The 143375-nt window shown below is 42.6% G+C and overlaps 4 protein-coding genes and 1 long non-coding RNA gene across 12 annotated transcripts; all 5 read right to left on the bottom strand.

The window, feature by feature from the left end:
- Nucleotides 1-16011: 16011 nt before the first annotated feature.
- Nucleotides 16012-39741, bottom strand: PDLIM7 (PDZ and LIM domain 7). 3 transcript variants are annotated; one of them, XM_031953761.1, is made up of 13 exons: nt 39612-39741; nt 37531-37645; nt 29675-29826; nt 28839-28869; nt 27604-27767; nt 26463-26596; nt 24734-24770; nt 22868-22926; nt 22288-22516; nt 19382-19562; nt 19148-19268; nt 18672-18787; nt 16012-18034 (listed from the first exon to the last, which is right to left on the bottom strand). In XM_031953761.1, the coding sequence occupies exons 2-13, from the start codon at nt 37624-37626 to the stop codon at nt 17948-17950; spliced, it is 1407 nt and encodes a 468-aa protein (XP_031809621.1). In that variant the 5' UTR covers nt 37627-37645; nt 39612-39741; the 3' UTR covers nt 16012-17947. The 3 variants fall into 3 exon arrangements, with proteins under 3 accessions (XP_031809621.1, XP_031809620.1, XP_031809622.1); XM_031953760.1 differs by lacking the exon at nt 27604-27767 and adding an exon at nt 26918-26934 and having other exon boundaries at nt 39612-39673; XM_031953762.1 differs by lacking the exons at nt 16012-18034; nt 18672-18787; nt 19148-19268; ... (1 more) ...; nt 22288-22516; nt 22868-22926 and adding an exon at nt 23843-24476 and having other exon boundaries at nt 39612-39673.
- A 7833-nt stretch (nt 39742-47574) lies between these two features.
- DOK3 (docking protein 3) lies at nt 47575-52898 on the bottom strand. Its single transcript, XM_003756899.4, has 5 exons — nt 52516-52898; nt 50736-51035; nt 50215-50314; nt 49930-50102; nt 47575-49152 (listed from the first exon to the last, which is right to left on the bottom strand). The coding sequence occupies exons 1-5, from the start codon at nt 52579-52581 to the stop codon at nt 48328-48330; spliced, it is 1464 nt and encodes a 487-aa protein (XP_003756947.2). The 5' UTR covers nt 52582-52898; the 3' UTR covers nt 47575-48327.
- Nucleotides 52899-59341: 6443 nt separating this feature from the next.
- On the bottom strand, nt 59342-71850 carry DDX41 (DEAD-box helicase 41). 3 transcript variants are annotated; one of them, XM_031953758.1, is made up of 17 exons: nt 71620-71850; nt 68221-68316; nt 67902-68061; nt 67500-67574; nt 67244-67304; nt 65784-65920; nt 65474-65546; nt 64461-64614; nt 64175-64311; nt 63435-63597; nt 63168-63299; nt 62506-62577; nt 62184-62280; nt 61453-61602; nt 61292-61363; nt 60657-60767; nt 59342-60520 (listed from the first exon to the last, which is right to left on the bottom strand). In XM_031953758.1, the coding sequence occupies exons 1-17, from the start codon at nt 71686-71688 to the stop codon at nt 60384-60386; spliced, it is 1896 nt and encodes a 631-aa protein (XP_031809618.1). In that variant the 5' UTR covers nt 71689-71850; the 3' UTR covers nt 59342-60383. The 3 variants fall into 3 exon arrangements, with proteins under 3 accessions (XP_031809618.1, XP_031809619.1, XP_023362413.1); XM_031953759.1 differs by lacking the exon at nt 71620-71850 and adding an exon at nt 71530-71590; XM_023506645.2 differs by lacking the exon at nt 71620-71850 and adding an exon at nt 69209-69499.
- Nucleotides 71851-91309: 19459 nt separating this feature from the next.
- On the bottom strand, nt 91310-131675 carry FAM193B (family with sequence similarity 193 member B). 4 transcript variants are annotated; one of them, XM_031953755.1, is made up of 10 exons: nt 131430-131675; nt 114831-115070; nt 113379-113613; nt 110683-111100; nt 109724-109919; nt 109148-109387; nt 97329-98316; nt 96853-96928; nt 95469-95566; nt 91310-94740 (listed from the first exon to the last, which is right to left on the bottom strand). In XM_031953755.1, exons 1-9 carry the CDS (start codon nt 131673-131675, stop codon nt 95470-95472), a joined length of 2736 nt encoding a protein of 911 aa, XP_031809615.1. In that variant the 3' UTR covers nt 91310-94740; nt 95469. The 4 variants fall into 4 exon arrangements, with proteins under 4 accessions (XP_031809615.1, XP_031809617.1, XP_031809614.1 ...); XM_031953757.1 differs by lacking the exons at nt 95469-95566; nt 131430-131675 and adding exons at nt 117357-117413; nt 117674-118096 and having other exon boundaries at nt 91310-91738; XM_031953756.1 differs by having other exon boundaries at nt 91651-91738.
- On the bottom strand, nt 121728-130576 carry LOC116421687. The gene is made up of 2 exons (XR_004232180.1): nt 130320-130576; nt 121728-122646 (listed from the first exon to the last, which is right to left on the bottom strand). It is a non-coding gene; the product is annotated as an uncharacterized LOC116421687 (long non-coding RNA).
- Nucleotides 131676-143375: the final 11700 nt, after the last annotated feature.

The following is a 143375-nucleotide window of genomic DNA, read 5'->3' as shown; positions in this document are numbered from 1 at the left end:
AGAGGACAGCAGTTAGATTCATGTCATCTCTTTGCTACTAATTCTCTGTGTGACTTTGGGCAAGTCACTTTAACTGTCTCAAATTCAGTTCCCCCCCATAATATGAAGGTGTTAGAGTAAATAACCCCTAAGGTAATTTCTAGGTCTAAATCATTTTTGATGTTTCATTCCCGTGGAATGATGGAAAGAACATTGGATTTAGGGTTAGAGATCTTGAGTCTGAGTCTCGGCTTTTGCTATATGATCCTGGGTAGCCATTCAGAAGTTCAGTTTTCTCATCTGTAAGATGGGGATAATGACCTTTGTATAATGTGCCCTACAGAGATGTTGTGAGGAAAGAACTGAGCCACATTAATGTGAGTCATTTTTATGATTTGATCAATTCACTCAACAGGCATCTAGCCAAGTTTGTGTAGGACCCTGAACTAAATGTTGCAGGAAAACAGATGAACAAGAAAATGTCGTCACCCTTAGGGAATCTAATAGGGAGGAGTAAGGCAAGTGGATAAATAATTGTAATCTGAGCTGTAACTAGTGTGAGACCACTGGGACGCTGACCCAGAGTGCCAAAATTTAGAGGCTGCTAACCACCCATACTCTTTCAACAGCTAGAAGTAAAAAGGCACAGCACTGAGATAGGAAGAATAACCAGTTAAAATAAGTTCTCCGAAGGTAGCTTAGGAGACTATGGGTGTAGAATATTGCATACATTCCAGACTCAGTTGTACACTCCGATTTTGCTGAACTGCTTTTTTTCCCTCTTTCTTAAAAAAAAAAAATCTTTGTTTTAAGGGGAGGGGAAGGATAAATTTGAAAATGAAGGTGATATAAATACAAAGTGAAAAAGTAGACATATGGTACAGGAATTATTGATGAGTTTTTGATTATCTTTTAGGGAATATTTATATTGTCCCTGATGTTTTTCTTTTCTTCTAATCATTTCCCCTGAGTCATATGTTGTAAAGTGATCCCTTTGTGCTGTCAAGATTGTAGATTTTCTCAGTATATACTTGATCTGCTCCAAAAGCTCTCCCAACTTCATCTTTCTATTGTTGTTATTCAATTATTTCAGTCATGTGCATCTTTTTTTGAGTTGTTCGGTTTGGTTTTGGTTTTTTGTTTTGTTTTGTTTTGTTTTGACAAAGATACTGCATTGGTTTGCCATTTCCTTCTCCAGCTCATTTTACAGAAGAGGAAATTGAGGCAAACAGATTAAGTAGACTTGTCCACAGTCACACTAGCAAGTGTCTGAGACCAGGTTTAAACTCAGGAGTCTTCCTAAGTAGATAGAATCCAATACCCTATTCACTGTGCCAGCTAGGTTTCCCTCATCTTCCTAATGTAGCATAAAACAGGGAAATATATACCTGACAAAGGTCAAGCCACTATCAGGGACGATGTCTTACACAGGGTATAAATGGAATTACTTCAAGCCCTAGAAGATTACAAGTCCTTCTTAACAAGATCTATAATTATTCACAAGAGACTGGACTAATAATGCATACAGGAGAAATCAAGTGGATGAAAAATACTGTTCTTCACACTCTGACCTGCAGCTGAGTGGCCATTCTACCAAACCTGTTTGTCAGTACATATATCCGATACAGGGCAAAGCAGATGAACAATAAATTGGGGCAGAATAGAATAGGGAAAGGAAAGAAAGCTGGATTTCCTTTGGAAAATTGTACAGTGTTCTATATGCAGTTCTCCCCACCAAAGGCAAAAATTAAACTTTTCAGCACAAATGTTTTCCTTGTGTTTCCATCTGGTTTCAAATATTGGAATACCACAATTGCTGGAGAATACTAGTTGCGAGTGACCCAAAATGCAATGGAGAGAGAAATGGTAAGCACAAGTAGGCTTGGCATAGTCCCAATGATGTCTGATGCAAAAGAAGTGGTGAAAGCAAGAATATTATTTGAAAAGGAACTGGGCCCAGTCACGATGTAATAATAATAAAACACAACTAGCATTTCTAGCATATTTTAAGGCTTGCAAAAGCCTTTATATATATCTCATTTGGTTCTCAACTCTGTTTAATATTATTAATATATATTATATTTTTGTTATATTATATATAATATATATTATATATTTATATTATTATATTATTAATTTTAATAATATAATAATTATTAACATTTATAAAGCACCTACTACCTGAAGTAGAGTCCTTTACAATTATCTCATTTGATCCTTACACCCAGGTAAGTTAAATACTATTATTATCTCCATTCCCATTTGGGGGATGTTAGATGGCTCATGGATAGAGGACTGGACCTAGCAGCAGGAAGATTTGTCTTCCTGAGTTCTAATCTGACCTCAGATGTTTACGACTATTTCACTGTGGGCAAGTTACTTCCTCCTCTTTGCCTCATTTTCCTCATTTGTAAAATGAGCTGAGGAAAGAAATAGAAAACTACTTCAGTGTCTTTGTCAAGAAATCTCCATGGATAGAATGGTCTGCGGGGTTATGAAGAGTCAGACATGACCGAACAACAAAACTTATTATGAGTCAATGGTATATTTTTTTTAATTTTTTAATTTTTATTTTTAGTTCTAAATTCCTTCACTCCCTCCACCCCCTTCCCCACCCATTGAGAAGGCAAAAAAAGATGATACCTATTATACAAATGAAGTTATGCAAAACATGTTTCCATAATGAGTCAACAGTATAACATAGTTTCCCCCAAAGCTTAGGATGCATTGTTAATAGAGGCCTAGTGTCCAGATTGATAGATGATACAGACCTACTGTTCTCTGTCTTCATTAGACTACACCTGGAATATTATGTTCAGTTCAGAGCTCTGCATTTTTAAAAGGACATTGATAAACTGGATTTATGTCCAAAGGAAGGAAAAAAGGAGGACAAAGAGACTGCAGATCCGACCATATCCATGTAGCCTGAGCTACAGCTAATTCTGGTTCTTGACATAGGGTTCAAATCAAAACATTTGAAGTTTTTAATAGTAATTTATCCATCTGACTCACTTTGCCCCTTGTTCACTTGTTTTTACAGTCATGCCTGACTCTTTGTGATCCCACTTGGAGTTTTCTTAGCAAAGACACTGGAGTGGTTTGCCATTCCCTTATTCTCCAGCTCATTTTGCAGATGAGGAAAGTGAGGCAAACAAGATTAAGTGATTTACTGGTCACACAGCTAATGATTCCAGGCCTATCACTCTATCTACTGCACTATCTACCCAGCTGCCTTACTCAGTTAAAAACTTAGACCTTTGGAAATTAACTCAGACCTATACAAATATTAGTTGGCTTCCCACTCAATCAAGGAACAGCAAAACAGTTAATCAGTGTAGAAATGCAACAAAGAGAAATGTCCTTTGGGGCTGGACATCTAGGACAAATGTAGGTAAAAGAGAGTTGATCCTTAAGATCAGTCAGGACTGATAATAAAAGGACAGGCCAGTCCACCTAGAGCTGAGGGTACCAGAGAAAATTGATTAAATTCTCAGAACGAGCATTTATCTCTCGGAAATGAGCAGATATTCCATATTAGAGATTGGGCTATCATTTTATGGAGTATCTACATTTAAGAAAAGGATGGAGAAAATGTTAATAATTTAGATTCAATTTAAAAGCATATCATGCGTACAATTTTCCCAGAGTCAGTTGTTAAACATTTACCAGCATGTTCCTGATTACTTCTCCGGTACTAAAAGTGATGTAATTACTGAACCACTTCCAGTGCTCTCTGAGTGACTGGGGAGGAGAGGAAAAGGAGCAGAGGGTTTTTAGACAAAGGCAGAGCCACAACCAGGTCTAGTCACCTGGGCTTTGTGCCAAGGTGGGGGTTTTGTCCAAGGGCTGGAAATGTATTCAAACCTGGGAAATGTGAAGCTCCATCATTCAGTACTTATCCTTCTCTAAAGAAGGTGGGAATGAAAGAATTTGTAAGAAAGAAGAACTATTGATGAGGTTAGGAGCAGGTTCTGTGGAATGAAGAAGGGGAGAAAGGCTGTAAAACTGGCAGGAGGGAGTTCTGGCAGAGGAGGGGAGAGGGGCCCAGCTAACTGACTGAGCAAGCTCAGCCCCTCAGGACCTCCTGGAAGCATATTTTCCAGGGGACTGAGAAGGTGCTTAAGCATTAGGCTGGGAAGGGGCCTCCCCATGGAGAACCATGCCCTCCTGGAGGCATTCCCTGCCATCTTTCACTCAGAGTTTATCTATCTTTTTACTTTTTAAAAATGTCATCCTTTACAAAAAAATTCCTGCAAAGAGAAGGGAGGGTCAGCTTCAAATTATAATGCACCCAGAGAGACTGGGGAACTCCACATCTTGTTCAGACACTTCTCCCAAATCATTAGAGCAGTGGCTGTTGTTCTGGAGGGGTTAACACCGGATCTCAGCAGCTGATAAAACAGTACCAGCCTGGAAGATGGTAGGCCCAGAGGTCCCCTCCTTTTTCTTCTATAAAATAAGAATTCTATAATATTAAACATGGACCACAGACAGGTCTAATGATAATAATAGCAGCCAGCATTCACAAAGTATTTTTAAGTTATTCTTTACCTCATTCAATCCACACAAATCAGGGAGACAAGTGCTGTTGTTATCCCCAAACTGAGATTGAGAGAGAAAAACTGACTTGCTTGAACTAGTAAGTATTTAGGGCAGCTAGAAGATGTCACTAGGACTGACGTCAGGAAATCTTGAATTCAAATGTGGGTATAAATATTTATTAGTTGTGTGAACATTGACAAGTCATTATCTTCTCACTCAGCCTCAGTTTCCTCATCTGTAAAATGAGGATAACAATAGCACCTGCCTCCCTGAGCTACTATGAGGTTAAAATGAGATAACCATTGTAAAGCACAGTACGTGACATATAGTAGGTGCTATATAAATATTAGGTACAATTATGATCGCTATTATTAAGGTTACATTGTTATTATTGCTAATATTACTATTTATGATCGCTATTATTAAGGTTACATTGTTATTATTGTTAATATTATTATTTATGATCGCTATTATTAAGGTTACATTGTTATTATTGTTAATATTATTATTTATGATCCTATTATTAAGGTTACATTGTTATTATTGTTAATATTATTATTTATGATCGCTATTATTAAGGTTACATTGTTATTATTGTTAATATTATTATTTATGATCGCTATTATTAAGGTTACATTGTTATTATTGTTAATATTATTATTTATGATTGCTATTATTAAGGTTACATTGTTATTATTGTTAATATTATTATTTATAATTGTTATTATTAAGGGATTTAAATTAAATTTATCTATTTTGTCCCCATACAGAAAAGTTAATTCACATCTATACATATTGGAACAGTTTAGTCTCAGATGCTTACAGAGTAAGTGACCCTGAGCAGGTCACTAACCCCTGTTTGCCTCAGTTTCCTCATCTGTAAAGTGAGCTGGAGAAGGAAATGGCAAACCACTCCAGTACCTTTGCCAAGAAAACTTAAATGGAGTCATGAAGAGTAAGGACAACAGAAATGACTGAACAACAACGCACTTATCATTCGGTGTGCCATGCAAATATCCCCAGTCAAGGAATAGCAAAACATTTAATCAGGGCAGAAATGCAACGGATTCTATTTTTTCCACCAAAGGGAATGACCTTTGGCCTGGAGAGATAATACGAATATAAATATAGCCAGTAAACATAAATACTTAGTTCCTATTATTATTATTATTATTATCCATATTAAAGTTAAGATTTAAATTCCAAGTATCAGCAATCCTGCCATGTCACGCGTTGTGCCACCTAGTGGCCTGTGAGCCTGATATTTGGGCTCCTTTTGATCAGATCCTCCTCGGTGTCAGGGAATGAACTGTGGTTCTCAGTCTGTGGAAGTCTGGCGTACCAGTGAAACAGAGACCTCTTTGCCTCCTGGAGCCTCGGCCAACGTCCTGGGGTCTTTACCCCTGAGGGATGATATTTGCCATCTCCCCCCACAATGAGGGGTGCTTTAAGAGCTGCCCACCCCAAACTTCCCATTTGTAAGTCTGAGGAGGGACAAAGGATATCCTGAATAAAGGCAGCTAGGTGGCACGGTGCACAGAGCAGCACCAGAAGTAAGAAGGATCTGAGTTCAGATCAAATGCTCAATGTATGATTCTTAATAACTTAATCTTGATTACCTCACCAAAAAAAAATTTTTTTTAAATGGAAGAGATTGAAACTGGCAAACTAGAAAATTGATTTTGACTGACTTCTGGCAAACTTATAAAACTTATCAACTTATAATTTGTTCACTGGTTTATTTTATTTTTCTAAATTTTGGACTTTGGGGTATTTTTTGGTATGTTTTGGAGCAGACCTTTAAATTTCTCTGAACCAGAAAATTCTTGGGGAATTCTCTCTTTATCCATGTAAGTTTGTTCTGTGACTTACAGTTTGAGAGAGTTAGTTGCCTGTGGCCTTCATGAGATAAATGACAGTGTATAGATAGTATTTTATTTTTTCCAATTACATGTAAAGACAATTTTTTTTTGGCGAGGCAACTGGAGTTAAGTGATCACACAAACAGGAAGTTAAATGTCTGAGGCCAGATTTAAATTTAGGTCTCCTTGATTTCAAGGCTTTATGCACTAGATAGATATCCACTATCTAGCTACAGACAATTTTTAACACTAATTTTAAATAAAATTTTCAGTTCCAAATTTTCTCCCTCCCTACCTCTTCTAAGATGATAAGCAATTTGACATGTTATTTGTGTGAAATAACATAAAACATATTGACATATTAGTCATGTTGAAAGAAGAAATGAATCAAAAGAAAAAAAAATACAAAAAAAAAAGTAAAAATAGTATATTTTGATCTGCATCCAGACTTTCTTTCTTGGATGTAGATATTATTTTCTATTATGATTATTTTGGGGGGAAGGGGGATAAATGAGTGTCTTCCTGGAATCAGGAAGATCTGACTTCCAATTCTACCTCAGATACTTATTAGCTGTGGGATCCTGAGCAAGCATTTAGCCTTAGTTTCTTCCTCTATAAAATGGGATAATAACAGCATCTATGTCTGGGTTGTTAGGAGGATGAAATGAGACATTTTGAAGCCTCTTCCTTTTTTTCAAGGCCCAAATCAGGCACTTTTTACTCCAGGAACACTTCAGAAAACTTCTAAGATTTTTCTCCTTCTCCTAAGGGATCAAAATAATTTATCCTCCTCACCTTTCACCCAGGTCTGGACCTCTTTAAACTTTGATTCAGTCTCTCTTGGATTGAAAGACCCACCATAAGGAAGAGGGATTCAATTTGGTCTGCTTGGCCTAGATCTGAGCAGAAGGTGTATGTGTGTACGTACATATATATAATATATACGAGAGAGTGAGAGTTATTTGTTTGGTTACATATAACTTATTTATAGTATATTATACATTTTACATAAATGAGAGAAAGAATAGTTTGTTGAACCAAATAACTCCCATTTTCATGTTATATATAACTTATCTATATATTATATATTTTATATAAATATGAGAGAAAGCTATTTGTTCAATCACAATGACTCCCATTTCAAGCTATCTATAGCTTATTTATATATTATACATTATATATTATATAATTATTATATACTATTTTAAATAGTTATATAATTGTTTAATATATTATGCATTTATATATAATTATATATTGTTAGAACTCATATGTAATCTGGATGGTTGTCAAGCTCTCAGCACAGCCCTGTGAGGTGGTCAGCGTCTCTTCCTCTTGCACGAGATTCGATAACTTGCCCAGGACCGTACAGCTAGTGTCAGGGTCCCAAAGCAGGTGTTGTCTCCCGTAGCCAGGGCCTCTCCCTTGCACCTGTGCCGCCGGTGGAGCACGCATGTCTGGGACAGACCACAGGAACCGTTAGCATCTTCATCCCTTGCTCCAGCCACCACTGCTCAAGGGACGTCAGATGTCTGTTCTGGTCGGGGACATTGTGGCCCTGAGTACCCTTCCCATCCCTCCCTCCTGGGGTCTCCCCATTCTCTACTGCCTCCCCCTTCCAGCTTGCCTTCTCCAAGGGGTCTTTCCTCTCTGATCTTCAGGCAGGCAGAATTCTCCCAATCTAAAGCTTGCAGTCACCCCCAGCCTGCTCTTCCTCACCACCCACTCCCTCCTGAGGCCCACAATCTGGTTCCCGCCCCCAGCATGCCACAGAAGCTGCTCCCCGTGGGAATCCAAAGCTGGTCCGGAGGCAGGCTGCTCCCAGAGCTTTTCCTCTTGGCAGGGCCCGAGGCATCCTAAGGGGGGGAGGCTGGAGGTGGGGTTGAGAGGGTTGGGTCAGTGGCCAAAGTCTCTGTCTTCTATGGGTCCCCATGAGGATCAGACAGTCAATCCAAGACTATCCGTTCTTTCAGTGCAAAGAGGCCTTGAGACAATAAGAGTTTGGGTCAGATCTTGGCTATACCCCTCACTATTAGAGCCTCAGTTTCCTCCCCTGCAAACAGGGACTAAGTTTGTTCTACCAATTTGGCAGGGTTTAGCCAATCAAGCTGTTTGTTAGCCAGAGGAGAACTTACAGGTCACCATTCCAATTTGTTACAGAATCAGGAGCAGGAAAAATATAGTGGGAGAGGCTAGCAATGCGAGGTCCTCTGCAATGGCTTTTTAAATTGTTGTACTCCCCTGAGTGCCCTCTCCCACCCCACCCCCAAGTTGGGTTCCCAGGGGGTGACTACTCCCCTCCTCCAAATTCTGAGGTGGAACTTCTCAGACTACTGCTAACAAGCCCATCCCCCCAATATCAGTTAATCTGTTGGAATCAATTAGCATTTACAAAGGAATATCTATAAAGAATTCATTAAGGGCAAAAGTTACAAAAATACCTTTCAATATGGGGGAATCTTTTTCTTCCTTAAAGGAGCCCCCACATTGCCTAGGATAAGTTGTTCCCTTGCCATCTGGATCAGCTCCTTGTAGGATGAAGCGTCTTAGCTGACAGGTTCATTCTCTGTCAGACTGGGCCAAGCTGGCTGACATGGCCTATGGTGACCAGCTCCTGGGAACTCTGCTACAGATGCCAACTGCTGCGGGGACTTGTGATAGATTTGATTTTTCTTTTTCTTTTTTTTTCTTTTCTTTCTTCTTTTTCATTCTTTCCTTTTTACTTCCTTCCTTTCTTTTTCTTTCTTCCTTCCTGTCTTTTCCTTCTTTCTTTCTTCCTTCCTTCCTTCCATCCTTCCTTTCTTTTCTTTCTTTTTCTTCCTTCCTTTTTTTTCCCTCCTTCCTCCCTTCCTCTCTCTCTTTTTTCTTCCGTCCTTCCTTTCTTCCTCTCTTTCTGACATTCCCAGCTCCTCAGTCATTTTAGAAGATATTTCATCACCACAGACTTGGCCAGGCCTCCAGTCCTCCTGGCCAGAGGCAGGCTCACCAAGCCCCCACAGAACTAGACTGAAATCATGCAGTTTTGCTACATGGCCACTTCACCTTTTTTCCTCCTTTTACCAAAAATAAAGTTTTGATAACTTTATTTCCTTCACTTCTATATAATGAGTCATCACCTGCCATGACCTCATTGCCCGATAAATGATTCTCAACTTCTTAATTCACTACAATACATGAGACTAAAGGGCAGCTAGATGGCACCATAGTGCCAGGCCTGGAGTCAAGAAAACTCGCCTTCTGAGTTCAAATCCAACATTGGACACTTAGTAGCTCTGTGACCCTGAGAAAGTCACCTGTTTGCCTTAGTTTCCTCATCTGTAAAATGAGCTGGACAACGGAATGGCAAATCAGGCCAGTATATTTGCTAAGAAAATCCTAGATGGAGTCATGAAGTTGGACACTATTAAATTACATTATCTCACAAATGGGTAGAGACAAGCAGACTTTCCTGGCTGCAAAAGTAAATGAACCACAGCAACAACAAAAATTATGTGATAACCAACTGTGATGGATGTGGCTCTTTTAAAAAATGAAATGATTCAAAGGAATTGCAATAGATTTGTGATGGAGAGAACTATCTGTATCCAGGAATAGGAGGTATATGTGTGGACCAAGAGATCAAGGGAATTGAATGTGTATTTTCACCTTTTTAAATATTGTTTGTTTGCTTGTTTTTTTCCTTTCTTATGGTTTTTTTTTTCTCTTTTGATCTGATATTTTTACACAGTACGACAAATATAGAAATGTTTAGAAGAATTGCACCTGTTTAACCTATATTGGATTACTTCTTGTTTTGGGAAGGCAAAATGGGGGGAGGGAGAAAAATTTGGAACACAAGGTTTTGCAAGGGTGAATGTTGAAAACTATCTTTCCATGTATTTGAAAATAAAAAACCTATTAAAATGTTGCCATTATTAATAAAATGACTATGTAGGGAGAAAAAAAAGAGCAAATGTGCATGGGGAACTAGATGGTGCAGTAGATAAAACACTAGCACTGGAGATAGGACGACATGAGTTCAATTCTGACATCAGACACTTCATTTGTTCTAGCCCTGTGACCCTGGGCATTTTAAAAAATTTTATAGTCATTAAAAAGACAAATCACAATGTTTAAATAAATGTATTTGCTTTTACAGACTCCACCCTTCAGTGAGATAATTCCAAAAGTTCCTGATATTGAGATGAATTAAGATCCCAAGATAATAGAATGTCAAAGCTAGGAAGTTCCTTTCTCATTTTACATATGAAGAAAGAGACCCAGAGAAAGTAAATGATTCAGTTAGTTAAGGTCACATGAGTCTCAACTTGCAGAATCAGCATTTGAACTCAGTTCCTCTGACTCTATAGCCTTTGCCCTTGCTCTTCTATTAGACTGCCTTTCAAAGCTCAAGTCCACTTCTTTCATCAGGGGATTCTGCCTTGGAAACAGTAAAGGCATCCAGATAATTCCAGATAATATACAAGGGAGGGCTGCAGTTTTCAAAATTTGCCCACAGGGCATATGCTTCCTTATTGCAGCAGCCTTTGTTCTGGAGGATACTGGGTCTATGTTGACCCATACTTATTCTTTAGTCCCCATTTCTCTCTCTGTCTGTCTCTCATACACCCACATATACACACATTCATATACATATACATATAACAGAAAGGCACATCTACACAAATATATACACAGTAACAGACAACCAGACCCATATACAAATACATATATACAATCCATATATACTTACACACACTTTTACAAATATATGCAAATAACTATATATACACATAAAACATAAATATAGACACACAGGGACACCTACATACAGTGACAAACAAATATAGACATACAGAGACATCCATAATCAAGACATATAAACACATGCAAATATATATTCATGCACATATATATGCATGTATACAGACATACACAATTATATATACACATACCTTCTATGCTGGGATTTTATCTTAGACTCAGTTGAATCAAGCTGCATAGATCATAACTTTCTCTACCTTCAGTCACCCCATGAGGAGACTTTACCAAAACACCCTGTATCTGTATCCCTAAACTGAATCTCCAAGATACTAATAAAAAAAAAATATATATCCCTTCAATACCTCATTCCCAGGACATCCTTCTGGGGACCATTTCTCCACACAATCAGTTTCATTTCTCCTACAGTGATACTGTAGTGATACTCAAAATTGGAAGGAACCTCAGAGCGCAACAACTCTCATCCCTATTTGAGCAGGAAAGGCATGAGGTCTCTAAAAGGTGGCCATCCATTACTGGGTCTGTATCCCAAAGAGATCATAAAGGAGGGAAAAAGACCCACATGTGCAAAAATGCTTGTAGTAGCTCTTTTTGTGGTAGCAAAGAATTGGAAAAGGAGTGAATGCCCATCAATTGGGGAAAGGCTGAACAAATGTGAAGGTAATGAATACTATTGTTCTATAAAAAGTCTTGAACAAGCTACTTATAGAAAGATTGGAAAGAGTTATACTAACTGATGCTGAGCAAAACAAGCAGAACCAGAAATACGTTGTACACAATTACAGAAAGTGCAATGATCAACTATGAAAGGCTTGGTTCTTCTCAGCATTTCAGTGATCTAAAACAATCCCAACAGACTTTAGACAAAAAAATTCCATCTGCATCCAGAAAAAGATCTGAAGATACTAAATGTAAATCAGCACATGCTATGTTCACTTCTTCTTCTTCTTCTTTTTTTTTTTTTAATTTCTCCCATGGTTTTTCTCTTTTGCTCTCATTTTTCTCTTCCAAGATGATTCATAAAGCAATGTGTATTAAAAATAAATAAACTTACTACAATAAAGAAAATTCTGAAAATACCAAAGTATTACCACAATTAACTCTTGAAAATTAAAACATAAAACTGAAATAAAGCCAAAGTGCTAATAGTAAAAATCAATAAAAATAAAAGGTAGCCACTTAGCCTCACTTGAAAAGGCTTCCATGATGAGGAATCCTCTTGAGTCAGTCCACTGTTAGTAGTCTACAGCTTTTCACACTGTTGACCTCCATCTTCTCCTGGACACTCTGTCCTCCTGGATTTCTTCTGCTTGTCTGACTGTTCCTTTTCAATCTCTTTTGCTGGTTCTTTCTCCAACTCATGCCCATTAAATGTGGATGGTCCCCCAAAAATGTATCCTGGGCAGTCTTCTCCTCACCTTCTATAACATCTCATCCCTCCTCATTTCTACCCTCTGAAATCCTCCACGATTCAGTTCCATTTCTACCCCGTACAAGAGATGCTTCCTGGTGCCATATCACCTTGTTCCCTACTTTATACACACTTTTTATGTACTAGCTGTCTGTTCTCCATTAGTTTGAGCTCCTTGAGGACAGTCATCATGTTTTTACCTTTCTTGGATCCTCAGCACTTAGCATTGTGCCTAATAAATTGAAATCAACTTTTTAATAACCATTGTCCCCAGTTCTATACTGAAACCAAGCAGAAAGAGTCTAAGCCTTCTCCCATAGAACATTCTTTTAAACACTTGAATGCCAGTTCTACTGCCCAATCCCACCCTATATTCCAAGTCTTTTCCCACCTTTTTCCTTTTTCCAGACTCCTCAGCTAATTTTTTCTGTGTCCTCAAATAGTATTCTCCTATGCCTTCAATATTCACTTTCTCTTCTTGTGACATGTTCTAGCCTATCAGTGTTCTTCCACAAATGTAGTACCCTGAAAGAAACACAATATTCTACATATGGTTTGAACAGGGGAAAGGACAGCATGTGTCCATCACATCTCTTATTCTAGACACTCTACTTCTCTTAATATAGCTAAAGATTGAATTGGCTGGTCAAAGTCAGTATGGCAAGGTTGAGGGAGAGGATTTCCTCTTCTTATCCCCAAATTATGCCAGTGACCTAATTACAAAACTCAATACTTTTGCCCAGATATCTTCCTTGACCTCTGGATGATGTGATTCCACAAATTACCCCCTTTCTTTATCCTTCCTTGGATGTCCATACCATTACTTTTCTGGGTTCTCCCCTTACCTCTAGTCACTGGTATTACAGTTAAGAACAATCATTCTTCTAGCAACCCTTTTCACTCTCAGTCATTCCATATAGCTCACCAGGTGCCAATCCTTGGTACTCTGTTTTTTACACTTGACCCCTTCTCTCCACAAAGCCTTCTTTCTTAATTCAGGCCTCAACACCTGTTGCCTGGGCAACTGCACAGGTGAAGATTTAGAGATTGGAATATAGAGGAAGCAGAATATGATGAGGCTGAGGTTTGGAGGAACAATCCCATTTGGGGGATTTCACTATTACCTTCATATAGATGACTTCTGCTTTCCATCTGCCTCCTGACAATCCTGACAGGGGAAAGCAATAAGTGAGAGGAAGTGAGTGTTTCATTTGGAGGCCAAAGATCCGGGAACAAATCATAACTGACCCCTTCTTGTGAACTTAGTTTCCTCATTAACCTCTCTGAATCTCAGTTTCCCCTTTAAAATGAGGAGGTTGGACTCAGGATCTGTCCAGCTCTAAATCCATCATCCTATGACTTGAAAAATGAAGACACTAAAGAAGAAAGATTTCTGAAATCTTCCATTGTTTCTATTCCTAATACTTGGCACATAATAGCCATTTAATAAAATAAATGTTGTAAAATATGTCTTAAACTCTGATGTTCTTTATTTGTAATATAGCTCATGTATTTTTTTCCTTTTCTCTTTCTCTATCTCCCCCTCTCCCCTTCAGCCATTTAGGCAGATTCCAAGTTGTGAGGCAACAGGCCTCCCCTTCCCCTTGGAGGGAACAGAAACAAAGAATTCCTGAATTGGTAGAAGCCTAGGACTATAGTTGGTCTCCTTAGGAGAGGGAATCTTAATAAAGCATTTGGCCAAGTGGGTGGAGCCAGGAGGTTGAGTCATTAAAAACCTTGGTCAGCCACTGGCTGGGAATATTAGTCAGCTCTGCTATACAAATAGTCTTCATCCTATTCTTTATTCCAGGGGCAAGTGGTGGAAGGAACACAAGTCAGGAAGTCCACAGAAAAATCAGATTCAAATCCTGACTCCAACACTGACTAGCAACATAACTCAAGCTTCTAACTAAGCCTGAAGCATTTTGCAGAGGACTCCAAATGGGTGGAATGCTGATTCAACACTCTTCATGCAGTCTTTCAATAGAGAAATGAATCCACAGAGAAAAGGTCTGTCCTCCCCCAGATTCTCAAGCAAGCTCTACCTGAGCAGGTATGCAGCATTCTCTCCATCAAGTAAGAATCTCATGCAAATGATCATGGACAAATAATTTAACTTCTCCAAGCTGGTTTCCCCATTTTAGAAATGGGGATAAATAAAACATGCATTACCTGTCTTACAAGGATAACCTGAATCAAGTGCTCTGCAAACTTTATAAAAGCTATAGAAATACTGTTACTGAGCATGCAGCACATAAATGAGATTGGTGAACACATTCTAGAAGGTAAAGCTCCTATTTAGCTGGTGCTGGTCCAAGGCTTTCCCAGGACAGAAGCTAGAAGTTGGTTTTTTTTTTCCTTTTTTTTTTTTTTTAACATAGAGTTTAAAATAGGCCTCAAGCCCTAGCTATATCAGATCTAAAACTCTATTATAAAGCAACAATCATCAAAATTGTTGATACCAGCTAAAAAGCAGTGGTAGATCATCAGTGGAAGAGGTTAGGTACACAACACACAATAATCAATAACTATAGTCATCTACTGTTTGATAAACCCAAAGACTCCAGCTTCTAGAATAAGAACTCACTATCTAACAAAAACTGTTGGAAAACTGGAAAATATTATGGTAGAAACTAGGGATAGACCAATATCTCACAGTGTATACCAAGATAAGGTCAAAATGATGAGTACATGGTTTAGACATAAATGGCAAGAGAGCAAAGAATAGTTTACCTCTCAGATCTATGGAAAAGGAAAGGATTTATGAACAAATAAGAGATAATATTATGAAATGTTAAATACTTTTGATTATGTTAAATAAGTTTTTGCACAAGGCCAATGCAGCCAAAATTAAAGGGAAACAGAAAGCTAGGAAACAATTTTTACAGTCAGTGTTCTGATTGATAAAGGTCTCATTTCTAAAATATATAGAAAACTGAGTCAAATTTATAAGACTTCAAGTCATTCTTCAATTGATAAATGGTTCAATAATATGAACAGGAGGTTTTCAGATGAGGAAATTAAAGCCATCTATAGTCATGTGAAAAAATGTTTGAAATCACTATTGATTAGAGAAATGCATATTAAAGCAACTCACCACCTCCCACTTATTAGACAAGCTAATATGACAGAAAAGTAAAATGATAAATGTTTATAGCAGCTCTTTGTGGTGGCAAAGAATTGGATCCACTTGATCCCCATGAATTGGGGAATGGTTGTACAAGCTGTCGTAGATGAATGTAATACTATCATTCTATAAGAAATGATGAGCAGGCAGATTACAGAAAATCCAGGAGAGACTTACATGAACTGATACTGAGTGAAATGATCAGAACCAGATCATATACAGCAACATTATACCGATGATAAACTTGGATAGTATTGTTCTTCTCAGATATACAATGATCTAAGACAGTTCCAAGACTCAAGATGGAAAATGCTATCCACATCCAGGACTATGGAGAACTATCTATTTTTTTTTTTTAATGAATCACATTTATTAGAAATTACTCTAAATAATTTAGAAATCCCAAAGAATAGGGGAGAAGCAAAAAACAGAGAACAGAAACAGACTAGAATAGCAATTGTTACTCTCACAACCATAGGTCAGTAACATATAGGATTTTCTTGATATCAGAAGAAGAAAATAAAATTACCTTTAACTTTTCAGTGGTTAAAGGCATACTTTATTTGGTTTCTTTCACCCCTTAGCTATGTGATCTTGGGTTAATCATAGCTTCTCTGAGTTTGATTCCTCATTATAGAATAAGGCAGATGAAGTTGATGATTTCTAAGGTTCCTTCCAGTTCTGAAATTGTATAGCAATGTAAAAGGTTAGACATTTCCTTGCTCTTTCTGATGGTCTGTATCTCCCAGAAAGACTGAATGATATCTAGTACATAAGTCTTAGGTGTTTGGGCAATTCATGGACTTCTCTGGGTACACGACATTTTCAAGTGAAGGTCATAGTTAGAAATATAGGAATATTCTATCACCATTTATGGAGAACTATCTAATCAAAATGCAGACTGAAAGCTTACTATTTTCACTTTTTTTTTCCCCTTTGGTTCTGATTCTTCTTTTACTACATGACTAATGTAGAAATTTGTTTATGATTGTACATGTATAACCTATATCAGATTGCCATCTTGGGGAGGAAGAAGAAAAAAAATGAAAATCAAAATCTTATAGAAGTAAATGCTGAGAATAAATTATGCAAAGGATGGGGAGAGGGCAACCTGGGGCCAGGTGAAGGATTCCTGTAGCTTCCTCAATATATGCAATGTTCTTCCCAAAGCCAAGTAGAGGAGGTACTCTCATCCCCATTTTACTAAAGCTAAGATTAAATAATTTGCCTAATATCAGAGTAAGCATTGTTCAATGTATAGAATTATCAGTCCTGACAGATGGACAATGGAAGCATTATCATCTTGATTATGTAAAGAATAGGAAGAAACTAAGGTTCAGAAGGGGGAAGGAATCAATCCCTTCCAACAAAGCTTATGTTAGCAGCAGGATTCAAACGCGTGTTTCCTTAAGCCTAGGAAAATATGCAAAACTTCTCTGAGGCCCCAGACCCTCTTAGTGTCTCTTTCACCCAAAGCTGCTTATTTGGGACCCGATTCATTGAAGATGCACTCCTGCTTAGACACCGTCATCAGGGCTTTCTTAATGGCAGGATTTCAAGTAGTTGGGAAACCAGGTAGTTCTCACATAAACAGCAGAGGTCCTTGTTCAGTCTGACCCCTCCTTTGAAAATACTAACCAAGCATGTATTCCCTGGCAGGTGCTGGGGCCCTACAATAGGAGCTATGGGGGGGACAGGGGAAGGAGAGAGAGGGGAGAACACTGAAGGTCAGGGTAGGATACAGACAGATTTATTAAGGCACTAAAAGCAGATGGAGGCTCTGCGTCCAAGGCTGGGGTTCAGTGTGGGAGAAGCTGCTGCTACTTTGGTGGGACCTGGATCTCAGAGGCTGAGAAGATGGGCAAGGTTGGTGGGGAAGGGAGAGTTTGGTCTGCTTCTGCTCCAAGAATCTCTAATTCTCCCCAGTGTGACAGGGCTGGGGCTCAGTGGACAAACTTTGGAACAAGTGTGTCTTTGTTCTCTGTACCACCCCAGTGTGTCTCAGGCTCCTCCCTACCCCCCAAATCAACCAGGCTACTAGCTGTTACCCCAGCTGCCTGAGAGGGCCTATGTGCATCTTCCCACCCTCAGCCTCAAAGTGCTAGGGCCGCGTACAGAGAGGTAGCCCAAGGAAAGGAAAGCAAGGGGACTGCACAGGCTCTGGGGTCACCCCAACGGGGAGGAGTGGAAGGTACGGGATGGGGGGCTGGCATGGTCAGGGCCACAAGCTGTGTCCAGGCAGGGCAGGACTCAGAAGACAGAGGCTCAGACATGAGAGAAAGCGTGGCTCTTGCACAAAGGCTTGTCTTTCTTGGAGTAAAAGGTCTTTCCTTCCAAGTTGATCTGGCAGATCTAGGAAAAAAAAGAAGCCCAGTCAAAGAGTATCTAAAAAAGAAGAGAGGGTCCAAGAGGGAGCAGCCCTTCCCTGCAAGAGGGAGGAGAGCCCTGGGGCTGCCTACTAGAGACAACCCCAACTGGGGAGTGAGTTGATAGGGGCTCAGAGACATGGATGGGATGCTGCCATGGATCAAAACTAGGCACGCCTCAGAGCTGGGTTTGATCCAGGTGGACTGGCCCAGACTAGAACTGGGATGGGACAGGGTCAGAGGAGACTGGAGTAGTGTGGATTGGGAAGGAAGGTGAGGGTGGAGGGGATCCAGCATTAAGGGAGGAGACTCCATGTGGAACAGGGCAGCGCTGGGATGGGATGGAACCAGGACCACGGAGCTGGAAGAGCCTCTGGAGGTCTAGCCCTCTCATTTTACAGATAAGGAAACTGAGGCCGGAGAGGTGAGAAAGCTTGCCCAACATCTCACACACACAGTAAATGACAGCTGCCATCGCAAGGAGATGCCCTGGGGCTGTGACCAGGGGGACTGGGCCCCTGGGGGACGGGCCCAGGGTTGGGACTGGAATAGAGCTGGGTTGGGGAGCTAGATGGGAAGATGGCTAAGGCAGCTGCAGGAGGAGGAGGGAAAGGGGCCCTCACAGCACAGACGAAGCAGGTATCATGCCAGCTGAAGCCCAGAGCCTCCAAGAAACGGTCCCCGGCATCAATCTTGAAGTCACAGCCCCGACATTTGGTGCCGAACATCTTCTCATAGTCTGGTGGGCAGGGAAGAGATGGAGATCCGAGTCTGAGGTCCCTCTACTAGCCCCCAGCCAGAGAAGATGCCCTCTGGCCTCTGCCTGCCCCAGACACACACCTCCCACAGGACATCTTAACCCCTCCATGCATGCCTGTCCCTGTAATAGGGAGGAGGACAGGGGACGCTGCCATGTCAGGACACTTCTGGGAATCAGCGGAGATCAGATGGGGTGGGGCCAGCCCACATGCTCCCCAAAGTCCTGTTATTGCTGTCATAGCAACTAGGCCCAAGGAGAATAGGGAAGGAGGGGCGGGGCCCACGGCCTTTCCACGCTCTGGATTCAGACCCTGCCTGCCCCCATCAGCCCCACCTTTACCTCGCTCACAGTAGGGCGCTCCCTCCTCCATGTAAAAGGCCCGGTTGCGAATAGGTGTCTTGCAAGCAGCACAAGTGAAACACTGCACGTGCCAGGTCATCTTGAGGGCATGCATGATCTCCTGGAGGTGGGCAGGAAGGGGCACGGGCCTCCTGACTCTGCCCCTCCCTGGCCCTGCCTCCCAACTTCCCCGGCCCCCTTCCCTGGAGGCCCCCGGCCCATCCCCACGCTCACTCCGGCAATCTTCTTCTTGCACTTGGCACAGCTGGGTGCATAGCGCATGTCATAGCACCGGGGGCAGAAGATGGAGCCCTTCTCCTCAAAGAAGCCGCCCTCCTCCAGCACCTTGCCACACTGGCCACACACAAACTCCTCGGGGTGGTAGGAGTGGCCCAGCGCCACCAGGTAGCGGCCCCTGCAAGGACGGGAGAAGAAGAGGGTGGCAGGGACGGCGGGAGCTCCCTGAGGGCAGGGGTGTGCCCCATGGTGTGCCCTCCCACCCGGTGCAGGCTGGCTGAAGGTATGGCTCAGAAGCCCCGCACTGGGAAGTCTGAGAACTCCCTCCACGGCCTGTCCATGGGGTGAGCCCCTCCCTTCTCCGAGCTTCTGCTCTCCCTTTGTACACTGAGGGGCAGCTGGACCAGGCGATGCCCAACATCCCATTCACCTTGAATTTATGAACCGAGCTACTCTGAGTCAGCAGGGGCTGTCTCCTCACCACCTTCTTACACCGGTAGCACAGGTACAGAGAAGACAGAGAGACAGCCGAGCCTGCCGGGGAGTCAGCTGTTCCTCCAGCCTCTGTCCCCCCACCAAAATCCTTATCCCTCTTCCTCTGGGAGCAGAGAAGTCCTAAGCGCCCTTTGAAGCTACACTTGGGTCTTGAGTAAAGAAGGGGAACTGGTCCTTGAGGATGCGGGAGAGGTTGGACAACCCTGATGAAAATTTGGGAGGCTGCAATGGAAAGCAGGGAAGGAGGATAAATGTTCTCTCATGACTAAAAGACCTTAGACAATGGGTCTCAGTTTCCTCCTCACTAGCTATACTTTTTTTTTTCCTTTTGGCAAGATAATAGGGGTTAGATGGCTTGGCCAGGGTCAGTTAATAAATATTAAGTATCTGAAACTTTATTTGAACCAAGGTCTTCCTGACTCCAGGGCCAGCCAGCGCTCTGTCCGCTGCATACCTACTGGCCATGAGTTAATGAATGTCAGCAGATATTTATGATCCCTTCTGTCCTTCTGATGTCCCAATCAAAGCAGTCCTGCCATAGTCCTCCATTTGCATCCTTCCCCCTCTTACATCAGGGCCAACCCCTCAAGGCTATCATTTCTGTCCTTTTTATTTTTTTTCCCCTTCAAGACCTCTCTTAGGTGCAAACTCCTCCAGAAGTCCATCCTCCCACTCAGCTACTCCCACTCCCACATTTTCCTAGAGCACTTTCCTGGATCTCTTTGACCCCATTACGTTCTATTTTGCACTGCATTCAATTTGAGTACCTGCTACAGCCCCCTAACAAGAGGATAAGCTCCTTGAGGTGAGAGACCACCATCTATTTCTGTGTTGGGTACCTTCATTCCCTTTTGCCGTACCCTTTACCTTTACAGTCTGATTCCTAACTTCATCATTCAACTGAAACTCTGTCTGAAATGACCCACGACCTTTTAATTTCCAAACCCATTGGCCTATTCTGTTCTCCTTCTCTGTGACTCTCTGCAGCCTCTGACACTGCTCATCACCTTCTTTCTCCCCCTACCTTCTGACAGCTCCTTCTTAGTCTACTTTGCACCATCTGCATCTAGGTCACCACCACTACTACCCTGGTATGGATGTTCCCCAGACTTGGTGCTGGGCTTTCTCTCTAAATACTGTTTTTCTTGGTGATCTCGTTAACTCTGATGGATTCAATTATTATCTGGAAGCCTTCTTCTTAAAATGTCAGTGTAGTGTGCACAGAACTGGACGTGGGAGTCAGACACCTAAGCCTGAACTTCACCCCAGAGGCTTGGTGCGATTCTGGGCAAAGCACTTAACCTCTCAACCTCAGTTCCCTCATCTGCAAAATGAGGATAGTAAGAGCACCTCCGGGGCTTACCCCCTCCTCACAGCCAGTGGTTACCAGGTCCTGTAGGCCTGCTCTGTCCTCTCCCTGACACTGACAGTCACCACCTCCACACCTCTCCCCGCCACGTCTGCCTTCCCCCCTCTTCTCCCCCCCACCCCTGCTGCCACTCTTGGCCCAAAGAGATCTTCCTAAAGTGCCAGTCTGACCATGTCGCCCCCTATGCAAAACCTCAGGTGTCTCATTCCTAATCCCAGGGTCGAATGTGCCGTCCTTTGTGGGACTTCAAAGCCCCTTACACCCTGGGCCCTCTCCCCTCGCAGCCTCCTCATACCCACCCGCTGCCCATGCCCTAGGACCACCCCGGCAGCGGCTGGCACACGGCACACCAGCTCCGGATTCCGGGCGTCTTCTCTGCTGCCCTCCGCGTCCGGTGCTCCCTCTCTCCTCACCCACACAGCAGGGCTTCCCTCCACCTCAGCCTCCTTCCGCAAGAAGCCCTTCCTAATTCTCCCTAATTTCAGGGCCTTCCCTCTGAGATTCTCCTCCACTTATCCTGAGCAGACTGTGCATAATTATACGTTGTCTCCCCTATCAGACTGTGAAAGAGCCGGGGCTGATTTCTGCCTTTTTTCTGTGGTTCCAGGACTTACTCAGCACGGTACTGGGCACACAGCAGGCACACAATAAGTTTCTGCTGAACTGACTTGTTCAATTGAACTAACTAGTGGAAAAGTGCTACAGAGAGCCGGCAGGAGATGGCTTGGGAGTCAGGAGGGCCGGGTTCAAATCTCCAACACAGCCCGGCTCTTGCACTCCTGGGCCCCCCCCGGCCTCCGGGGGCTTAAGCCTGTGAGGTGCCCAGGAGGAGCCCATCTGCACTGAGAAAAGGCCTTCCTTGCTGGGAGCTCTCTACCCCACTGGGATCCCAGCTCCCCGCACACAAACAGGGGATTCGGGCCACCACCAAAGCCAGAGAGGGAAGGAGAGGGACAGGCGCTCGCCTGCGAGCATGTGGCAGTCACCCACTCCTTATCCAGAGTTTTCCATCACGGCGTTGTTCGGGAGGGCCACCTACCGGATGACCTTGTGGCACTGGTGGCACACGGGAGTCTTGCTGCTGTCGGGGCCCAGCTGGGCGGCCTGCACGATGGAGTTCCGGTTCTGCACAGGGGTGGGGGTGGCCGGCTGGCTGTGCCGCGTCAGAACGGTGCTAGTCTTGTCTGGGGCGTAGCGCTCTGCGAACGCCGGGTCCACTGCCCAGGGGGGGCGACTGGCGGGGCCCGAGCTCCAGGGGCTGGTAGGGCCTGTGAGGGCCGAGAGCCAGTTCTCAAGGCAGCCTGGAGCCTCACCCCTGCTTCCCCCCCAGCCTGGCCCTCCCCAAATCCTGGTGGTCAGAGGGACAGACACAAGACTCCCCTCCCCCAACTGCCCAGGCTAATGTCCAGAAGGCTGGAAACCTCAGGGGTTACGTCTAAGTGTCCTCTTCCCCCTGCTCATCTTGCCACCCCTTGAGCCCCAGCATCCAGAAGAAAAGACTTCTGCATAAACCCCAACCCTGCCCTGGCATACCAAGCCACGCCCTAGCAGATAAATGGTACTCTCTGGGTGAGAGACTGGCTCTGGTTTATGCCCCCCACTTCCGCTCTCCTGCTCACCAGATCTGGGCTCTGGGGTCAGCGCAGTGGAGGCCGAGGAATCTGTCCTTGGTACCTGGCTACAAAAATCCCCATTTGATCTCCATGGGACTCCGGACCAGTGACCATCCCCCTCCCTATAACCATGGGTCTCCTCCAACCCCGGCTGGGGAGTGCAGTGACCCGAGGGCCTCCCCGGGCCCCAGCCAGGCCTGACCCCTGTTAATGGAATCTGAGTTCCCCTGGCTGGGCAACGAATGAGCTGAGGCCCTCTCAGGTGGCCCCAGCCTGCATCCAGGCCCCAAACCCAAACCCACAGCCCCCTGGGAGAAAAAGCTCAAACCAGGCCCTGGGTAGAGAGGCATCAAGCATTACGTTCCCCGTTCCTGCTGAAGCAGGAGCTCCTACCTTGCCTACACCAGAGGGCCTCGAGGGCCTCCCACCACTTCCCAGGACAGAAGCACAGGTAGATGTTCCTCCAACCCATGAGCAAAGTTAGGGGGCCTACACATGCTTGCGAGGGCACTAACTCCCTTGGCCCCAGGACTCAAGAGCACTTTAGGCCCCTAGTCAGGGCAGCTCGGACTGAGGATGGATTGGCTAGTGGTCTTCTCCCAAGATCCCTTTGCCAGAAAGGCCCCCTCCCCATTACTTGCAGAAAGTTTCCTGAAGGCATGCAGTGGTATGAAAAAAGCACTGGGCTATGAATCAAGGAACCTAGGTTCTAGCCCCTGCTATGTCCTTGAGTCAGTCGTTTAATATCTAGGGGCCTCAGGCTCCCTATCTGTAAAATGGGGGATTCTGAATGTCCCTTCCCAGGTCTGACAGCAAGAGCTTCAGGGATTTCCCTCCCCAACAGGGAAGGTGGCTAAACTTTAAAGACTGCTATCTTTCTGCATCCATAAATACGGTAGCCCAGCCCCCACCCTTCCCTGGACACCCATGCCCCAAGAGAGGTGTTAGATAACCAGGGAGGTAGAGAAAGAGAAGCAGAGACAGAGAGAAAGAAGAACATTTATTTCCACAGCTCAGTCCAAAATGTCCCTTTCGTTGCTCCCAGCTATGACCATCACATCTGGCCCCTGCCAAGGAATGACCCTACAAGGGCATTTAGAAGTGGGAGAATGTGTGAGGGATCACCGAGTTCAAAACCTCGCATCAAACAAGGACTCTTGAGCATGGCCCTCCAGAAAGGAAGGCTCAGCCCGGGCCCAGGATCAGGGAGATATGGACATTCTCAAAGACTGCCTTAGATCACCTCCTTAAGGGGGCCAGTCAAGGGAGAAGAAGGAAAGGGATTGCCATATATCTCTGTGGTCTAAGGCTGGGGAAGGGAAGCAGGCCTAGGGGGGAGATGGCAGAATGGGGAAGTAAGTACAGATGCACTTGCACAGAGCAAATGAATGAGAAGCGTTATCTCATGGGATGACAAAGGGAGCAGCAAAGGTTAGCAGGAGAGCTGGGAGACAGGAAAACAGGAAGGCAGATTGGTGGCCAGCCAAGGCCTGTACTAGGGAACTGGGAGGAGGGTCTGGTCTAGAACACGTTGAGCATGTGGGCAGATCGATGATGGTGCCAGTCCCGTAGGCGAGTGTAACGGGGGCTCTGCAGCTCCAGGACATACTTTTCCCTGAGGGACAGAGAAGAAGAGGAAAAAGGAAGGAGGAAGAGGAGAAAGGAGGAAGAGGAAGGCCTTGGAAACTCCAAGGCAAGGAAGCCCACCTTAGGGCTAAACACCTACTGCTCTGGGAGTCACCTATGATTCTAAAGCTTCTTGCAAAAAGCTCCCATTGGCGGGGCTCTCTAGAATTTATCATGGAGTAGCAGGGCTGGACATGGCAATGCCAGGGGAGCACGGGGGCCTGGCCAACTGCAACCCTGTCTTACCTGGATTTCTTCAACTGCTCTTCATCAGGGTCTTGCACTGAAAAAACAAAAAAGGGAAGATCAGAGAGCAGGAAGGTCCCCTAAACCCTCCCACTCTCACCTACAAGCTTTCCCACAAGTTCTATACAGAAGAACAGAGGGAGCCTGGGCCCCCCCAAAGGGAGGCAAGCAGGCAAGAAAGCTGCTGTCTAGCAGGAAAACTAAAGCTGGATGTGGTGAGTGTCTTCTGGGAAAAGCCCTGAACAGTCTGCTCCTTGGAAGAGGACCTCAGGAAGGAGCTGAAATACCACCTGGGAGGGGAGGGACAGCAAAAGGTCCACAATTTCAAAGCTGGAAGGATGGAACATGGGAGGACATCTGGTCCAGACCCTACCAAAGCAGGAAACCATCCTCTATAGCATCCTCCAGTGACAGGGAGCTACACAAGAAAACCCTCAGAGTTTCTGGAGAACTCTGAAAGTGTTTCTTTATACAAGAAACAAAAATCTGCCTTCTCTGCAGTTTCTACCTACTATTGCTAGTTCTGCCCTCTGGGGTCAATCAGAAAAACTGTGACCTTTCTTCCATATGAAAACTCTTTAAGTAACTGAATCTGGGAAGAGGGGTGGAGCAATCTACTGGAGCCAAAAACATTCCATTAGACTCACAGTCATTTGAGTCCAATGCTAAGTGACCAGGGACAGAAAGTACTTAACAAATCCTTGTTGATCCACCAATTTAAGTTAAACTCCCTGTCCTTGTTTTACTAATCTCTAAAATGGGAATAAGGCATATAATTCATATTGAGATGATGGATCAAATGAGATGTCTTCATAAAGTACTTTGCAAACCTCTGCTGCTGTTCAGTCATTTTTCAGTCATTCCTGACTCCTCACAACCCCACATTTGGGGTTTTCCTGGCACAGACACTAGAGTGATTTGCCATTTCCTTCTCCAGCTCATTTCAAAAATGAAGAAACTGGGGCAGACAGGGATAAATGACTTGGCCAGCTAGGAAGTATCTGAGGCTGGATCTGAACTTAAGAAAATGGGTCTTCTCAACTCCAGGCTGGATCCTCTACCCACTGTACCACCCAGCTGCCCTATTTGCAAACTTTTAGGTGCTAGATGAAGTTCAGCCAACAATATTGTGTTTCTCTCCTCCCCCTTTCCACTCCCCACCCCCCAGCACCTAACTTTTCTAGAAGTCACAGAAATAGCCTAGTAGAATACAGAAATAGTTCCTTCGATTGCCCTCTCCTATGACACCATCTCCAGTTTCCTCTTAATCCTGGTCACTCTCTTCTGGACATATTTCAGCTTGTCACAGCCCAAGACTGGATACCAATATTGCATATGGCCAAAGCAGAGGACAGCAAAACCTTGAGCTTTCTTGCTCCGGAAAGTCTGAGTTTTCATCTCTGCAAAGGGAGGGGGCTTGCCTAGATGACCCAGGGGCTTCCTTTTGACTTTAAAATTCAACACCCCTTTGAACACAGCATGGTCCTTTCCCACCTGTTTTCTGGCTGACGCATCACACAGAGCTGATTGCTCTGAAGCTTGCATCACTAAGATTCCCAGGTGTTTTCCCCATGGGCCTCTGTCCCATACTTCCATAACTGATACACTCTGTCCCTCCTGAGTTGTTCTCTCCCAGACAGAAAAGTTCAGGGGTCCGTTCCCATCCAGAGCTGGAGACAGTAACATGCATCGGTTCCTACATATGGCTGTCCCTTGCCAGGGTACTTACTGAACTCTGTACCCGTGAGGTGGGCCAGGATCCGGAAGGACCGGGACTGCCCAGTGCCAGGGCGTGGCTGCCAATCCTCCGTGTTTTCCATCAGACGCTTTTTGCTGGCATCAGGCAGTGACCGAAGGGGCTGTCTGTGGGGAGGGTGGGGTCTGGCTCAGGCCCCCAGGTTGCAGGAAGCCTCATCCCACCCTGGCTGTGGTCCCACTAATTTCCCTCCACATCCCTGCCCAGAGACAATGGAAGTTGGCCTGAAGGTGGGGCTGGACAACCCCAGGGGCTGGGAACAGTGTGGAGAGGAGGCCCCCAAACAGTGAAGAAGGTAAGAATTGCCTCCAAGGGCTTAAGTGAAAGGGTGTATGTAAGGGGAAGGTGAGCAGGGGGAGAGGGGAAGGTTATACATCCCCCATCGGACCCGGGAAGAAGAGAGGGACAGGCAGAGGGAGCTCACTGACTTGTTAGGGGTCTCCACCTGCAAAGAAGACAGACAGACAAGGAAAGGATGGAGGAAAGAGGGACACATACAGAGGGAAATGGGGGAAGAGACACAGAGGAAAGAGGTCAGATTAGCCACAAGAAACAGGTCGAGTCCACCGAGGGAGCGGGGGTGTGTCTGTGACAGGCTGTCTGAGGTGTAGGGGTCACATGGCTGGGGGTGAATGCACTGGGGGTGCAGGTCTGTAACTGCTGGGGGGGAGGGTGAGTGTGTGGGTAGCGTGGCTGATGTCTGGAAAGGAAGTGTGAGTGCCTGGGGGGCTGTGTGTGATGGCTGAGGTCCACCCCTGTGTTACAGAGGGACCTGTGTGTGACAGCTTGGTCCTTGGGCCCTGTCCTCTGAACCCCGGCTGGGCTCCCCCAGCCAAGGACCAGGCCTAGGGAGAAACCTCCACCACCCCCGGGGGCTCTGACAGAACTCTTCCTGAACTGGGACTCAGGTTAAGGGCTCAGTCAAGCCCAAAGAGCCTCGACTCCTCCAAAAGGAGGGAAAGGAGAAGCCCTGGGGCTTGCCACTGCCACACTGAGCCAGGCTAGAGGACTCTAGGAACAGTTTGGTAAAGAAGGGTGGAGAGGTACGGCACAGACACCAGAGAGAGCGGAGAGCACCAGCGTCACTGGGCCCATCCAAGCCCTGGCCACGTACCCATTCTGCTGGGGGGTGAAGGGGGGTGGGGGGACCGGGCAGGTCCCTGGCTTCACCCCTGTGCTCTCAGCTGGCGAGGCAGCCCCAAACGGGCGGGCAGTCTTGTTGAGGGCAGCACTGGGTGTGAAAGTATAGCGTGGGGGCTCAGCGGAGGGGGGTGGGTCCTGGGCAGAGACAAAGCAGAGCACAGCATGAGCAGGTGGGCTGGAGGGCTAGGGCATGCAGGGGGCAGGCAGTGCTCCAGGCACACACCAGGCAGAGGCCCTGCCCAACCCAACCCCAGCATACCCACCTTCCCAGCAAGATTTGAGATCTGAAGGCCCACAAAATTCATCTTTTCCCTCCTCCCTTCCCTGGAAAATCAGAGCTTCCTTTCCAGTCTAGGGACCAGTCCTAGCTTATGGGGTCCTTATCTCTCTGCTTTTCCCCCCACAAGGCCAATGGGCAGGATGCCCAGAATGTGGGATCCACCCCCCCTCCCCACAATAAATCAGCCTCCACAGACAAGGGCCCCAGGAGGAGAGGAGCTGAGCTGGTCACGTGTCCCACTCCCCCACATCTGGCCAGAGGCAGGGGGCAGGCCAGAAGCTCAAGTTTCAAGCTGTAGCTAATGAGGGGCTCACTGCACCAAGGGATGAGCTCATCCCCTCCACCCCACACACAGGCGGGGCCAGGAAGTGGTGGGAGCCGCCCCCTGGGGCACCAAGGCTTGGCCTTCCGGGGAAGGGGTCCAGCTCCTCCTCCCAACATTCCCACGCAAGCAGAGAAGGCAGGCACCCTTGGTACCCCTGAAGGACCATCTCATCTTGCCCAGGCCCTTTCAAGCCCGTTTCCCTAGGCAATCAGAACCCCACGTGACCCTGACACACCCCTCTGCCGCTACTCCCAGCCTCCACACCCCAAATCCAAGGCAGAGCCCTAACCCCGGTGCAGAGACAGGCACAGGTACAGAGGCAAATTCTGACACTCAGCCCCAGCCCAGCTGCACAACAACTACAGAGCGGGCCCGGATTATGGCCCAGGAAGGAAATGTGGAGCAGTGCTGAGGCCCAGTGGGAACCCAGGTTCCTCTCCCAACACTGCTCTTCTGGGCCAGCCCTGGGGAAGGCAGGGGCCCCTTCAGAGTCTATCGGTGACAATGGACTCCCTCCATTCTCCCTCTCTACCTAGAGCCCTGTTTCCCTCATAAGAGACTGAGCCCTAGTCAGCCTCCTACCAACAAAAGCCATTCTTACCTTCTGGGGTTTGCTCACAAGGGGCTGGGCTCTAAAAGACAAACAGAGTTCAGAGTCAGGATAGAATATATAGTTTCCCCTCACTCTCAAATCAGCCCGCACCCCCACCCTGGCCTCTTCCAAATATCCTGCCAAGTGTTGCAGCCATCCTCTCCCCACAGTGAACCATCCGGGGCCCTTCATCCAGAGAGCAGACACCCTAAGAGCAGGTGACATTTCAATATTCATTATTTCCCCCATGAGGTAGGCAATATAGGTATTGTCTTCAATTTACAGAAAAGGAAACTGAGGCAAAGAAAGATTACAGGGATTGCCAAAAAAGATTTATCACACAGCTGGGAGACAACAGTCAGGAAGAGAAGGCAGATCTGCTGACTCCAAGTCTGGTGCTCTTTCTGGTTAGCTATTTCCTTCCTTCATCCATCAAACCTGTGAATCTGGTTCCACACATCAGGCTGGGAACCTTCTGGCTTGAATGTGGTGAAGAATGGATTTGTGCACAGTGACTATATATACAGAGATACTCCTAGATGTGGGGGCCCACAGCTTGAGGGGGAGGTGTTCTGGAGGTCTTGGACACAGAGCTCCTCAGGAAATCAACTCATCCCACTCTTGGACCACTTACTGCCCTAGGTCTGAAATGGGGGCCCTGAGATCAGGCAGAAAATAAGACAGAGGGAACAGGAAATGTCTTAGGATCTACGAGTAAAATGTGGTTCCTGGGATCAATACCAAGGCCTGGCAGAGGCATCCCAAGGTGAAAAGGAACACCCCATCCTGGTCAGATGCAGAAAGGAACCCAGGAGTCCACGCTCAGGTCACTGTTTGCCACACACCTGCTGAGGCTGAGGCTGAGCTGTTCCCCACAGGCCCGGATTTTGTTCTGAGCTTCAATGTGGGTCAGGTTGCTGGTGTTCTCCCCATCGATGCTCAGGACCCAGTCTCCCACACCCACTCCAGCCTGAGCTGCCTTGCCCCCTGGAGTCAGCTGCAGAAACAAAAGCCACAGAAAAAATTTCAGACATAACACAGCACAGTAGATAATGTGCTGGAAGACCTGGATTCAAATCCTATCTAACATTTAGTTGCTATGTGATCTTGGGCAAATCACTTAAACTCCACCTGCCTCAATTTGTTTATCTATAAACTAGGGGTTAATAATAGCATCTGCTTTAGAGGGGTCTTTGTGAGGATCAAGAGATAATATATGTAAACTACTCTGCAAGTTTGAAAGCACTATATAAATGCTGGCTACTATTAATATCAGAACAGGAAGGGGCCTCAGAGATACAGTCCAACCCTTTTGCTTTATTTATAATAGTGGGAAATGAGGCCCAGAGAAGAAAAAAAATTTGCTCAAGTTCACACTGATAGAAAGTAGTACAGGAGAGATGATAATCAAAATCCTCTTGACTCTACATTTAGGATTCTCTCCAAAATACCAAGGCCCCCCAGAATCCCACTGTCCCATTCACTGTCTGATTACTGGAGTCCACTGCCAGGGGGTGGTGAGCCCAGGCCTTCTCCCACTCCCACCGCCAACTGGGGCCAGCTGCCATGGAGGAGACAAATACTCACAGCCCGGCTTGGGCCACAAACCACACAGAATTCCAAACCCTGTTTCCTCATTACAGGAGCTTCAAGGGAAAAGAAATAATGTCAACAAAAATGTTTGGGAGATGGAAGCTTCCTAGAGAAATGAGGCCTGGGACAATCTTGAAGTAGGTGGGATTTTGAAAGAAAATTTGAAGAATGGGCATTCCAGGCCCAGGGACAGCTTGGGAAAGGGTGCAAAACACCAAAGTTGGGCCACAAGAGATGAGGCCGCCTGGGCAATTCTCCCACCAGGTTGTGGAACTCCTCAGAATCCAGGAAGGAATTTGGATTTTATCTCACAGGCAAAGAAAAGCCATGGAAGGTACCAAGAAAGACTTATGTCTGAGTCAGAGCTGGCAATGTGGTCATGTGAAGAGATGGAGGTGAGTTAGGATACATCAAAAAAGGGGAGGAAGGATGAGATCTTGAGCAGGCACTTAAGAAAGCGGGATAGTCAAGAACCAATTATATCAGGGAAATCAAGGAAAGACAATGTTTCGTTTTGTTTTTGACAATGTTTCAAGGCTTTAGTTGATGAATAAAAATCAAAGACCTCAAAGAGACCACTGTCATAGAAGCCTCCTGGGTTTAGAATTAAAAGATCTCCATTTGAATCTCTGCTCTCCTCCTTGCTACCTACAGGACATCCATACAAGGAGGTTCAATGCTGAATTAAATGGGTTCTAAGGATCCTGTGAGCTCTGGTGTTCTGTGCTTTCAGTGGGGGTGAAAGTCAGATTATAGGAGGGTAAGGAGAGGGCAGCAGGAACAAGCAGAGGTATGAAATGGAAGTCTGCCATGGCCCTAAGCCAGCAACAAGGTCTGGCTCCCTGCGGGGAGTCCTTCAAGGTACTCAGGTCCCCCTCAAGTCTCGCTTTCCTCTCTGTTGGAGGTGTGTCTAGACAAGAGTAGTTAGGTAGATTCACAACTAGTGGAATGGCTGAGCAAAAAGAGTTATTAATAGTTCAATGTTAGCTTAGAAAGTCTTCAATGGAGTGCCCCAGGGAGCCTATTTAACAAGAGATCACAGTTGATAAAAAGGCAGTTACCTAACATGCTGGATCCAGAGTGAGAGAAGGCTCAAGCCCATCCAATCATTTAAAAAATATATACCTGTGATTTCATCTGTGCGTGGAGCTACCAGTATGGAAACCCACTCCCTTTCCACCAAAGCAATAAATCAGTAACTTGTTGCCTAGAATACCGAGAGATTAAACAGTTGCTCTGAAGTCACACAGCTAGTATCCATTGTACCACATTGTCACATAAGGATAAATGTAACAGCTTATACTTGGATTCAAAAACATCAATAAGTTCAAAATAGGGAGGGAGGATAATAAGGAGCAGTTCACTGAATAAGATCTAGGGGTTTTAGTGGACTGCAAGATCAAGTTCAATGAGTCAAAAGGCAACAGGACACCCAAAGAAGTAGTTTACTTCCAAGGATAGTCCTGCTACAGCCTGCCCTGCCAGATGGCATTTGGAAAGGTGCATTCAGCTCTAGGTGACCTCATATTAGGACTAGGGAGAAATGGCATATGTTTCACTTAGAGAAAGCTCATACTAGTTACTTTTGACAAAAACTTTTGGTGGTAGTGGATAGCTCTAGATGAAATCCGGGCTCAGCCACCTTTGGCCACCCTGAGCAATGTCCCTTGGCTATATGTCTCGTGGCCTCAGTTCCCTCATCTGTAAAAAACACACTAACAGCACACACTTTGATCGGTTACTGTGAGGACCAAATAAATATGTTGGAGCTTGGAGAGCTTTAAAGCCTCGTACAGACATAGCTACTGTTATTGTGGATCGGGAAGCTGAGTCTGTGACTCCATTTCTATCGGGGACTCCCAGATAAGGAAACTCTCTGCCAAGGGAGGCTGTCGCCTTTCTGGCAGCGTAAGTCTTAGAGATTTACCTAGATCTGAGAGGCTGGATCCTTGCCTACTGTCACACAGAAAACCTGTGTCAGAACTGGAGCGTGTCCTGGAATAATTATTTTAATTATTATTTGAAGGGCAGTATATTTGGAAGAAGGGATGATAGTTGTTCCGCTGGACTTTAGAGATTGAGAATGTTCAGGAAAAATGGGTGGAAGGGAAAGAGAGGCATGTTGAGGCTTGACATAAGGAAAACCTTCCCAGGACTTAACACTAGCTCAAGGGGGCCTGGGCTGATGCAGGGGGCAATGGGTTTTGGGCTTTCCTCCAGGTCTTTGGCAAAGGCTGGAGGACTGTTCCTCAATGATGTTCTCGAGGACAGTCTTGTTCTGATACAGAATGGAAGCCCCTTCCAGCTCCATGACTCTGCTCCCCAGGCAGCCACAATCTCCCTCCAGATATATTCAAATTAGGGGCTTGGGCATTCTCCCAATGCCTCCGTCCCCAGCAGCTCAAGGCCACGGACAACTTCAACCACTGCCTGCCTCTCCGGCCTGAGATCTAAGGGTGAGGCAGTGATTTCAGTGGGTGGGAGGCACTGAGAGGCCTGTCAGGCCCAGCAGCCTCCGGCCCCCAACCACAGGCATCTCCCAGCCCAGTGCATCTTACCCCCTCCCCCCACCACCCCAGACATTACCTCATCAGCCAGGCCAGAGCCCAAAAGGAGCTCCGCCTCAATCCTAGGGTCAGGGAAGGGAGGAGAGGGGGAGGGTCACAGCTAGCAGAGCTCAGGGAGGGGACCACCCACACCCTAGCTCCTCCCCCAGATGCTAGGGCTTGGGCCAAGGGCCCCACTGGTGGCCAGCACACCCTCAGGTTACAAGGGCAGGAGGCCACAATGGGGTCCTCCCCCTGTTCTCCAGAGCCTAATACTTTCTCTAAACCTGGAGAATACCTCAAGTTTCTCTCTAGAGAAGTTCTGCTTCAAGGAATGGCTGCCTCCTGGTTTCCCAAACTCTGTTCTAACGGGCAGGATCTGCCTAGGTCTGTGCTCACAGGACAATGGCTGGCTGGAGCTCAAGACAGGAAAGTGTGGGGCCTGCAGCAGTTTCATTCCCAGGCAAAGCACGGTCATTCTGGGGCCCCTGACCTCAAGTATCCTCTGCACAGAGAAAACTTATCCTGCAGTAATCACCGAGTCATAGCCATTAAGTCTAAACCCCTCATTTCTCAGAGGAAAAAAATTGAAGGAATTTGCTCAGAATCATAAAGGCAATAAATATCTGAGGTGAGATTGGAACCCAGAACTTCCTTATTGCAATTCAAGTGTATGGGGAAAAGGGGAGATACTGCCTGCCTACATTAGAATACATAACCCTCCACAGGAAAATCAAGTGCTAGACTCTGAAAATCAAGGGGAAGGGGAGAATGATTCTTAATATCTTAATAGGGTTTTGGGGAATAAATAAAAAATTGGGCATGGGGTCCTGATATCCCCCCAACCTCTTACAAAAACCTTCTTTGTGACCACTACAATCTCTGACCACTCCAAGTCCTGGCCAAAGTCATCAGAAAGGACTTCTAGAGCCAAGCTTGCAGAAAGGGGACAAGCAGACAGCAGAGAAGGTAGAAATGGGGGAAGAAAGGGAGAGGCCACTTCCCACTCCAGAGGTGGAGGACTGTAGGGAAGCAGAGTCCAGATTAAAGAGATGTTCACCCCACCAAATTGTGCATTGATCAAAGCATACCCAGAATGCTGCATTCAATTTTGGGCACTATGTTTTAGAAGACATTAATAATCCCCCAAAAGCCTGCTTCATGGAAGATCAAACAACCTAGGGATGGTTAGCCTGGAGAAGCAACAAGAAAGCTATTCTTAAGTATGTGAAGAGCTGTTGGAGGGAAGAAGGAATAATCAGACATTCTACCTGGCCCTAGAACCAAGAGCAACAGGGAGAGCTGTAAAGGGGGCAATTTAGACTTGATGTTGGGAAAAACTTCCTAACAATTAAGGTTGTCTAAAACATGGAATGAGAAGGTTCACGCGTTTCCCCTTCTTCAAACAAAGACCAGATGGTCATCTGCCAATTATGTCTACAGAGTAGTCTCGTGCTGGTGTAGGCTAGACAGAGTAGCCCTGAGAATCCCTCTGGCTCCAAGATGTTGTGATTGGTAGTTGGGGGCAGGAGGCAGCTGATGGCAAGGCAGGCAGCCCCTCAGGAACCAAGGCCTCAGAACTTCATCCTCAACCCTGAGCCAGTGAAGGTGTGGTGCCTGCCCCAAACTGAAGTTCAGATACCTCCATCTTCTCAGATCCCTCTTTGTCCCTAATCTGCCATCTTTCTCCCTTCCCTCCGTTACTTCCTCTATCCTTTCTAAAGCCAATTGCCACACATTCACCTGTGGATTTCTAACTTGAGTATATGGACCTTTAGAATCTCAACTTACCACAAAGAGAAAAGAACTACATGTTCTTTACCAGCCCCTCTCAAGAGACAGAGGAGCTCCAAGCCCTGGGCAAAGCACAGCTGTTCTTAGCCTTCCAAAAAGGAGCAAATTGGACCGTTTTCTCCCAAATCCAGGGTAAGAAAAAGAGCACTCTGGACAAATCCCTTTTTCTTTGGGACTCAGTTCCTCAACTAAAAAGTGAGGAGGTTAGACTAAATGATCTAAGGAATCTTCCAGTTATGATATATTCTCCATTCAAAATTCTAAAGGCATCTTCTGGCCGAGACATTCAATGTTCCATGTCCTAAAAGCCCTTCTCGGCTGGGATAGTCTTGGTTCCATGTCCTAAAGCCCCTTTCCAGAATGACATTCTCAACTCCATGTTCTAAAGGCCCCTCCCTGAATGACATTCTTGGTTCTGTGTTCTAAGCTCTCTTCCAGTTCTAAATCTGATAGGTTTAAAGGGCAAGGACAGGATGCAGTAGAGGCTGTCCCCTTTCCCAACCACTACACCTCTCGGTATCCGTAAACAGATACCATCTGGGCACCAGGAGGGTGTGGTGGGTGGGGGCTTAATCCACAGGCTCACAGGTTCCCAGGGAATAACTTGTACTCTGTTAACACAGTGAGCTTCCCTCTTCTATCCATCAGAAGATGGAGACACAAAGAGACTGCCGGCCTTCCAGTGCTCAGGTTCTTCCCGTGTAGTTTCCCCGCTGCCCCTCATGCTGGCCTTGGCCAGCCAGATCCTCATTCTCCAGATTGTCAATTAACCTTGGGAGCTGCTCTGGCTCCATCTACCTCCTCCTCTGGGCGCCGAGCTCTGCTTGGCTCTGCAGCATTCCAAGGCTTATAAGGCAATGAATGCCCAGCACCCGCAGTAAGCATGGAGAAGGGACAGGGAAGGAAAGGCCGGGACAGTCAGGCATCTGAGAAGGCTGGCGGCCAAGTCCTGACACTGGCCACTATCCCTGAAATCCACTGAGCCAAGAGACTAAGAAAGAAGGGGTTCCCAGAAAGCCACTAGGCAGTCATAGGAGGCCTAGCTCAAACGAGACCCTGAGCAGCTACGAGTAAGTACTTAGAAGGAATCTGTGTGGGGAGGGAAGTTATACCCTAAGATAGGGTAAGAAGCCTATGTCATAAGAAGCCAAAGAATGTCAGAGCTGGAGGGGGCCTCTGAAGTCATCCAGTTTCTTTTCTTACACTTGGAAGAACCAAAGCCTAGAGAGTGACTCTCCAAAATCATACAAGAAACTAGTAGAAGAATGGAGACAGAAAGACACAAGTTTGCACTTTCTAGGGAAGAATTCTCTTACAACTTAGAGGCAGGCCATCCATCTCTGCTAGCTCAATATCCATTTGCCAAGGGTATTTCTGAATGCTTTTCCCTTCTCCTCACCTAGTCCACTCCTTCAATTTGTGAGTCCCTTCTTCTCCATGAAGGAATCCCTGTTTGCCTTCAAAAGATAGGATACTAGCTCAAGAGCTAAAAGGGATCTTTGAAACGCACTGGTACGATGTTGCCCATTTTAGAAATGAGGAAATGGAAGCCCAGGGAAGTTATGGATTTGTCCATTGTCACACAGGTAAGAAGTACCAGAAGAGGGATTTGACTCCAGATCCACTGTCTCCAGTCAATAATTCTTTTTTCCAATGTGGCATGATGTCTTAGGCCACACTGATCTCCCCCAGTTTCATTTGCCCAAGACCCTGGAGAATATTGCATGGAAGGAAAGAGTATAATAGAAAGAATTCTATTTCTTTCTATTATATATAAGGCAGGGAATCAGACAACCTGAAATAGAGGCCCAGTGTTGCCAATGACAAATGTGTGATTCTGGCTGAGTCACTTCCCTTTCCTCATGGATAATGTGAATGTGTTACATTCGTTAGAAGGTCCCATTTTAGTTTTAATAAACTAGGGATCTACAGATATTCCCAGCATTCTCTCTATACTAGAATCCAAGATCTTGAGGGGCAGAAAGAAAGAGGAAGAAAAGAATAATAAGCATTTATATAGGACCTACTATGTGCCAGACACTATAAGGGCTTTACAAATATCTCAATTGATCCTCACAGCCCTACATGATAGGTGCTGTTATTATCTCCATTTTACAGTTGGAAAAACTGTGGCAAATAGAGGTTAAGTGTCTCACACATCTTAAGGGTCACACATCTACTATGTGTCTGAGAGCAGATTTGAATCCTTCCTGACTGCAGGCCCAGAGCTCTATCCACTATGTTAGCTAACAAGTTTTATCCATTTCTGTCTCACCCTTAGTATTCCCTTTTGTTCAAATAAAAGTCAATTTCTAAAGCATCATAAGATTTAGAAAAAAATATTACAAGCCTAGAATTACAAGCCTTGATATTCCCTAAGTCACACACAGAATGAGTGGCAGAAACTCCAAAAGTCCTCAAGTATGCTGAGAAAACTATCTCCTCACAATACTCAGTAAAAATGCTAAGATTTTTAAGATAGGTGTGTGTGAACATTATTATTCTCCATTTTATAGAAGAAATTGAGGTTAAATGACTGGCCTAAGATCACTTATGTAGACAGTAGTAGAGGCAACATTCAAAAGCTGGTCCTGAATGCAAAGCCCCAAACATTGTCAACATTCTTACATGACTTGGAACCATTGCTCTCCTGCCCACCAGAACAATGGCCCCATTCCCTGGGCTTGCCACAGCCAGCTCTGGAAAGGAACACATTAGCACCTATTGCCCCACCCTCATTGAATGAGGAGAGTAAGTTCTTATCTCACCCGAGAGATGGAGAGGGGGACATTGAAATCTTTGCCCCCTTGTAACCGGAAGCCCCAAGGAGCTGGCCCATCCAATGTCACTTTGTATGGATTCATGGTGCCGGCTGATTTGTTCCTGGAGGAAAAACATAAAGGGTTCAGCTGAGGCAGGCAGGCCAACTGGTTCCCAAATCTGGACTACAGACATCGCCCAGATGCCAGATGGACAATGAGCTGAGAACTTTGGTCTGCCCAGGGGATAGGGAGGGAATTGCTCAGGCCCTTCTAACTTGGACTAGTCCTCCCCTGACAGCATCCCCCACCAAGGTAAGGGGTTCTGCTCCAGGTCCCCTGAGAGCCCAGTGGGGAGCCAGGGGTGGGGAAGATCCAAAAGAACTCTCTTCTGCCCCCCCCCAACCCCACCCCCTAAGCCTCTGAGTGAGAGCAGGGTCAGACTGTGGGCAGGCCAGAGTGAAACATGGAGGCCTCACTCAGGCTATATAAGGCATGAAAGCCGACACTGCAAGTTGGGGGCTCAGGGTGGGGGGGGGGGGAGGGAAAGGGAGATTGTGGGGGAGGGAAGGGGAGGGGACTGGAGCCCATCCCAGCCTTGGCTGTTCCCCAGCCAAGACAGGAAGAGAAGCAGAGAACCTTTTGAGCTGACAGCTGATCTCAGAGAAAAGGAGACCAGACCCAGGAGATGTACTGCTGGCTCTAGGAAGAGGGAAAGGACCTGCTCCTTTTTCTGAAAAGCCCCTAGGGAACATGGGAAAAGGTGGCCTGGAACAAACAAGCTAAGGCAAATAAGCCTTCTGCTGTCACTACTTACTATTCAATACCCTTTCAGGCAACAGCTAAGGCCAATCAAGAGTTCGGGGAAGTGGGGGGGTCCTCTGAGGTCCTGCTTCTTAGAGTAGGAAAGGATTAGCACTTTTGGGGAGGGGGTCCTTTGAAAGTCTGCTTCTCAGGATAAGCCAGGAGACTGTCAATTAAGGTGGGAGGCCAGGTGTATATGATACACCCAGAAATTCCCTTAACCCTCCTTCCTGCCTCAGTTTTCCCAGAAGCCTGCTAAAAAGTCCTGTCCAACCCTCCACTGGAGGAGAAGGATAACAGGTTTGGCAAGAGAAATTTCTCTCCCTAAGAAAACATGGGACCCAGAGCCTGTGTTATCCTAGGCCAGTCATTTAACTGCCCCGGGGCAGTTTCCTCATCTGTAAAATGAGGGAGGAGGGGACCGGATGCCTTCGGCGGTCTCTCCCAAAGGCAGACCTACAATTCCTTTGAAGAAAAACGGCAGAAACTCATGTCCAGCGGTCAGCATCCTTAACAAACGGAGACTTCCTGGGATAGCGCAGGCAAAGAAGGATGGTCGGTAGTGGAGGGGAAAAGAACTGATAAAGGCATCCTCAGCTTCCCCTCCCCCATCCAGGGGGATTAGAGAACGCGGCAGTCTCCCAAGGAAGTAAAAGGCAGGGTTCAAGTTAGTGCCTCTGACCTCCCCAGAGGGGCAAGGAGGGGTGCCAGCCCCCTGCTGGGGGGCGAAGGGAAGGAGGGGAGGGTGTCTGCCGGGGAAGGACCGGCCGCCCATCCCCCCCGCCGAGGGAAGGGAGAGAGGAGCTGTCAATCAGACCCGACAGAGGAAGGAAAAGAGCAGGGGTCCGCTCGGTCCGCATCTCCTGCTGGGGAAGGAGACACCGTTCCGGTCCCCCGGAGAGGTGACCCAATCGCTGCCCCATCACCCCCGAGGCGGGGGCCCCGCGGGGGAAGGGGCTCTCAAAGCGGGGGGGGCGGCCCAGACCCACCGACAGACGCTGAGTGACTGGGGGGTGGCCCCCTCCCTGCCTCCCTCCCCGCTCCCCGGGCGGGGCCGCCGGCCGGGCCCTGACACGGAGCGCTCCCGCCCGGCCACAGCCCGAAGCCCCGCGCCGGACAGGGCGGGGCGCTCGGAGCGGGAGCAGGAGGGGGCCCCGACCCCGCCGAGCCTCGCGGGAGCCCGGGGCAGAGGCGGCGGCGGCGGCGCTCGGGGCGCGGCGGCCGCGTGGCTCGGCGCTCGGGGCGCGGCGCCCGGGAAGCCCGCGCTCGCTCCCACCTCCGGTTACCTGGCCGCGCTCGGGGCGCCGGGGGCGCTGCGGGGACCGCGGGCTGCGCGCACTCGGGCCGCTTCGGGCCGGCCCCTGCGCGCTCTGGTTCCGCCCGCAGCCGCCGCCGCCGCCTTTGAGCTCTGGGGGCGGGCCTTAGGGAGGCCCTGCCGCGAGGCCCGCCCCGACGCCCCGCCCCTCTCCGGGCCCCGCCCCCTCGTGGCCCCGCCCTCCCTCCCGCTTTGTCTCGGGCTGCCGGGGCACTCCGGGAGTCCGGGAGCGACCGCGCCCTTCCCACCTTCCCTTCCCATGCGGGCGGAGCTCTGGGGCGTGAGGTGCTCGCTTCCTCCGAGAGTCCCCGTCCAGGCTCCTGCCCGGAGAGGTGGAAGGAAGCGCAGAGCTCCTCTCTTGTAGCCGTCTGGTTTTGTACGGGGGGAAACTGAGGCTCAGAGAGAAGGGGCTTGCCCGAGATCCCGCAGGACGTTCCTAGGCTCGTAGATTAAAGCTACAAGATTATAAAGCCTCGGAACCCTCCTCCCTAACTCACACCACGGACCCAGAGGTTGGGTGACTTGTCCAGCTAGTAAGGATGGGAGGCAGAGTTCAAACCCAGACCTCTCTCCTTCAGATTCCGCTGCTTTATCCGGAACGCCCAAACGGAGTGGGATCCAGCTCTCCTGTTTCCTGTGTGAAGCTTTCTTTTAAAAAGGGGGAACCGGGTAAAGGCTTCAAGACTCGAAGTACAGATTGAGGCTTTTTTTGGACACAGCTATGAGGGAATTTGTTTTTCTTGATAATACATGTTTGTTAAATGTTTTTCTTTCGTTCCCAAGGGGGAAAGAGAAGGCAGAGCTGAAAAAATACAATTTATTTTTTAAAAAGCTTAACGTCCAATCTCGAGATAACCACAGAAACTTGCTTAGTAGTTATTTACATTTAAATCGATTCATTGGGGTAGAGACTATAACATACACTGTTAGGTTTGATTGATGTGCTGGTTAGTTTTACCAGCTTTTCTTTTTTTTCTTTTTTTGTTTTGTTTTGTTTTTTAATAAATCCTTTGTTACAAGGGATGGTTCTCCGAGCACAAGGAGGAAGGAATATGTCTGGAAAGGAATATAAATAAAATATTTTAATCAATTTCAAAATGAAGAATTACAAGAATTTTTCGGTCACTCCCTCTCAGTTCACCTCAGGATTCCTTCTTTGTCTATTCATTCTCATTCACTTTTTGTCTTATATGGTCATGGTAGTAAGTATTCCATTCTTCTGCTTTTTCTACTTTGCATTTTTTTCTTAAAGGCCTGTCCAAAGATTTCTTTGTATTCTTCCAACTTGTTATTCTTACAATACTATATTATTCCATTCCAAATGCACCATGATTTATTGAACTATTCTGTTGTTGGACATTTAGGTTGTTTCCAGGTTTTTGTAATTACATAACATTTAGAAGCCCTTTCACTGCATTGTACTGTTCCCTGGTACCAATCTCTAAGCACCCACCAAAGCCTGGGCCACAACAAACCATTCCAGAGTGACCACACACACACACACACACACACACACACACACACACACAATCCTTCTTCTTTTCTACCAAACACTATATATCTTGTCCAGGAAACTACCCTTTATCCTTCACTCTATCTCAGGGAACTAACCTGCCTCTCCTTCCTCCCCCCTTCCCCCCAAATTATAGCTCACTTCTGTGTAAATGCTACACAAAGCTGACTCAGATCTGTGTCTTAGCGGACTGCATCCCTGTATCCAGCTCAGTTTGATTCAACCAACTTTATTACCCATGGAAAATAGCCAGGACAGTCACCTTCAAAGTGATTACAATGAAATGAAGAGATTAGAACTACCACTAGCCACGGAAGCCTCTACCAGAACACCTTCACCCAGTGTTCCACCAACTAATATCCAAGGCAGATGGAGATGAGTTCTAAGGAGAGATCCAGGTGAATCGCTAGTAGAAAAGGGAAAAGGGAAAGAGAGGTCGGTTTCACCTTATATGTCAGGGAGGGAAATTTTCTTGGAAGAAGTTAGACTTGAAAGAAGTGAAGTATTTCAACAGTTATGTGGGGTGGGAGTATGGATGATTTTGAGTAAAAACACAGATGGGGAGAGGATAGAAGACCAAGAATGAAGAGTGGAGAATGGGTTATATTTCCTTCTGAGCCCTCCCTTTCTAGCAAAAGAAATGGAATTGGGATTTTAGAGAATCTGTGGACTGCTCCAAACTCATTTGAGTCAGGGCCGTTGCAAAGATGGAAATCTAGCTGCAGAGAGTAAGCCAGGCAGGAAAGCAATGAGCTCTCCATCCCTGGAGATCTTCGATCAGAAGCAGGGGATTAAAGGATGCCGTGAGATTTTCTGTTGAGGTATGGGTTAGGTCAGATTTTTCTGAGTCTCTTCTAGCTCTGAGTTCAGCATCTTCAGCATGTCCCGGGCCTCTCCCCTTTTGAGAATTTTTTTTTTTTCTTTACTCTTTCCAAGGGGCTTATCTACTGGAGAGAGGGAGGAGCAAGGCAAGCCATTCTGTCTCCCCCACTACCCTTGATGATCTGGGGTTTAAAAAGGTTAGGGTCTCCTACTGCATCCAGAATCATCTCCAGTCATCTTGATCTATATCTGGCCACTGGACTCAGATGGCTCAGGAAGGGAAAGTGAGGCAGGTGACCTTGCACAGCCCTCTCTCCCTTAAATCCAATTCACTGCATGTCTTGGTATCACCTCCCTGATGTCACTCTTTGAGAACTAAGGACAAACAACAACTTCTGTGATATCTACAGAGTGACCTAGCCTTAGCAATCTTGTTCCCAGTTGTAAAATTACAACTGACACAAAGATGGAGCTTTTCTTTTTTTTTTTTAATTAAAGCGTTTTATTTTTAAAACATATGCACAGATAGTTTTCAACATTCACCCTTGCAAAACCTTATGCTCCAAATTTTTCCCCTCCCTTCCCCCACCTCCTCCCCTAGATGACAAGTAATCCAATATATGCTAAACATGTGCAATTCTTCTATGCATATTTTCACATTTATCATGCCACACAAGGAAAATTATATCAAAAAGTTAAAAAATGAGAAAGAAAACAAAATGGGCATCCACTCAGTTTCCAGTTTCTTGCCACTACAAAAAAATTCCTAATACATTTTTGCATGCATAGGTCCCTTTCCCTCCTTTAAGATCACTTTGGGATCCAGGCCTAGTAGAAACACTGCTGGACCAAAGGGTATGCACAGTTTGATGGCCCTTTGAGCATAGTTCCAAATTGCTCTCCAGAAAGGATGGATCAGTTTACAACTCCACCAACAATGTATCAATGTCCCAGTTTTCACACATTCCCTCCAACATTTGTCATTATCTTTTCCTATCATGTTAGTCAATTTAATGGTACCTCAGAGTTGTCTTAATTTGCCTCTCCCTGATCAATAATGATTTAGAACATTTTTTCATATGACTATAAATGATTTTAATTTCTTCACTTCACACCATTTATCATTTGGAGAATGGCTTGAATTCTTATAAATTTGAGTCAATCAAATGCTAGAATGCATTTGTGAATCACTTCCATCAGGGCTCAACTTAAGGTTAACCTCCTCCCCCAAAGCATTTTCTGATTCTCTCAAAAGAGGATAAGCACTCTTAGATTTTCCTAGAGCATTTTAACCTTTTTCTTTGCCCATGTTATATTCTATCTTGGATTATATTTATCTATGTAGTACAGGAATCTGTACATATAAATACATCTACAATACAATACAATAGGTACATCTGTATCTATTAGTGGCTCAGTGGATAGAGTGCTGGGTCTGGAGTCAGGAGTACTTGAATTAAAATCCAGCCTCAGACACTGGGCTGGGTGACCCTGGGAAAGTCATTTAACTCTAATTGCCTCCCTCCTCCCAAAAAATGACCTGGAGAAGGAAATGGCAAATCACTTCCATATCTTTGCCAAGAAAACTCCAAATGAGGTCATGAAAAGTTGGATATGTCTGAACAACAACAACAAAACACATGCTACTTCTCAGTAGACTATAAACTTTTAGAAGACAGGAATTATGGCAGCATGCTGTAATGTAAAAAAACATGTTAAATGCTAAATCAGAAATCTGAGTTCGAATTCTGGCTCTAGCATCATCTGCTAGCTGTGAGATCTTAGACAAAATCACTTAGATTCACATTCCTTATCTGGAAAAAGTGGTTGGTTATAAAGAAGGTAACCTCTAAAGTCCCTACCAGCCTAAATTTACAATTCCATGAATTTTCATCTTTATGTCCCCATTGCCTAACATAGAGCCCTGCTTTCTATATGCGTTCTATAAATAAGTGTCACAAGCCCTAAATAAATCCCTGTTGAGTTAAATTATCCTATAATCTAGGAAATGGCAAACCACTCCAGTATCTTTGCCAAGAAAACTTCATGGATAAAAGTCCAAGACTGAACAACTGAACAACATCTTATAACCTTTTGTTAGAGGCACAGTTTTTCAGACTAATCAGAAAGGACCTAAAGGACCTCAAAGGCCTATAAACCCCCTACTAACAGTGGTTGGAAGCTCTAAGATTTGTTGTGCCTCAACCAGAATTTCACCCCTCCTCCCTACTTATCATTCATTCATTTTACAAACTTATCAGTTTTTAAATTTTATACAAAAAAGTTTTTTTTCCCACTTAATAGTATTTTTTCCAAACATAGTTTTCAACACTCACTTTTGTAAGATTTTGAATTCCAATTTTTTTCTCCCTTCCTCTATAACCTCCCCCCCCAAGACAGCAAGAAATCTGATATAAGTTATACATGTACAATCATTTTAAGCATATTTCCATATTAGTCATGCTGTGAAAGAAAAATCATAACAAAAGAAAAAAACCATGAGAAAGAAAAAACAAAACAAAACAAAAAAAAAGTAAAAACAGTATGCTTTGATCTGCATTTAGTCCCCATAGTTCTCTCTCTGGATTCAGGTGGCATTTTCCATCTCGAGTCTATTAGAATTGCTTTGCATTGATGTATTGCTGAAAAGAACCAAGTATCATAGTTGATCATCACACAATCTTGTCATTGTGTACGATGATCTCCTGGTTCTGCTCACTTTACTCAGAATCAGTTCATGTAATTCTTTCCAAGCTTTTCTAGAATCAGCCTGCTCATCATTTCTTATTCCTTGATGTTCATATACTACGACTTGTTCTGCCATTTCCCAAACGATAGGCATTCACTCCACTTCCAATTCCTTACTGCTACAAAAATAACTACAGCCATTGTTTTCAAGAGTTTGCAACATATACACAAATAAATATATACAAAGTATTTTGATGAAAGAGCGAGTGAGAGAGCAAGAGAGGGAGAGACAGAGAGAGAAGGAGAGAGAGAGAGAGAGGGAGAGAGAGAGAGAGAGAGAGAGAGAGAGAGAGAGAGAGAGAGAGAGAGAGAGAGAGAAAGAGAGAGAGAGCGCATTAGTGAAGGGAAGGATAGTTGGAAAGGGCTACATGGGAAAAGTGGCACCTGATCTTAGAATCCTAAGTAAGGAGTGTGCTCCAGACATGGGCAAAGGGAAGAAAGGAAGAATTGAGTCCAAGAAGTTGGTAGGCTCATTGACTACAACTTGGCAAACAGCAAACTAGAGTAATAAGTCAAGAGAGGAAGACTGGAGCCAAATTGTGGGAGGCTTAAAATGTCCACCAGAGGAATTTTAATTTGATCCCTAAGGCATCAGGTGGGGTTGTGGTAGCATCACACTTTTGCCTTAGGAAGGGATTTTAACAGCTATGGGGAAATAGGAGTGGAGACTAGGAAAAGAGCAGTTAAAGGTCCATTGCAATAGTCCTGGCAAGAATGATAAGACAAGGACCCAGTGAGTGAAAAAAAGGAGAGAGGGCAGATTCAAAATACATTGTACAGATGGAATCAATAGGATTTGGCAACTGGTGGGGGGAAGAGAGAAGGAAACATAGTAAAGTATAAATCTGGTGTTATCTTGGAAAAAATAAGGAAGTCTGAGGAAGGGACTGGTTAGGGGAAAGTTTTATCTTGCACATATTGAGTTTGTGATATCTATGAATAGAGATGTCCAACAGGCAGTGGATGACTGGAATTCAGGAATAATAGTAGAACTAGGAAGAGAGAAGAGGCCTTGATCTGGACTCTGAGTCCATAAGGATACATGGGAGTATGTATTCACATGTATGCATGTATATACATATTATATATGGTAGATATTGCTATTAGGAGAAATTGTTTTGCTTGACTTTACAAATCTGTTTCAAGGATTTTGTTTTTCTTCAATGGGGGAGGATTTTTATTCCTGGAAAAAATTAAAAAAAAAAAAAAAAGGTTGCATATTCCATCCCATCTCTGTTGCCCTCTATAAAGAAATAGCCCCCAGGGAGGAAGGGACTCAAATCTTAGCTTTCTTTACTCTCCTCAAATGGACTCTAAATGCTACTGGTTGCCGAAATTGAGCTGTCTCCAGTAAACTAATGGGAAAGAGTGGATATCTGTACAGAGACCAAGATAATGAGTATGTATACAAAGGGGGTTAACCGCCTCTCCAGAGCCAGTTTGCAGGAAGGCTGAGACAACAGGGAATAGAGTTATGGGGGGTGAGAGGAAGGGGACCACTAGACCAGAGAAGGCAGTGCCAGGTAATCCAATTCAATTCAACCAACTGTAAAGGCTCCAGGCAGCCTGCCCACCTGCTCCCTGCCAGGCTCGTGCCCAGGCCGTTGTCTGCCAGCCTCCATCTGGGCAACTACCCCAGACATCTCTAAGAACTGCATCAAGCAGCACCCTCTGCTGGTCCCACAACCCAACAGTTTTCAGGCCATGGCCAGGGATGACCTCAGTCAGCCAACAAACATTTATTCAGTTTTCACTAGGAGCCAGGCACTGAAAAAAATGACAGATACCCAGGGTTGGGCTGGATGCCCACCCTGTCTTCCTTGAAACAACTTCCTTTCCCCATTAGAGCCAGAGGAGTCTCTCTTTTTTTTTTTTTTATTTAATAGCCTTTTATTTACAGGTTATATGCATGGGTAACTTTACAGCATTAACAATTGCCAAACCTCTTGTTCCAATTTTTCACCTCTTACCCCCACCCCCTCCCCCAGATGGCAGGATGACCAGTAGATGTTAAATATATTAAAATATAAATTAGATACACAATAAGTATACATGACCAAAACGTTATTTTGCTGTACAAAAAGAATCAGACTCTGAAATATTGTACAATTAGCTTGTGAAGGAAATCAAAAATGCAGGTGTGCATAAATATAGGGATTGGGAATTCAATGTAATGGTTTTTAGTCATCTCCCAGAGTTCTTTTTCTGGGTATAGCTAGTTCAGTTCATTACTGCTCCATTAGAAATGATTTGGTTGATCTCGTTGCTGAGGATGGCCAGGTCCATCAGAACTGGTCATCATATAGTATTGTTGTTGAAGTATATAATGATCTCCTGGTCCTGCTCATTTCACTCAGCATCAGTTCGTGTAAGTCTCTCCAGGCCTTTCTGAAATCAGCCTGTTGGTCATTTCTTACAGAACAATAATATTCCATAATATTCATATACCACAATTTATTCAGCCATTCTCCAACTGATGGATATCCATTCAGTTTCCAGTTTCTTGCCACTACAAACAGGGCTATCACAAACATTCGTGCACATACAGGTCCCTTTCCCTTCTTTAATAATCTCTTTGGGATATAATCCCAGTAGAAACACTGCTGGATCAAAGGATATGCACAGTTTGATAACTTTTTGAGCATAGTTCCAAACTACTAGGAATCTCTTTCTTGTGAGAACACCTATTCCTCCCTCTCCCTCATTGGCCCCTGGTACCATGCTCAAGGTTGAGTGGGGAATGGGATTGAGGGGTTGCCCTTTATTTCAACAAGCACCAGGACATCAGGAAGGTGACACGGTGACATGCAAATGAACTGGATGGAAGTGAGGGAGGGATGGGCAAGGTCCCTGCCTCACTTTCTCCTCCAGCATTGGGTCCAGTGGCCAGATACAGATCAGGACTTCTGGAGATGGCCCTGGATGTAGTGGGAAACTTGGCCTTTTTAACCTAAGAGCTTCATACTCACTACAAAGGGCCCACCAAGGGGTAACAAATCTTAGTCCAAAATTAAATGGCAGAATAATGAATAAAAATCTAGGTCTCCTGGATACATTTCTGTCCTTCCCATTATTCCAGGCTCCCGGTCCCTTCCCACCCATCTCCTCAAAATAGGCCCTTCTATAACTTATGCTTTTTGCACTAATAGCATCATCAGGACCTTTGGTCTAATAAGGTTTGGGAGCCCCAAGGCAGAAGGTGTCTGTAAAAATGAGCTCAGACTGGGAGACATTTCAAGCTTCTTTCAGCTCTGACTCCTATCTGACCTCCAGAGGCTATCTCATTAAAGCCACCTGTTCCTGGGTAGGTCTCTACCTAAAGCAACTCTGCCAAGCAAGATTCTCTCCTGTATTCAAAGCTGAGGTCTTTTAGGACAACTTCTGCCTGTGCCAAGGTAGATGTTGGGAGGTGAGGAGGATGTGCAGAAGAAGACAAAGAGCAATATGGAGAGGGCCCTCTGGAGCAACACAAGGGCCGCAGCCTGAGGGAGGGGCTAAAGGGCCTTTATTAAGAAATTTCTGTACACTGTACATGATTCGAATGGGGAAGGGGTGCTGCACAGAGCCGGGTGGCCGGGTCCCAGCCCAGGTATAGGGTGCTCTCTCAGGCCTGTCCCTCTGCTGGCCCGAGTCCCTGGTTCCTCTGAGCTGGGACCTTCTTCCGCTCCCTGCTCAGCAGGGTCACAAGCCTGGCCTTGAAGCTGGAGTGACCCACGAGGCGCCCAGGTCCATTGTCCTCAGCCTCCTCTGCACCTTCCTCATTCAAGTCCAACTCAAGCAGCCTCCGGTACTGGGCCTCCAGAGTGCTATCCATGGTGGTCTGAGGGCTGGGCCAGCTCAGACACTCACTGTTGTCATAGATGTGGTAGTCCTTGTGGCCACCGTGGGAAGCCTGCAGCAGGCCTTCCCCCCGTTGCTCAGTGCCGAAGCCATCCTCCAAGGCGCACAGGTTTTCATACAGGTGCTCTGCCACGGGGATGGGGGCTGGAGCTGGAGCCGGAGCCGGAGCCGAGGCTGGATCAGGAGCCGTTCGGGAAGGGCCACTGGGCCACTTGGACACAGAGGCATAGAGCACGGAACCGGAAGGGCCAGCTGAGGAGGATCCCTCTGGTAGCAAAGTCCCCAGGCAGGGCGGCAGGCTCTGGGGACCGGTCTCCAGCACTACTCGAGCCTTCCCATTAGATGGTGGACCTCCCCAGGCCTCGAGCCCAAGTGGTGCCTCTCGCAATTCCCCCATGGGCTCCAAGGAGGGCAGGGAGGAGGCCCTCGACAGGGGACAGGGCCGGGCAGTGGCAGGCCCGGGCAGCTCTCTCTGGCGAGCAATAGCTGCCCCCACAGCACTACAGAGTTCTGAGGCCCGGGGGCAGCTGAAGGCAAAGAGGCCCTCACCAGAGTCACACCTCCGGCCAGCCTCGAAAGAGAAGATACCCTGTGGGAAGGGAAGCTGGTCAGGGGAAGGCAAGAACGAGACCCACTGGGAAGGGGAGGGAAGGGAGAGGAAGGAAGGGCACCTGAATTACAAAGAACACAGGTTCAAATCCTGCTTCTGATGTGACTGCCTCTCTTTGTGACATTTAGATGGTAGAGTTGGACTAGAACACCCCTAAAGTGCCTTCCAGCTTTAAATTCACAGAGGTTACAACATTAGGTTTGAAAGTCCAGAATCATAGGCTTTAAGAATCAAAAGCGTCTTTAGCAATTAGTTCAATCCCTCCATTTTACAATGAAAACACTAAGGTCAAGGAAGATTCATGACATGGCTAAAGCCATGCAGATCTCTGGAGAAGAGGCTGGTTCCCAGCTCCTTCCTAGGACTCCACAGCCCAGTGGTACACTTCCCACCAGGTCTTGGAACTCAGGCTAGAGTGGTCAATAGTTAGTGGATATCCTTGTGCACTAAAGAGTGGCAATGGGTTATTTTCTCCAAAAAAAACCCTGGATTCTTACAGTACAACTGAAATTTGTAAGATATTTGCAAATTCTGTCAGATTTTTAGATATTAAAAAAAGGTCCTCATAATCAAAAAGATTGGTACCACTAAAGTAAATAATCTTGTAATCCATCAATAAATCCTAGGCTAATATGGTTGGGGGTTGGCAATTATGCCCACTCCAACTCTGGAGCAAAGTCACAGGGAATTGGGAATAATATCCAGGGGTCACAGTTTACTGGAAAAGGAAGTGGGGAAGGGGTAGGGGCTCAGCACCTTGTCATGGCCAAACTTGCGAAGGAAATGATAGGGCCAGACGTAGAGGGGCTTCGGGGCGCTGGGCTCACTCAGATGGATGGCTTCGTGGCCAGTCACCAGGACATAAGGGCCTTTCAGCTGACAGCGAGTGGCCGCCTCTGTCTTCTGGACCAGTACTGAGAACTCTCCCACTGCAGAGGGGAGGAAATCAGTGAGAAAGGCCCATCCCCTGAGCCCTCCCACATGCCTGAGATCACACCAATGGGCTTGAGGGTGGAGGGAGCTGAGGCTCAGGATGCTTACTTTCCTGCCAGGATGAATAGATGGAATTTTCCTCCATGGGGACCAAGCCAGGCTCAGCAGGACCAAATTCACCTGTCCCTGAGGAACTGCCATTCATGCTCTGGAGATGGCAAGGGTAAGTAAGCATGGAGAAGAGTTCAGAGACAGTTCCTGGAGAGACTAGCTTTCAATTGCTACCCAACTCTCCACACCAACCCTCCACACCTCCTTCAGGTAGAGCACCAGGATTACCAGCACTCGCTTGTGCGCTCTCTCTCTCTCTCTCTCTCTCTCTCTCTCTAACACACACACACACACACACACACACACACACACACACACTCACACACACACTCACTCATACTCTCTCTCTCTGTCTCTGTTTCTTTCCCTCCCTTCTTCCCTCCCTCCCTCCCTCCCTCTGTCTCTCTCTGTCTCTGTCTCTGTCTGTCTCTGTTTCTCTCCTCCCTTCTTCCCTCCCTCCCTCCCTGTCTGTCTCTCTCCCTCCCTCCCTCCCTCCCTTTCTCCTAGCTCATTCTCACCGGAAATGCCAGATGACATATGTGAGCCACCCATGTGTGCCGGTGCTGAGCAGCCAGCATGTGGCTGCGTTCGGTGGTGGTAAGAAGGAAGGCAGTGGTGTCCCGAGGGCAGCTCTCACCATCTGCTGGCAGCACAGACACACAGTCGGCCAGCCGGATCACTCGCCTTTCACCCCGACGCCCTGTGGGTTTGTCCCCTGCTGGGCCACCACCACCATCTCTTGCATCCCAGCTTTCCAGTCGGGCCACTCCTGAAGGGCCATCGGCATAAAGGAAGGCCCACACCTTCCGCCAGGATTTCTGAAAGAGGAAGGCACAGGAGGAAATCTCGGAGCTGTTGCCTCATGGCTCCACCAGCCCACTGAAAGGCACCTGGGCTCCCTGGCACTCCTGAACAAAAGAGCAGCTATGGGTTTCTCATGCCCAAGACCCTGAGCTGCTGGCAAAGGAGGTCAGGCTTTTCTGATACCGGAGGTCAGGCACAGAGCTTATGCTCCTAGCTCAGACCTTCTTACCCAGCCTGTATCTGGTCACTTAGAGGTAAGGGCAATTCTCCTGGTCCAGTCACCAGGAACACAATATTCTCCCGCTTCTTTCCCCATTCCCCCACTCAGCCAGAAGTTTCTAGGCCAGTTATGCCCAAGACTGCCTCATTGGGACCAGTGTGCCCCAATCCAGCCCACTCACCACCTGCCATGGTTATACAAGTCTCTTCCCATTTAAGCCCAGGAGAGAGCCAAGCCAAGTTCAGACCAACCATGAAAAGACATAGGGAAGCTCCAGGAGCCAGACGCAGCCCCTAGCCTTGGCCACCCACACATACACTCGCCCCTCCTAGGGGGTGAACTCCATGTTGTCAGCATCCATGGGGGGAGGGAAATCCTTGGCTGTGTCATCAGAACAGGGGAAGGAAACATGCAAATAGTCACAGGGAAGGAAGTGGCCTGGGTATCTCGAGCTTCTGGCACCACCCAGTCTAACCTTGAAGTGTGTGTGCTGGGGGATGGGGGAAGAGATGATGGCATGAGAAATAAAGGAGGAGAAGCAGAGGTCAGAGGTCATTGAGGCAAGCCCCTTGAATTTACAGGTGAGGAAATGAGGCCCCCAGACATTCAGATTTACTCAAAGTCACCAAGGGTTTTAGTGTGACCCTGGCCAAGTCACCTTCCTTTGGGGGCTTTGGCTTTCTTTTCGGTCAAATGGAGGACATGGGTCCCCACCCAGACTGCCTCACGGAGCTATTGTGAGGCCTAAAGAAAGTAACAGATGGATGGGCAAGCATTTTGTAAATGATAAAAAGGAAATAAGCAAAGAATCCCAACATAAATCAGAAATGTAAAATGAATGCTCAGGTCCTTTCTCCCTTTGACCGGTTCAGAGGCCAGGCCCTGACTGACAGGACTCAAATTCCTGATGCAGGTTCTCCAGGTTCCCCAGGTTCCCCAGGTTCCCCAGACTCAACGCTCATTCCAGTCACAAAAGTACCTCCCCTCTCCCTCCCCCCTTCTCCCCACAGTCTTCCCCACCAAACCAAGACACATCCCAAGGTAACGGGGAAAGGAATACAGGCCAACAAGGGGCCAGAAGGCAGGAGATACATGAGGACTCTATTCTCTGCTCTGCCTTCCCTCCTTCCTCAGCTGGTGCCGGCCCAGTGCCAGACCATCAGTCCCACCCTCCCCACTACAGCCCGCAGGCTCAGGGACCCACGATAGCAGACAGCAGGTTCTTGGTCCCATTGGGGAGGAGGGGATGCTCTCCAGTCCCAGTCAGTCCCCACCTTGCCAAATTTCACATGTTGCTGGTAGAGGAGCCCATCCATCAGAGGCGTCTCTTGGGTGTCCATGGCTGAGCAGCCAGAGCCCAATGCTCAGACAGTAACTCTGAAGCAAATGGGGACGAGCAACTTCCCCTTCTTGCTACTTCCCTTCCCCCCAACCCCGGGGAAGGAGGGAAGGAGGCTAGAGTGGCCTGGGGGAGGGGTCAAGATCTACCCCTACTCCCCACAGCGCTGGGAGAATCTAGAGTGGCTTGGGGTAGGTCAGGGAGGTTGCTCTTCATCCCTGTGCCTGGTTTTTCTTCTGCCATGTGTGGAGGGAGGGGGGAGGGCAAGAACTCTGCCCTCCCAGCTCCAGGTCACAGGCTAGACCCATATCAGCTGTCTTTGAGACATGGGCTCTGTTGAGTCATAGGCTTCATCCTTGTCCCTTCCTGCTCGCTCCTCCTTCCCTCGAGTTAGAAAAGAGGGGGCAGAAGCAAATGCTCTATCTCTAATAATAACTACCATTTCCACAGTGCTTTAAAGTTTGCAAATCACTTTACACACATTATCTCATTTGAGCCTCACAATAACCATTTGATATCATTAATAGAGGTGTTACCCCTAAATTACAGATGAGGAAACTGAGGCAAAGGACTAAGTGACACTCCAGATCACATGACTAGAAAAGACAGGATTTGAATCCAGGTGTTCATTGACTCAAGTTCAACACTCAATCCATTTACTCAACATTGCCTTCTCTATCTACAATTTTAGGTTCCCCCCCCCCCATTTTTATTTTAAAGGTATTTTAAAAGTAAGTATTGCTTTTTTTCTGTCAATCTTCTTATACATAACAAAAAAAGGAAAAAACAAAAACAATACACACCTCTCTACATATAAATGAACCTAGAGTTGAATCCCAACCTAGGATAACTGGCTTTACCACCAAAAAAGGTATCAAATGCCGCAATCCCCCCAAAAACCTCTGCACATTATTGAGGGGAAGATTGGGGTCAGAGGGCCATGCTCAAGATTATATTAGTGGTACAGCTGGACTTTGGACTCCAAATCCAAGACTCTTTCCACTATGCTGTGCTGTCTGTCTATGTTTTTGGTCACACTTTTCTGCTAGTGACCTCCTTATTTATATCTTAGCCATCCTTCCAACGCCAGGTCATATTTTACCTCCTCAGGAAAGCTTTTCTTGACCATTTCAGCTTTATCAGCTCTGCCTTTTCCGAATTTCTTTTTTTGCTGAGGCAACTGGAGTTAAGTGACTTGCCTAGGGTCACACAAGCAGGACATGTTAAGTGTCTGAGACCAGATTTGAACTCCCGCCCTCCTGACTTCAGGGTTGGTGCTCTATCCACTGCACCACCTAGCTGCCCCCTTTTCTGAATTTCTATTTGAATCATCAAAAACCCCTGGGAAGCTAGATTCCTGGTTTTGATTCTGTGACCTTGTGCAAAGGCTTAGCTCTCCTGTGCCTCAGCTTTCTTCTCTGTAAAATGGGAAAATACTACTTGCCTCACAAGGCTATTCGTGAACTAGAAAGACGTTACAAAAATGAAAACTAGCATTGAAATTAGATGATGAGCTCTACAAGGGATCATCTCTGTCTAGTGCACATACTCTCTTGGCCTGGCAAGGTTGAGGGCCCATTTGTTCAAACAATTACCATTCTATGTGTGTGTCTGCCCTTTCATCCAAGCAAATGAAAGGCAGCTGAGTTCAGGGGAGAAAACAGGGAATTTGAAGCCAAAAGACCTGTGTTTAACTTTACTTCCACTTTCTATGGCCTAGTTTTTCTTATCAATGACAACGGTGAGATGGGTTTTAGGGTCCCTCTCAGCTCCAAATTCCCAAGTTTTCTGTGGAACATCTGGTCTGGCAGCCTAATCAGTGTTTAGTAAAAATTCTAAACACAAGTGCCATTTCTCCTCCATTCCTACCATTGTTGAAAAATTTGTTTTTACCTTGATATTTAGATTTTTTATTCTTCCAGATGAATTTTTATGTTTTATCTCACAAAAGTACCAGTATGTAAAAAAACAGTATGTGTTTCTATATACTACAAACAAAACCCAACAGAAGATAAATTCTATTTGAAATAATTACAGAATGTATAAAACATATGGGAACCTGCCCATGACCTATACACAAACTGTATGAATACAACTACAAAAACACTATTTAAAGAAAAAAAGACAAACCTATTCAAATAATTAGAAAAAAATCAATTGCTCATAAGGAGGCTGAACCAATTAAAAAATATATTAATAATAATGATACTAACAATACTTCCTAATTTATTTATCCAGTGCTATACCAACTATACTCCCACATGCTTACTTTATAGAGCTAGGAAAAAAACAAAAAATCAAAATTCATGTGAAGAAAATTCATGTCAAGAATCTCAAGGGAAATAAGGAAAAAAATGGGGAGGGGAAGGAAGCAGTACAGGGGAGGAAGGAAGGTTAACAGTACAAATCTCAAACTGTAATATTATCAAAATAATTTGGTACCAGTTAAAAAGCAAAGTATAAAAAATCAGAGGTACAACACGGCAGTAGCAAACAAACATAACAGAGTAGCATTCGATAAATTCAAAGACTCCAGCCCCTAGGTCAGAGACAAAACCTGCAGGCAAAAGTGGAAAGCAGCCTGGCAGAAGTTAAAGCTTAGACAACACCTCATTCAGCATATCAACACCTGCTTCAAGTGGATATATGACTTAAATATAAAAGATCACATTAGAGAAATTAGAGAAGTAAAAAAACACCCTTTTTTTGAAGAAGATTCATGACCAAAGGATAAAAAAAAAAATCACAGAAGACAGACAATTTTGATTACAACAAATTAAAAGGTTTTGAAAGTACAAAATCAGTGTAGCTAAGATTACAAGAGGAAGTTAAATGGGAAAATATCCTTGTAATAGGTTTCTCTGACAGAAGCCTCATTTTCCAAGATATATAAAGAACTAATTTATTCAAATTTATAACGATAACAGCCATTCTTCAACTGATAAATGGTCAAAAGATATTCATGGACAGTTCTTACAGAAAGAAACCCAAGCTAATATATACAAAAATATATACCCCAAAATATTCCCATTTATACCAAATATACCCAAAAAAATGCTCTAAATTAATAATAAAGAAATGTAAATGAAAGCAACTGAGATTCTATTTCACCATCAGATTGACCACTGACAAAAAAGGGAAAATGACTATATTGAAGAATTCCAAATACAAAGCACAAAACTTTGTGCAAGTATAGCACAAAACTTGATATATAGTAGGTGCTTAACAAATGTTTATTGATAGATATTGTTAATAGATTCATGAATTGGAATAGTTATTCTGGAAAGCCATTTGGAACTGCCTCAAGTCACTAGTGTGTCAGACCTATGATCTAGCAATACCAGGACTATAACCCAGAGATCTAGAAAAGGGAGAAAAAAATGACCATATATCCACAAATATTTGTAGCAGCTTTTTTTTTTTTTTTTTTTTTTGCCATGTTAAAGTACAGGAAAATAAGGGGATATCCATCAATTGGGAAATAAAGAAATTATGATTTGTGAATGTAATAGAATATTGTTGTCTGCAAGAAATTGAGATAATTTCAAGGAAACTTGGAAGACTTATATGAATTGATCCAGAGCGAAATGAGTAAAGCCAGAATTGTTGTACTATAACATCAACAGTGTAAAAATGAACAATTCTCGAAAAACTTTAAAAACTCTGATCAATATGATAAACCATAATCTCTGAGGACCAATGATGAAGGATGCTCCCCACCTCCTGACAGGTGATAAACTAACGATGCAGAATGAGACATTTTTAGACATGGTTAACGGGGAAATTTGTTTTGCTTGATTATTCATATTTGTTACAAGAGTTTTCTCTTTTTTTTTGTTCTGCTAAGAGATCGAAGAGAAATGTTTCTTGAAAAAAAATGTTTTTAATTTTTTTATCTAAATTTGTAAAATATTCCTCTGGAAGTTTTATTGGCATGGCATTAAAATGATAAATTCACTTTGATCATATTTTAATTTTTATTATATTATACTTGAGCACTGAATATTTCTCCCACTATTTAAGTTCTTTAATAAAGAGCATTTTGTAATTAAATCTATACAAGAACTGAGTCTGCTTGCTATGCCCAGAGAAAGAACTCCTGGGTGATGACTAAAAACCATTACATTGAATTCCCAATCCCTATATTTATGCCCACCTGAATTTTTTATTTCCTTCACAAGCTAATTGTACAATATTTCAGAGTTTGATTCTTTTTGTACAGCAAAATAACGTTTTGGTCATGTATACTTATTGTGTATCTAATTTATATTTTAATATATTTAACATCTACTGGTCATCCTGCCATCTGGGGGAGGGGGTGGGGGGGTAAGAGGTGAAAAATTGGAACAAGATGTTTGGCAATTGTTAATGCTGTAAAGTTACCCATACATATAACCTGTAAATAAAAGGCTATTTAAAAAAATAAAATAAAATAAAAAAAACTAAAAAAAAAATTTTTTTTTAAAAAAAGACAACTTAGTCTGCTTTGATAGACTCAAATACTTTATATATTAGCTAATTACTTAGAATAGAATTTCTCTATTATTGTCTCTTGGATTTTGTTGTTATTATGTAGAAATAATGTTAACTTTGTGGATTTATTTTACAGCCTGTAACAGTGATGGACAGTTGTCTCCAGTAGTTTCTTTGCTGAGTCCCTAGAACTTCCTAAATAAATTATCAGCAAATAGCGATAGTTTTACCTCTTGGGAAAAAGTCTTTTTTATCAAATTTGTCCAATAAGGGTTTAGCATTCAAGATATATAGTTAAATAACAAAAATACACAAGCTCCAAAGCTATTCTTTCTTTTCCATGTACAATTAATTTTTTAAAACATATTTCCATATGAGTCATGTTGGCAAAGAAAAATCAGAACAAGAAGGAAAAACCACAAGAAGAAAAACAAAACAAAACAAAAAGGTGAAAATAGCATGTTTCAATCTGCATTCAGTCTCCATAGTTCTCTCTCTCTCTCTCTCTTTGGATGCAGATGGCATTTTCCATTCCAAGTTTATTGGAATTGTCTTCAATCATTATGTTGCTGAGAAGAGTTAAGTTTATCATAGTTGATCATCACACAATTTTGCTGTTACTGTGTATAATGTTTTCCTGGTTTTTCTCACTTCACTCAGCCTCAGTTCATGTAAGTCTTTACAGGTTTTTCTGAAATCAGGCCGTTTATCATTTCTTATACAACAGTATTCCATTACATTCATATACCACATTCAGCTATTCTCCAATTGATAAGCATACACTCAATTTCCAATTCCTTGTCACCACAAAAAAGCTGCTATAAACACTTTTGCACATGTAGATCCTTTTCCCTTTCATAATCTCTTTGAGATACATATCCAATAATGACACTGCTGGATCTAAGGGTTTGAACAGTTTGATAGCCCTCTGGGCATAGTTCGAAATAACTCTCCAGAATAGTTGGATCAGTTCACAACTCTACCCAACAATGCATTTGTGTTGCAGTTTTCCCATATCCCCTCCAAGATTTATCATTATATTTTCCTTTCATCTTAGTCAATATGATAAGTATGAGTATGAGGTGGTACCTCAGAGTTGCTTTAATTTGCAGTTCTCTAATCGATAGTGATTGGAGTATTTTTTCATGACTATAGATGGTTTTAAGTTCATTCATCTGAAAATTGTCTGTTCATATCTTTTGACCATTTATCAGTTGGGGAATTACTTATATTCTTATAAATTTGACTCAGTTCTCTACATATTTTAGAAATAAGGCTTTTAACAGAAACACTGGCTATACAATTTTTTTCCCCAGCTTTCTGCTTCCTGTCCAATCTTGGCTGCATTGGTTTTGTTTATGCAAAGCCTTTTTAATTTAATATAATCAAAATTACCCATTATACATTTTATAATATTCTCTAGTTCTTCTTTAATCCTAAATTTTTCCCTTTCCCAAAGATCTGACAGGCAAACTATCTCTTGCTCTTTAATTTGCTTATTATATCACATTATGTCTAATCATGTACCCATTTCACTAAAGCTATTCTTCAATAGGTAAGTGGTTAAAGGTTGTGTGAACAGTTGTCAGAAGGAAAACTGTAAACTATTAAAAATGATATGAAAAAATACTCTGAATCACTAATAAGAGAAATGCAACTCAAAATACCCCCAAGGTTTCACCTTACACTCAGCAAATAGGCAAAGACAACAAAAGATATGAATAGTTCATGTTGGAGGGATTGTGGGAAGGCAGGCACACCGATGCATTTTGACAGAGCTGAGAATTAGTACAACCATTCAGGAACTTAAAAGGGAATTATGCAAATCAAGTGGCTACAATATCCATACAATATGACTTCAGAGATCCTACTGCCAGGAATATACTCAAAAGAAGTCAATGACAAAAAGGCTCCATAGACATCATAATATTCATAGCAGCATTTTTTGGTGGGAACAAATAACTAGAAACAAAGTAGATGCCCGTGGATTAGGGAATGGTTAAACAAACTGTGGTAGGTGAATATAATGGAATGTGATTGCTATGTAAGAGGACAAATATGCTGAATACAAAGAAGTATGAAGCCTTTACAAAACCAGGAAAACAATAATACACAAAGACCACATCAACTCAAATGAAAAGAATAACAATCAAAAATGAGTCAAAATGAATATGTCATTGGAAAGAAATATGAGAAAAAGCCTCCCTCCAACTCCTTTGGTGTAGGAAGTCAGGCTGTGGGACATTGCACATAACATCAGATTTTTCTGATATACTGAGCAGTTTTGATTTTTTTTTTTCTCTTTTTCTTTATAAAAAAAAAAAATTTGTCATGAGAGAGAGCTCTTTGGGAAAAGGGAAACAGAAGAACATAGGGGAAAATTTAAGAGATATAAAAACAAGAATTATCAATAAAAGTTAAAAAAATAAAAAAGGGAGACTGGGCCTAGGAGGCTACAAGAAAGGGGTGGGGGGTGTCAAGCAGGACCTGGCCCTCCTTTTTTGGAACTCATGAGACTTTTCATCCCTCATGAGGATAAAGGGATTTGGGAGGCAGAAGGTATGATAGCATTTATCCTACAGGATATAACAGAATGGACAGGAAATATCACTTAAAAGGAGAAACCTTACAACTTTCTGGGCTTGTTCCATCTACTAGTTATGGTCTTGGGGGAGAAAGCAGAGTTTAGTAAACAGAAAAGGAAGCTGGGAAATAGGTAAGCAGAAGCCCAGGAAGAGACCCACACAGTGGGCCATCCTATAACTTGGGAAATGTGCATCTGGGAAATGTGAACCTGACCAAGAAGGAGCCTAAGGGGTAGAAGAATAAGGAGTTGCACAACAGGTCAGTCCAAGTATTGAAACTGGTATCTGTCTCAGCCTTCTTTTTCCAGGGCATAAAGGTGAGGCTGAGGGATAGGAAATGGGCAAGGAGAGAAGAGGGCTTCTGTGCATGGCCAGTGATTGAGCCAGAGTAAACAGAATACTCTCTTCATTGTTAAGATGCAGTATGAAATCAGGAATCTGGGTTCAAATCCTGGCTTCGATATTTCTAGCTGCAAAGACTGAAGCCTCAGTTTACCCCCTTAGAAAAATGGGGCTAACATTTCTTCCCAATGTTCTGGGGTTATTTTGAGAAAGGTGCTTTGCAGCCCTTAAAACATTATAGACATGGGAGCTCCATATTTCTAATTTAATAGGGGGCACCCCAAAAGGAGAAGATAAAAAGGTGGAGGACAGCAGTCCACTGAGGGCAGGCAGAGAATCCAAGTAGCCTCTCCTTACAGGGCTGGGGGCACCTGGTCTTCTGGCTCCAGTCCAGCCAGGGGGCTCAGAAGTCCATGGAGCTGTGGGCCAGGTAGTCCTTTCGGCCAATGTTGCTGACTTGTTTGGTCTGCATGGCTTCCAGCTTGGGGCAGTCAGTGATGCGATGGCCCAGACCCCCACAGAAAGTGCAGCCTCTCTCTCCTAGAAAAGGATTATGACATTTAAAACTGCAAATCCTGAGCCCACTCCTTTCCCCACAAAGCCTAGGAGTACATCTGAGATTCCCCAGGAGTCCCATTCCAGCAGGACACCATCCCAGACCTGAACCAGACATTACCTCCAATGTCCAACATGGACTCATCCCCACAGTGCAGAACCTGTAGCACGGGAGGCACCTTCTGCTTGGCTTCAAGAAGGAGGGCTTTGAGATCCATGAGTACTGACTCGTCTGAAATGGAAAACAAGGAAAGAAGAGCCAGGCTCAGGTCAGCCAGAGTCAGGGCCTGTGCCAGTGCCAATCCCAGGATCTGACTTTTATAAGACCAAGGAGAAACAGGAGAAAGGGCTCCAATGTGTGAGTTCTAGGAGCCTGGATTCTGATCCCACCTCTGATACTCCCTTGCTAGGGGACCTTGCTAGAGGAAGCCAGTTGCTTCATCTCTGTGAGCTTTACAGTTTAAATGAGTTGTTTGAATCAGACACTAAAAATAGTTTTTTTTATTCCTTACAGCATTTCCCATAAGACACCCTTGATAGAGATAGTGATATGTCTTTTATCAAATGTTCTACAAGAGAACCTCAGAGCCTTGGCCACTGGCCAGGATTGGAGCTAACAGAACAAGAATGGCAAGTGGTCAGGGGTCTCCCGAGTCATAGGCCAACAGCCTCCATCACCACACACCAGACCCCAGGGCCCTGCCAGGATCGCCTCCTCTGGCCCCACTCCCTCTGGCCCCTGAGACAGAGGCTCACCACAGGCCTTGTTGATAAAGGTGGTAGCGATGCCTGTGTTCCCAGAGCGCCCAGTTCGACCAATCCGATGTACTGCAAGAAAAGAGGTCCAGATGGAAAATTGTTCAGAAAAGAAGCACCAAAACCTTAGCCCTAAATCCTCCCCACTCCTTGGTCCTCACCATAATTCTCAATCTCCTCAGGCATATCATAGTTGATGACATGCTGAATGGCTGGAAAGTCCAGGCCCTTGGAGGCAACATCAGTAGCCACTAAGACGTCTTTCTTGCCATCCCGGAATGCTTCAATGGCTTTGGTCCGTTCTTCTTGATCTGAAAGGAAAAGGGATGATGAGGGGGATGTCAAGGCCTGGAGGAAGTAGGGCGAGGACAGTGCTGGGGCTAAGCCAGGATTACCAAAGATTAGAAGTGGCCAAGCAGAGTTGGGGACTAAGATACAGATGAGAATGGGACACAGGACGAGAGGAGAGGATGAAGGGAAGAACTCTCTGCAGCTCCTAGGGTAAGAAGATACAAGGGGACAAACAAAACTCTGGGCCCCAGCTCTTGCAGCTGTTTCTCCCCAAGAGAAAAGAGGCCTCATTCCTTCCAGCCAAATTCACCTTCACTTTTAGCAGGCTTTGCCAAGCCTGAAGGCTTGGACTTCATCATGCCTTGCAACAGGTGGTCCCACCTTCTTTCCTGCTTCCCTTTGTGTGTTGTCTTCTCCCGTTAGATCATATGGACTCTTTTTCTTATATGTATCCTCAGCACTCACCAGTGTCTGGTCAATGCTTAATAAATGTTTCTGACCACTGATTCTCCCTGTCTGAGTAACCCTACCTGGTTATCAAGCCCTTGTCAAAATCAGGCTTTATAGAAGTTTTTTTTTCCCCCGGTTCCTCTCCATTCACCTTTGCCTCCATGGATGGCTACAGCCTCCACACCCTTGAGAAGCAAATATTCATGGATGGCATCCACATCTGCCTTCTTCTCTGCAAAAATAAGGACCTGCCCCAAGGGGCAACACATATATCACACCTAGACCTAATCAGCACAAATCTGGGGGAAGAACCCAGAACTGACCTCCTACTAGGGCTGGGTTTTGGGTCCCAGGGGGATCTTCTTCCCAACTATTTCATTTCTTTCTATAAAGATGAACTCTCTCCCAGGTTGGTAGGGCCCATCCTCCCCACTTTGCCCTCCATGTTATGAAATGGCAGCAAGAAAACTCACTGGTGGGGGCGTCTTTTGCAGACACTCCAGCAGGTACACCATCTTGGCCTCTTCCTTCACATACTCCACCTCCTGTATATCCCCAACCCCAGAAGAATATCAGAGGTCAGACTGACCAAGACCCTCCCATCCCCTCTCAGAGGGCCCAATATTCTGCCCCTCTCAGAGGGCCCAATATTCTGCCAGGAGGCCCAGGGACAGGAAAAGACAATGCCGTGTGTATGCCATCTCCCAAAGAGACTAAGTCACAGGAGGAAAGGACCACGTTCTAGCTAAGCTGTCTCTGTCCCAGCAGCAGATACTGGTTGATCAATCATTTGCTGAACTGAGCTGTCATCCCTTTAGTGGTTCAAAAGTTTCCTAAGGCTCAGGTGACAAAAGATCCCTGACCACAGGAAAGGGATCAGATCCAATCCCTGTTGGGCCCCAAAAGTTTGTCCTGCCCAAAGTCAAGGCTAGCCAGGCCTGGGGAACCTTCTGGTGGGCAGGAAGTTGGCAAATATGAAACACATTGTTCCACTCAATTTCCTGAGCTTGGCTAGAACAGCTGTGGGTGTGTGGAGACTAGGATGGGGGATGGGGGTGTGTGTGATTACTCAAGCCTCAACACTGAGGCTAAGCTCAATGAAGAAGAAGTTAATGTGGAGGTCTGCCCCTCATACCTGGATGACGTCCAGACTGGCAGCTCCTGCCCGGCCCACATTGATGGTGACAGGCTTTACCAAGGCACTCTTAGCAAAATTTTGGATCTTTTTGGGCATGGTAGCACTGAAGAGCAGTGTCTGTCGCTGGCCCTGAGGGAATGAAGGACAGAACCCAAGAAGAGGGGAGTGAGATATTCCTTCACAACCAAGAGTCTTGTGAAGGGCCAAGACTAGGGAAGGGGATAGGATTGTGTACAGAGGTCCCTGTACTTCTGGGTAAGGCACCTTGAAGTAGGAGAAGATGGTTCGGATGTCTCCCTCAAAGCCCATGTCGATCATTCGGTCAGCTTCGTCCAAAGCCAGGTAGCGGCAGATGTCCAGACTCACCATTTTCTTCTGTAGGAGGTCCATGAGACGCCCAGGGGTGGCCACCATCATGTGCACTCCACTGGAGAGGGAAAGGACTGTTCTGTCTTTGTATCCCAGTGCCTAACACAATGCCTCACACACAGCAAGAATTTTTTAAAAAATGCTTCTTGAATTGAAGAGAAGCTAAAGTCAAGGGATAAAGGCATGAGGCACAGGATGTTGCCTGGGCAGTCAATGATCACTACTAATTGGGTTAAATTAGAGGCCAAGGAAGTATGATTCAGAGCCCAGATCCAGCCCTAAGGGAGCCCAATTGGAAGATGAGGAAAGCCAGGCTCCAGCTGAGGGCTGATTCAGGGACCAGATGTGCAGCAGGGGAAACAACCTTCCTATTGGCTTTCAGGGACTTTGTTCATTCCGTGACTGCATCCTCTCCCACAGCTGGAAAAAGTCCAGTTTGAGCTAAGCATGTCCAAGGCCTAATATAACTGAGTGCAGATGCTGGTAAAGGATCAATAAATTTAAGACAATGCAGTGCAGGGTTGGGGGTGGGGGGAGTGTTTGTGACTGACCTGATAGAGAGTAGCTTGGGTAGGTTGGGGGGAGGAAAGAGCAAAGCAGAGAGCACTGACAAAGTCCAGGATAGCTGTACTCACTGCCGGATAGTTTCCATCTGCTCTTTGACTGACATACCCCCAATGCAGAGGGCACAGCGCAAGGGCGGGGAGCTGTCTTCCTGCAGCAACCGACAGTAATACTCCAGGATTCCGTGGGTCTGACGAGCCAATTCTCTCTGTGAGCAATAAGAGCCACACAGTGCTCCATTAGCCCTGGTGCCAGGCTGCCCCTATTGTGTCCTTTATAAGCCAGCCCTGTCAGGGTTCTCACAAGGGTAGCCACTTACTGAGGCTTCACCCCCACCCCCACATTCTCCCTACTTACTGAAGGGCAAATAATGAGCCCATAGGGCCCCTCCCTCTTAGAGAACGGTAATCTTTTCTCCTGTTCCAGGCAAAACATGATGACAGGCAGCGTGAACACTAATGTCTTGCCAGAGCCAGTGAAAGCAATGCCAATCATGTCACGGCCAGAGAGGCTACATAGGAAAAAGGGAAGAGAAAAGAAAGGAAAGTGGCCTTGGAAGACATTCGACAAGGATAACAACTCTCCCAAGCTTCAGATTGGCAAGTATCTAGTCTGGAACCTTTAAAAATGAGGGCCACCAAAGAGATTTTAACGAAGGAAAAGGGACCTGTATGTGCACAAATGTTTGTGGCAGCCCTCTTTGTAGTGGCCAGAAACTGGAAACTGAGTAGATGCTCATCAGTTGGAGAATGGCTGAATAAATTGTGGTATATGAATGTTATGGAATATTATTGTTCGGTAAGAAATGACCATCAGGATGATTTCAGAAAGGCCTGGAGAGACTTACATGAACTGATGCTGAGTGAAATGAGCAGGACCAGGAGATCATTATACACTTCAACAACAATACTATATGATGATCAATTCTGATGACCGTGGCCCTCTTCAATAATGAGATGAAACAAATCAGTTCCAATAGAGCAGTAATGAACTGAACCAGCTACACCCAGTGAAAGAACCCTGGGAGATGACTAAGAACCACTACATAGAAAATTCCTAGTCCCTCTATTTTTTTTCCGCCTGCATTTTTGATTTCCTTCACAGGTTAATTGTACAATATTTCAAAGTCCGATTCTTCTTGTGCAGCAAAATAACTGTATGGACATGTATACATATATTGTATTTAACACATACTTTAACATATTTAACATGTATTGGTCTACCTGCCATCTGGGGGAGGGGGTGGGGGAAAGGAGGGGAAAAGTTGGAACAAAAGGTTCTGCAACTGTCAATGCTGAAAAATTACCCATGCATATATCTTGTAAATAAAAAGCTATAATAAAAAATAAAAAAGTGAGGGCCACACTTACATGGTAGGGATGCCCTGGATCTGAATGGGAGTGGGGTGGTGAATTCCCTTCTTCTTTAGGCCCCTCAGAATGGCTGAGAACAGAACAGCAAGATCAAGGAACAGATCAAGACAAAATTTTCCCACTGTGAAATAGTCCTTGCCCCTGGGTAGGTAGCAAGCTCTCCACAGGCTACATATCAAGTCAGTGTGACTGGTGAGCCCAGAGGAAGACCTACCCACATAGGGATACCACTGCATGTCAGAATACATGTTGGGAGCCCCTATAGAAGATTTCTACATATGGAGAAAGGAAGGAAAAAGAAATCTACCTGCAGGGAACTTCATTTCCTTGAAGCTTTTGAGGGGGGGCGGGATCCCTTCTCCTTCTACCAAGATGTGGTATTTCTTGCGAACACGATCATGCCTGGCTTCAGACATGCTCAGCACGTACCGAGGAGCTTTCCAGCTGTGTAAGACAATACCAATGGAAATGGGCGCTGCCTCCAAGTGCCAGCTAGGGGTTCTCTCCTAGGCTGAAGGGAGCCCCAGACAAAGCCAGACCTTCCCCATCTCATGAGTGGGACCTCCAAAGGCTGGGGCTGGACTTCTTCTTCCCTATCAATGTTCTTTACTAAATAGTAAGTGGACCTGAAGAGACTGTCCGGAGTTGGCACTGAGACCAGCTGCCAAGAGAAGCTGATCTTTTTCTTAAACAGAAAGCAGCCTCTTCCTAGCCTTTTTTCATCTCTATCCCTTTAAGGTGGCCCTCAACCATAAAAACACAGTAACAATACTCATTTCCAGAGCACTTTCCAATTTGCAAAAGTGCTGTGCTCACAACAATGTTGCTTGTTAGAAAATGTATTATTATCCTCGTTTGGGTGTAAGGAATTCAAGAAAGGTGAAAATGACTCGCCTAGTATTACAGAATAAGTAGTAAACTCCATTACAGACCTGAGCTATGCAAAACCTCAAGTCATCCAGCCTACCCAATTACAAGTCAAGCCTAGTTTTTGTGGGCCCAGGTTCTATCCTCTTTTCCTCCAGTGTGCTGCCATCTCAACAAATAGTCTGCTGAATAAAGGCATATATCTGCAGATGACACTAAGCTGGAGAGACAGAAAAAATGCTAGATAAGAGTCAAGACTCAAAAAGACACTGGGCTGAAGCTAATAAAATTCAACTGGGGTGAATGCCAAATCTTAGAATTGGATACAAGATAAAAATTGATTTCACAAGTATGAGATGGAGGAAAAATGGACAGAGAGAAATTTGTCTGAAAAAGATCTAGGGGTCTGAATGGCCTTCGAGTTCAATATGCCAACATGGGTTGCACAGCTTCCAAAATAGAGAAATGATGATCCTACTGTGGGAGATACACGTTAAGAAGCTAACCCTTTCTAAGTCAAAAGTGTTCAGAATAGAAAAATAAGAAAAGTAAAGGGACCTGAAGCCAGATTATGAACTCTAGAAAGAACTAAGAATGTTCAAAATGGAGAAGACAAGACTCAGAGGTATTATAACTTCAGGGACTTGAAGGACTGTCACATGAAAAGGCCCCAGAGCAGGAACAGGAGCAATAATGATCTGATTTAGATTTGACTTCAGAAAACACTTCCTGACAATTAAGAGCTGTTCCAGGATGGAAGGAGCTACTGCCCCTGAAAGTAGCAGATTCCCCTTCCTGGATGCCTTCAAGCAGAGGCTGGATGATTTGTTGTTAAATTGGAGAAGGAATTTCTTCTGGGCTAGGAGGCTACTGAAGTCTCTTCCTCTCGGTTCCCAATACCTGGTTTTGATGGGATCATCATAGGTGATTCCTTTTGCCATCTCTTTCACCGACATGAGAGCTAAGGACAAAGGAAACAATGTTACAGAGGGTTTCCCTATTATCCCTTCAAGGTCTAGATCTTAAGGGAGTGGCCCCGTCAGCCATGGATATCTAGGGAGCCCAAGGGAGTTGGCTGTCCCAAGCTGGTCAGTATCCATTCCTGGAAAATATACCCTGACTTAGGTAAGTGGCCCTAAAGTCCTTCTGAACTCACCTCGGCCTTCTGCCACACTCTCCAAGATCTTTTCTTCCTCTTTCAGCTGCTTCTCCTTAGCAGACTCCTTCCGGGCTACGGAATAAGTCAAAGACAACATGTAGGCAAGGCCTTAAGTCCAAGGTACTTTGGATCAGCAATCCTTCAGCCAGCAATCTCAAGAGTTCAGAGATTATCTGATTTAACTAATGGTTGGGCAAAAATTCCCTCCCCAACAAAAAGCCTTTACTTAAAGACCTAAGGGTCTGCTCAAAGCAGCTAGGAAATGAAGAACTATCCCAACTATCCCAAAGGGGGTTTCTGCAATCCACACTAGGCTCAACTTTTTCCTCTTCCTCCTCCTTTCTGTTCCTACATGCATGGGCTATCTCTCCCTACATGTTCATACCCCAACCTTGCTACCTTCCGCCTTCTCCTTCAGGTGCTGGTGCTGGTCAAGAAGGCTGACATTGGACTGGGGGCCCAGTGGAATGTCATCTTCATCTCCTCGGGGCTCACTGCCACTATCTTTCTGCTCCTCCTCAGCAGCTCCCTTCCGCCGCATCTGCAGCAACTTTTGTAGCTGCAGAAGGAATCCAAGAGTGGGACCAAGGGCCATCAGCCTCACCAAGCTGGAAAGGCTAAAATTGCCCACCCCTTCCTCTTTCCATGGGCCTTGGGAACATCCCTTCCCACCTCCACCCTAAACCATCCCTAACCATCCCCCCATTCCTACCCCTACCATTTGCTGCTTTCTCTGTTTAACAGGTACATAAGGTACATAATCCTCATCCTCTGACAGGCCCCCTGATGCATCTTCTTCTTCTTCTCGAGGTCTCTGAAGAAAGTTACAGATCACATAGGTAACGGGCAAATGTGTAAGGTAGCAGAAAGAATACGACTTGGAATTGTTTCAAATTCTTTAAATGCAGGTTTCCTGAGCCAGGTACTATGCTTGGCTCTGAGTATCCAAAGACAAAAAAATGAAGACAGTCCCTCTTTGCAAGGAGTTTCCATTCTGACACGAGGATAACACTATGTACAAATGAGCAAATGTGAAAAATATTTAAAGTAACATGGGCAATGGTGGGAAATGTTAACAATAGAAGGGAGCTGGAAAGGCCCCATGAAGGAGGTGATACTAGGAGAGAGCTAGAGGTGAGGCAGGAGAGCATTTCAGATACTTCAGACAGAACCAAGGCAGGGAGTCAAATGAAATATCTTAGAAGGAAAAAAGGCAATAGGCCAATTTGGATGAAATATAAAAGTTGGGGAGGGGTAGTTGTGTGTGGCTTGAAGAGTAGTGAGGGGGGATGAGGAATGGGCCTGGAAAGGGATGTTGGATCCAAATTACGAAGGCCTTTAAATGCCAAAGAGAGAAATTTATATTTTATCTTAGAGAGAATGGGGAATCACTGAAGCTTTTTGAACAAAGGAGTGATGTGTTTAGGCTTGTATTGTGCTTTTTTGACAAATGAAATATCACAAAGTTGTTCTCAAAAGTGTTTTAAAGTACCAAAGAAAGGTGAATCATTATTACTGGCAAGGGAGGATACACATATCACAGGTGGGGGGAAAAATCACTTAATCAGTTGTAAAGGTCTTGAGAGATCATTCTCTTCAGTTTTGCAGATAAGAAAACAGGCCAAAAGAGAGGAAATAACTCCCCCAAAGAAATTGGGCTACAACAAAGGCTTGTTCATCCCAATCCAGTAACACAGTTTTTTCACCTTTTCTGTGTCCTGGACCTCTTAGGCAGTTTTTCTAAGTCTGATGAAATTGATGGACCCTGTCTAAAAATAATGCATAAATGCATTAAAAAAAATTTAGGGTTACAAAGGAAACCAATTATCTTGAAAATAAAATTATATGTATACATACACACATACACACACACACACACACACACATATATTGAAATGAATGAGTAAAATACCCCAGGTAAAGATTTCATTAGATGTTATCTCATCTCTTCTTTTTTAATTTTTAAAATTTTCATTTTCAAATTCTCTTCCTTTCTAAAGTCACTCCCTAAGGGAGGGGAAAAATCGGAACTGAAGTGAGTGCAAGGGATAATGTAAAAAATTACCCTGGCACGGGTTCCGTCAATAAGTTATTTAAAAAAATAAAATAAAAAAATAAATTCACTCCCTGACCCACTGAGAAGGTATACTGCCTAATTTCTTCAAAGAAGTATGTGTGTGTGTGTGAACATTTGCTGCATTTTCACCAGTTTTAATTCCTGACTACCTGGCTTTCAATTGCCCCATCCTCCTGAAACTACTCTCTTCTATTTTAATACTGACCTTCTTTTCACCAAGGACAATAGTGGGCTCCCCGCCCTAAGTTTTTCAACATCTTGATTTCTCTTCCATTTTTATACATTTTGATCCTTTACTCAAACCACTTTCTTAGTACTCTCTACTCCAGATGACTGCTCTCTTCTAATTTTCCTTCCACCTCCAATTATCTTCCTCCCTAAATCTGAACTCTTAGCCTAATATTTGTTTCTGTTGGGGGTACCAGTATCCTACCAATTCATAAGCCCAGAATCATCAGGGTTGATTCTCCACTCTCTTTTTTACACAGAAAAAAATACCAAGGTCTCTAACTGCATCTAAAGCCATTTCCAGTTGTCCTGATCTATACCTTACCACTAGATCCAGAAGGCTCTCTCCAGAGAGACTGGGACTTTGCACAGCCCTTCCTCACTTAAATCCAATTCACTGACAAGTCGGGACATCATCTTCCTCTTAGAGAATGAAGATCAAACAATGTTCTTTCACAAACACACACAATCCCTCCATTCAATTAAGCGCCTAGTCTCATCCATCTCCCTTCCACACTTCTCATAGTTAGTCTCTCTCCTCCAATCATACTTACCCCATTGCCTGGACTATTATAGAGCCTCTTATCTGGCTTCCCTTCCTCATTTCCCGCCCTCAACAATCCCCCTCTCACATGGATACTAAAATAAAATACATAAAATTTTAGTGTAACAATATTACACTACTGCTCGACTTCGATCTCCTCTATAAGTTTTTAAAAAAATCAATTTCTAACATTTAGAAAAAATTGTGAATTCCAAATTACAGGTCAATTACATCTTGAAAATACTATTATCAACACAGCATATCAATCATAATTACCTATCATTGCTTGCCCTCTCCGTGGATGGGGGAGGGGCGGGGCAGGAAAATTCGAAATTCGTATTTTTTAATAAAATGAAAACTTTTAAAATACGCAGTTGTTAAATATTTAACGAAACAAAACCATACTGAAAAACGAGGCGTGCGAAATCACACATGAACAAGCGCTCTTAACCTTTTCTCGTGTCATGAGCCCTTTTGGCAATCTGGTGCAATTCTTCCGTTTGTGGATTACATTTATAATTGAATAAAATGCTACATTTCAACGAAAAGTCAGAGTAAACAGAATTCCCCTCGCCCCGACCCATCACAAGTCCCTCGGCTAATAATTTCCTGCCTAGAACAAAACCTCTCCCTCCTGGCCCCTTTTCAGATCCTACATAGAACCCCGGACACGTCTTTGCTCCATCTCCACGCCCCCGCCCCCACCCGAGTCCCCATCTGCGCTTTTTGCTCAGGCTCTCTCCTTCTACTCCACACAACGCCTGCTACACAGTAGGCGCCCAATAAGTGTCGGCGGCCGGAGTGTTTGGGAAAGGAGGGGCTGCGGTCGCCTTCCGCTTGGGGGAGGGGCTACGGCCCGAGGACCTCACGGTAGCTCTCCTGGGACCCCTGAACGTCAATGGGCACATGGTTATAACTGTCTCCCGGGATCCCGAATATTCCGTGTTAGGTATTTAAAACCTCTGGAAAGCCCATAGAGTCTGCGAAACGGGAGCGAAGGTAAGAACCGCAGGCGCAGAGGAGGGGCCGGGGAAGGGCGCGCTCCGGGCGCGGGCGCGGGCGGGCCGGGGGCGTGTAACCCCGGCGCTGCCCCGGGCGCGCTGAATGCTGGTCTTTTCCCGAGACGTCTGGTAAGGTGGAAGGGGGAGGGAATGAGCGCTCGCGCAGGGTTCGCGAACCTTTTTCTCACTGCGCGGCGGAGAGACGCCGGGAGGGAAAGGGAAGTCGCGGAAATCAGCCGCAGACTTACTAGCCAGCTCCTATCTTACCTTCCTATCCGTTTCCGGCTCCTCCATGGCGCGAGTATCAATCACGTGGCACACGAACTCCACCTCCATGTGAACTTAACCAATCACCCTCGAGGAGGAGGTTTCTGTCTCCCAGCAACCGCTCTTTTAAGGGTTGCGTCGAGGGACAAGCTTCCTCGCAACAGAAATGAAGCATGCGCACAGGATAGGTTGGAAGATGCCGTGGCGGGGCACCGGAAGTCCAAGCACCGTAGCGAGGGCTTAGCGCCTGGGTTGTTGTGGGATACTGGAAGAACAGAGAAACGAGAAGCACGCCCCCTGGGGGAACTTCTCAGAACTGAACATCCTCGCTTTCTCCACCCCCTCCCCCTCCCGCCCATCCCACCCCACCCCCTGCGCCTGGAGGAATTCATCCAGCTCTGGGAGGCTGCTTAGCATTGGCGCCGGCCTCCTTTGGATTTTAAAGACCCTCATCTTCTCTATGATAACCTGATAACACATCTATTAGGGTCACAGAGGGAACTGAGCAACCAACTATATTAAAAGTTACAATCACGTCTCATTCTGTATCTCTTTAAAAATTTTATTTTTTAAGATACTTGAGGTTGGGAAAAACTAAATGTCCCTTTCTTTATAAGAAATCATTATTAGAGTTCTTATCACTGTGTTTCATTTAAAGTTTCCTAATAAGGGATCACAGTATTAATATTTTAATCAAAGAGTTTTGATTTAGAAAACATCTATTAATTATTCAACGTGGAAATATAAAGAACAGCAGAAGTATTTTTGTTGAAGAAAGCCTGAGAAGCGGCGGTCAAAATTTTACTATTTCAGTCCCCTCAATCTTACCATTTAAGGAAGCCGAGATCCAAGGCACACAGTCACTAGCAGGATTTGAGACTAGGCCATGTTTTTCATCCTTTTTTGAACGATTATAACATTATTTCTGTCATCTTGTTCTCGTCTTTTTCAATGAAATTTAAAAATTCTACTATTTCCTCATCTCATGTAAAGTTCTATTGCCCAGGTGTATGACTGTTTTTTATTTAATAGCCTTTTATTTACAGGTTATATGCATGGGTAACTTTACAGCATTGACAATTGCCAAACCTCTTGTTCCAATTTTTCACCTCTTACCCCCCACCCCCTCCCCCACATGGCAGGATGACCAGTAGATGTTAAATATATTAAAATATAAATTAGATACACAATAAGTATACATGACCAAACCATTATTTTGCTGTACAAAAAGAATCAGACTCTGAATTATTGTACAATTAGCTTGTGAAGGAAATCAAAAATGCAGGTGGGCATAAATATAGGGATTGGGAATTCTATGTAGTGGTTTTTAGTCATCTCCCAGAGTTTTCTCTGGGCGTAGCTGGTTCAGTTCATTACTGCTCCATTGGAAATGATTTGGTTGATCTCATTGCTGAGGATGGCCAGGTCCATCAGAACTGGTCATCATATAGTATTGTTGTTGAAGTATATAATGATCTCCTGGTCCTGCTCATTTCACTCAGCATCAGTTTGTGTAAGTCTCTCCAGGCCTTTCTGAAATCATCCTCCTGGTCATTTCTTACCGAACAATAATATTCCATAATATTCATATACCACAATTTATTCAGCCATTCTCCAACTGATGGGCATCCACTCAGTTTTCAGTTTTTAGCCACTACAAAAAGGGCTGCCACAAACATTCATGCACTGTATGACTGTTTTTGTAATTGGACAAAATAATGAGACCAAAATAAGTTCCAAGAGAGAGGATAGGTCATCCCTGAAAGCTCTCTGGTTTCCAAACCACTACTAGTTAGAAATGCAGATTAAAACAACACATATTGCCCATCAGATTGCCAGAAGATGGACACAGCGAACGTTAGAAGGAAGGCGGAAGGACAGGCATCCGAAGGAGCATTTGGGGAAGCTTGAAACGGTTCTGAAAAACCTTATGGTATTACTGAGGTGCAAAGTAGCCCCCCCGAAGGTTACGGTTTCAGACCTGTGTCTCAAGGGGGATCAAAAGAATTTGCAGGCTCCAACCCATCCCCAAGTGAAGGGGCGAGTTTATTATCATTGTAACACCAATTGAAGCGGACTCGGTTCCAAAAGAAGTTAGCAAAGAATCTGGAGCAAGAAGATCAATTTGTAGGAAAAGAGCAATCAGGTGCTTCATGTCCCTGATAGGGTTTGAGGTAGAACTGAGGAGTGGCTTGGGACGCACCTCATTATTGTCTCAGAAACTTTAATATTGCCAAGAAGAGATTGTTTTCTGACAGCCAGCTTTGTTTGTGGAGCTCCAGCACTCCCAGTGCCCGGTGGCCTTAGAGTTCCTGCTACATCTCTCCATGTATGGAATTAATGGAATGAAGATACTCTCATCAGAATATATCCTTAAACTATAGCCTTAATTATGACTTGAGACTTTATATTAACAAAGAGTTATGGCTAAAAATCACAGGTTTTTGTCACCTCCTGTTTCTCACCACCTCTTAATTGGCATTTAAGTACTTTTAAAGGTGATGATGGCTTTGAATTCTCTAATCCGAGGATATATATATATATATATCTTGTATAGCAGTTCTCTAGGGAAATTTAAATTAAAAGTTTGTTATTATTGACTTGTATTCTTTTATTTCTGGGTTAGATTTCTGAGATTACAATGTAAATCCAGCTTATTATACCCCAAAGAAATACTAAAGAAGGGAAAGGGACCCACATGTGCAAAAATGTTTGTGGCAGCCCTCTTTGTAGTGGCCAGAAACTGGAAACTGAGTGGATGCCCATCAGTTGGAGAATGGCTGAATAAATTGTGGTATATAAATGTTATGGAATATTATTGTTCTGTAAGAAATGACCAGCAGGATGATTTCAGAAAGGCCTGGAGAGACTTACATGAACTGATGCTGAGTGAAATGAGCAGGACCAGGAGATCATTATATACTTCAACAACAATACTATATGATGACCAGTTCTGATGGACCAGGCCATCCTCAGCAATGAGATCAACCAAATCATTTCCAATGGAGCAGTAATGAACTGAACCAGCTACGCCCAGAGAAAGAACTCTGGGTGGGAGATGACTAAAAACCATTACATGGAATTCCCAATCCCTATATTTATGCCCACCTGCATTTTTGATTTCCTTCACAAGCTAATTGTACAATATTTCAGAGTCTGATTCTTTTTGTACAGCAAAATAACGGTTTGGTCATGTATACTTATTGTGTATCTAATTTATATTTTAATGTATTTAACATCTACTGGTCATCCTGCCATCTAGGGGAGGGGGTGGGGGGTAAAAGGTGAAAAATTGGAACAAGAGGTTTGGCAATTGTTAATGCTGTAAAGTTACCCATGCATATATCCTGTAAATAAAAGGCTATTAAATTAAAAAAAAAAAAAAAAAGAACTCTGGGAAATGACTATGGACCACTACATAGAATTCCCAATCCTTCTATTTTTGTCTGCCTGCATTTTTTATTTCCTTCACAGGGTAATTGTACACTATTTCAAAGTTCAATTCTTTCTGTACAGCAAAATAACTGCTTGGACATGTATACTTATATTATATTTAATTTATACTTTAACATATTTAACATGTATGGGACTACCTCCCATCTAGGGGAGAGGGTGGGAGGAAGGAGGGGAAAAGTTGGAACAAAAGGTTTTGCAATTGTCAATGCTGAAAAATTACCCATGCATATATCTTATAAATAAAAAGCTATAATAAAAAATAAAAATAAAAAAGAATATAAACCCAGACTCCCCCTCCAAACAATGGAAGAAAAGGCCCGGTGGGGGCAGGGGCTTCTGCATTCAGGGTATTTAATCTTGTATTGTAGTTTTTACTTTGCACTCTCTTTTACTGACAAATACTTTGTCAGATGGGAGATTCCCTTTCCTGAGAGATTGTAATAAATCTCTTTCTGCTTTTTCTTACTCTTGAGAGTCTCTGATTATTTTTGTGGTTGATACTGTCCCACACACCAAGAAGCTGCACCCATCAGTATTATACATTAAACTCCCAAAGGAATCAAAACTTAGGAGGATCTCCAAATAAAGACATAATGATTTTACTGCATTGCTAATAGAAGTGATAATTTCCAAAAGGTAGTTTGAGCCATCAAAAAAGGGAAAGATGAGGGTTAACTAAGTTCCCCAGGAGAACTCACCATTAACAAGGGGCAAAATGTGATAAGATGGGGCAAATTCTTAATGAATTAGCTATAACAAGGGGAAAGATGTCATAAGGCAAGTTCTATAACATCATGACTACTTGTTGGGAGGGAGATGCTCTTTCTCGTGAGATCATAATAAAAATCCTTTCTGCTTTTACTTTGAGAAATCTTGATTTATTTTGAGGTGAGATAGAGGTTAGAAAGTTATAATAATTTAATTTATTGGAGAGTAAGTCAATTGACTGGACTGGTCTCCTTCAACTGCCCTACCTCAGTCATTTTGCCCCAAACCTCAGGCTAGCAAAACTTCCCCTCCCTCTTTATCAGAATATTTGATAAGGATAAAAGATCTTATGTTTTAGAACATCAGAATGCCTCTCCCCATCCCTAGCTATGGGAATGTCAGATACTGTCTTATCAAGATGCCTTTCCCCACCTCCAAAGTTCCTCCCCCTATTATGTCATCCCAGGTCACCCCACCCTGTGAGAGTCCCCGTGCCTGCTCTCAGCACCCAGACTCCGCCCCTGCCTCAGTTTATCCCCTGAGTCTGAGCCATGTGTATATATTGAGAACTCACATTATTTGTGGGATTCTTGGAGATAATAGTCTTATTCAGCCCTGGGACCAAACCATTTGGTCCCAGTAAATCTCTCCCTTTTAAAAAAAATTATTAAACACTCTCTAACCTCGATCTTGCCTCAGTTTCTCTGGTGTTACATTTTGGAGGCTTCCCACCGAGATATTAAAAACTGAGAAACGGGACTAGGGGTTGGAGACATTTCAAGTCTCCACCTTGGGCCTGGAGATAGTTGGGGATCTGGGTTTTTTCCTTAGGTTAGTTCTCTGGATTTCTCCTGAGGCTCTGAGAAGAGAGCAGTTCACCAGCTGCAGCCACACCCCATGGTGGATACTTTTCAATTTGGCCACAAGAGAGTAAGTCCAGGTGTCAAAAGTCACAATCTGATCTGTTTATCTGTTTATGCTAGCACCTGGATTCTCAGAAATAATGGAATGTTGACAGGCATTGAATTCTGAGAAGGTTATTATTCAGAACACTGGATAATACCCTCTGGTTTTGTGTCTCTTAAGACACCAAGTGGGATCTGATTCTGAGTGCCTTCTGGGGCACTATCTGATTACCTGTTCTGTCTGTCTGTACTAGCATCTGGATTCTCAGAATAACAGGGCATCGACAGGTGTTACAATTCTGAGACATTGTGGTGTCGAACTGGGTGCAGTTGGCACTACCCGGGTGTCTTTTAAGACACATCTGGTTCTGTGTGCCAGTTGGCACAATTTTGAGCATTCCAGAGTATAAATCTGGGTGTCTTTAAGACACCATCAGGCTCTGGTTTTGATGTTAATGTCTTATGTTTTATCTGCCTGTTTTGTGGCTAAAGTTTAAGAACTATGATTGATAAAGGGACAGAAAAGGTCCTTGGCTATTCTGCCAAAAGGAAAACTGTTAAAAGATATTAGGAGTTCTCCTAGTGGTATAAGACTATCTGTTAACTCAGCCACCTTATCATGGGAAACTCTGTTTCACAACCAATAACTCCACTATATTGTCTTCTTAAACATTTTTCTGAGACATTTAAACACCATAATTATGGAATATCATGGAAAAAGGATAAACTAAAACTGTTTTGCCAAAAAGAGTGGCTTTCCTTTGGGGTGGGGATGGCACCAGAAGGCATATATGATAGGGAAATAGCACAAGCAGTGCACTAGATAGTTACTGGTGAACCAGGCCATCCAGATCAATACCCATATATTTGTTTCTTACTCTCCTTCATGGCTAAGGGTGGTGACCATGAAAAATGGCATTTGCATTTTGGTCACCCAGTCCCCGAGGACAGATAAGAAAGGTTGTAAATTGCCAGTAGCTCAAGCAAAACCAGAGAAAAAAGTCCTACTGGAATCTCCGGAAGACCCCTTAGAAAATCCTCCGGCTTATGTGGGGTCAAGCCTATATCTACCTTTACCCGGGAACTCCCTACACCCACCCCCACCTGAATTACAGCCTGAAGGATTAAAACTTGTGTCTTGCTCTTCAGCATCTGGCCCTTTATCAGCCTTCCCCATTTCCTCCTCCCTTCCCCAAAGCACACAGTGGCTTCAAAAAGCTATGGGAGAACAGGCTCCTGTCCCATTACCTCCTGTCTCTCCCATACCTTTCCCTGCCCTCCTTCCCCTTCATCTCCTCTATCTTTCCTTCCTTGACCTGAGGCGGAGTTTCATACAATGCTTCAAGATCTGTCCAGCCACTCCCAGTTCCCCCCAAACCTGTTCTGCCTCTAAGGGAAATGCTCAGAAGGGATTCCCTTCTTAGTTTATGTCCCCTTTTCTATGAATGACATTTATAACTGGAAAAGTCAGAACCTCCCTTTCTCTAAGAAACCACAAGCTTTGATTAATCTACGTGAGTCTATTTTTCATACCCAGCCCAGGTGGGATGATTGCCAACAACTCCTCACCATTCTGTTCAATACTGAAGAGAGAGATAAGATTAAGTGTGAGGCTAGGAAAGCTGTGCTCCGACCTAGTGAGGATCAATAGAGAAAAATCGTGCTCAGGTAGAAGCTAGTTTTCCCTCTGAGAGGCCTTCCTGGGACCCCAACTCCCAGCAGACTGCTGTGCTTTCTACTTATCACAGATATCTTCTCCAGGGTCTTAAAGCTGCAGCCAGGAAGCCTATAACATGACTAAGATTTCTGAAGTTATTCAGGGCTCAGAACAATCCCCTGCAGCATTCCTAGAACGTCTATATGAGGCTTTCCGAATCTATGGCACTACAGACCCTGAAGCTCCCGAGAATTTTGGACACAGGTTTTAAATATTGCATTTGGTAGTCAATCTGCTCCAGACATACATAGAAAATTACAGGAGCAGGAAGGAGTTGAGGGCATGAATATATCTCAACTAGTTGAGATAGCTCTGAAAGTTTAATAACCAAGATACACCAGCTATGGAAGCAGGTAAACATTGTGCTGAGGCAGTCGCGGCAGCCATGAGGGAATCAAACTTCTCTAAGGGTTCTTCCCAGCGCCCCAGTGGGCGGCAGCCATTAGGATCAGATCCGTGTGCCTACTCTGCCCCCCTCTTCAGAGGTCTGGATTCGTTCAGTGTCCTGGTGACGGTGTTTCCCAGCATGTCCATTCTCCCAGGAGGGGACGGATGGAGCCACTTCTGTCCCATTTTTCCCCATTGGAGATTATCAGACAGAGACGTGCTCTGCCGTTCCTTCCCCTCATAGTAGGGCTTGGGCTGGCAGGCACTACCGCCCTCAGCACTGCAGCCCTCCTGAAGGGCAGTTCTGGGTATGCTGAGTTAAGTGCACAAATGACCACAGGCCTGACTCAGATCGAGTCGTCCATCTCGACACTGGAAAGCCAGGTTGACTCCCTGGCTGAGATGGTACTGGAGTACCATGGAGATGGTACTCCAAACCCCATGTGGTTTGACCTGCTATTTCTGCAACAGGGAGGTCCGTGTGCCCCCTAAATGAGGAATGCTGTTTTTATGCTAGTAACTCTGGGGTGATCAGGCAAAGTCTGGCTCTGTTTCAGAAGAATCTTGGGTCTAGACAATCGGAGCAGGGCCAGGGAAGGAACTGGTTCCAATCATTGTTTAATTCCTCCCTGTGGCTAACGACCCTTATTACATCCCTCATGGGACCCTTGCTTCACCTTCTCCTTGCATCTTCTCTAATCTTGTCGGCCTCATCCGCTCCCAGGTGGAGTCTGTCAAAATTATGGGGCTAAGACCTCCTGGGTGTCAAGAGGAAGGTGATTCAATGGTTTGAATATTTAGGAGAGAGTGTGTGGCATGTAATGCCAGTCTCCTTGAACTGCCCTGCCTCAGTCATTCTGTCCCGAAGCTCAGGCTATCATACCACCCTTCCCTCTTGATCATCAGAATAATTGGTAAGGATAAAAAAATATTATATTTTAGAGTATCAGATGCTGCTCCTTCCAATCTATTAGAATATCAGATACCTTTCCCCATCAGAATATCAGATAACCTTCCCATCTCCAGTTCTTCCCCATTATGTCATCCCCATCCGCTCCCCATTATGTCATTGTTTCTAACTCCCTATAAAGAATCTCTCTATCCCACATTTGAAACTGGATACTTGGAGACGAGAGTCCGATCCAGTCAATTGACTTACCCTCCAATAAATTAAATTATTATAACTCTCTAACCTCTATCTTGCCTCAGTTTCTCCTGCATTACAATTTGAGCCAGTGGTCTTTCCCCCACACAATAGGATTGATAGAATATAACTTCTAGGAGATATAGTAGTAGGGAGATCCCCCTGACCTTGAAGTTCTACCAATCTGTTAATGATTCTAAAATCTTCTGGCCTAGGAATATAATATTTCTTCCTTTAGACTTTAGGGCAGATATTAGTGATCCTGAGACTCTGACCTTAGAGTGCTATTGTTCTGACAATGTCTGTCAATGATTTTAAAGTCTTCTGGCTTTAGGATAATTCTAGATCTGCTGGTCAGTGATAACCAATTCCTGAGACCACTCCTCAGTTCTATCTCTAGGTTATAAAATTAGCATATCAATGACATGAAGAACTGGATAAATTTATCTCCCAGCTTTGGGTTCCTAGAGAAATTCTTTTGGGATTTAGCTCCTTTCAATTGACATTACAATTATGATAAACTCTGGCTCTTGACTTGGATATGGGTTCAATCCTGAAAATTCTTTTGAAGATTCTCCATGACACCAGTCTGGAACCCCTAACCTTTTGGGGTCTTTTCTGAACTTTAATAGGATGACACCTGAAGCTAAAGAGTAACCTGGTATTCAAAGTCAGTCTGTAAATTTGTAGTGGGCCTAAGTGGACAAATTTGCACAAACTTAGATACCAATCATCTAGGTTGGATCTGAGGTCTGAAACTCTCAAAATTAATAGATTAAATTCTTTGGGAACTGGAGATAAGGGTCCTAGAAGAACTGGATGTGAAATTTAAATCTTAAGTCAGTGTGGATAATGCAGGTTCCAGTGGAGAGGAGCAGATCTGCTATTGCCAAGTCAATGGCAGAGATAGTAAGAAGTCTTGGGTGGGTAACTGGATGAAATGTAAAGCTAAAGCAGGGTCTGCAGTCTAGGAAAAGAGCTCCAAAACTGAGCAAATTAACTTCCCCAGGGTCTGAAGAAGATTTAGATGAAGAAAGATTAAGATCAGAATTGCCTGATAAATGAGGAAAGTAAAAGGAAAACACTTTACTGAGAGCTTGGTTGGTGAAGAACCAACAAAGAAAAAGCATCCCAAGGGCATTTATGGATGAAGCTGGAAGACAGACAACAAATTGGAAAGGTCTATAGAAATAAACAGTCTGTTCCCCATAAGAAACAGTGAAGTCATCACATTTGGAATGTATCTTTATAATTCCAAACATAGAAAAATAAGGTGGAGTAGACTAATATATGCCTCCTTGAAGGAAGTGATAAAATTTGTTCAGGGATCAACATGGCAAAGCTGAATTTGGCAAAGGGATATAATCCCAGTAGAAACACTGCTGCATCAAAGGGTATGCAGAATTTGATAACTTTTTGAGCAGTTTCAAACTGCTCTCCAGAATGGTTGGATCCATTCACAGTTCCACCAACAATGCATCAGTGTCCCAGTTTTCCCACATCCCCTCCAACATTCATCATTATTTTTTCCTGTTATCTTAGCCCATCTGACAGGTATGTAATGGTTGTAATGGTATCTCAGAGTTGTCTTAATTTGCATTTCTCTGATCAATAATGATTTGGAGCACCTTTTCTTCATATGACTAGAAATAGTTTCAATTTCTTTATCTGAAAATTGTCTGTTCATATCCTTTGACCATTTATCAATAGTAATTTGGAGAATGGAAATTTGAATTCTTATAAATTTGAATTAATTCTTTCTATATTTTAGAAATGAGGTCTTTATCAGAACCTTTGAATGTAAAAATGGTTTCCCAGTTTATTGCTTCCCTTTGAATCTTGTCTGCATTTGTTTAGTTTGTACAAAACCTTTTTAATTTAATATAATCAAAATTTCTATTTTGTGATCAATAATGATCTCGAGTTTTTCTTTGGTCACACATTCCTTCCTCTTCCACAGATCTGAAGAAGACTATTATTTCCTTCCAAATGTATATGTTGTGAAGAACTAGAGAACATTACAATATACAAAATGGATAATTTTGATTATGTTAAATTAAAAAAGTTTTGTACAAACAAAATCAATGTAGCCAAGATTAGAAGGGAAGTGAAAAACTGAGGGAAATTTTTTATTCCAAGGTTTCATTTTTAAAATATATAGAGAACTGACTCAAATTTATGATACAAGTCATTCCCCAATTGATAAATGGTTAAAGGATATGAACAATTTTCAGATGAAGAAATTAAAACCATTTCTAGTCACATGAAAAATGCTCTAAGTCATTTTTGATCAGAGAAATGCAAATTAAGACAACTCAGAGGTACCACTACACACCTCTCAGATTGGCTAAGATGACAGGAAAGGATAATGACAAATGTTGGAAGGAATGTGGGGAAAGTGGGACACTAATGCATTGTTGGTGGAATTGTGAACTGATTCAACCATTCTGGAGAGCAATTTGGATCTATGCCCAAAGGGCTATCAAACTATACATAATCTTTGATTCAGCAGTGTCTCTACTGGGTCTGTATCCCAAAGAGATCATAAAAAAGAAAAGGACCCACATGTGCAAAAATGTTTGTGGCAGCCCTTTTTGTAGTGGCAGGAAGTGGAAACTGAATGGATGTCCATCAATTGGGGAATAGCTGAATAAGTTGTGGAATATGAATGTAATGGAATATTATTGTTCTGTAAGAAATAATCAGCAAATTGTTAATGCTGTAAAGTTACCCATGTATATATCCTGTAAATAAAAGGCTATTAAATAAAAAAAAAAAAAAAAAAAAGAAATAATCAGCAAGATGATTTCAGAAAGGCTTTGAGAGACTTGACAGCATTCTGGTTCAAACTGCCAGTTATCTCAATTTTAAATTGAACTGAAAAAATCAGCTAATTATGATGGAGTGATTCTAAAAAATAAAATTGTAGAGAGATAAAAAGGAGTAATTATGCAAATGAAGCATAAAAGGAAAAATTGATATAGAAGCAGCTAGTAGGGGGGAGGGCAGGTAGCGATGAAACCTTATTTTCATCAGGAATGGATTAAAAAGGGAACAACACATATATCAAGAAGGGCATATATGTCTTCTAAATTAAGAAAGAAATAAAAGGACAAGAGGATAGGATGGTGGAGAGGATATGTTGAGAATGCTGAAAACTCTGGAAGAGATAAGTGAGTTAAGTAATAGCAGAGTAAGGTAGCAAAAGCAGAGGAACAAGAAAGGATAGATGAATAGGGTGAGGATAGTGAGGAAAAACAGAAAGGAGGAAAATAAACAGCCAAGCTTAGAATGTGAATTGGGATGAATTCACCTGTAATGAGCTGAAACTGAGCGGATGCATTGAGGTTTGGACAAGCAAGCACTTAAGGCTAATTACCAATTGGACAAAACTCTATTAGTATTTGCTTAGAAAATGGAGTTTAAAGAAAAATAGAGCCCCACCATTCTGTGCTGGCTCGATCTATTGGCCTATAGAGAGATTTGGAGGAGGGAAAAAAGGGTGGAGTAAGAAAGCCAGAGTGACTCCTGGCTGAATTCCTGTGGCCATTCCTCTCACATCCACAAAGAATAAAGATCAAGGACTTTTGCTTATCCTGACTCTGGCAGATTCTTAAGTATCCAGGGTGCTAATGCGGTCATCACATTCACCCATTTTAATGGAAACTGATAGCTGCTTAAAAAATTGAATTCAACAATATGTTGCTTTCAGGAAATGTTCCAGAAGTGAGAGATACACACAAAGATAAGAGTCAGCAGAATATGTTATATATAGGCATGTTTCTAGGTATCTACCTATATGTGTGTGTGTGTATCTGCACTTAATTCTAGTCTTTTTTGAGGGGGAGAGGGAAAAGTAAAAAAGCATAGCAGAGAACAAAGAAAACCTACAAGGAAACAAAGTTAGATAGCATTTTAAATAATGTGTAGTATTATATAGATTTTCTTGAAATTGAAATTTGTTCCATTTTGAATTCTCCCTTATGTTCTGCTGTGTACATGGCAATGTCTCTTCTCATTTTATATTTGTTGAAAACAAATACTTTCCAAAAACCCAACATAATAATCTACAATACTTCCATGACTCATGATGAAAAAATGCTGTTCACCTCCAGAGAGAGAACTAATGGATTTTGAGTACAGATTGAAGTTTTCCCTTCCTCCTGCTCCTCTTCCTCCTCCTCATTTTTCTTCTTCTTCTCATTCTCCTCTTCTTCCTCCTCCTCCTTCTCCTTCATGATTGATGGATAAATAGTATTTTGCATGATCTCATATGTATATTGTGTATAATATTCCTTGTCTTCTCAATGGATGGGGGGAAGCAAAAGAAAATTAAAAATTTAAATAACAAAGTTTTAAAAGTGATATGCTATGAGAATGGAAATTAAAAACAGTTTAAAGAATGCATGGCAACATATTCAAATAAACAAAGTCATTCCAAGGATGTAAAGGATGAAAAATGAAAACAATACAAAGAGAAGAAAATGGGAGGAAGTTTTTAAAAAAAATTATAAGAAAAAATTTCTACATTAAGGACAATGGAACCATTACATTGAGCCTAAAGTAAAACAGTCCCAGTTATACTTATAGAAGAGGTAGAAAGGGAACCAAGAGAAAAAAAAATAACTGATTAGACAATGTATATATGAAAATCTGTGCTGGAGGAGACATTTATAAGGATGTGATGACTGATATACAAGGGACATACAAGAGGAGATGATACCCAATGTGTGAAAAAAGTAAATAAGACATTATTATTACTTGGAAAATGGTACCCAAGAGCACATGAATAACTACAAACCCATTCTTCTAACTATGCAAAATTCTTATGAGAATAAATTAAACACGAATCCAGGGCATACTCAATGAACAATTAATAGAAAACAAACAATCCACATCTTCACCATTTCACAAGCAACTGAAAGATGTAGAAAATATAAGATCTCATTGTGCTTATTGTTTATTAGGGAAAAGCCTTTGATTTAGTAAAACAAAATGTTGCCTTAAAATTCCTTAAAAATTTTCCTATCCATACAGCAAGATCAAGATTCTTTGGAGGATATAATAGAAATAACCCAATTCAATGACCATCTAAAAAGAAACATCAAATGACGAATAAAAGCAGGAGATGGATGTATATCAATGGCATTCACCATTATGATATATCACAGAATCCAGATTAAGGAGAGTTTTCTGTGGGTGGTGAAGTCCTTCAGATGTTCACTAATGGATGACATCTGCTGACTACACCAAGCTCCAGGATATATGGCAGAAGGTCCTGAAAGAGATTTGTTGTTAAGGACCATACTTAGGTGAAGGGGCAGGTCAATTCTCTGAAAGCCTCCACAGCTGTAAATCATGAATCTGAAGGAATTGCAAAGCAGCCTTTACTGACACAGGTGTTGCGGACTGGGAATGAGATAAATTGGAGGCAGAGGGAAGAGGAGAGAGGTCAGAAAATGTAACTGCCTCACAGAGAGGTCAGAAAAAAGAAACTGCCTTTCAGTCTCCTTGTATCATCAATCATCATCAATCATCATCATCATCATCATCCTCATCATTCATCCTCATCCTCCTCATCCTCTCACATGAAGAGCTACAGGTCTGAGTTAGACCTCCAGTATCGCAACAATTTGTGATCACCCAAAGATGATTTGGCTTTTTCATACATACTAAGTTGATGAAGTATTTATTGATTAGATTTCAACAATTTAGATAAACACCCCAAAATATTTGTTCATAGTTTTATAGATTTGAGATTGACAGTATAGATGGACAAGTTAAATCTAGAGTTGAACATGGGGAGAGTGTAGGCTGGATTATATTCAGGAAATTGCAAAGACTCCAAGTTTCCTTTAAAATAAAACACCCATCTTTTTACTCCTAATGTTCTATTGATGCTACTACATGGTAATCAGAGACAAAAGATCTGATGCTGAAATGAGTGTCTCACAGAAGGCAACAGAGAAGCATGCAGTGGGTATTGACAAACTCCAACACTTATGAACAATAATTTTCTTTGATATGTTGACTATTGTTAAATTAAAATTTTCTCTTCTTTTTAAGAAAATTATTTGTTAAAAGGAATGGTTATGATGAGGGTTTGTGATACAGGAAATCTAGAGATTATCTATTCAATTCTTTTATTTTGATTTAATTTCTGTTTCTTATTATGATGTTTTCTCTATGACTTGGCAGGTTATTCTCCAGGCCTACATTACCATTTTTAGCCATGTTCTCCTATCAAAAGTTTTCAGCAAGGTCTTGCTCAGGTACCACCTCCTCCTTAATGTAGTCCCTAATCATCCCCAAGGCAGATGGGTAGAGACCAGTGGTTAGACTCTGGACCTAGAGTCTAAGGCCTAGGTTAAAATACAACTTCAGACACCGTGTGACAAGTCACTTAATCTGACTCATTTTGTTCATCCCTAAAATGGAGATTAATAGCACTTATGCTTCCTCCCACTCTGACATTTGTAAAGTGCCTTGCAAACGTTAAATTGCTATATATGGTGTATTTTTAAAAAAAGTAGTAGTACTCCCTCCCTCTTTTAATCTGATACTTTAGCTCTATGAATTTAGTTTTTGAACTTGTATTATAATCATGTATTTCTTGATTAGATCATAGTTCTCTGAGGGCAGAAGTTGTCGTTTTTTCATCTTTAGATTCCCAGCATATTAATATATGCAGTAGCATGCATACTTGTTGATCATTGGTTAATTAAATTGGAGAAGCAAGAGATACATGTAAAAGAGAAAAGATTTGCCAGCATTTTGTAGTGATTGCTTTTCACTGTTAACTATATTACAACCAATGAATCAACAAATATTTATGTGTTATATGTCAAGACACTGTGCTAGACATTAGAAATACAAAGACAAAAATGAATGTCTTCAAGAAGTTTATGATTCAACTGAGGCAGAAAGCATGTATTATATGTATACATAAGACAGACAAGACTTTTTTTTGGGAGGAGGGAAGGAAATAGTAGCTGCAGAAATAAGACAGGCTTCACGTAAAGATGATTGTTGAACTGAATCTTGATGGAAACTAAATTCTAAGAGGTAGAAGTGAGGGAATATTTTCCAGGCATTGAGGATAGTTTCTGCAAAAGCACAAAAGTAGAGAAGGAAGTGTCCTGTATTAGGAATAGAGTTCAGTTTGATTGGACTATAGTATGTAAGAATGTAATATACAAAAAATAACATTGGTAAGTAGGCTAAGGGCCAGATTATCAAGGCTTTTCAGTGCCAAACAGTTCCCGGAATTAATAGAAAGCTACTGGTAGGGGTTCTGAACCCAGGACCCATGAATTTTATTTATTTATTATAATTAAAATATACTTAATATTTTTGACATGGAATTTAGAACTAGAATGGACATTACAAATCAGCTTATTTAATGCCTTCGTTTTATAGATAATAGCCTGCAAGGTGAAATTTCTTTTTTTTCCCCTCAATAGTATTTTATTTTTCCAATTACATATAAAGATAGTTCTCAACATTCATTTTTGTAAGATTTTGAGTTCCAAATTTTTTTTCTCTCTTCCTCCCTTCCTTCTCTCCCATCCCCAAGGCAACAGTAATCTGACATAGTTTATATGTATACAATCATTTTTAATGTATTCCATGAATTTATTTTTTAAAACATTTTATAACTATTTCAATATAATTGGTTTAGTAACCTTTGTTCTTTGTTTAATCAATTTAAAAAACATTATTCTGAGACGTGATTCATAGGTTTTACCGATTGCAAAAGTGCAATCACAAAAAAAGTGAAGAATCCCTGCACTAAAGTTTACTAAGAAGAGTGACACAGTCAGACCTCCATTTTTGGAAAATTCTTTGGTAGCTATGTGGAGGATGGAGTTCAGATACAAGGCACGAACACCAATTACAATAGTCTAGGGGAGAGGTAACAAGGGTTTGAACTAGGATGGTGGCTGGGAAAGTAGAAATAAGGGAACAGATTAATAAAAGTGAAAATAGAAACAAGATGTATCAACAGATTGGCTATACGGGGTGAAAATAAAGCATGGGGAAAATGACACTCAAGTTGTAAACCTGGGTGACTAAAAGGATAATGGGGAAGTTCAGGAGTGACTTTGGAAGAAAGAAGAGTTTTGTTTTGGACATGTTGAATTTTGGATATTTATAGTCCTATGCATATCTGGTTTATTATATACCAAAGGTGATATAGGACTAAAGCTCAAAAGAGAACCAGAGCTGGATAAAAAAATTCGAGTGGGAAGGTGGGCCTTTTTGGCATAAAGATGATAATTGAACCCATGGGAGCTAATAATCAATCAGAGTATAAAGTGAGAAGTGGGCCATTTTCTCTCTATACCACAGTAACTCTACCAAACACAGAAGTAGTACTTAAGATGAAGTCTGGAAAATAAGCCATCAACTGACCATAGAGTAAATCATCATGATCCACATCCAGAGGGGAAAAAAATGATGGAGCCTGAACACAGATTGAGGCATACTTTTTTCACTTTTTGTTGTTCTGTTTCTTCTTGTACAACATGATTAATATGGATATATGTTTCACATGATTGCACATATATAACCTATATCAGATTGCTTGCTATCTTGATCTTGGTGCGAGGTGGGGAAGGGGGGAGGGAAAGAAAAAATTGGAACTCAAAATCTTATTTTAAAAAATGAATATTGAAAACTATCCTTACAAGTAATTGGGAAAAAGTAAAATACTATTTACCACAAAAAATAATAAGCATTGGAGATAATAATTTTAAAGGCAATTAAGGATTGATTTTTATATACAGACACATGCTCCCCACTATCACTTAACTCTATCCCTCCAACCCCTTCTTTGAGAATAGTCACACTATATCTAAGTTATATTTTAATATATTTAACATCTACTGGTCATCCTGCCATTTAGGGGAGGGGGTGGGGGGGGGTAAGAGGTGAAAAATTGGAACAAGAGGTTTGGCAATTGTTAATGCTGTAAAGTTACCCATGTATATATCCTGTAAATAAAAGGCTATTAAATAAAAAAAAAAAAAAAAAAAAAAAAAGAGAATAGTCACACTAAATAAATCCACACATTGGTAATGGAATAAAATGTATATAACTTATTCTTTGCCTCTTGTCCATCACTTCTGCCAAGCATAACTTACCGATCTTCAAGACTGACCATTGCACTTAAGTCTTTCACAGTTCTTTTCTTTTACAATGTTGGAGTCATTATGATGCAATATTTCATTACGTGCATATATTGTAATTTGTTTATCCACTCCATAATTGATGAATACTGTTTCCTAGTTCTTTGCTACAATAAAAGTGCTACTATATTTTTGTATATATAGGTCCTTCCCTTTCTTTGATGTCTTTGTGCTGTAAGTCTAATAGTATCACTGTGTCAAAGGAATTGCACAATTTAGTGACTGTAATAATGGTTGAACCACTTGAGAGTTCCATCAACATCATATTCCTCATAGCAGTTCCAACAATTGCCATTTCCCCTTTTTGTCATCTTTGCCAATCTGATAAGTATTAAGTGGGAAACAAAGTGTTGTAACGTGCATTTCCACGAATGGTTTGTTAACTTTTCACACCATAAGTTAAAAATGTTCGATTTCCCATTTTTGAGAACTGCATAATCTTGTCCACTGGCCATTTATCCTCTAGAGAATAGCTTTTGTTCTTAGCTATTTATATCAATTTCCTAGCTAATCGGAAATTTGTAAGTTTGTTGCAGATTTTCCTTGGCTACTTTCCTCAAACTGACTGACTTTTGTACAATAAAAATTGTACATTTTTATTTCCTGGCTCTTGTTTGATCAAGAACTCTTTCTCTATTTTGTTGTGAAAGAGATTTCCTTCTGTTTTGTTTGATCTTTTATATCTAGGTTATGTATCCATTTGGAGCTTATCGTATGTGATGTTAGATGTTAGTTTACTCTTAATTTCCGCCAGACTATTCGTTTTCCCACCAGTTTATGGTAAACAGCGAGTTTCTGGTTTTATTGTATACTGTTTTGTCACATTCAATTACTTCTGGGTCTTGTACACCTAGTCTGTTCTGGAGAGTTCAAAAGAAAATACTATATAGATAATGCTTCATAAAAAAAGGTTGGTAACCAAGAGATTGACAACTACCAACACACATGCTTATTTTCTCATCTCTATACAAATCTTCAGAAGTCTATGCACATTTAAAATATTCTATTTTTATTTTATATTTTTAGTGTTAAAGGGAACAGTCAGGCTTTCATAGGTGAAAAAAAAAAAAAGACTGTACCTTAAAAAAAAATCATTAAACTTGGAAGAGAATGTAGCCTTGAGCTTTTCCTTAAAATGTATCCCATACATGTTAAAATTAGATAAGACTACATAAAGCTTTGTTCAATGGCCCAGTGAGTTTTAATAACAATTGAGGTTTAAAATAGATATAAGCTCACTTAAGTTGTTTGATGGCGTTGAAAAGGAGGTAGACTCTGCAAAGCCCAGAAAGAAATCTTTTTGTTTGGACAATGGGCGAGTTCTAAATGATCTTACAAATATATTCATTATAGTCAGCCGCAGCAGACTCCTTAATAAAATGCAGAGTGATGAGACTGGTCTAACCATCTACACTGAAGTTCAGTTTCTTTTTAAAAAATGGCTATTACTCAGAATGACACTCTTTTAGATAATAGCAGCTTATTGAGCTAATTTATCAGTAAACATAACATCATGGAGGGGAGGCTGTTCTCAGTTTTCTCTCCCTCCTCAAAATATCCTGTATACAATTATCTATGTGATAATTGTATCATAAAGATACAATTATATTTTTTGGTATCCTCCTGGTAGAATTTAACCCCCTTAGAATGCAGGGCTAGTTTTTGTTGTTGCATCATGTGCCTTTTCCAGAGTAGATACTGTTTTAAGTATACTTGTTGAATGAATAGTAGATAAACAGTGAATCAGATCCAGAATTCAGGAAAGCAGGCTGGATTTCGTTTGAGAGACCATGCCGTGTTTTTAATGATTGTGATCTGCTCACCACTCTTCATCCCATGTCCCCAGCTCACCTTCTTAATAGCTCTCATCTCATGGTGATGATATGTGGCTATATATTATGAAGTTCAGCATTTCATTTAGAGAATGCTGGAAAAAGGAGGCTGAGATTGGCAATGTGTGGACACCAAGGGGATACTGGTAAAGAAATAAAAGTAGCCACCAGAGTTGAATTAATCTTTGAATGTTCAGTAGCCCCCACCCTTTATCCCTAGCACAAGGAGGGTCGATGGTGGAACCCCTGTTGCCCCCTCAGCCCCATAAAGACTCTTCGGGCTTATGCCTGCAAAAAACCTTGGCCTGGTCTGATCCTAAGCAAGATGAACAAATCACTGTGCACACCGCCTGTGTCCAAATGTCATTTAATCTTTCAGCATGAAAGATCTTCACAGTATCAAAAGTAAAGAATAAAAAAACCAAACACAGAGAGAAGCGCTGGGCAGGCAATTCCACCAGCTCCTTTACCCCACAGTACCCTGGGGGAGCAGCCCGTCCCAGTCCGGGCTCCAAGTGTGGAGGCTGGCTAGCACCAGAAATCGGCTTTTCGAAGATCCAGAGTTTGTTTCCATCACAGCTCAGTGTCAATCCAGGTTTTGGTTCATCCGAGGAGAGGGGTTCTTAGGTAGTCAAGTGGCAAGTGGACAGGTATGAATGACAGAGCCACCATGAGGGCAGGAGTGGGGAGGGAAAGTACTTTCTCTCCAGACATTCAGCCAGTACCCAAGAGCTACGACCATCCTGGAGAAGAATAGTTCAGTGTGGACCAGGCAGGGGCTGGGGAAAAAAGAGGGTGATAACACAACCTGCTTCTCTTCCTGTTCCATAGTTCAGGCTTTAACATACATCAGGAATGGTTCCAACCCCCCCCACCTTCACCCCTGTGATCACTGTGGCAACAGAAGCAAGCCTGCATGCCATTTCCGCTCCTTGGGTTGCAAAAGGAAATCAAAAACATTTATCAGACTATCTGGATTGCCTTCAATTGCCACCCCTACTCTCCCAATCATAGGAGGGAAAACACATGCCTGGGAGGAGAGGGATAGGACAGAGTATATAGTAGGTGAATTCAAAAGGTGTTCTAGACCTCAAGCAAAGTGGAACCACCTCCTGGGTGAGGACAAAGGGCCCTTCTTGCTACCAGAGTTGTTAGTACTCCCTAGGACAAAGACCAACTACCACCAACTTCTGCTCCCCTTGGCTGTGGCAGAACCAGCACCTCATGTTGAATGCCAGGCTTCTATTTATCTGAGGAAGGTGCCCAGCACTTCTTCCTCTGAGGTAGCTGGCCCAGAAGCTACATGGCTTCTGGCTATGGGTCTCCAGAGCCCTGAGAATTTACTGCTCTCCACAGGTGTTTAGCTTTCTGCTACCTTGACTCCTGCTCCTCCAGCTTCTCATCCCCAGACATTTTCCAGATAAATGTTAATACCTAGTATTAACAACCTTGCTGCTCAGCTGTCCAGACCTAAGTAAGAGGGGACAGGAAAAGGAAAGGGAACGAGTGGAGTGGGGACTACCCTTGCTTCCAGTTTCCAGCCATTCAGCCAGCTAGTCCACAAAAGGCTGTTTGGGAATGTTGGCTCAACAGATCTAAGGGAAAAGGACAAAGATTAGGGAATGAATACAAATGAATATTGGGCATGTGGTACTAGTTCCCATAAATCAATGATGGGGGAGTTAGAAGGAAACCAAGAGAAAAGTCAGAGCAGTAATTCTGAGCATGCTGTCTTGTACTGACTATTACTTAATCCTGCCTACTTGATTCCTTCCTGGAAAGGACCTTCGGGCAAAGAAGGGAAGAAGAAACTGTAAAATTAGAGAATTTCATAAAGCACTGATTCATAAGCAAGTATATATCCTAAAGAAGGGGTCTCCCCATAGGTTAGAGGGATTGGTTCTGTCTGAGGAAATTTCATTTCCTTTAACATTTCACATCTTGGGTCATCTCAAGTGACAGCAGTTTTAATTGCCCAAGGAGTCTTACTAAATTGCTCAGGAGTCTGTGGACAGACTAGGTCCCCCAAATGGAAAATTGGCCAAGGAAATACCAGCCTCACTCAAAGGATATTCAACATTCTTCCTTAATTCTGTAAAGGCTCCTCACCTCAGTAGATATGGCAAAGTTAGGAGCAGAATCCTAGGAACTTCTAGTGCTTGTCCCAGAACAGAAAAGAGAATCTGGAACAAGGCTGAGGCATTGGGGATGATCAGTTGATTGGGCTCATGTTGCAAAGGGATTTTAAAAAGAAGGATGTGAGGTCAAAGTTCAGCATTTAGGGAACCTGTTGCCACTAAACTCTCAAAACAGTTTGTCAATTTTTTGTTTAGCAAGCCAAGCCAGAGGCCTTAAGTACTAGGTTGGGGGGCACTGATAGCAGAAGCAAAAAGAGAACTGGATTTGGAATCTAGTTAGAAGCTTGGAGGTTCTAATCTTGGCTAACCTACTCACTAACCAAACTCGAGCAAGAGGCTGAAGGTATGGGGGCGCCTAGACGACCTCTAAAGGCCCTTTCAGCTCTGGACCCCAGGATTGTACTCAAAGAATAGAAAGTGTCCTATTTTCAGAGGAAGGCAGGAAGTTCAGAGAGCACTCCTAGAGGCAGGAGGAGGGAAGGGAAGGAGTAGAAGCAAGATTCTTGGAACCTGACTACAGAATGAAAATGGCTCTGTAACTAGTTACTTGAGAAAGTTCTCAACTTCCCTGGAAGGAAGGAGAGGAGGGCTGGTGGGTAAGGGACAGGTCAGAGCAGGTCTCTCTCTGTTCCTGAGGACAGTATGCTAGTGTGCTAGGAACCTGCTCCAGTCCCCACTGCTGAGTACAGCTGTGTAGACCTGATCCACATCCTCCAACCAGAGGATGCTACAGAGGTGGGAAGCTGGGGTCCTCCCCAAGTTGAACAACAAGATCCTTGTTCCATGAGTTTCCCCCTCAAGAAGTAAATCCCAATTTTCCTCTTTTTCCAGTCAATGTCCCCAAGCCCTGAAGGACAGTTGCGCAGCTTTTAAGTATAACAATCCAGGCAGACAGCTGACCACAGAGGCTAGAGTCCAGTAGGCTAAAGAAGATGGCTGGAAGGGGAATATGGGAGGGAGCAAAGAGGGAGTGGTAATTCTCTCAGTCTACAACAATGTGGGGTGGGCGTGGTGCTTACTGAAGGCTTCGACCCAAGCTCCCCACATTCAGACAGCTTTCAACCATCCTGTTGACATCTCCCTGTCTCCTACAAAATGCTTCTCACATCCCTTTGAAGTCTGTGTTCCTGGCTACAGTATAGGGTTTAGTATCAGGGCCTGAGTCCAAATTCTAGCTCTACTACTTACTACCTGGTTTAAGGTTGGAGAAGTTCCTTCCCCTCACTGGGCCTCTGCTTCTTCAGCTGTAAAATGAGGGGGCTGACCAGGTGCTATGTAAAAGCCTTTCCTGCTCACAATCTTATATTCTACCCGCCCCAGACACTCTTAGGCTGCACTGGGCTGGGGTGAGGGAAGAAGACTGGCTCTGTTTAAGAGTATCCTATTACTTTGCATCTGGTGGTGTGCTCTGTGTGTGTAGGAAAGTAGGCCCTTCCCCCAGAGTTTAAAGTTGGATATGATGTGAAGGCCAAACACTGGGGTTCCACATTTCCTACAACTTCCCTGTCAGTTGAAGAGAAGCAGGGGAGTCAGGCCTTCACTCTCTGCCGGGCTGTGCTGGAAAAGCTCATGTGGGACAGGAATGAGATGAGGACCAGTGACTAGTATTCCCAGGCATCTCAGGAACCCGTAGAAAAGGGAAGCTGGAGTAAAGGAGAACAAAGGAACCAGGCAAGAAGGAAGGCATGGAAAAGCCAATGAGAAACAACAAAAATCATATCCTTTTTTTAAATAAAATAAAAAAAATTAAAAAATTTTTTATTGGGTCCAGCATGGCCCTTCTACACACCCAACGGGAGGGTCAATGTGAGTATTATACAGAAAAAGGGCATGACCAAGGCTCCCAACTCCTGGGGTCAGTATTCTCCCCCATTTTATCAAAAACTGAGACATAAAAAGACAAAAGGGACCTAGACTCATCAAAGTCTTAATTCTGGGGCCTTGGTAGCCAGGGAGAAGGAAGACTTCAAGAAGCTCATTAAAGGGGCCGTCAGAAGCCAAATCACTTCAGGAGGAGGGAATGGTGCACAGGACACAATCTCCTTTCCTCCTAACTCCTTGCCCACTTGCCCACTCTAGACAGCCCCAAAGTAAGCAGGCCTCAGAGTAAAGGAAGGAAGGAAGGGCAGGAAGAACACCTGTGCCTTCAGGCTCACAAAATGACACAAAGCCACAAAGGGGAGTAGGAAGGGAGAGGGGGTGGAACGCTCCGGGAGGCCAAACTCTCCAGGCCACAGAGTGTGCCCGGGAGAGAAGACACAGAGAGGCAGTGTCTGGGGAGGGGGGGTAGTGGGGAGGAGAGGCCCTCCCTCTGGTGTCCGTCTCCCCAGGGGGCATGCCCAGAGCACACAAGGCCCTGCCCCCATCACACCTCACTGAGCTGCGCTGGAGGTGATTTTCTTGAGAGTGAAGTTGGTCCAGTTCACAGCCACTTTTTGACGAGTCTGCTTTGCAGAATCCAGGCAGAACCTGGCAGGAAAGACCAAATCAGAGGATCCCTTATGTTCTTCTCATCGTGCCATGCTGTGGCTTTTCCACAACTAAGATGAAACCCAAGCGGATCAGGTGACAGTCTGATACACTTGCCACCCACCCCAAACCTCTCTTGGACATCAGGTAGCATGGTGTGCTAGAAAGAGCACCAGATGTGGAGTCAGCATTTCTTGTTGTTCGCTCATGTCTGACTCTCTGTGACTATATCTGGGGTTTTCTGGGAGTGGTTCACCTTTTCCTTCTCCGGCTCATTTTACAGGTGAGGAAACAGAGGCAAACGGGGTGAAGTAATTTTCCCAGGGTCACACAGTCAGATCTGAACTCAGCAAAATGAATCTTTTTGACTTTAGGCCCAGCACTGTGCTACCTAGCTACCCTTGAATCAAAAGATCTGATATCAAATCCCAGTGAGTACCATGGGCAACATTGGATTGATCCAGATCCTACAACCTGGAAATGTTATTCTATGGCAAAGAGATGAAAAACTGCAAAAACTGAATATTCACCTGCTCTGGTTTCCAGGAGAATGGGATATGGGGAAGTATAGGAAATGGGGCAGGGGATTATAGGGAGGCTAGGAATGAACCCCTCAAATTTCAGGTCAAACAGTCCATTACAGATTTGATACAACCTAGGCCCAGACCATCCAAGCTGGCCAAGGTGTTCCTTGCTAATGGACCAGATGAGAATATCTCTCTAGTTCCTTGAACTGGAGCAGGTCCACTTGTGACTGGGATATGTGTCACCACTCAGTGAGAAGTCATAGATGTCCAAGCACAAAAGGGTCAAACCATGAAAACATTAATACTTGGATCTTGACAGATGCCCCATCTAATCCCACTCTTCTCTTTGCCATGTACTCTGGAAAGAAAATAGTAACTAAGCTGAACTCGATAACCTTGGAATCAATTCAACTAACATTAAATGACTACAAAGAGAGTGGGGAAAGAGGAGTAAAGGCTCCAATCATCCTGATTCTAGTACAAGGTGGGATAGAAGGGAATGCCCTATATTTCAACTCAATGTCACTCAAAGGAGATACACTGCCAGGCAGTATCAGCTAGAGGAAGGGAAAGATTCTCATCAGAACTTCTGAAATTTCAATATCTCTCTATGGTCTAAAGAGTGATGGAGGCAGCTGGTTGACTAGAGTTTCTCAATGGAGCAAAGATCTTGGGAAATAATTTTGAATGGAGAAGGCAGTGAGTGACAGGCCCTCAGATGCAGGGTGTTCCCATGGATTTCATTCCCTCCCCACCTACCTCTTGAAGTATTCCACCTCCCGGTCCGTCTCATCCATTTCTACTCCATCCACATCCTTGGGCAGGAACACATCATCTAGCAACACATACCCAAAGCTACTCAGGACCAATATCTAGTTCCCTGGTCCCAAAGTACAGCTCACCCAGAAATGGCCATTTCTTCCAGCCTAGGAATCCCCAACCACTCCCCAACAAGGACTTACACCCTATCATCTCTGCCTCATGGACAAATTACAAAGTCCAAGACAAAGGGTTTTCTTATAACAAAACAGACCGGTCCAAGGTCAAGAGGTCTTGGGCATGGAAGGAGAGAAGGACATTGTTGGAACAAGGCAGGATGATGTTCAGCTTCATATTCTGAAAAGTCCCTCATCCAAATTGGAATCCAAAGCCAGACCACACCTGTCCTAAGGTAACACACATAGGGAAAAGGGTTGGGAAAAAACCAAAAGCCATCTGGCTCTTTTTTCACTTACCCAGAGAAGTGGTAGATTTCTCCATCTTGTTCCGGTTCTTCCTGTGCTTTCCCTTGGTTTGTGGTGAGGCTCCCAACCCAGAGGGATTCCCAAATGGCCCATGCCCTGGGCCAGGCGGCTGCACAGATTCCTGTTCTGGCCGGTCCATCTTGGCTTCACTCTTCCGGCTTCTCCACAAGCTTCCTTTCTCAACCTTAGCATTCCAAGTCCAGTTCTGTCCTGATCGGCTCCCACGAGGCCCTTCTGAGGGCTCCGGGCCCTTGGCTGGTTGCCTAGTTCCTGAAGCTTGTCCCTTAGTGGAGGGGCTCTCCAGCTTGGCCTGATGCCCAGGTACTGCATATGTCTCACTCTTCTTGCCCTGATTGTTCTGCCTCTTATTCTTCTTTTGCCTTCCCCCTCCACCAGGTGGGGGCTCAGGGAGCTCAGGCCCATTAATGGAGACTGCATCCTTCACATTCTGGCTCAGCCCTTCAGGGGCTGAGTCAGCAGCCTTTGGAGACTGAACCCAGATCATACGGGAGAGGTTAGGCACAGCACTAAGCCTTTTAAGTAGCCCATTCTCAGTGGTGGAAGGTGAGGGAAGAGGTACTCTCTCGTCCTGGGGCAGATCACGCTCACTAGGGGAGTGTAGTGTGTGATTCTGGGAGGAACCTAAAGTCAAAGGTGAGAGATCTAAACCAATCTCTTGTAGGTCAGATGAGCCATTGAGGCGGGAAAGGAGGTCCCTCTGCTCCAGCATGGCTGCCTTTTTAGGAAAGTCATTCACATCCAGATTAAGGTCATATACACTGAAGCTGGCTCGGATGGATTCCTTGATGGTATTTTTGATCTCCTGTAAGCGGCTGGTCAAGAAGCTGTTGACCCGCTCCAGTTCAAGCTGCGGCCACTCTAACAGCTTTTCCCCTGATGGTTCTGCACCTTGACCAGCCATGGAATTTCGATCAGCACGCTTAGAGCCCTCAGCTTCCAGCTGGGCTTTTTCCTTCTCCTGCAAATATAAAGTGCAGAGTTAGCTGGGGGATCAATAACATGGGACTTCATTCATTTAAAATGCATTTATTAAGAGCACATTAAGTGCTATGCACATACTAGTTACTAGGGACACACAGACAAAAACAAGTGCAGTTTCCTTGCTGTCAAGAAGCTTACATTCTACTGAAGGGATTCAGCATGTACACCTAAAAATAAACAATACATAAAAGTGTTTACAAAGCAATTTCTGGGAGGGAAAGGGTAGAGCAACTAGAGGAGACCCAGGATAGGTTTGTCACTTGAGCTAAGCTTAGAAGGAAGCCAAGGATTATAAAAGGCAGAAATGAAGAGAGAATGCATTCCAGGCCTCTGCAAAGGCCTGGACACATGTGACACATAATGAACTCTGTAGCATCATGTGTATAGAAAGCAGCCAGTACTATACTTTGTCTGGAATATAGTACAAAGAATAATGCACAATTAGGCCAGTAGTCAGGAGCCAGGTAAGTGAGTTTAATTTTATAACTGTTTATTAGGAGTTAGTTCAATATTATTGTGTTCATTATCTTCTAACAATTTGTTTTAAAGATGACATGCAGTGATACTTTTGAGAATAGAGAGAAAAAAAAAAAAGCACAGAACATAGACTTGAAATAATTTGATCTGGCCCTGCCAAGACAACACAGGTGACAACAACCTCCCACTGCTCGATTTTTTTTTTTTTTAATTAAAAGCGTGCTTTATTTTCAGTTCAATCAAAGTACTATATAATAGCTATGGTTATAATCTTATCTGCAGAATATTAACATTGTTAGCATTATCTTTTTAAAAACAAATATAATGAATAATTATACATAATTAATTAATATAATAAAATTAATCAAACTAGGTCCGTTTGGTGGCGATAACTGCTTCTGGATTTATTCAGCAAATCAAGAGTCCTTTATAAATTTTCCTCAGCTCTTAGATTCTGTTTATACCTCTATACACAAGAGAGCTAAGAGGCTCCTGAGGAACGACAAAAAAGTTAACAGCAAATAGATTCCAGTTTTTAGGAATAATAAACTTTCTCGCTGACCATTAAGCATCCAAGAATAAGAAGGTGCTTATCATCAAACCATATCTAGAGTATGGTATTCTGGGAGCCATAGTTTAAGAAGTCACAGGGAAGCTCAGGAACATCCAGAGGACAGAAACAAGATTAGTAAAGGGCCATAAATCCATGCCATAATGATAGGTTGAAGGAACTGAGAATATTTAAGTCTGAGGAAAGGAAATTTTATGGAAGACTAGATTTGTTGTGTTTGGTTTCTAAGGTTAAAATCAGAAGCAAAGGGTGAAAGTCAAAGAGGCAAATTTGGGCTTGAAAAACTTCTTTACAATGAGAGCTACCCCAAAGTGGAATGAGCTGATGAGGGAGATAGTAGCTTCCCCTTATTACATGTCTTCAAGCAGAGGCTGTATAACCACTTGTTAGTTAAGTTGAAACAGGGATTCCTTCTTGGGCATGAGTTAAGCTAGAAGGGCCCAGAGATCCATTCCTACATTCAGTGAAATGTTTTCTGTATTATAAACATGAAGAAGAAACCCAGAGAGCTTACACATCTATATAATGAACCTGAAAGAACCAGAGAGTGAACACAGAACCACAAGGGTGGAGAAGAAAGTGAGGACTATGAGAAAGGTGTACAAGAGCTGGTCAGCTTGACCCCAATTTAGTATATATGGCCCCATTTTTGCATGTTTTTATTATCCCTCTGCAGTCCTGACAAAACATGGCCATTCCATCTATTAGCCCTCTACTAAACTTCAATATCTGGTTCATAAACTCTGACTGCTCCTACAGTGGGTCAGTTCCTAATTTGCTGTGGGACCTGAGGCAAAGAGGTTTGGTACTCCAGTTGTACCATTTTCTAGCTATGTTTCCTTGGGCAAGTTCACTTCCCTTCCCCAAGGTTATTTTCTCATCTGTGAAAGTAAGAGAATAAAATCTGCACTAACTACTTCACAGATATGGAGTGAGGAAAGGGCTGAAATTACTACAGACTTTATTAGGCTGCTATTAGACGGTGAGGTCCTTGAGAACAGGGAATTTGAGGGAGGGGGAACCTCAGAAGGAGAGGGTGTCTTTCTTTGTATCCTTGGTACTCAGCATAATATTTGGCACAAAAGAAGCACTTAAATGAATATTATTGACTGACAACTTAAAATGGAAGATTTTTTTTTTTAACTATAATACCTGTTTTTACCAATTTCACAAAACTATTGTGAAGATAAAATGAGATAAAGGATGTAAAATTGCTTTGGGTAAAATGTTGTGCAAAAGAAAGATATCTTTATATGTTTGTAACCTAAGACTATGGGAAGAAATACCAAAAAACCCTAGACAAACAATTTAACCTCATTAGATCTTGGCTTCCTAATTTCCAAAATGGAAATGACACCAACTCTCCTTGCCTCCTCATGGAAATATGGCAAACTTTCAGATATTGGAAGTGCCGAAACTGAGAACAAGTGTTGTAAAGAAGGTTTATGCTATGAAGATGTTGGACTAGAAAAGTCACAGAATATATATTTATATATATTTTAGTAAGGCAATGTGGTAAAGTGACTTGGCCAGGATCACACACTAGTTAAGTGTCAAGTATCTGAAGCCAGATTTGAATTTCTGGTCTCCTCCTGACTCCAGGGCTGAAGTTCTATCTACTGTGCCATCTAGCTGCATGGAGATATCAAAGAATTTAAAGATGGAAAGAAGTTATGTAGTCCTGCCTTCCAACTTTACATATGAGGAAGCCATAAAGGTTAAATGACTTGCTTTTAGAAATCAAGTAGAAATAAAGAGTTGGGATTCAAATCCAGGATCTGATACTCAGTACAGTATAGTGAAAAGCACACTGGCTATGGAGTGTATAGGTCTAGATTCAAATCCAATCTTCTATACTTACTACTTATGTAACCTTAGAAAAGTCACAACTTTCCTAGGCCTCTATTTCTTCCAGCGTAAACCAGAAGAATGGGACTGGACAATCTCTGATGAACCTTTAGATCTAACTCTGACTGTAAATCCAGTGCTTCTCCCACTCATTAAAGCTGGCTTTTTACCAAAGACTTTCAGTAGGTACAGTTTGTGACAGAGGTGATAAGCACTGAGCTTATTCTGACTCTTGCCACACCACCTAGAACAATCAACCTCCAGTCATTTAGGATACTAAAACTTTTAAGTGAATTCATTTATGTGAAAACACTTGAAAAACAGCCACACTAGATAAATATGTAAGGAAATATTAAGATAGGACTTCTAATCTACTTCATAAACTTCTTAGAGCCAAAAGTTATAATGTTCTAAGTAAGGGAGAGTAAAATTAAACCTAAAAGACTACATGATCCTTGAAGATTCTGCTTCCTCAGGACAAGGGGATAAAATGGAATAGATCATTCTCATCCTTCCACAAAAAGCACAGACCAGACCATTATTATTTCAACAACAGCACCAAGATCAAGAACTCTGCAAAAGAAACCAGCTTTGCATGATGAAGGAAATCTAACTCAACATTATCTAAGTTTTTCCCAACAATACAAAATCCATGTGTACAGAACACATGAAGTTAATTCAGTAATAATTTACATGTAGCTCTGGTAACAATTAGTAACTGAGCTAGGGATACTGGCATGCCACCTGGTGGCATGCTACACAACGGCAGAAGTGTACAGAGGTCAGGAGTATAGTTCACTTTAGTATGTTGTTTCGGGTTTTTTTCCTTGATCTTGTACTTTTATCTGGGTAAGGTGGTTCCTGGGAGGGCATTCCTCTACTAGGCAGAACAGTAACTTTGTTGCAACTACTAAAGTTGCCTGGGGACAATAAACAGTGAAGTTATTTTCTTCAGGTTACCCAGGAGGTATCAGAGCTGGGCCTCCTATGCATGGTCTCTGAATGCTAAGCCTAGATCTTTATGCTCTATGCCAGGATACCTTCAATTAAGGGCCCGTCAGTGTTCATGAATTAGATAAAATCTCCAGCAGGCCATTCCTCAGGATAAGCAGGTTCACTTAACCTTAGAATTTCTCAGGGCCTCCCCAGCCACCTCCAGGAGCTTTGGTTTACAAATTCTTTTAGCATCCATCAGCTCATCATAGCCCTAGGTAGTAAACAAGACAGATTGTTATCCCCATTCTTGAGATAAGAAAATGGAGACCCACAGAAGTTAAGGGACTCTTGAAGATCCAGAACTAGTGAGTGGCAGAACACATAAAAATTCAGGTTCAACTCTCTTTCCACCCTAGGCCAAGAGGCATAAAAGCATTTCCATGAACTCATGGACATATCTACAGCAAAGTGATACTGTCAGTGTCACTGATCAGTAACCCTAACTATAACCAGCAGATTAATGACCAAAAAACCACAGACCTCAGAAACCTACTTACATCCTTTAGTAGTTAAGGAAACCAAGGCCTAGTGAAGGCAGCTCAGGCAAAATAGTCCTGGGTATCTTCTCAGAGAAATCAAATTCAAATGCCAGCTTCTTTCATGAAGAATTCCGATCCCCCCAAACCTCAAGAGAACCTTCGCCTCCTTTGAAGCCCTGCAGTATTTTGTACCTGGCCCACTTATGGCCTATATTATATCTTTAAAATCCTAGTATAGTTATTTATATCCATGTCTCCCAGCCCCTACCACTTAATACTATAAGATTTTTAATGGGAAGAGCTGTGTCTAATTGAAACCTTAATTTTCAAGATTATATGAAGGGACAAACTTAGACACACAATCTGTCAGAGAGATCCTTTGTCACTCAGAGGGTAGACTGTGACTGTACTAACCTGATTCATCTTCAGTTCTCCTTCACTAGCTTCTTCACACTTAATACAAACAAGTTCCAGTCTGCCCACTCTTAATCCCATCTCTCCTCCTTTCCATGGACAATTACCAAAAAAACTACCTAGAGGGGCAGCTAGGTAGTGCAGTAGATAGAGCACCAGCCTTGAAGTCAGGAGGACCCGAGTTCAAATCTGATCTCAGACACTTAACACTTCTTAGCTGCGTGACCCTGGGCAAGTCACTTAACCCCAATTGCCTCAGTGCAAAAAAAAAAAAAAAAAAAAAAAAAGCTACCTAGACCTTAAATCTTTACTTCCTCATTCTCCTCAATCTTTTTTTTTAATGTGGTTTCTGTCTCTGTACCTGGATTGTTCCTTCTAAGGACACCAATGACTAAAATAACCCATTACAGTGGCCTTCTTTCCCTCCTCATCCTTGATCTTCTCTGCAGCTTATGGCACTGCTGATTACTTTTCCTACTGGATAATCTTTTGGCTTTAGTAACAACACATACTCCTTAGTTCACCTTCCTTCACTTCTTTCAAGGGGCTCCTAATTCCCTTGGGAGAAAAAATGTCTCCCAAGGTTTTACACTTGTCCTTTCTGCAAGTTTTCCATTTGCAACCTCAATAACTCCAAAAGTTATTGGAGAACCCACTTCACCCAATAACCCAGTTTTGTTAACTACCCATCATTTGCCTACCCAAATCTTTCAAATCTGTATCCAGATCTGACCCCTCTGAACTCCTGAACAGCAGATATTTCTACTCCTGGATGTCCCAAAATTTCAGTGTGTCCAAAGCAGAGTCTGCTTTACCTTTCCCTCAATACCCTTTTCTCACCTAACTTCACTTTTTTCTTAGTCATACCAGCATTTACTCTATTACTCATATTTATAATTTGGAATTATCTTTGATTCCTCCGTCCCTCATATCTTCAGGTGCCAAGTTCTGTAGATTCTACCTTCATAACATCTCTTCCCTCTTTTCAATGATTCCATTCAAGCTCTGATTACTCCTTGCCTGAAACTAATGAAATAGCTTCCTACCAGGTTTTCTCATCTCTACTTTTACTGTTCCAACCTATCCTTCATGCTACTACCTGAAGTAATCTTCCACATGGGCTTAATTAGCACATTCCTCTACACAAAAATCTTCAGTGATCATAGGGAGCCTTTAATGACCCAAACATACCTCATGTGTCATATTGTTCCCTCTGTCTGGAATATCCTCTCCTTTTTTCCTATGAAATTTTTTTATCCATCCCTCAAAAGTCAACTCAAATGTCACCTTTTACAGAAATCCTTCCTTTATCCTAACCTCCAATTGGTAATGACATTTTCCTGCCTAGATTATACAAAGCACTATATGCAAATTCCTAATGCAATGGTTATTTGTATAATAGTTGTTTTCATGCTTGTTATATAATTCAGTTATAACAAACTCTATGAAGATTGGGACTATTCTATGTTTTACCTAAACTGCGTTAACACCAAGTACAACACATACAGCATTATACCTAATAAAGAAAAGAGAAAATTTGAAATATGAAATAGACCAGAAGGTCATATAAAGCCTATAGTGAAAAGTGACACCTTACATGGAGGAGAGAAGGAGGGAGGAGCATGAGTTTCCAAATGACTCTCCAATGAGTGTGACATCAATATTCAGACTGATTCAAAAAATAACGTCAGAAAGGAACAAAGTCTATTTATTCTTCCAGAAGACCTTGGTGAACCTGAAATTGAAGCAGCAAGCTACTAGATTCCTAACTGGGTTCTTTCCTATAAGACAAGAAATGAAATGTTTTCAAAAACAAAAATATGAGGAGTGTGTGTGTGTGTGTGTGTGTGTGTACGTACACAAATACATACACATGAAGGTAGGAAGTGGGGGAGAGGGACAGGCTTATCTGATGGGAAGAGAGAAGAGTTCCATACAAGAACAGCATTATACTGATAATCACATGGGAAACATGGAAGGAATGAAAAAAGTGCTGACCATGGAATCAAGAAACCTGGAGCTCTTCAATGTATTAGCTGTGTTAACTCAAGCAAGTCAATTCATCATCTTAGTTATTGAATTGTAAAACAAGAATAATAAAACCTGCTTCTGGAAGTTATTGTGTAAAGAGGCCATCAAAGATGATTGCAAGAAATCATTCCAATATAGCATGAGGCTCTAAATCTCATCTCGAGGTAAAATGGTCTTAAAGAGGGTTCAGTGGCCCCAGAATGGCTGCTAAATAAAAAAAAAAGTAAGTAGAGGATCCAGAAAAGGATGGTCAAAAGAGGACTAGATTTAGAGCCAGAGAATTTGGTTTAAATATTAATTCTCCTTTTACTATTTGTGTGATTTCTGGCAAGTTACACCATTGCTCTCAATTTATTTCCTAATCTATAAAATGAAGCAGTTGGAAAAGATGACTGCTAAGATGCCTACCAACTCTAAACCTTTAACTCAATGCTTTGAACCCTAAAGAGGGGCTAACTGGGGCCAAAAAACATCAAGCCAATCTACTAACTCTAACAGTGAAAAAAATTGGTTATCAATAGTTGTTTGATAAACATAGACAGGATTGGCCAAGTGTTTGATATATTCAAAGTCGAAGAGGACAATACCTAATTCCATGACCAAAAGTGTTTGGTTAGATGTATATAAAAACCCTTTCAAATAAGATCTCTTAGTAAAAGTAGCTACACTTCTGGGCAAAATCCAATAAGTACAGTTGAAAAGCATTAATGAAAAGTGTCAATGACTGGCTTCTTCATTCAGTCTCTGGGAAAATCTTCATAAAAAGACAGACAAACTGGAAGGAATCTAAAGACAAACAAGGATAGGCCTAACAGCAATATTTTTTTAAATGACACATATAACTGTGAATGGACAAAGATCAGGAGATGTTTGTGTCATTCTCAGCAAGATCCTCAACTTCTTCCTTGCTTCCTCTTTATATCTAATCAAGTCCTATCCATTATATCTTTGTGGCATCTCTTATATATACCCTTTGCTCTCCTCCAGCTTTGTCACCACTCTGGCCCCCATCATCTCCTGCCTGGATTATTCTAAGAATTCTGGTTGATCTTCCTGCCTCGAGTCTCTTCCCCACTCCTGTCCACACTTTAATAAAATTTATTGACTCCCAATTAACTTCCAATGGCTCCTTTTTACCTCCAGGATCAAACATAAAACATGTTTGGCATTCAAAGCCCTCCATAACCTCATGTGTTCCTATCTTTCCAGCCTTCTTCTACCTTATTCCCATTTCTCTTTGATCCAGTGACACCAGTATCCTTGTAGTTATTCCCACAGAACACTCCATCTTCCAAAATTCGCTCCCTTTGTATCTCCATCTCCTGGTCTCCCAGGCTTCAAGACTTCTCCAAGAAGCCTTTCCTGATTCCTCTTCATGCTAGGACCTTCCTTCTGAGATTATCTCCAATTTATCTTTGTGTATATATAGATACTGTTTACACATAATTGTTTACATATGGTCCCTCCCATTAGACTGTAAGCTCTCTGAGCAGGTTTTTGCTTTTCTTTATGCTATGCCAGCACTTTGTGCAGGGCATAGATAGCATTTAATAAATATTTGTTCACTGAGACAAGAAAAGAGTAAAAATCTTCAGGACCTTCCTATTGCCTACTGAATAAATTCAAACTCCTCCACAATCAACCATCACTTTATGATTCAGGCAGATTGGACTTTTCTCTATATAACTTCTCCTTACCCCTCAACGTGTAGGTCTTATGTTCTCTGTTTACACTGGTACTAAAAAGTTCCTATTTATACTTTAAGAATCTGTGATTTTGCTCTAACTCGCTAAAGATTAGAGAAATGCAAATTAAGACAACTCTGAGGTATCACTTCATATCTCAGGTTGGCTCAAATGACAGGAAAAGATGAAAACTGGGACACTAATACATTGTTGGTGGAATTGTGAAATGATCTACCCATTCTGGAGAGCAATTTGGAACTACACTCAAAGGGTAATCAAACTTGCATACCTTTTTTTTTAATAGCTTTTTATTTACAAGATATATATGCATGGGTAATTTTTTAGCATTGACCCTTGCAAAACCTTCTGTTTTAATTTTTCCCCTTCTTCCCCCCCCCCCCCCCGATGGCAGATAGACCAATACATGTTAAATATGTTAAATACTATACACACACACACACATATACATATTCATACAATTATTTTGCTTGTGCATACCCTTTGATCCAGCAGTGTGTCTACTGGGCTTATATTCCAAAGAGATCTTAAAGAAGGGAAAGGACCCACATGTGCAAAAGTATTTGTGGCAGCCCTCTTTGTAGTGACTAGAAACTGGAAATTGAGTGGATGCCCATCAATTGGAGAATGGCTGAATAAGTTGTGGTATATGAATGTTTAGGAATATTATTGATCTAAAAGAAACAATCAGTAGGCTGATTTCAGAAAAGCCTGAAAAGACTTACATGAATTGATGCTAAGTGAAGTGAGTAGAACCAAGAGAATACTATACACAGCAACAAGATGTGATGGTCAACTGTGATGGGATTTGGTTCTTTTCAACAAGGAAGTGATTCAAAACAATTTCAATAGACTTGTGATGGAAAATGCCAATCCAGAGAGAGAACTATGGAGATTGAATATGGATCAAAGAATAGTATTTTCATCTTATTATTGATGCTGCTGTTAGGTTTTTTTCTCTCATGCTCCCCCCTGCCCCTTTGATCTCCTTTTTCTTGCATAGCAGGACAAATGTAGAAATATGTTCAGAAGAATTGTACATGTTTAACCCATATTTGATTGCTTGCTGTTTGGGGGAAGGAGGGAGAAAATTTTGGAATACAAGGTTTTTCAAGGGTGAATGTTAAAAATTATCTTCAGGGCAACTGGATAGTAAAGTAAATTATGCCCCAATCTGAAAGTCAAAAGGACCTGAACCCCCTCCCAGGCTTAAGAGAACATTCTAAAGCAGAAATGATGGGATATCATCTACTGGGCTGCAATTTCAGTGAGGTAGCTTTGGAGACCAGGCAATAAATTTCTTACTCTGTTGGAACTACTTGGGAAATGAAGAACTTCAATACACATTTCCTTTAACTTTCTCCTTATTTTCTGTTTTGAGATTCATAAAATACCCCAGGGATACCTGGGGCTAGAGAAAGACACAAACTTTTTTGCTGCCTGAGGAAAAGATCCTGATTAATTGGAATCATGACAGAATTCCAGCTTGCAGATTCAAATCTCCCAGGACTCAGAGCTATTTACTGCCTATGATATGGCATAAGGGCAATGAGACCATAATTATAACTGGTAACAGATTAGGTAATAAATCTATTAGGTAATAGATCCAGAATCCCATTAGGCCCTTATAGCAATACTCCATGCTTTCCATTGCAGAAAATGTTCATTGCAGAAGATGTTCTCTCATCTTCCTTTCTCTAATATTTTCTCATACCTTGAGAGATTGCTCAAACTCCTTTCCTTCTATGTCTAAACCTTCTCCCAAGACACTTTATTACTTCCCTTTCTTCCTCATTCTTGTACTACCTTTATCTATCTCGAAGTTTTTATGCACAATGTATTCAATTATTGTAATGAGTTACTCTTCAATCCCAACTCCATTTCCTGATGGCCAAGTCCTCAAGACACAACTCAGGTGTTACTTCATCCATAAAGCTTTCAGTGAATGCTAACTTCTCTTCAAATTTGTCCTAGTACTTATGGGGACCTAAACTTTTGCACTTATCTACCTCTCATGTATGTCATAATTATTTGTTGAATTATTTATTTAATTGATTGACTGAACTCTTCCCATCCTTATGGCTCAGCTTCTTAAGAGGGTCTCTGTCATATCTATCTTCCTGTTTCTAGTCCTTATTACATGGCCTTGTACAAGGAGATAAACAATAAAGGTTTTAGCACCAGAATAAAAACAAGTTGAGACCATCTCAGGCTGAAGCAATCCATAGAAAGTACTTGAATATTTTTCAAAAGTGAGGGCGTACCAGAAGCTAATCCTCTCAGACCTACCTTCTTCTTCAGTTTGTGACGAGCTCGCTTGGCTGCCTTGGCACTGTTGAGGGGTTTGGGTTCAGTACTATTGATGTAGTCCAGCAGTTCATCCACATCCCGATGGTCCACAGCTGGTTCACCTGGGCCACTCCCTGCCAGGCCCATCTTCTGGGGCAGCTCCTCTTTCCTCTTTGTCAGCCGTGAGCGCAGCTTTTCTCGTATCTCAGCGTAGTTGCGACTTGTCGGGGCAGCGGGGGGCTGGAAGAGGGGCGTCCTGATGTTAGACTCCGAGCTTGGGAAGCCCACACCTTTCCAGCCCCCAATGCAGGCTGTGTAGTGAGACATAAGAACATTCTTCTTTCCAGCACTAGAAGCATGGGCCAAGTGGCACCAATCCTGCCTCAGTTCAAAAATCCAGCTTCTACCCTCAGCAGAATCCACTGAATTAATTTAGCCCAGGATCTGAGTCCAGGTGGGACAATCCAGAGCTTCCCCAGAGTGGCACAGCTTAGGGTGAAGAGAGCCACGCAGAGGACCCAGCTAACTAAACGGCTCCCTCTCCCTGTCTCCTGTGGTTTCCAAAAATTCACTCACCGCATTGTGTCCAAAGAACTCGCAGTAGCAGCAGTCACAGAATTTCCCATCTTTCTGAGTGGTGGAGGATGAGGTGCAGGAGCTTCGTTCTGAGCTGCTGTCCTCATCCTCTCCAAGACCCTCATCTGCATCACATGACTGTGGTGGGTGGCAGCCAGTACCATTTGTAAACTTGTGACCCTTGCATCCTGGGTCTCTGTGGATAGTAGAAGAAAAGAAATGAGGATGTGTTAGCAGAAGCCAAGGCAAGGCAGAGGGAACACTTCTGGACATACCCAAGGATAACTCATTAGGTCATGTTTCACTGCCCAACACCCTTGATACTCTAAGTCTGATGGTCTTTACTACTACTGGGTTATCAAAACTCAGAAGAGCCCATCCCCCAGACCAAGTGTGTCACAGAGCTGGCACAAGTAACATATTTAGTAATTTCAGGATAGACAAAACTAACCACAAAGGTCCATACAGGACTCAGGTTAGGAAGGAGGGGAAAAGAAAGTTAGTTTTGGTACTCACTTCTCAAGTAAAAGCTATAGTAACAGCTACATATTACACTTATCATGTACCAAGCACCATGCTTTATAGTAATTTATAACAATTATCTTACAGAGATGTCAGGACCAAAGGTTGAGTTTTAGGTAATAGATCAGCAAGCTAAAAGTGGGATCCCCATAAACAATCTTCTGTATATCAAAAATTAGCAATTTGAACTTCAATCTCTTCCATGAAAGACAGAAAAGAATGGGACACTGCTAACAGCAACTAGGTTGGGGGAAGGAAAGTTCTGAGAATCTTGACTATATTTCAGAATTTATATTGATCATTTCTGATTTTCTAGTTCTTGTTTCAGGGAATACCACCCCTCAGTTTCCCTCCAAACATTCTTTGAACTGTTTTCACATTTCTTGACCTTCCCAGCCCCATGTACTACAGGTCCACCAATGCTTTTACCTACTAACCTGTTAGTGCTGGGAAGCTGATGTGAGGCAGCTTGAGGGACCAAAGACGCAGTGCAATGCCCGTTGCAGGGGTGATTACACCCTGAGAGTGGAGGAGGCATCTTCAGAAGCGGCATGTTGGCGGAGGATAAGTGAGGGCTCTTACATGGTGCTGGGCTATGTGGGGCAGTAACGGCAGCGGCAGCAGCAGCAGGTGACTCAGAAGGAGTCTTGGGCACTGGAGCATGATTGTTGGGGACGGGTGTGGGAAAAGGTGATGCCTGGGCAGTAGGAGTTAGGTGGGCATGGGGTGGAGATCCAAAGGGTCCTGGGTGAGCAGGGATCAGTGATGCTGGTGGTTGGGAATGGCCGGTGGGACTATTGGGGGGAGCGGTGAGGTCTGAGTGCCGGTGATGATCAGAGGAATGGAAGGCCTCACCTGTAGGCAGACAGGAGTGAAGAAGTATCAAGGCAGGTCAGGAGGAGAAGGGAAGTCAGTCACTTCCAAAGGGAGGAAAGAAAAGGAATGCACACATGATCATTTTCACTTTTGCAGAATAAAAAGTTTTCCTATGTAGGCACATGGAGGAGCAACAGCAAGTTTATGGAAGGAAGCCAAGTCTTGAAAATAGCCAAAGCCCTTACAACATTCTCCAAACTTGGGGGGGAGGGGGAACAGAGAGAGTAGGGGAGGAGGATCTGGAACTGGGCATGAGTCTTTGTAATGAATCTCTGCCCAAGAGCAATCCAAGTGGCTCTGTGATAAAAGGAGAAAGGACTTAGAATGCTCTACTCATATTGGTAGGTTCCAAAAATATCCTTGGTCAATTCCAGTTCCATTCTGAAGGGTGCTGTTATCTATGAATTTCATTATTTTTTTTTTAAGTCCTAAGAAGAAAAAACACTGGTGTGTGATCTTTTAAAGATTCCAAAGCGTCATCCAGGAAGTCTCATTGCAGAAGCTGGGAGTGTCATCTTCTTAGGACAATTAAACTTCAGATCAGAAAATGTCTTAAGGAAGGGTAGAGAACTAGTCCATCCACAAGGTTTTACAAATCTTGAACAGTAGATCAAAAAAGTTAGATTGCTACCAGTGAGTAAGAAATCAGAGATAAGATATTCAGTGGGATCCAGCAAGATGATGTTATAAGATTGACTGACTTACAAGCATTGTAGTCCTAATACAATTCCACAAGCAAGAAGAATACCAGGAAAGGGTGATGGATGCCTTAATATGAAATGAGGTTCAGTATCTGAGTTAGCTATAGGCAGTCTGGAATGTGTTTGACTCTTGGAAAGATGGATGAATGCACCAAAGAAGCTCTTCCTGGCCCAGGGGACCTCAGAAGTAGATACTAACACCATCCCCTTCTTGTTTGACTACAAATAGAGGAGCAAAGAGGTCATTCTTCCCTTATATTAGGAACCAATAAAACAACAGGGGTTAGACCATGTCTAGGGCTCCAAGAGAAGCTGGCATGACCCAAAGTAGAGAAAAAAAGGCTCCAAATCCATCATTTTCCAATTGTCAAGGCTCAAAAAAACAAAACCCACCCACAAACAATAGTGAGGAACAAGACTCAATTCTGAAACCAAAGGGATCAAAGTCTAACCCAGAGGTAGCAGCAAGAGGCAAGGAAACAAAAATATTTTCACTTCCACCATGGCAGTAATTTTGAGGCTTGGGCCCCTGCTCCTCTGATAAATCCTGGCAGCAGGTGGGGTAGATCTCCCACACAAGGTCTTCAACTGCTTGGGAAGTGTTTTTGTAGAACTCAAGAGGGAGAGGAAAACCTGGTAGGATCTCATTGGAAATCACCTGAGAGGACAACACCTGTTGCAGTAGCAGGTCCTAAAGCCAGCGGCCCCCAAAGTGGGAGGCTGACTGCTGCAATCTGGAGATGTGAGTGGGAGTGTGTAGGGGGGAGGGAGGAAGGGGACTGGCATATTTATTACCTAAAATAAAAGCAGAGGGAAAGGAAGATTTCTCCTCTGCAGTTTAAGTGGTCTTTTCAGACACTTCATAGGCTGACTTTCCCAGCTCAGCTTTGAGCTACCTCCAACTCTCTGGGAGGTAGAAAAACCCCAGAATGCTCAGTGGGCTTCTGCACAAAAATAAACATAAGCAAAACTTCCAAGGACTCATAGCAACACTGTTTTTGATGCACTCAGCTTCTCAGTTCAGATCCGAGGTATGCTTTTTCTAGGCCTTGAGGTATTGTCTTAGAGTCTAAAAAGAATTTTCCAATCCCCAAATCCCTTAACAATTAATGCCAGCCCCAAGATGCCCATCTGATCTATTGATATCCTTTGGGAAGGAAGAGAATGCTGTTATGTCCATTTTATAGGTGGGGAAAATGAAGTTAAGGAAGGAATATTCTCTGTCTAGATAATCAAGGCAATATATGGCAATATTAGTGTTAGAATTCCAGGGATTTCTCTCTTGGGTCCCTGGTGAATATATTTCCTGCATCAATTCCTTTTCCCATTTGAAAAAGTTAACTCTTTTATTACTTTTAATAATGCCATCAGTCTATGCAATATGCAGCAGTTAATAGTCATTTGATACAAGGTATTTTTGTGGGTGAGTCCCTTTCACTCTAGCTAGCCAGGACCTAGATGCTTCATGGCTTGTCTATCAATTATTCCTTCAGGAGAGGGCAAAGGACCTGGTTGTCCAATTGGAGGGAGAGGGCTCTGGTGAGCTTGAGACTCACCAGGTGAAGCAGGAGGGCCCCCCATCGAGGGGCCCTGCATGGTACCGCCAGCCTGCTGGGAGTTCCAGAGGCCTGAGAGTTTGTGTGCAGACAGGAACGAGCTGGGATCCCAGTCCCCTGAGTTCCCATGGCATGAGGAGGAGGAGGACGATGATGACGAGGAAGAAGAAGAGGAAGAGGAGTGGGAACCACCCCCACAAGACTGTGACTTGCAGGACGTGTGTGATAATGAGACCTGGAGGAAGGGGAAAAAAATGATCAACACAGAGCACCTTACTTCCTGAAAAAGCTCTCTGCTTTCAGTTTCTCAGGAAAGGAGGCCCTCTTGCAGGAACCCTCTGCTATGGCCCAAGCAACATCTACCATGATTCAAAGAAACAAGAAAATCAACATCCCACTGCTCTGCTGCAGGAATAAAACTGGGCCCAAGAGGTAGACAGAAAGCTGAGCCAGGATTCAAAGGAGAGCCAGGAATCTTGGTGAAAAGGAAACAAAGACTACTTAGAGAACAGCCCACCCTGGACAAGTAGCCCTTGAGGGAACAGTCAGGATTGATGGGCTTGCCAAAAGGACTTACAGGCAGATCAGGCAGGTACCCTAAAACTAAAAAAAAAACGGTAATGGTAGAAAATTTGGAGGGAAGGAAGGGAGAGGAAACCAGACTTAAGTATCAGTATGGCAGGAGCCACCTCACCAAGCTTTGTAACAAAAAAGCCTCCAATGGCACATGCTTGATTTTGTTTTAAGGATTTTTATGGGGTTGGTCCTTTGAGATTTCTTGATGTGGCTAATTTCAAGCCTTCAAATCTTGTCCTCAGCCCTCTATAGGGTACTTATATTGCCTTCCATGATGCTATAGAACTGAGCAGAAGAAACAGGGAGGAAGCATGATACAGTGGAGAAAGCATTAGACTTGAGAGTCAAAAGTCTCAGAAGACCTAGCACTGAGTCCCAACTTTGTCACTAACTACTTGTGTGACCTTGGACAAATAACTTCACCTCTATAAGACTCAATTTTTTCCTCTGTAAAATGAAGAGGTTGGTCTAGTTGGCCTCTAAGGTCCTTTTCAACCCTAATATTCTGTGAAGTAGCAGCTACTGGACCAGGGTTACTATCACCCAGTCCATGCAGCTGTGCCCTCCAGGTTGTTCTCACAGACTGTCCCAGGGGAGTAACAGACCACTTAGTTGTCTCTCCTCTTTCCAAAACCTGATTCCAGAGTTTTGCTGCTACCTCAAAACAGTGATTCCAGCCTCTCAGTGTACGGGTCAGTGGAGTCAACCAACAGAATCACCTGACGGGATATATAAGGAGACATATATCCCCTCAGAACAGAAATTATAAGAACTTTTCTGAGGCATCTCCAACAATTTCCCTCACATGTCTTGGGACTGGGATAAATTCTGATTTACAGGCACTTTCCCTGTACTTGTAGGACATCATGTACCTACCGCCAGGGACTGTTCTTGAAGAGCCTTCCTTTCTTCATCCTCCACACTCTTTCGGCAGCTCTGGCAGATCCACAGAGGCATCTCTCCCAGCAGGTTCTGGACGATTGTTGGCACAAAGTCAGGTGGGAGCCTCTCCCCAGAGGAGACCAGCCCATTGTGGGAAGGGCCTTCCCAGTCCTTGCGCTCCCGATGACACAACAAGCAGCAAGTCTGCACGGACTCATTAGAAGTTGGGAGAACCTGCATGACAGACACAAATAAAGTTTCTCAGGGGGTGAGACTATGGGGAGGGAAGACATCTACTGGGGACCAAACAGTCAGGACAGGATTGCTGAGAAGTTGGGAAATTTCAGCATAAAGAAAAATGACCAAGTCTAACTAAAGCTCATTATTTAACCAGTTGATTCTGCAGTCTACATACATAATAATTAGCATGTGATTAAAAAAAAAAAATAACAATAAAATAGAATTCAATTCTTTGGGGAAAAATATAGGATTAGAACCAACATAACCATACCTGGATCATCCTAGCATAGCCCACCTTGCATTCACTGTAGAGATCTAGCCACATGGATCTAATCAATTCAAACTGGTAGGAGTAAGAGGGAAAAGGAGGCATGATGGAAATCTAATATTTTAACTATAAACCCAACTCGAGACAAAAATTTTCCATGTTCTGTTCAGCACCGCACTGAGGACCCCTTCCTAAAATTGTCTTGCCCTAGAGTACCAGATACCTATAAGGAATCCAATCATTGTATCAGCTTCTCCAGAAGAAACCTAGTATGGGAAGTGCAATATTCCCAGTGTAATGTCAACTCCTCAAATTGGGTCCAGTTACAGAAAGTTTGAATTAAGTTATTTTTTGGTTTTGTTTTAATTTGCAATGTACAGTTATATTGGCACACTTCCTACAATTTATTCCCTGGGTAGCTTATTAAGAGAGGGGAAAAAGACACCTCTAAGTAGTTCCAAAAGAGTAACAAAATCTCATGTTGTATTGGATATTCCAAAAAAGAGACATTTAGGAAGGAATTCAAGTGATATAAAAGTGATGCTTAACACTACCATGATGCTACTCATAGAATCTCTAAGAAGAGTTCCTTTTGGGAAGATAAACAGCAATTCAGTAAGTACTGCAAAATAACATGTCTAGAACTCAGCAATGGAGAATGGTTTGTCTAAAGGAAATTTGAGATGGCATTCATAAGAGCTGAGCCCAATGAGAACTAGAAATTTTTCAAAGAAGCACAGAATTTAGTGCTGGAAGGGTCATTAGAAATCATCCAGCCTAACATACTCAATTGAAAATGAGTAAAACAAGGGCCCAAACAAGTGAAATCACTTGTCCAAGGTCATACGAGCAACAGAGCTGAGACCTGAATCCAGGACAAGGGATTTCAAATATAGTGAATATTCCTTTTATTCTACCTAAGACACCACCATTTGGACCTCATAGCTATAAGATAGCAGGCACAAGCATGGAGCTGACTTTGGCCCAGCCACCTCCTACACGATAATCATTAATCATCTGAGCTCATCACTAGTTCATTGGAAATCCAGTTTACTTTGAGACAGCATTAGGAAGCTTTCTTTTAAAAATAATTATACATATAACTTCAAAAAGAAAACTGATTAAGCCAAGTTTTACAAGTATTCACCTTTAAAAAATTAATTTCTACACATGGTATTATTCCACAACTTATTAGCTACTCCTCTGTATCTCCTTATCACCTCTGCATTTAAAAATCTATTTTTTTCTTTAATATAAGCAGATTACATTTATATAGTTGCTCTAGGGTTTCCAAAGTACTTTTCTCATGACAACTATGTAAAGTCAATAGTTTTAAGTATTATTATCTCTATTTTAATAATTAAAAAAACCCCACAACCTGACTTAAAGTAATTTGCCCAGCTATTAAGCAGAAAAACTAGGCCTCAAACCCAGGTCTATTGACTCCAAGTCTAGGAGAGTATCCTTTTTATTAGGGGCCATATTATCTCTATAAAGTAAAGGTGTATAGTTTCTTCTGGTTCTACTTCTCTTTGCATTAATTTATACCATTTCATTCCGATTTTTCTTTGTAATTTTAATATTCATTTTAAATGGAACTGTAATTTTCTATCATATTAATCTACTATATTTTATTTAGCCATTCACTGTTGGACACTTAGGCTGCTTCCAGTTCTCAGCAATTACAATAATATTGTTTTCTACATGTTTGATTGATTTTTTTTCCCTTTATAACACTCAGAGAGTACATCTCCAATAATAAAATTACTAGATCAAAGAATTTGATTATTTTGGTGATCGTGTTGCCAGATGTGGTCCAAAAAGAATTCTAACAATATACAATTCCAATTATATGTATGGGTTACCATTTCTTCTCAACCCTGCCAAGTGTTGAGATGCGCCATGTTTAGTTATCACACTGGAAGTGACTGTTTCTGATATTTCTCAATAACTAGGTGCCCAAGAGGAAGAGCCCAAGACAATGCCTACATCACATTCCCTAAAACGCTCACCTTGGTTTCAGGACACACAGAATGTCATCCCATGGGAATTTGACTTGAAGGTCCCAGCTATTTAGGAGAGAATAGCAGAAACACAAAGGCTAGGAAGCTGTGCTATCTCAATAAGGAGAGGATTTCTCCCTCTACCATCCCTCTCTTTAACCCAGGCCCTGTTTCAGGGGCCTTCTGATTTGCTATATACTTCCCACCAACCCAGCCTCCCCATTCCCCATCTTCCCTCCACTGAGCACTGAGCTCCAAAGCCCACAACACAGGGGCCTCTGCTACCCCCAACAGAGAGCCTTCATTCTGCCAGGATTTTGTCTCACCAGATGTGTGCCATGGGAAGCTCTCACACAATAAACCCGGGTCCCGAAGGTTCCTTAATTTCCTGAATGACATTAAGCACAGAAGGCAGGTGGCAGTTCTAGCAGTCACTCAATATGACAGCCATGGAGATCATAGTACCAGACCAGAGAAAGGTCTCCTGTTGTCTGCTGAAGGCAGAGAACCCCTGGACAATAGGTAGCACCATGGAGGAACTACATGAAAACATATAGTGCTCCTGAGCCGCAAGGGGTAGGAAAGGTCAGAGGCCAGAGAGGAAGCTGAAGCACACAGAGAGAAAGGCATTTTCATTCCTACTGCAGTAGAGGCACTCTCAAGAAGCTAAACAGGATTTTGTCCGCTTGCATTTTTGATTTCCTTCTAAGGTTATTTTTACCTTATGTCCAAGTCCGATTTTTCTTGTGCAGCAAAATAAGTGTATGGGTAAGTATACATATATTGTATTTAATATATACTTTAACATATTTAACATGTATGGGTCTGTGTGCCAAGTAGGGGAGGGGGTGGGGGGAAGGAGGAAAAAGTTGAAAAACAGAGTTTTGCAAGGGTCAATGCTGAAAAATTACCCATGCATATATCTTGTAAATAAAAAGCTATAATAAAACAAATAAATTTTTAAAAAAGAAATTAATTTCTTATAAGTAAAATTTAATGAGAATCATATTAAAGGTTCAGAAAGAAGAGAAAGAACAATAACAAAAAAAAAAGTTAAACAGGAGATTTTTCAGGAAATGGGCTTTTTGTTCAGATATATTCCCAAAATATTCTAGATGGAGGATTATAAAACTGAATGGCAAGGTTCTTAGAGATTATCTAGGTTCAACTCCTTCATTTTACAGATGAGAAGAAAAATGAAGAATAATGGAGAGAAGATAGGCAGTTCCATCCAAAATTATAGAGGTCAAATCCAGGAAAGCAGATATGAAGAATTATCAGCCCACTCTTTAAACTGATGAGCACTGCCATGTGGCTATCATTATGTTTAACATAAATCTCTCCTTTTTGTGTCTATATAGAAATGTGTCAAAATGTGTGTATGATGCATGCATATAAACATTACAATCTCTATTTTAAGTGACAAATATATAAATACTATACACTTCAGAATATTACCTAAGAGCAACAAGGATCATTCTTGTTGAACTATGGAACAAGTAAGATTTGGAATGTTCCTAAGGGAATGGATGAGGAAATGAAGGTCTATATAACGAAATGTTTCTAAATCACTGGTTTGATTCTTTTCACAATGGTCTGGCTTTAGAACTGAAACCTCATTTTGAAAGGGCAGGTTAGGTCTAGCAAGCAAGGAGCCAAAGGCACATGCCTCTGATCAGATGCCAACCAAGCAGTTGAGAATGGGGGTGGGGTGGGCAGGGATCTGGTCTTCCTCAAGATATTCTGTGACAGCTGTGCCTGTCACGTTGAAATGTACCATCTTGTTTCCTCTAATCTGTGACTACAGTAGCATGAGAAGGTTGGATTCTCTTCCTCAGACACAAGGGCTTCTCCTGCCTAGGAGGGGTTAGTTATACTCCCCGCAAGTAGGAATAGAGAGTATCATTCCCATTCCTACCCCCCTCCAGTTATCTAGTTAGTAGGTAAGGATGCCATACCACATTAAAGGAACATTAATACCTTATCCAAGAAGAAAGTATACCAAATTCCTCAAAAGAGAACATATCCTAAAATCAGTCATCTACCCAAGTGTCTCTATCTCTGAGGGGAAGATGTGGAATTGCAATCCCAGCCTAGGCAATTAGCATTGCTCCTCTACAGAACCACTTGAGATTTTCTATGGCTGCCAAACTACCTTTTAGGCCCTTCTCCCTCAGAGTGCCCTATTTGGAATTTCCTTCCTAGAAATAAAAGATCTGATATTATGCATTTTTAACTTTGGGTTATTCTGAACCTAAACAATCAATTCTGATCACCATGCAACATTGCTTAGTCAGTCCTTCCACTAGTCACTGAAAGGAGCCTTGGAGAACATTTAGCCAATCCCTATCTGAGCAAGGACCTCAATTACAGCTTCCCTTATAAAAAGTCACAGACGCTCTACTTCTAACAAGGGGGAGTTCACTATCTATGGAGAAAGCCCATTCTGCTTTTGGACAGTTCTAAATATTAGAACTTCTTTTTTATATCGAGCTGAAACTTGCTTTTCTGTGATTTCCACCTGCTGCTCCTAATTCTGCTTTTGAAAGTCAAATAAAACAAGTCTAATCCCTGTCCTAAGTAAAAGCCCTTCACTTGAAGACAGTTATTATATCCTTTCCCCTGTCTGCCAAGTATTCCCTTCTCCAGACCAAACATTCTCAGTTCTTTCAACTAATCACAGTATGATATGGCTTTAAGTTTCCTCACAATAATCCTGAATGACATCTTCTAGAAATGTTCCAGCTTATTAATGTTCTTCCTAAAATGTGGTACTGAAAATTGAAAACCCAATTCCACATGTGATGGGACCAGGCCAGAATATGGCAGGAATATGGTCTCACTTATTCTGAATATAAAATCTCAGGACTCAGATTTTTAGTTGTCAAGTAACCCTGTTTATTCATATTGAGCTTACAGTCCACCTTACAGTCCATTATAACCTCCAGGCCCTTTTTAATGGTAATATAAAATGGTATCTACTGTACAGGTTTAACATATATTGGATCACTCTGCTGTTGAGGGGAGGGAGTGGAAGAAAAGGAGGGAGAAAAATATGGAACACATGATTTTGCAAGGGTGAATATTGAAAACTATCTTTGCATATATTTTGAAAATAAAAATCTATTATTTAAAAACAAACAAAACCCAAAATGGTTTCTATCTACATGCCCGGCACTGTACTTGGTACAACTGATTTTTTGCTTCCAAATGTACGATTTCATAGGTATCCCTATTTATTTTCATCTTATTATATCAGCCCCATTATTCTAACCTAAGTTATTTTTGGATTTTAATTCAATGCATAACATAGGTTACATAATGCATTAGCTTTTTCTAACTTCTTGTCACCCACAAATTGGATATTGTCTAGGAAGGTCTTTGGCCACCTCATCAATCCAAATGAGCTGAATAGGACAAAGAACAAATTCCTATAGTATTCCATTAAAGACTTCTCTTTAGGTGGTTTTGTATCATCATTCTTTAGGTAAATGAGATTAAAGTTATTTCAACTTTCAAGTGGTTCCATATTAGCCTAATTATATTACCAGTAAGAACATCTCCCCTCACCTCCCACCAAAGATACTTTAAAACTTCGATAATATATAATAAACATGTAGGGAACTTTGGACATCACCTATTTTAATGTCCTCATTTTATAGATGAGAAAAATGAGTTTCTAGGAGGCCAAATGGACTGTACAAGATCACATAGATAGTAAAAACTGGGATTCAAAGTCATATTCTTTTTTTTTCCTGAGGCAATTGAGGTTAAGTTACTTGCCCAGGGTCACACAGCCAGGAAGTTTAAGTGTCTGAGATCAGATTGAATTCGGGGCCTCCTGACTTCAGGGCTGGTGCTCTGTCCACTGTGCCACCTACCTGCCCCCTTAAAGTCACATTCTTTTGAAACCAAAAATTGGAAAAGGTAGTGGACTTGACTGTCAAATGCCTTGCTAAAATATAAGTATATAATACTTACGGCTTTCTTTGATCTAATATTTTATTATCAAAAAAGAAACTAAGGTTAGTTTTATTGGTATTTTTTGTTTTCACATACCCTATATTTTTCTATAAAATGGTGGACAAAACATTCTGGTTTCTAGAAGTGCCTAATTTTTCCAAAAATTTCATCAAACATTATAGATGAGGAAACACATTTGTCTCCAATTTCTGACTATGGGTGTGGAACAATATGTATACTGGCAAACTCAGCTGATGTTAGTTCTGCTCAACTTCACATTTATCCTTTTTCTTTTTTATTATTTGTTATGAGATCTGAATTGCTGGTACATATTCAGAAATTAAGGCAAAATTTACATCAATACAATTTTTTAAATTATGTTGGATAAATGGACATAATTTATATAATACACACATATGGGCAAAAAAAAAAAAAAAAAAAAAAAAAAAAATCAATAATAAACTCACCAGCCTCCTTGAAAACCAGAACTTTTGCTTGCCTCAAATCCTGTGATAACTCCCAGATCAATCACATATTCGAGTCCTTTCAAGTATCCTGGAATATAGTTCATCTGCTCCTGATAGCAATAAAGACATCTAGGTGCTCTCTTACCAAATTCCCTCTTGAGTTTCAAATTCCTATCAACTATTTTCCCCCTATAATACCTAATCTAAAGTTCACTGTCCTTGGAAGAAAAACAAAAGCAAAATAAAGAGTCTGAACAGTTCTACCTTTTCTCTACAACCTATTATCGTGATTTTACCTATCCTGAGTAGTATTCCCCAGTCCCTGTCTGATCTTTTTGCCCTCAGCAACCCACCCCCTTCTTTATTCTTAGCATTCATTGAAAGGTTCATTTTTTTTCTGGGTTTTCACATTCTTAAAATTCTTTTTTTTTAGGAGGGGGGAAGGAGAGGTGGCAATTGGGGTTAAGTGACTTGCCCAGGATCACATAGCTAATTTAGTATCAAGTATTTGAGTTCACATTTGAACTCAGATCCTCCTGACTTTAGGGCCAGTGCTCTAGCCACTGTACCACCTAGCTGCCCCACATTCTTAAAGGACTTCCATATGCATTCTCAGTTACCTGCTCTTGCTTCCACCTTCTGTACATGTCTTTTTAAAAAACCTAAACTCGTCAATGAATTCCTTGTACAATCACATCAATATACTTAAGACAATTGCACTTTTCTTCATTTGGTTTTTACTTTCAGAATTTCTTCCAATGTTGACAGCTGCTTTGGTATGCATCTTAGGATCTTCTCTATTTTCCCACTTTTAGTTGCTCTCAAGGAAAATCATATTTTCTCCAGGTTATTGTGCCCACAGTTCCTCACTTTTTTTAAAAACAAAAAACAAAAAACAACATTAAATATTTTTTCAATCAATAAAAATCTGCCTTTTCATCTTCCCATTTTCCCATCTCCCAATTCCTGACTTTTTTCAATTATTCAAGGTCCAATGAACAGTTTAGCTCCCAATACCACCTACAGGTCTAGGTTCTGGTGAACGTTAGATGCTTCAAAGATTTCTCCCAAGTTCTCACCCAAGATTCAGCCTAATGACTTATTCTGTTCCATCTTGGCTGCATTTTCAACTTTTTGTAGGGTCCTTACTTCAAATACTTTAAAGATCCATGATTTCAAAAGTATGGGTGCTCTATGCCCTGATGCAAATCACAAACTTTCTCTGCCTGAACAGACAGACTTTATGAGTATCTGGGGCTAGGAAAAAAATTACCTTGTGACCAGCCTACAATGAGTCTGTCTCAATTTTACTAAGATCGACAACAGATGATTTCTAACAAGGACCATATTCAAAGCCTTTCCAAACTAAGCTGACCTACAAAGGCTTGCACTTTACTGGCATAATCTTTAAGAACCCAAGACCACTTCCAAGATCATCTGATGATGTAGAAAAGACTTTAACAGAGAAGTAAGTGTCCATACAATGCTTTAAACATTATGATCTTGGCCTGTGCTCCATCCATTTAACAAGTATTCCTACAAATAAGTTCTCACATTCTCACCAATCAGTGCTCCTCTCACCCATTCTTCTTTCCATAAACTGGAATATGACAGGGGTTAGTGTACCTAATTTCCATTCAATATATATGTGGTTATCTATCAAAAAGTCATTCAGAAAAATTGTCAGAGACATTAAGGCAAATGTCCTGGCATATCAAAACAGAAGAGACCACTGACAGATAACAAGCTTATTCTTTTTTCTTTCTTTCTTTTTTTTTTTGGCTGAGGCAATTGGGTTTAAGTGACTTGCCCAGGATCACACAGCTAGGAAGTGTTAAACATCTGACACCAGATTTGAACTCAGGTCCTCCTGACTTCAGGGATGGTGTTCTATCCACTGTACCACCTAGCTGTCCCAAGCCCATTTTTTTTCACTCAATATTGGTTCTAATCATAGCCTCAATAAGGGAAAAGAAACATGTTACTGCCAGTTCCCCTCCTTTTCAATGAATTCTGAATCCCACCTCTAATTTTAAAAAGTTTTAAAACCCATCTCCCAGTGACTGTGGGGAAACTTTCATTTCAAGCACTACTATGTCACTAGTCCAGGCCAAGGATCAATTTTCTTTCAATTACAAACTTCTCCTTTGAAAACCCAATGGCATACACAAAAAATATTTCAATTTTCAATGCTATCATGTCTTAGAGATGGAAGTTTAGATGGGCAAGATGGTAGGGACATAAGATTATATGACTGGACCACTTTCTCTTCTTGTTTCCAGGATGGTTCCCTAGAGACCTACTCACTCACAAACTCAATGGGGAACTCAGATATAACATGTTTTCACTGGTTCACCGATGAAGAGTATGAATTTCTCAGAGGTACAAAACAAGCAGCAAACATCCATTGTCTGTGACAGAAAATGATGGTACAGTCTACCCTACAATTCTTCCCCTTACCTGGATGCTAACCTCTGAACCAGTCAGTCCAGAAATTTTCTGAACATCTATCTAGATATGGGCAAGCATGAAGAATCAACTGATTTTGGAGATGGGATTTACTTTCAGGTCTACTCAAGAAGTCCCAAGGTCATCTTCAACCCCCTAATAAAACCCTCTCTATATCAGGAACCTCAGAGAAAAATGAACCTAATCTATTAAACATTTTATAGACCTCTAGATGCAACCCAGTTTTGTACACCAATTATTCAACAACAATTTATTAAGCACTTACATGCCAAGTACTGCACTAAGCACTGGAGATACAAAGACAAAGCAAAAACTGTCCCTGCCCTCAAGAAGATCAAGAGCTCATCTCCAGGCATAGCCTATCTGTACTAGATTCCAAAATGAATAAGAAGACACAAAAAGGTCAGCTTGAAGGCGCTGCAATATTGAAGACCATTAACTTTTAGCTATGTTTATATTCTTCAGTTTTCCAATATAGCCCATCAATTCTCTGACACATGAGAAACAACTCCTAACTGAGACATTTTGATACCATCTGAAAATGTTACAGAACGGCAGGAAGTTGGTGACAATGTATCTATTTTGTTCTCTGGTTCATTCACAAAGTTTGGTTTGTGGTAAAATAAGATCTAAAAAAGGAAAGCTCCATGTTACACTTACAATTATTTTTCTTTTAAATTTGTTCTTGTAACAGTATCTTGCAAAAGTCTAAGTAAAAACCATAATCTCCCAAAACCTCCTTACAGTTTTAGTTTTTGTCTGTGAGAACAGAAATTGGAACTAGGCTAATCAATCCTCACCTCTGCTCTTTGAATAATTGTCAATCATTTGATTTCCTTATCTTTTAGGTAGTACTGGAAATCTTACTCATCTGGTAATGGGAATAGACCATATTTAAAATACATCAGTAATCCAAGGAGGGGGAAAAACTCAAAGCAAATTTTAAAATTCCTTCTTATGTAATGAATCAAAAATCTAAATCTCAACCCTCCTGGACAAGCTCCCTGATCTATAACAACCTTCCTGATTCCTAGGAAGTTGCTAAGAGCTATCCTGAGGTTTATTTAGTTCTTACTACCAGCATGTAAGATTGTAGTGCTTTAGCTTCAAGGTCTCTTTATTTAGACTGGAGATTCTACATTTGCTTGTTGAGGGCAAATCCAAGATGCACAGTATCTACCCAATGGTTCTTCAATAGGGTCAAAATTCTTCTTGAAAAGGTTCTCAGGCACTCCCAAATTTCCCCAAAATATTATCACCAGCAATAGACAATAGCTTCAAGGTTTTCTTTCAAAAGCAACTGGAATGACTCAACCAGCAGTTTGAAGCACTCCTTTCTAAGGATTCTACATTCACCATTTTCTTGCCAGCATACTGCAGATTAAGCTACATGAAGAGATGGATATGGCAATAGTAAATGATCTCCTGGCACCGAGGACCTCCATCCTCAACTCAGCCACAATATATATTTTTTTCTTGCCCAACCCAGATTTGGGAATTCTTCAATGTCTGGCTAAGTACAAGTAACTGTATCAATAAATAAATACCCCCTTAGAAAATAATGGAAGAATAAAACATCAAACCATTTCTCTGGTCCTAGTCTCTAGGCAAAAAAAGCAGAGTACTGATTTATCTAGTGATAATGATCAATGGAAATGATTTGAGTCATTCTTTGAAGAAGGGAGTAAACAAACAATAGGTCTTACTTAGCTAATGTGTTTTGGATCTAGAAAATAGACCAAAAGTTTAGAAGTCATAGAATTGTCCACCTTTTATAGAAAGTGTAATAAAAGAAATCTATTCTGACGAGATAATGATCCCCAAATTTAAGGCAAGACTCAGACGAGGACCAGTGACTGTCCATAAGAAGATCCTAAAAAGTGATGACAACTAGCCTTTACCTAGTGCTTTAAACTTTGAAAAGTGTTTTGCAAATATTCTCATTTGATCTTCATAAGCAAGATTACCACCCTCATTTTGCAGATGAAGAAACTGAGGCCAATGGAAGTTAAGTGATCAATCACACAGCTAGTAAGTATTAAAAGTTGGATTTGAACTTGGGTCTTCTTGACTCCAGATCCAGGAATCTTATCTACTGCACTGCCTAGCTACCTTTATACTCTGAAAAGTCCAGAGAGAGCTGGATATATTTGGACTGCCCATACAGAGGATAAGCAGACTTTCTGGTGTCCATCTTCCCCTCTTCTGCCCCCATTTTCCATCTCCATCTTCCATTCTGCAAGAAGCAGAATCCATCTACAATAGTCTTAATGGCTGCTAAGAACCCACCAGGCAGGTTTCCTCTGCTGTTCATAGCAGTTAACATTGTTTGGTTCCAGACTCTTTTTTTCCAATTTCTTATGATAGTGAAATCAAACACTCATGAAAAAGAAAAATGATGTGCACTTCTGCAGGTAGACCAGGCAAAAATATTCAATACCAATATGAAACTGCAGGGTATCATGGTGCTCTAGCAGCTGGGATGTATTGAGCCTCAAAGTAATTAAGAGTATTGAGACATTTATATTTTTCCAATGAAAACTGTAAATAACCATTACTGATCTTGATCCTAAAAAATAAAATAAACTTCAACACCCTTAAGCCTTTCCTATAACTGCCTACACAAGCCAAACCAACATTTCTACCGAAGCTGCCAAATCAGCTCTAGGGGACAAGACAATTCAGTACAAGTCAACATGTGGAGAATCTGCAACAAGTACATTGCCATTCATTAGTTGACAACTTAAGCTTTTGAAAAAGAACAGTACCCAGCAAATCTATTTCCAATGATCAATATTACATAGCTTTCTAGCAAGAAAGACAGATCTGCCCAATCTTGTTTAAAGAAGGTTCCCCATCTCCACAGCTAACATCCTATTCTCAGGATTCAGTAAATCTGTAACTAAGAAACTTTAGGGGGTTGCCATCATTTGAACTAAAGAGGGCACTGCTATCACACTTTTACAATACAATGCTCAGTCGAGCAGAGGAGCATTTCAGCCCTAGAAGAAATGAGTTAACGTCACTTGGAGCTTCCAGTGCAGGAATTATTTGTGGCCAAAGGTATTTATGCAAAAGATATGCATCTTAGCTCCATAACTTTGCTCAGCTCTGCCTCACTTAAATCCAATTTACTCACAAGTCAAGACATCACCCTCTTGATGTCATTGGTCTTCTTTGAGGACAAATAAGTCATACACTCACTCCCATGTCTCCATTTTCTATTTCCACCAGAGCAAAGAATATTTTGGCTATAAAAGGTGCAGACTTGTCACATCTCAAGAGCTTATCAAGACTAGTACGCCCTGGAAGAAAAAAATTACAGAGAGAATTTGAATGCTAAGGACTTTAAGTAGGAAAGATTTAAGAATTAACTGATAAGTAACAGCCAACTACACTACAAGAATTGGGGGAGGGGGAAAGAGAAATTGTTAAGAGTTCATAAGATGATAGAATACCTGCAACTCATGCTAACAGGGTCATAGGATTTCAAGCAGAAAAGAACCTCAAGGATCATATGGTTCCAATTCCCTTTATTTGACAAATATGACAACTGGGGCCAAAGATCACACAAGGAAGTAAGTTCCAGGATTTAAACCCACTTATTCTGACTCCAAATTCAAACAGCAATCTAGGGGAATACATGCTAAACTAGTCAGAAAAACCCTCGGTTCAAATCCTAACTTTAATATACTTCCTAGCAAGTCATTTCACTGTTCTGAGTTTCTGTGTCTTTAAAATGAGGGTGATACTTGAACTGATTAGCTCTCAGGGAAAATACTTTTAAAATAAGAGCTAGCTATGTTATTATTTCCATTTCACCCCATTAGAAACAAGAGACACATATACTGTACTATCCCTTTATTCCCTAAGACAGGTGAATTCCTTGATTTTTCTATAACCATCTCTATATCCAGAAGAAATCCTTCACTAAGGTGGGAGTGAGGGGCATTTAGTCCCTAATATGCTTCTATTTATTTACAGGCAACAGCTCCCAAATAGAAGCTTGATTTCAGGAGGCTAATCTTTTGAAAAAAAATTTTAACGTGCTTTCTAGTAGAAGCAAATGATACAGCTTCTTCTGAGGCTCTTTGCTTTGGGGGGAAGTGTTCAGGTAAGAACAAACTGTTAGAAACTTAATAAAAAGCAAGTTAATGGAATTTGTATCTCTAACCTAAAGATTAAATCCTAAATAGAAACTGAACAGAAATAAGCCTCCACATATAAAAATCTCAGGGTTCCTCTAGAATATGATTACACATTGAATATGGAAATGAACACAAAATAAGCTAGTGGAAAGAACATAAGATTTCAAATCAGAAGAGCTAAGTTTGAATTCTGGCCATTTGCTAAGGGCCACCAAAGGCAGGATCACCTCTCTGAATCTGTTTTCTAATCTACAAAATAAGGCAATTATGGGCTAGATGATTTCTAAGTCTCCTTTGGTCATCCATTAAGAAGGAAGTTAGAAGTGGGTGAAAACCCTCAGATCTAAGGGGGACACTCCACAGAAAGGAATTTAGAGCAATAAAACAATTTTTAAAACATTACTGTGATGATTTTAAAACTATCAAGATACTGACTACTCTGTGAATGGGAATGGCATAAGAAGAGAGTCTAGGTAATTGTCTCATCTAGAAGAATAAGAAAAACCTAGTCTCTTGAGTCATTTCAAACTAGACTGGGCAAAACCCTGGAGGATATACTCAAGGGGATCAGAGGCCTAAGGAGAAAGGGGAATGGAGAAAGACTAGGATGATCTAATAATAATAATAATAATAGTCTTTTTCTCATTTCTCATTCCTGATTCATGGCCCTGTAATCCTCGTCTTGACAAGTCTCACAAGAGTGCATTCCTAGGGTGCAAACTTGAGGGAACCAAAGGAAGCCCATGCCAACTTTTCAGGTAAGCTGAAAGTAATTGCTAGCATAGTAATTTGAAAATAACTTGGTAATGGGGGTCTTAGGAGTGAGGTGATCTTAGCAGAGACCCCCACCAAACCCTTTGCTTCCACTCCTGGAGAGGACTCAGTATAAATAGCTAGTTACAAAGACTACTTGTCCCTTAAAAAAAAATTGCCATAGTTTAATGTATTTAGTACTATTACAAAGCTTCTGGTTAATATACTCAGGCAAAGGCCTCCTTTTATTCCCTGTGCACAGCACTGAAAAAGTGAAAAAAAGCAGGTGAATGATAGTACTTCTCTGTCTGTGTGCTTTAATCAGAGAACAGCCTCCCCAAACTAGGCTTCTGTGCCTCAGCAGAAACCATGAAGAAAAAAGAGAAGTTTTAGCATCATACCAATTGTTCACATGGCAATATTCTGTCTGAAGGCAGGGCAATTAAGCCTCAGGTAGGGTCTCAAACCAATTTACACGGGATGAATCTCTCATCCTGAGCATCGGTGATATCGGTGTCCTAATTTTTTAGAAGTGGAAAGATAGATGGGATATCATGGGATGGAGAGAAGTTATGCAATCTGAGTAAGACTGAAATCAATCACTAGGAGAACTGGGAATCCAGAACTGATCATTCATAGTTAAGGCCGCTACTAAGGCCTGTTTGTGAGAAATGGGAACTTATTTCCCAAGAGGACTACAAGGCAACTACCTCCTAATAATTTTTGAAAAAAGCCAGACTAGGCCAGATATTCTAACACTTTAAAATCTTGAAATACATAATGAATTTCTATAAAAAATACTTTCCTGTCACCATGAATCTATTTTGGGGGACTTGCAGAAAATCAAAGAAAAAATTGTTTTAACTGCTTATGATCTTAAAATTAAAAGAGACCAGAAAGATAAATGGGTTTCAGAGAAGAGCTCATAGCCATCTTTGACTTCTCATTAGCCCCCCAAAATAATCCCAATCTTTCCATGCATAGTTCTTTTAGCTATAGTAATAAAGGTGACATACTCTGCCTGCTCCCAGGCCCACCAACCTCAAAGGAAAAAAGAGCCATCAAATACTCCTCTGCTGACAGATGTTTGGTTCTTGCAGTACAAAACGTATTTCCACCCCACCTCATCCAGTGCACACAGCCCTCCAAGTCTCCTTCGGATTGCAGCCTACCTCTCTTCCACAAGGTTAATTCCAGAATTCTTTGTTAAAACAAGCCGAGGGGAAGTCTCCTGTCCCTGTGATTCTCAAGCCTCTCCTGGAGAATCTGTAGCACAGGCAGCGCAGCCTCCCAAATACCTGAAAAGGCACTGACAAGGTACCCAGCGCTTTGCCCCTGAATTTCATCTCCTTTGCCTGAAAGCATCTGTTGAGGGGCAGGCCCAACACTGGATCAACAGGCACAACTGTAACTCCCATTCCTTCCCTCCCTCACCCTCCATCCTCAACTCCAGATTCCAGGCATTGGGGTCAATTGGTAGCAAGTCAGAATCCTCTTCCACCTCTTCTTGGGGGGCAACTTCTCCTACCTTCCCCTGACCAAGATTTGCTAATTCACCTCAACCCTAGGGTGAGCCCTAGACCCTGGCCTGACCAGTGGTTCAGCCCTAGACCCTGGCAGCAGAGAAGCGATTCTCATTTCCCCCCTCTCCCCAGGATCAGCTGCCAAGGAAGGGGACGAGCAAAGAGCCAGTTGGCCTTCTGAGCCTGGGCGTGGGGCTGAGAACTCGGGCAGAGAGGAGGTACTTCTTCCCGCTCCCTCCTTCCCTTCTCCCCCTACCCCCATCCAAGGATCAGATGGCAGTGAGGGTGTGCGAAAAGCCAGCTGGCTAGCAAAGCTCCCCCAGCCCGGGGAGGTCGCCCTGCCCCGGACCTCCCCGGGCATGTTCCAGGGAGGGGCGGGCGGCCAGACTCGTTATCCTTCCCCCCTGCACCTGAGGACTCGCGCTCCCTCCCGCACTCTCTCTCGGGGCAGCGGCGGCCGGGGAGGGAGGTGTGTGAAGGGAGCTGCGAGGCAGAGGGAAGGTCACCCTCCGGCTCGGTGGGGCAGCTGCCAGGGAAGGGGGGAATGGGAGGACCGCGGCTCGATTGGCCCCAGCAGCCCTGCCCGGGAGGGGAGGCGAGCCCGCCGCGGGGCCACCTGCAGGGGGGCGCTGCCCTGCCCAGCCCGTCCTGCTCGGTCCGTGCTGCAGGCAGGGATGCGGGGCCGCAGGGGATGCGGGGCCGCAGGGGAGGGACCCGCCCGCTCGTCAGCCCGCCCGCGGCGGCCGCTCCAGAGCATACCTCCGGGGCCGGGCCCTGCTCCTCCTGCTCCTGCTCCAGCCCCGGCTCGGGCCCGGGGCGCACGGGCTCCTCGCAGCCGCCCGGCGTCACTGCAGTCTCTCCGTCCGCGAGCCCCGCGCCCGCGGCTGGGCAGGGCGGCTCGGGCTGTGGCGGGGGCGGGGGTGGCCCGATGGTCCTGCGGGCCCCGCCGCCGCCGCCGCCGCCGCCACCGCCGCCGCCGCCGGGCTTGTTCCGCCGCCGTGTCATGCTGCCCGCCCTGGGTCGCCGCTCCCGCCGCCGCCGCAGCTCCCGCCGCCACAGCCGCTCCCGGAGACAGGACAACAGCCAATATGGCGGCGCCCGCGGCTCCCCCCCCCTCCGCTCGCTGCCAGCAGGTGAAAGGTCACGGAGGCCCAGCGCCTCCGCCAGCCCTGAAGCCGCAATGGCCGCCATGATGGGTGAGGGCAAGGATGTCGGAGAGCTGGGGGCGGGGCAGGGGGCGGGGCATTACTCTGGTCCTCTGGATCCGAACTCGGGGAAGCCCTTGAGCCGCTCTCTACTGTCTCAGCGGGGGAAACTTGCCTATCTGGTCCTGCTGGGCTTGCATGAAGAGGGGCACGGGATGAGGCGCGGAAAGGTGGCTAAAGTGATAAAGGAGAACTGGAGGTTGGAGGAGGGAGGGGTTGGAAGAGGTGGCTAAGGTTTTATATTGACAAGAAAACAGAATTTGGGAGAAGAGCAAGAGTGGGGAGCTGTGGCTAGATGTGGGTTTGAGGGGAGAAGGAAGACGGATATGCACATGGGGAAAAGTAAGCGTGAGAGGCTTTGAAAGACGAGAACGAGGTTTAGGGGATGGAGGGGTTAAGGGAGGGGCAAGCCGAGGAATGAATTGTGGGGCAGGTGAATGTTTTAGTCCGGAAAGGAATAAGATCATTGAGTTCCATTCCCTTCATTTTTTGGATTAGCCAAACTGAGGCCCAAATGACAGTGAGATTTAAGGGAAGAATTTTTAGACACATAAGAAATAATTTTTAAAAGTTTTTATATTATTATTAGACACGAATTAACTACTCCTTTTGGATACTGCCCTTTCTGGATTTAAGGACGTTGCTCTCCTTGATTCCCTTCTTACCTGTCTGACGATTCATTCTCAGCCTCCTTTGCTGGCTCATCATAACTGGATGTTACCCCGAGATTCTGTTCCAGGCTCTCAGTTTTCTCTACACTCATTTAATGATCTCATTAGTTAACTCGAATTTAATGATCATTTCTATGCAAATGACTTCCTAATCTCTATTTACAGATTTAGCCTCCCAGAGTTTCATTCAACGGGCTGTTGCGGATTTCAAATTATATGGCCTATAAGTATCTCAAATGCTAGCGGTCAAAATTTATAATCTTTCTCCAAAACAAAACAATTCACTCCTACTGCCACCCTTCTTCCCTATATTTATGAAAAAATCTTTCTAGTAGCTCTACAATCTTGTTTTCATTCTCAAGTCTTCACTCTCACCACATATCCAATTGATGTATTTGAAGTTTAGCACCAAATGAAGAGATTGATGTGGGTACCAAATGTTGGGTTCAGTCATGTGCAAAATTCACAGTGACCACTCTCTTTGCCAAAAGATAAGTTTATTTAGAAGAGATTACAGACAAAATGAACAGAAACAACAGATACCAGATTTGGGAGAGTATATATTTAGATATTATGAGGTATGGGGGAGAGGTGAGAAGAAAGACACCAGGAAGCAGAATGCAGGCTAACCCAAATAGGGATTCAGCAAAGATTGTGTGGACCATGGACACATTTATAGGAGAAATTTAACCTCAAGAGTTTAACTTGGATTTCTGACTGGATATTACAAGGTAAGGCTGCCCATGACCACAGATAGTGGGACTACCAGGTTGAACTGTTCCCCATTAGTGCCCTTCCCTGCTTGCCTTAGGGAGTAATCTTATCTGTTCTTCAGGCTTTTTTCTGCCAACCCCATATAGTTACTCAGGACCTCAACACAATCACTTACCAAATTTTGTCCTTACTACTCCCCACAGCGTGGCTCAGATCCATCCCTTTCCCTTAATTTGCCATCACTGTACTACTGGCCTTTATCATCTCTTGCTTGGACTATTGCAATAGCCTCCAAATTCATATTCCCATCCCCATTCAATATAAGTCCCTTCTTCCACAAAAATATTTTCCTAAAGTTCAATTTTTCCTGTCTTTCCCTCCCCCTACTTGCTATTCTCCACCAAATTCAAACAGCTCTCTATTACCTCCAGGATGTAATGGAAACGTTGTTTAGTAGTTTGTCACTACCTAGTCTCGTGCTGCCTCATCAATCCCCTCTTTAAATTCTGTGATATAGCCAAATTAGCCTAATTGGTTTTCCTTGAATGCACCGCTCCACTCAATTCTTTCTATGCCTTGCATTAGCTGTCTGTATGGCTTGTGATGCACTCCCTCCCCATTTCTATCTTTTAGAGTCCTGGAGTTCCTTCAAGACTGACTCTTAAGTATTATCTTCTATAAATGAGCCCCTTCCTAGTGTCTATGGTTGGAAAGGCCTTCTAGTCCCTCAATCCCTAACAAAGTTACTTCGTTTTCTTTGGGAAGGAGGGAAGTTATTGATGGTGATGTTGGTAGTTTTGCTTGTGGCCTAGAATGCCCCCCTGCCTACAAAAGTGTTTCAGCTACGTAATCTTCAACTTCCTGTAGTCTCCAGTTGCCTCCAGTTGTCTCCAGTTGCCGGTAACTCCTCCCTCAAGTCCCAGCGTCCCAGCGAGGTTATCTTCTATTTGTTTTATGTTTCCTGTGACCCAGGGACCCCTGAGTACCAAAGGACTCCCTAAGAGACTCAAATGGACTCCACTTCTGACTGGTGAGAAGTTGACTCTAAACGGGAACTTCTTTTTTCATTTTTCAGTATGCTTTAACTCATTAAGGTACCTTCCCAAAGCCCCAGAGGGGGAAACACAGGGAATGTGTACACAAAATACATACAACTTTACACTGACAAATACTTAAAACATGCATGTAATACATACATAACAAAATACAAGATTTTATAAACAAAAATAGAAATATTAGGGGCATTCAAAAAACTCATAGAAACAGGCACAGAACTATATTGTCTAATACATCTACTATATTCTCTAAGGAGGCTGACTCCTGGGACACTTGGACTCTACCTAATGGATTTCATTTTCTTATCACTCTACTATTTGAATAGTAGCTCAAGCTTGTTGAACCAGGACATAGTTATCCTTCTAGTGATGATCTTTTCCAAGAAATAGGTGACTGCAAAAAGCTCCTACTGCTGCCAGTGACTCAGGGATTCCCAATTTCTTGAATACATAACATATCAGGGAAAGAAACATAAAGCAAAAAAGGCAGCTGGAGACTTACAAAATTGTCTGAAGCTTATACAGGAATACATAGATACTCACAGAAAGAGTATGTGTGTGTGTAAGAGAGAAAGATTGAGAAATATGTGTATGAGAAAGAGGGGTGGATGTGAGAGAGAGAGAGATTGGTGTGTATGTGTTAAAAAAAAGAGAGAAAGAGGCATGTGTGTTTCTGTGTGTGTAAGAAACTGCTATCACTGCTGCTATGAAGGTAAAGAAAGAAATCCTCTCTTCTCAAGTTGGGAAATACAAGGAATGAATATTGAAATTCCTAACTTTACAAAAGAGAAAAACAGAGACTAGCAAAGACTTAGTTCTCTCTTTTTAATAAATTCTACTGATTGGACAATACTGATTCAAGACCAATCTTCTTTGTTACTATTCCCAGTTATGGGGACCATTATCAATCTAGAAAGATATGTTTCCAGACATTTCACTCTCAATGGAACCACAGCATCTATGCTAAAGCTCCATGGAAGTATTCCAGTTCAGAAGATGGGATATAACCCTATTTATCTCATTACATTCTTCCCCAGTTAAATACTTGCTGTCCCCCCCAAAAATCAATTGTAGTACATTTGATATAGTTGTACATATCCTGATTTCTGGAGCATTTTCTTGGCAAACAAAAAAAAGGAATGCCATCTTGGGCTGCATTAAAAAAAAAAAGCATAGCTTCTAGAAATGGGAAAATGATCATTCCAATGTTCTCTGACCTTATCAAAGACAGCTTTGGGCAGCACATTTTAGGAAAACAGGAGGATGAAAGTTTATATCATATGAAAACTTGTTAAAGGAAGATGGGATGTTCAGCCTGGAGAAGAAGATTAAGGGGAAGATGTGATAATTCTCTTAATGTTTTTGAAGGGCTACTCTTCAACAATGAGATGAACCAAATCAGTTCCAATAAAGCAGTAATGAACTGAACCAACTACACCTAGGGAAAGAACTCTGGGAGATGACTATGAACCACTACATAGAATTCCCAATCCCTCTATTTTTGTCCATCTGCATTTTTGATTTCCTTTACAGGCTAATTGTACACTATTTCAAAGTCCGACTTTTTTTGTACAGCAAAATAACTGTTTGGACATGTATACATATATTGTATTTAACTTATACTTTAACATATTTAACATGTATTGGTCAACCTGGGGTAAAGGGTGGGAGGAAGGAGGGAAAAAGTTGGAACAAAAGGATTTGCAACTGTCGATGCTGAAAAATTACCTCTGCATATATCTTGTAAATAAAAAGCTATAATTAAAAAAAAAGTTTTTGAAGGACTAATCATGTGGTATAGATATTAAACTTACTTGGTTTGATCCCAGTGAATCAGGAGTAACTGGCAGAAGTTGCAAAGAGACCAATTTAATTTGATATTAGGAAAAATGTCCTGACAATGAATGCTATCCAAAAATTGAAATGGGCTGCCTAGAAAGATGATGGGTTTCCCCTCCTTGGAGGTCTTTAAGCAGAGTCCAGATGATGATTTCTTAGATATGATACAAATAGGGATTCCTTTATATATGAGTTAAACTACATGGCCATTGAGGTACCTTCCAGTTCTCAAATCCCATGATTTTGTGACCTAGGGAAACTCATGAAATGTATTTTCAATTACTTCCCTCAGTGCCTTGCATCGAAGATCCCACTCTGCATCTGCTACTTGGCCTCTCCCAGGTTAAACTCATCACCTCTAATCTCTTCACTATGCTGCTAATTCAAGTTTTGACTGACACTACTTCCCTCAATCTCCTCTCCCTTCTAATTGGAGGACTGGAGGGGGTGGAGTACTAAACTCCTTCCAATGCCTTTCTTTATAGTGGGCAGAAACTTTTTGGCTCACTCCACTCTGCATCTCCTGCTCTTCCTGATTTCAATTCCAGAGAACAAGATACCCCCATGTCAGATACCCCATAGGTCTCTCACCTTCCCTTGTTTTTCTGCTTCCTTTTGTGTTTTATCTCTTCCTCACTCTCATCCCCCATTAATTTGTAAGCTCTTTGAGACAGTCTTTTTATTAATTGTATCTCCAGGCAGTGCTTGACACATAGTAGGTATTTAATAAATACTTATTGGATTAAGTGAAAGCATATCCATGTGAGTAGTTTTTTTTTTAAATATATATGCATACATTTTTACACAATTATCTTTCTGCACAAGAAAAATCAAATCAAACCAGAAAAAAGGAGGAATAAAATGCAAGCAAACAACAACACCAAAAAAAAGAATGAAGATGCTATGTTGTGATCCACAATCAGTTCCCACAGTCCTCTCTCTGAGTGTAGATGGCTCTCTTCATCACAGATCATTGGAACTAGTCTGGATCATCTCATTGTTGAAGAGAGTCATGTCTATCAGAATTGATCATAGTATAATCTAGTTGCTGGGTACAGTGATTTGTGAGTAGTTCTTAATGGCTTTTAAAATTCCAGCTGAATTATTTGGGAAATCATAAAAGATGTGCCAAACTTAAATTTTACTGAAAGAAATTTTCTATTTCAAGAAATATCCATTTGGCATAGTCCTTAGAAAATCATAAAAACTCTTTTCGAAGAGCCCAAGCCTGGATTCCAGAATCCCTAGAAGTGGATCTAGAGATTTCATTCATCTCCAAATACAAATTAATTCAGATTCAGTAAGCAAACAAATTTTACAAAATCCTCAAAGTTTATTATATGTCTGTTGCTTAGGAAGGCCTATCTCAACCAAAAAGAACTAAATGTGGAAAGGTGGGTGTAATGTTCTTCTCTAAAATATAATGTTCTCTGGGAGCAGTTTCCAGGGGGGCTTCTGAAGGCAGTCTTGGTTTCAGTTCAGTTCAATAATCACCCTGAATGCAACCAGAAGTTAAAGGTCCAAATCCTTTATTGTCTCTTCAAAAATTTTATCTCCTTCTATTGGGGATGGGCTAGCTTTTCTGGAGGCCTTCTGGATCTTGGTTTCAGTGTTCTCACAGGAAAGCCTGCCACCACTTCTCTGTCTTCCTTCGTTCTGCGTCTCTGACTTGTGAATCTCCTTGACTAAATCCTGCCTTGTGAATCTCCAAGTGCATCCTGGTTGAGGCTCCTAGCTTATATGTGCTCTCTTAAAGGTGTGAACTCTAATAAGTACTAAGTGTATCTAGAGAATTGTTAAGCACCCTGCTAAACAACCATTGTCTCTATCAATTCCACTGACTTAGCACCTTGTAAGAATTCTAACAGGTGGGAAGAAAATAAAATAAAAGGGTAAAGGATGAGTTTCTTCTCTCAGAAAGTAACTAGATCCAAGTATGATCTCAAACTATATTAGGTCTTTATAACAGGGATTGGTAACTAAAGGTTTGCTGAAAATAACCTTTTCACCCTCAGGTAAGAAACAAAACTAAAAAACTACCCTAGGGTGTGGAAGGGAGGTAGAAATTCCTCCTATGGGTACTGTCAGTATATAAAGCAACCCATAAATGTGTCTCAGTTCCAGGTGGTAATCTGGCCAAAGTCAGTTCAAAGGTCCCTGAAACACATATGGAACCTGATTTTTACATACATGTAAAATCATAGGGTTTTTCAAATAGAAGTCCAAATTTGCCCAATGATAGTGATGTGGTCAAGGTTTGAAACAGCAAAGATAAAGCACAAAGATAGTGAAAAATCACGAGGCATTTTTCTTGCCAAAAGTTAAAGATCATGGACAAAATCCAAATATGATTTTGGTATCATACTTTGGGAAAGGGTGATTTTTATACATTGTAGGGAGTCCAGGAAAACTAAGAGTTTGGGGAGATAAGGGATGTTTTGAAGGGATCCAGGGGATCCAGAAGGAGTTGGAGAAATACTTGAAGGATTAGGATAAGATCTGGGAGGAATGGGAAAGGATGTGATAAGGATAAGGACAAAGGGGAGAACTGGAAGAACACTTGAAGGACAAAAGGGAGATTTGAAGAAAGAAAATCAGGAGAATTGGAGTGACAAAGTTAGGGGAGAGTTGGGGAGATGATTTTAGAGTAAGAGATTTTGCTTTTAGGAAGAAGATAAACTGGGTTAAGTTCCCATCAATAGGACCAATAGATTTATTTTTTTAAAAGAGGAAATAAACTTGGATATGAACCCCAAATACAGAGTTCCCCCCAAAAAGTTAAGCATTAAACATTTGAAGGTAAAAGGCCAAAGTACAAAGTCATGTAAAAGCGAAATCCGTTGCTCCAAGTCATTAGTAATCAGAGAAATGCAAATTAAGACAACTCCAAGATACCACTACACACCTGTCAGATTGGCTAAGATGACAGGAAAAAATAATGATGATTGTTGGAGGGGATGTGGGAAAACTGGGACATTGATGCATTGTTGGTGGAGTTGTGAACAAATCCAACCATTCTGGAGAGTAGTTTGGAACTATGCTCAAAAAGTTATCAAACTGTGCATACCCTTTGATCCAGCAGTGTTACTACTGGGCTTATATCCCAAAGAGATTATAAAGAAGGGAAAGGGAACTGTATGTGCACGAATGTTTGTGGCAGCCCTTTTTGTAGTGGCTAGAAACTGGAAAGTGAATGGATGCCCATCAGTTGGAGAATGACTGAATAAATTGTGGTATATGAATATTATGGAATATTATTGTTCTGTAAGAAATGACCAACAGGATGATTTCAGAAAGGCCTGGAGAGACTTACACGAACTGATGCTGAGTGAAATGAGCAGGACCAGGAGATCATTATATACTTCAACAACAATACTATATGATGACCAGTTCTGATGGACCTGGCCATCCTCAGCAATGAGATCAACCAAATCATTTCCAATGGAGCAGTAATGAACTGAACCAGCTACGCCCAGAGAAAGAACTCTGGGAGATGACTAAAAACCATTACATTGAATTCCCAATCCCTATATTTATGCACACATGCATTTTTGATTTCCTTCACAAGCTAATTGTACAATATTTCAGAGTCTGATTCTTTTTGTACAGCAAAATAACGGTTTGGTCATGTATACTTATTGTGTATCTAATTTATATTTTAATATATTTAACATCTACTGGTCATCCTGCCATCTGGGGGAGGTGGTGGGGAGTAAGAGGTGAAAAATTGGAACAAGAGGTTTGGCAATTGTTAATGCTGCAAAGTTACCCATGCATATAACCTGTAAATAAAAGGCTATTAAAAAAAAAAAAAGTGAAATCCGTTCAGCAGAACAAGAAATGTGGGACTCATGCTCTGGACTCAGGCAAACCAGATTCAATGCTCTAAAGAGATGAGTTCTCTAAATCTTTAGAGTATTGGGCTTTTTCTCCCTTTCTATGTCTTATTATGCCCTAAGTTGGCTCATTTCTACAATCTCCCCAAAAATGGACCAACAAAGCCATTTCTAGAAAAAATACAGTATTTCATAAAATTTATTGCTAACATATATCTGTTCTCCCTCCCCAATCCTCATAGGTTTTCCATTAGGCAACATGGATAGTCAGAGAGTCTCCTAGCTTATTGTTTGCAGTATCTGCTAGTAATTTAAATAGCCTGAAATTGGTTCCAAACACCTGATCCTCCTCTGATGGTTGATAGACATAGCAAAGCCATAGAATCTGATTTCCTGTTGACACCACCTTGAGAAACTATGTATTTACTTTGGTGTAACACAGTTCTCTAAGTTCTGGTCCTTTAATAAACTATAAAAGTATTTTGCTCAAATGTCACTTAAAACTGACTAGAATATACAGAAATAGTCACTTGAGATTCGCAATCTACAATAACAGTGCAATCATATTCTCAATCTGCACCATCACTTCTGTACAAAGTCCTATGGGACCTGAGAAGAAGATGAAGAAACTCAAAGATTGCTTCATGATACTATAGATTATTAGGGAACCTCAAAGATACAGAAGTAAGTCTTAATGGGGAAGGGATGGTAATAGTGCTATGATGGAGGACGGGGACTTTGCCCTCAAATGAGATAATATCTATAAAAGTGCTTAGCACATTTCTTGACACACAGTAGGTATTTAATAAATGCTTATTTATTTCTTCTTCTTTTCTTTCTTCTCCCTTGGGTAATGGAAGGTGGAAGATTGTTAAATTGGAGAAGGAAAAGGGGGAAAGGACAGGTATAAAACTTGAGCTTAAAAACAGATTTGAGATCTAAACTAGAGAAAGAGTCAAGATGGTGGAGTAAAGGCTGCAACTCCCCTAACAATATAAATACCTTTAAATGATGACTCTAACAAATTTCAGAATGGCAGAATCCATAAAAAGATGGAGTGAAACAATTTTCCAGCCCAAGACAATTTAGAAATTTGGCAGGAAAAGTGTGCTGCACCAGGATGAAAGAGGAGTACACTCCCAACATAGACCCTGCCAGTGCAGACTGGGTCCCAGAAGACCTGGAACAGATTTCAGGCAATTGAATAAGTGGCAGAAGTGGTGATTTTCTTATCTCAGCCCACAGATGGTAAGGGAATCAGACAATGAATCAGAAAGAGGTTTATAGGGGTCCTTTTGCTGGCACCACAGGCAAAGACTCTGTTGTATTGTCTATACTTAAATCTGGGTTGCAATCCTGGGTCTTAGTATCAGTGAGAGGAGAAACACTAGCATAGCAAAGCTTGCAGTGGTCCACAGTAGAGCAGGGACCCTGGTCACAGTTTTAGGAAACTAGGAACTAGTTCTAGTTCACAGGAAAAGAGTGCTTGTAGTGGTTCACAAATTAGTGCATGGAACAGGAGAATAGTAAGCACACCTCTCTCTAAATCATGCCATTTTGGAAAAGCCAAAAACTTACATGTCCCCAGAACTACTTTTGAAAAGAGCTGCACAAAAAACCTGAAGCTTTCAAAAGTGAGCGTTCCACTCTGGAAACAGAGCCCTATTTTAACACACAAAGTTAAAAATCAAGAAATAGGCTGAAAAAATGAGCAAACAATAGAAAAAAATTTAATTAAAGCCTTTTATTTAAAAAATATATATGCATAGATAATTTTCAGCATTCACTCTTGAAAAACCTTGTGTTCCACAATTTTCCCCTCCCTTCCTCTTACCCCCTCCCCTAGATGACAAGTAATCCAATAGAGGTTAAACATGTATAATTCTTCTATATATAATTCTACAATTATGCTGCACAAGAAAAATCAGAGCAAAAAGGAAAATATGAGAAAGAAAACTAAATGCAAGCAAACAACAACAAAAAGAGTGAAAATACTATGTTGTGATCCATACTCAGTTTCCATAGTCCTTTCTCTGGGTGCAGATAGCTCTCTTCATCAAAGGACCATTGGAACTGGCCTGAATCCTTATTGTTGAAGAGAGCCATGTCCATCAGAATTGATATAGTTTTGGTGTTGCCATGGATGATGATCTGGTTCTGCTCATTTCACTTAGCATCAATTCATGTAAGTCTTTCTTGACCTCTCTGAAATCATCCTGTTGGTCATTTCTTGTAGAACAATAATATTCCATAACATTCATATGCCATAACTTATTCACACATTCTCCAACTGATGGGCATCCCACTCAGCCTCCAGTTTCTTGCCACTACAAAAAGGTCTGCCACAAACATTTTTGCACTTGTGGGACCCTTTCCCTTCTTTATCATCAGAAAAAATTCTCATCATAGAAAGTTACTATGATAAGATCAAAACATAGTCAGAAGAAGAAAAGTCAAAATTCCTGTATCCAAAGATTCCAAAAAAATATGAATTTGTTTCAGGCCATGAAAGAGCTCAAAAGAGACAAATAAGAGAGACAGAGGAAATTTTGGAAGAGAAATGAGAGTGATGCAAGAAAATAATGAAAAAAGAGTTATCAGTTTGATAAAGGAGATACAAAAAAAATGAAGAAAATAACACCTTAAAAAAAGGATAGTTCAAATGATGAAAGAGGCACAAAAATCTAATGAGAATATCTTGAAAAGCAAAATTGACCAAATGGAAAAAAGCATAAAAGCTCACTGAAGATAATCTTTAAAAGTTAGAATGGAGTGAGTAGAAGGTAATGACTCTATGAAACATCAAGAAACAATTGAACAAAATCAAAAGAATGAAAATATAGAAGAAAATGTGAAATATCTCATTGGAAAACTATTGTACTTTAAGAAATGATGAGTAGGATGCTCTCAGAAAAACAATGAAAGACTTACATGAATTGATGGAAAGTGAAATGAGCAGAACCAGGAGAACACTGTACATGTACAGCAATATTGTATAATGATCTACTATGAACAACTTAGCTAGAACAACTTAGCTATTTCAGTAATACAGTAATCTAAGATAATTCTGTAGGACTTATGATGAAAGGTGCTGTCTTCCAGAGAAAGAAGTAGTAGAGCCTAAATATAAATGAAAGATAATTTTTCTTCGATTTTTTTTGTCTGAGTTTTGTTTGTTTTTTATAGTATGACTCACGTGGAAATTTGTTTTGCATGTTTATACATGTATAACCTTTGTCAAATTGCTTGCCTTATAAAAAAGAGGGAGAAGAGAAAGGGAGAGAATTTGGAACTCAAAATTGGGGAGTGAATGTTAAAATTGTTTTTACATGTAATTGGGTAAAAAATAAAATATTAATGGGGGAAAAAGCTCTAAACTGAAAAA

This window comes from Sarcophilus harrisii, chromosome 2 (genome assembly GCF_902635505.1).
Source record: "Sarcophilus harrisii chromosome 2, mSarHar1.11, whole genome shotgun sequence".
NCBI lineage: Eukaryota > Metazoa > Chordata > Mammalia > Dasyuromorphia > Dasyuridae > Sarcophilus > Sarcophilus harrisii.
The sequence above is the reverse complement of the archived record's forward strand: the minus strand, read 5'-3'. Positions and strand labels throughout refer to the sequence as shown.

Bases quoted from the DNA above. Each gene is read 5' to 3' on its own strand.
- PDLIM7 (XM_031953761.1), bottom strand. From the start codon at position 37,626: ATGAATCCATACAAAGTGACATTGGATGGGCCAGCTCCTTGGGGCTTC. The intron at 29,827-37,530 runs GTGAGATAAGAA...TTGTTTCTGCAG, and splicing joins TCCCCCTCTCCATCTCTCGG to CTGACTCCAGGGGGCAAGGC. The intron at 22,927-24,733 runs GTAAGACAGGGT...GGATTTTTGTAG, and splicing joins GAGCAGTTGAAGAAATCCAG to CCAGGTACCAAGGACAGATT.
- DOK3 (XM_003756899.4), bottom strand. From the start codon at position 52,581: ATGGACACCCAAGAGACGCCTCTGATGGATGGGCTCCTCTACCAGCAA. The intron at 51,036-52,515 runs GTGGGGACTGAC...TTCCTCTTTCAG, and splicing joins AACATGTGAAATTTGGCAAG to AAATCCTGGCGGAAGGTGTG. The intron at 49,153-49,929 runs GTGCTGAGCCCC...CCCTTCCCACAG, and splicing joins GCAAGTTTGGCCATGACAAG to GGTATCTTCTCTTTCGAGGC.
- DDX41 (XM_031953758.1), bottom strand. From the start codon at position 71,688: ATGGAGGTGGAGTTCGTGTGCCACGTGATTGATACTCGCGCCATGGAG. The intron at 62,281-62,505 runs GTGAGTTTTCTT...CCCTTGGGGCAG, and splicing joins TGCAAAAGACGCCCCCACCA to GTCCTTATTTTTGCAGAGAA. The intron at 60,768-61,291 runs GTGAGCCTCTGT...TTTCCATTTCAG, and splicing joins CTTTATCAACAAGGCCTGTG to ACGAGTCAGTACTCATGGAT.
- FAM193B (XM_031953754.1), bottom strand. From the start codon at position 131,675: ATGACACGGCGGCGGAACAAGCCCGGCGGCGGCGGCGGTGGCGGCGGC. The intron at 98,317-109,147 runs GTAGGTCTGAGA...TTATATTTGCAG, and splicing joins GTCACAAACTGAAGAAGAAG to GAGAAGGAAAAAGCCCAGCT. The intron at 96,929-97,328 runs GTAAGTGAAAAA...ATGTGTTGCTAG, and splicing joins GAAATCTACCACTTCTCTGG to ATGATGTGTTCCTGCCCAAG.